Source organism: Cryptomeria japonica, chromosome 6 (assembly GCF_030272615.1).
Source record: "Cryptomeria japonica chromosome 6, Sugi_1.0, whole genome shotgun sequence".
Classification (NCBI taxonomy): Eukaryota; Viridiplantae; Streptophyta; class Pinopsida; order Cupressales; family Cupressaceae; genus Cryptomeria; species Cryptomeria japonica.
In genome coordinates this window covers 263033070-263177248 of record NC_081410.1, presented here as the reverse complement: position 1 = coordinate 263177248, position 144179 = coordinate 263033070, and positions in this window count along the sequence as shown.

Genomic DNA, 144179 nt, shown 5'->3' with positions numbered 1-144179 from the left:
GGATAAATTAACATTAAAGATGTTGTTGATATAAGGATGATAGAGCATGAAGATTTTGTTGCTGACGATGGATTCGCCTCTTCAAGGGAATTCCTTTCATTTTTATACCAGTATAAAGGGGCACATGTGAAACGAAGCATGGCTGGAAGACCAGAAGAGGAACAGATGAAAAGACTAGGGGAAGAAATTGATACCCTCATGAAAGATATGACCCCTGAGAAAGGGAGAAGATTATTAAAAGAGGCTGGTATTATCATCTTTTCTGGTTGGGACATAAATTCAGCACTTTTGTTTGACGGATTCTTGAAAAAGCAAGACTTGAATCAACAGGTGTTGCCTCGGGAGATAGACAAATTATTCTTAGGCTCCAGATATGATCCTGATAAAAAGGCTCTCCTATAGTGGGCTTTATATCCAAAAGGAAAAAGGCCTATTATTGTGGATATTGAAGAAACCTTTGGACATCTCATGGTTCATCAGGTTGGAAAGACTGACCCTAGGGTCACTGCTAAATTAAACTTGGATGTTGCCAGATTAAATTTGGACCAGACAGAATTCTTGGTCAGAGAAAACATCACTTATAAGGGGTTGTATGAAAAATCTAAAGAGGAGAATCAAAAGTTACAAGCAAAAATATCGCAACTTGAGACAGGGACTCCCATAAATGAATATACCTCATATCCCACAGGACGTAGCTTAAATGATGTTTATGATGCTCTGTACTGGAAGTATCAAGCAGATAAGGCTACCAAACAGGCAAATAGTATCCAGCAAAAGATGGATAAAATGGTTAACGATATCATTGGACACCAATTTAACACCATGCTTTCACATATTGAACAATATTGGAAGGTGTACACTGGAACTATAAAGGCATTAAGAGAGAATGAGAGATTAAAAGCGCGATTGCACAAAGTACTAAACAGTGTTGATACGATGACGCCAGAGGAGAAGGCTGAAGGGACTGCGCACATGGAAACTCATGTTAAACTCGAAGATGCGCTAAGGAGAGATCTTAAGGAATTGGATGATGGGAGACCTATTGGAATGCCCTCGGTCTATAAAGAAGGAGATGTAATATCTCTGGAGGATTTGTGGAATGAGCTTGTCAGTGTCAAGGATTGGGCTTTATCAAAAATGGATCGAAGCAAGGACATGGCCCCTACCATCAACCAGATGATATTCGAGTACCTGTCACAAGGAGAAGAATTGAAGAAACAAAGTGCTAAGATCAAAACCTTCAAAGATGATGATTATATTCATCATTTAGGAATTCTTAATCTCTTTTTGCTTAAATTTGTTAAGAACATTCAAACTAACGATTAGCATTTTGAAAAGACATGTCTTTTTATGAATAGCTTTCGTTCTCATATATATATGAGAATGGTTTTTGTAATAAAGGGAGGAGACATAACAAGAAGATAGCAATGTATGATAACTTGTAAGTCTTTTTGCACAAACTTCGATGAAATACATGCTATGAACTATTGTTTTTCTTTGCGTATGTGTTGTAGATTGTTTCACTTTGTTCTGGCAATCGTCTGTGATATTATCTAAAGTGACAAGGTTATTCATATTCTTGAAGTCAAATTTATGCTTCATATTATAAGGTTGAAACAAGAGTTTTGCTTGCGAATTGTAATTGTTCCTCGCAGTACTTCATTGATTGGTCCCTTAAAGGTAGGGTTAAATTCATTCAATCAACGTATGATATAAGCATTCAATTGATTCCAAAAGAAATAATAACCGATAGGTCCATAAAAGGGTGGATTAAAAAACTATCTCACAGGCTCACATGATAAGTCCTAAAGAAAGCATAATGACTCTGTAGCCCAAACAACAAAGAAGGCACTGGTTAAATTTAGATCACACTTATCACTATATTCATCATATGTTATTTTAAAGCAATAGAAGTAATTAGGAAACATAGATCGAATAGCTTCTACAACAACAATCTTGAACTCATCTGCTATATCTCCATTCTAGGAACCTATGCCATTCTGAAACTAGGAGATATCAAATTAAGACAACAAATCTGTTATAAAAAGCATTGGTTATTAGAAACAGCCGGTGAATAGGTATACCCGCCTAGGTCCTGCAGAGCTTAAAGTGAGAGAGTTAACATCTAAACAGGTTTGCTCTATAAGTTGGCCAAATCAATTGGAGGGTTTGACCATAGGAGTTGGCATTTCCTTAAAACCTATCCAATCTGTTGATTTGAGACCCAACATCTCTAACAACTTGAGTAGAACTTATCTTGAGCATGCAGTCAAAATTAACATGACACATCCTTCTATGCTACAACTAGCTTTCATCTATCTGAGAAATCAAACTAATTTTCTCACCAACATTCAAATTAAAGACATTAGCTTTAGCCTTAGTTCCTGAAGCAATCTCCATATTGGAGGCATTCAAAGTATTGTATTTACCATTCTTGAATTGAAAATCATATCCCCTATCAACCATCTGTCCAACACTCAAAAGATTGTGCTTCAAACCTTCAACATATAAGACATCATCAGTATTATTCTTACCATCAAGAGAAATACCACCTCTTCCATGAATTACACAAGCTCTATCATCTCCAAATCTTACTATACCACCATCATACTTCTCCATATTCAGAAACGTACTTTTATCACCCGTCATATGATGTGAATGACCACTGTCAATTACCCATTCATCTTTCTCATCAATCTTAGCAACCAAAGCTTTCTCCTCAACAATGCAGCTTGTAGAATCCACTGGTATTAGATTATCTTCCTTGATAGCAATAAATACAAATTCATCTTCTAAATTCCTATTCTCATATTCTTCATCTATCACACCTTCATCAATAGAATAATAACACTTCTTCTGATATTTGTACTTCAAGTTAGGCTTATAGGGCTTATCATATTTGTCATGCTTCTCATATCTATCATGCTTATCAAATTTGTCATGATTATCATACTTTGACATTCTTTCAGGACACCTAGAAGCACAATGTCCTATCTTATTACAAGAGAAACATTTCAAGGGTAAATTTCCATCATACTTACTAGCTCCCTTAGGAAATCTCCAAGAAATAAGTGCTTCAAGATCATTCAACTCTCTTTATTGTTCTTCCATCTCTCTCATTTCTCTTTTATATCTAGAAACCCTAGATAAACATTTTCCCAGATCATACTTCTGCTTCCTGGATACAAAGGATTTAAATGCAGTCTTAGATTTACTAAGTGATTCTAAAAATTCACTCAACGCAAAAGAAACAAGTTTACCAACAAACACGTCTCTTGTCAGAGTGGTCATAGTCCAGATCTCATCAATAGTATTAACTTTAGATTTGTAAGGAGGTAAGAATCTCATCACTTTAGCAACAATCCCATCTTCTTGAAGAGTTCCATTGGTACATCTAATATTCATGACAAGTTCATTTACTTTAACCATAAAGGATGATATACTTTCATCTTCTCCCATCTTCAACATCTCATACTTTCCTTTCAAACTTTGTAATTTTTGACATGTTTATCTCCATACAAATATCTAACTTTTCCCAGATCTCATGCAATCTGCAATCCCATCACATTAGTCATCTTTGAATCGCTCTGGGCACTCAATAATGATTCTTTAGCTCTTATATTGTGTTCAACATCATTGATCTTATTTGCAGTAACCAGACTATTTTGAGGAATATTGTAGGTATTCTTTGTAATCTTCCAATAGTCATCTCCAAAACACTTCAAATGACACTCCATCCGGTCCATCCATATAGTGTAATTGCCTCCATTAAATCTTAGACTCTCTTGAAAACAATGGGTGATAAGAACAATAACAACAACACACATAACACCAAGATTTTGATGTGGAAAACCCGGTTAAGGGAAAAAAACATGGTGGGAATCTACCCACAATAAGATGATACTCTCTAGTAGTATGTGTAAATATTACAATGGGGAATTCACACGCATTCAGACACACTACCTAGAGCTCACTACTCAAAATACAATAACTTAGAAGGCTACAACCCTAGGGAAGGTTCACTACCTTACAAGAACATTCATACAACAATCTGGTTTACATGAACTGAAAGAATAACATCTCCAAATGCCTGATGACAGTTCTGGTTAAGCACATTTGTCTTCCCTACAATACTTTATGCTCTACCCTTATCATCAAAAAAGGAATTTTCTTATTTGCACATACATCACTTTCTGATAATTTAGACACAACCCCAATCATTGAATTACATGAATATGACACCTATTTATACAAATCATCAACCTTGACTACAAGGTTGACTCTACCCTTAAAACCTAATTACAAAATTACATCACACGATACATAAATCAACCACCGAACCAATACAATGCCATGATGACATATCATGGACCTAAATCAAATCCTCAAATACACAACACCATTAGAAATCTTGCCAAGATCATCCACAACACACTACACCACCGAAAATGTTGCATAACATGAAGAACATCACCATAACCATAAGATCCTCAATAATGCACACAATGATCAATGTAGACTAGAAAAAAAATAGGACATTAGGAAACACCAACAAGAACATTAGAATAATCTGCAATAGTTGCACCAACACCACTTAATAAATTCTTCAATAATCAACACACTAATACTCAAGAACACTTCAACAATAGCAACTGGGACTAGAAAGATACCTTGTGAAGTAGCAAATCATGAACCATTTGAATTGAAGATACACATGAACATCCCAAACACTCCCAAATATACAACTCAGGATACAATCATTCTAGAGCATAACAGATCAATTACAAGAATACTCCAACACTGAACACTGAAAGACCAATCCTCATACCTCAATCCATAACTCAATCAAATCACAACATAGCATCATAAAAATGACACTGAATCAAGTATCTCTAGTTGATTCAACATATCAAATAGATAAACCAACCAGATCAACTCTTTGCAATCACCAAAACAAAAAAACAAAAGAATATGTTGACATCAATGACAACAACATATCCTAGCAACAACAATATCCAACAACCTGATCATACATATCCAACATGATTTGTGGTCCCATCTATATAGGAACCTTTACTATTACTAGTACTTGGGATATTAGTATTGTTGGTACCTATGGTTAAGGCATGAGTTGTGCCTATACCTACGTTGCCTATACTTGTGCCTCTGCCTATGGAGGAGTCTGTCTCCTCCTGCCTTATTCTCTCTTCCTCGGTACTTGTCATGCCCTTTATCTCCCCCCCTCTCTTCCTACTCTTTCTTCCACTATAAGGATGTCTTCTTCCCCTCCACCCTCTCCCTTTCTTCCAACATCCTGATCCACTAGTGGCGATGCGTTATCTGTCTCTAAGACTCCGGGGATACTCAATTTGGCTGGTCTATGAAACTCCCACCACGTGCTATAGGCCCTTATCATCTTGATATTAATAAAATCTACTCGGGGATCAAATGGGGTGGATATCATAGTTGTATATCTCAGGTGTACATTATTTGACTCAATAGAATATCCCTAGGTGGTTGTCTTGCAGGTTACCCACGAATGTGTCCTCTCCCTTTTTGATGATGTCCTATTGAACACCGAACTGTCACATGAATAAGTGTGGAAGGTACTGATTGATAACATGTACTGTCTACCCCATTAACTAACATTGGGTTTGTACGAGTGATAAATAGTGTGCATCCTCATCCAAGGCCTCACAGGTCCTATACAACCTCTAGGTAAAATCTTGTATCTCATTGATGCAACACCTCCAAAATCCCAAAGCTCCCATTTGAATATAGTGTAGAAGGCTGATATATCTTTCAATGTTGGGTATTGTTGTTGTCAATCTCTAACCCCTAGCAGTTGGTAGACAATGATATGCTCAAAGGGATAGATGTGAAGCAATGCAACTTCAGTCCCTAAACTCTTGTACCCCCAATATACACACATGTGTATATCATGGTACAACTAACTGAGCATCACATATCCCCATGCATACTGGGTGCCCATAGTCATCATTTGACACAAGCACTGTGACCATCTAATGGAAAAACCATATCCACTGAGATCAAGCATCAATCACCCATTGATCAGTTTGCTAGATAAAAAATGAATTATGGTATCCATCTCCTCCACTCCATAGATAGATCTAGCCACATTCGAGTGTGGATCATTAGGAGGTCCTTTGTCTAGTAGGCTAGCTACAAGTAATACTCCCCATCATCTAATCTATATTGAGGAATCACCCTTATGATTGGCAATCACAAATTCCTTTAGACATCCTCAAGGGTGATGGATGTGTTGCTTGTAGGTAGATAAAAATAATGTGTCATTGTGCCAACTCTTGATTAGTGATATCATCATCACATTTTTATCGCACATGCGGCCACTTCAAAACATGGTCCAACCCGAGCATGACCAATGCAATTTGTTTTATAAAGTGCACCCTCTATCATAACCACATAATCAAGAACCACTACTCCCATGATTTGACAGGTGATAGTCCTAAAAATGACTATGCAAAAATATCCATGCCTTAGTCAAAATATTGGTCATTTTGAGTTAATTTTGCCCTCTATTATGTGTCACAAGGTTTAGTATTTAGGGTTTAGGTTTTATGATTTTCTGATTAAGTCTTGTTAAAAAAAAAACCCCAATCTTGTTATATTCCTCCATTACCTTTTTCCACTTAAGACAAGGGTCGGTTACCATTGGCGGGGCCATTGTATTTCCTAGGTGGCTCCCTTTTAATTTTTCTGCCAGTGCCTTAATTTTTCCTAAGTCTAAAGTCTTTAATATTTCTGTCGATGCTTTTATGTTAATGATTAGGCAAATCTGATGGCATGTGCTTCCCCACAGTCAAAGGTGTAAGGAAGATAAGGACCGCAACATCACAAGATGATGTCATATGTCCTCGGCGGGGAGGTTAAGCTGATGGTTTGACCTTTCAAATATTTGATGTTACTAGTTCCCAGTGGGTAAAGTCCTAGTTACCAAGGGCTTTCTTATTTGCACATGCTTCAATGGATGATGATGTTTTTAATATATGTAAAAAGGTACTTGATGTTTAATTGGCTAAAGACTAGTGATTGTCACAGTTGGCAAGTAAACAATGAACTGATCCAATGACCCTCATAACCCCATGATCAAGAAATGCAAGGAGATTATGGACTGTGACATCATGAGATGATGCCATGTGTCCAAGGCAAGCCAAGAAAATCTAGGTGGGGGCCACTGACCAAGGTGAACTGGAAATGAGTTGGAGGTGTCGCATCATACCTTTGACGCATCCACTTGCCATGTTTGATGGTCAATGTTAGATTGACCAGTATGGATCATGTGATGCGCCAACATAGAGGAAGATCGATGACTGAGATCAAAATTCATTTCAAAATGAATTGGCATCATTTCTTCGCACGCACGAGCATGTAATGGCAGGCAAAGTCTGGTCTTCTAACAGAGGGGTGGTAAAAGAGTATTTTCTACTATTTTCTAATTACCAGAGGCATTTTGAGCATGAACAGAGACTGTTTTGAGAACCAAAAAAGATTGAAAAAAGCTCTCGCAGTGAAAAGTTACGGTTTTTTGGTGTGTGTGAAACATTTTGGCATCTTGTAGCGGTTATTTCTTTGGGAAATGAACCTAGTCTATTATGAGCCCATATCAGATTTTCATCGACACAACACTAATTATGGTAAAGAGTATAAAGAATATTTGCAAGCAGTTGGGATATTTTGAGAAACTGAGGAATATTTTGTAACAGAATCAGGTTTGACTGGTCATTTTTGAATGATAGGTATCTCCTTTGGCCCATAGCTTGTTTTCTCCCTTGTTTCTATAAAAGGGATTTCAAGGCCATGAAACAGGGTTCCTTTCTGGTCCCTTTATGATTTTGATTTTTGGTTCCTTTAGGGTTCCTTTTCTGGTTCCAATAGTGAGTCTAGGTGAAATGAGCAACCTGTAAAGTCATTTACAGAGCAATGAAAAGAATTTAGTGTCAAGATTTATGTAGGTTCTTGAAGAAGTTATATGTAAATTGTTTTGTGACAAAAGATAGTTGATTAAGTCAATAAAATAAAATTTAAATCCATTTCTCCAATGTATAACTCTATCATATTTTGAATGAGCATAATCAAGGGTTTTTTAATTTGTTGCACTATTGTGGTGTATATTTTATGTTCGTGTTTCAATCTAAGGGGTCGATTAAATGCTTGAGTGGAATTGCAGAGTGGTAGGGCTTATGCAAGGATTTTGATAAGTAGTTTGGGTTGGGATTGGAGATGAGATATATTGTAAGGTGATGTTATCTTAGATCCTATGCTATTAGATAAAATTCTATCATATTTTCATTTTACATCTTGTAAATTCAGGTACCCAATGGAGTAAGGAACTGATCACAGCTTGTAATTGTCTTAAATGTTAGTTTTGTGTTCAAACTCATTGACAACTTGATATAATTTATTGATTATTAGAATACCTTTCAATTCATGTCTATTATTATGTGTTCTACCCATCTCATGCTCCCATTACATTGAGGATCACTGAAGGATTTGCCATCCTTGATCATTCTCCCTGTTGTTGAGCCTGCATATGAGATCATCTGCTTTGTTTTAGTGAATCTTTGAATATGGTGCAGAGATCATAAAATTCACTAAGCGATGACCCTCTTGGATTTTGTAGAGCCCATAGTGTAGAAGGATTCACAGAATCCTTGTCAGTTGGTCCAAGTTCTTGAGGATTTTAATAGTTGGAGTTGGCTTCTCCATAGATATTTGAAGAATCAACTTGGTTTCTACCTCTTGCATTGTAATCCCATTTGGGAACCAAAAAAATGTTTTCTCTACTAGGGATAAATGTCTAAAATCTCTGGTTAGAAAATATTGGCTCAATATATAGATGAGATTATCCCATCTGAGTCACCAACAAAATGGCGACTTTGCTAGGGATATTGCATAAATTTTTCCATGTATTTCTATGAATTGATGGTTGAGCTTTGCTCCAGTGTCATAGGACCCAAATGTTTTTCTTTATAGAGTCATGAGCTTGTTAAGTCCATCCCTTGCTAGTTGAGTCAATTCTCATAAATGTTTCCTGAAAATATATCATAATTCATCTTTCAATGTAACTTCTATCTAGATTTATCCATATTTTATGATTATTTCATAATACCTCACAAGTTGTGAGTGGCAACTTTGATATCTCTGCACCAGTGTGCATTATTTGAAGAAGAACTAAGAAGAACCAAATAATTTTTAGTAGAGATGAAGTAGATTTGAGCTCTTATGATGAAGTACCTTGACAAGTTGAGAATGAAATCTATATGATGCCATATGATGATAAGGAGGTGTTGCAGTGCTGGTTTTTGAACAAATTTGACATGTGAAGAAATTTTGACTGTTCAAATATTTTCATGAAAATCATGTGTAGAAAATGTTTCCCTATTAAGTGAGTAAAGCACTAAGAAAGGGAATAGTAGTGATTATTTTACATACTTATGTGATACAATTTTCAGATTAAGTTGGATGAAGCATATTTTGAGCTATGAATTGTAATATTTTAAGATTGTGATAAAGGAAAGAAGTAGGGAAATGAGTGAGAAGATGTATTGTTTGTCTATACATCCCTATGAAATATCAAATATAAATGTGCAAATTATGCAACCTGTATCAAATCACAATAGAATGTTCTCTATGAAAAGATATAAGCCATTTAGTTTTAATGGTATTCAAGGTTTCCCAAACCCTGTTCCTACCAAGGTTAGGGAATATCTACTAGAGTTCGGTGGGAAAAGATCAAAATTAGCACATCAACATTTGCATGAGTTTTATGATTTAATGGGAGATTTTGAGACAAGTCAGGAAGATGTCTTCATGAAGCTTTTTATTCAATCTCTAAAAAAAGATGTGAGAGATTGGTTTTCTTATTTGCTAGCATGCTCTGTCTCTTCATGGGATGAACTAAAGGAAACCTTCATGGAACAATTTGGTGAAAGAGTTGATCCAGGTTCAGTTATAAAAAGATTCATGGATATTCAAAAGAAAGAAGATGAGTTAGTCCTTGTTTTCAATCTCATATTTGCAAGAACATTAAATGACATTCCGAGTAGCTATAGGCCAAGTGATTTAGTGTGTTTAGTTGTTTACCTAGTTGAATTTGATGAGGAAATGAGCTATTTGCTGAGAGACAAGGATCCTAAAACCATGCATCAGGCTTATAGGATAGCAATGGATATTGAGAATAACTTGAAATATGGAATCCCTAAGGGTTATCTATCTGCAAGAATATGCTTTCCTAAGACATTAGAGGTTGAAGAAAGGTGTGAGTCATGAAGAGAAGACCAATGTCAAAGCATTTATGTCCCTACTGATCACACTAATCATGTTATGAATTATGATTCAAACAAAAATATGAGTGAAGAGAACTTATCTCAGATAGTGGGTATTCCTCATGTTAATGAAGAAAAGGTTAGTGAGAAATTATGTGACACAACTGATATAGAGATGGAGATAATTTCAGTTGCTACACCATATGACAGTAACAATAGTTTTTCCAGAAAGGAGATCCCACAAGAGGTTCATCTGTAGTCTTATGTTTCAAATTAATCTAACAGTGTGTATGAAGAATTGGAAAGTTGTACATCTGATGAAGACAATGCTAGTGTGCAATATTTCGATGACATAGATTCATTCTCTTAGGAATCAGTTATGTGTGATGATGAGAATTTGAATGATGAGGTGCCACCATTTTTGGTTGATAATAATTTTGAGCTAGAAAGTTGCATGGTGTGTGTAGACACCTAAAAATGTCTCATTGATCATGTACTAATTATTCCTCTAATTGATTAAGTAATCTTTATTATTTAATTAATTTAATTAATCTATTTCTTCTAATTTCATATTTCCTCATCATCTTATTAATTATTCTATTTTCCTATTCTATCATCATTTAATTATTTTAATCATTTCCTAAATATTAATTAAATATTTATTATTTAATTAATTGTGATTAATTCCCCAATTTAAATAATCTTTATTATTTAAATAAATTACTAATTATTCAATTTCTATCTCTAATCATCTAATCATTCAACCCTCTTCTAAATATTAATTAAATATTTATTATTCAATTAATTGTGATTTAATCCTTTAATTTAAATAATCTTTATTATTTAATTAAATTCCATTTCTAAATAATTAAATAGTTTCTTTAAATTATTTAATTAACTAATTAATTCTTCCATTTCCAAATCCCCAAATTCTAATTTCATTTAATTTCACATTCTTCTAATTTCTTCCAAATTCAAATACATGTGCATGATTTCAAAAACCAAATTGAAAATCAAAGTCAAGTTCTAAATATATTCAAATACTAAATTGAATTAATAAATTCAATTATTTGAATTAAAATCTCATGCAAAGATTAAATTAAAAATCTAAATCTAAATGCAAGCACATGCTAAATTAATTAATTCAATCAATTAATTAGTTAAATCATTTATCTCTCCAATCTCTATTTCTATCTTTCAGTTAGCTTTTTCTAAATTAAGCTTTCTTTGTCATCCTCTTTATTTCCTCCAATCATTCTTTTTCTTCTTTCAGTTAGCTTTTTCTCAATCAGTTGACTCAATCAATCTATTCAATCTATTGAGTTTCACTCATACAATCAACAGTTCAACTATCAATTTTCATTTGAGCTCACTTGAGTTCACACCTCTTGATCAATCTGTTCCACCTTTCAATCAATCTTCTCCAATTTTTAATAAATTGAGCATCCAATCTCCATTTTCAACAATCACAAACTTTGAATCTTTGTGTCACTTGCAGGTTACCAGCGTAATATCTAAGAGCCATCATACCACGAAGAGGAGAAGACCAATGGAAGTTCTACGCAGTCACAAAATAGGGAGTTTTTATTGATTTCATTTATAATTCCTATTTTGCTTGGTTGTATCATTTCATTGTTAGTTTGTTAAATTCTTTGGTTAGGAAGGATTCATGATTTCCCTTTTTCTTCTAATTGATTACTTGTTTTTATAAGATGAATTTTACATGCGAACATTTTGGTGAACCCGACGTGAACTAACAACAATTTAACCTTCTTTATTTTTTTCTGTGTGATTTTTGCAGATTGTGCAGATTTTTCTTTTTTTTTGGCAGGTTGCACGAATTTTGAGAAAAGATTTTTCTATCACGCAATCGCATAGACATGATCATGCATTTGACCCTTCGGGGTCACGCATTCGTTCTGATAGGGTCATGCAATTGCCCTGTCATGATCGCTCAATCGCCCTTTCTGGATCACGCATTCACAGGAAGCTTTGCTGTTTAATTTTTTCTTCCATTTGTTATCTGTTCTATTTAATTCTATCTTAAATTTAGTTAATTCGGGATCAAATTGCTTTTTATTTCATGATTTGATTAACAAAATTTATGGCAAGAAAAGTTCAGTTCAAGATTTCAGGTGCAAGAAGGATGAAACAACAAAGGAGAGAAGCCAAACGCTATCAAAAGGTTCTCCAGGCAAAAAAATTGATACAGGATTTAGAAGAACAACTAGCCTTAGATAGATATAATAGCCTAGTTCTTTCTTATATAGTTAAATATGATCTAATCAATATTGAATGGATGATGAGGGATTTGACTAGGGCTTCACAATTGGTTTTGCAGGTTCCTGATCGGGTTTAGTTTTCTTTTTTTTTTTAGTTTTTAACCTTTTTTTGTTGTCTGCATTCTGTCACACAATCGACCTGTTAGTGCTATGCAATCAACCAGATATAGTCACGCATTCAGTCTGTCAGATTTAAGCATTCGGTCTGTAAGTATCACACATTCACTCAGGTAGTATTACACAACCGCCTCTATCAAGTTTTGAGTTTCTGTTTTCTGTTGGTTTAATTTTACTACTAATCTTCTATTTACAGACTATGGCGGATTCACAGGGAGGATTAGATTAGTAATTTTGCATGCACATCTCACACTTCAATTTTTAGTGCTTAAAATCAACAATAGTTAAAAAGGACATGCATGGATAATCTCACACTTCATTGTTGGTGTTTAAAATAAACACAGGCTAAAATGGACATGCATGGATAATCTCACACTTCGTTGTTGGTGTTTAAAATAAACATGGCTAAAATGGATATGCATGTATCTCACACTTGGTTTTTGGTGCTTAAAAATCAACAAATGGTTAAAATGGACATGTATGCCTTCATACTTGGATTTGGTGTTTAAAATTGACATGCACATGTGTATCTAACACCTAAATTTGGGCTATAAAATGAACATGAATCAGGCTACATGATATTAAATCATTTTTTCATTTTCTTAAGGAAAAGAACTTTTTATTGTGTCTAGGGTGGACCTATTGTTGCACTAACTGACTTTCTACCCGCCATCGGGCTCTTGGGAGAAAGAAGGAAGGTGACAATGGCATCCAAATTTTCTTTTACTCTACATAGTGAGGGGTATCTTTGACTGGGGATTTCATCACCCCACATAGGTACTTCAAATTGGGATGCATTGGGGATATCATCTCTCCCAGCATACTCTCGATCGGGTTTTTCGAGCTGCTATATAAATATACTGGTTAGGTGGCTAGAGTGTTAAGTGAATTAGATGTATGTGGGGGCCTTCCCTACACCGATAAGCTCAACTAAATTCTTAAGTGGCTTTCTTTGAGAATTCATCATTGGATCAGAACCCCTCAAAACCTAATACTACGAACCAATTTAGTTGCCAATAATCCTACATTCAGTGGTTCTGGGAGTGCAGATCATACCCCATAGATACCCCTTATGTACCTTACATTATGAGGCAGAAATACCTTAATGATAAGATCCTTAGATCTTGGGGGTAAGAAAGATTGGCATGCCCGAGAAGTGTGTGCCGTGGAGTGGAGCTAGTGCTACCAGACTCTCTATCTGTCCATCTTGTTTCGGTATTTTGCTATGGGGGGCTCACTAAATTGTGTCCACTATCCAGCCTAAGATTTTATTCCATGTTTTTTTATGTATCATTATGATAGATGAATATTGAGTCAGTCCTTTGGGTTATTTTAGGTGCTATCCCACATATCTCTAAATTTTCTAAGATTGTATAAAAATTGAGTCAGTTAGCTATACATACCTACTAGCAATTGTTCTCATATTTGGAAAACTACAAAACATTATCCTACACATGAAGTTACCAAAAACAAAGTCTATTTTGAAATTGATTCTCAAAAGACCTTACATACTTGTGACCATAGGAAGTCCCTTACATAGTCTTTTGCATAGTCCCAATCACATCCTCATTATCATCCTATGTCTTTTACATAGTCCCACTTATGTCCTCATTATCGTCCCATGTCTTTTGCATAGTCCCAATCACATCCTCATTATCATCATATGTCTTTTGCATAGTCCCACTTACATCCTCATTATCATCCTACGTCTTTTGCATAGTCCCACTTACATCCTCATTATCATCCTACGTCTTTTGCATGGTCCCACGTACATCCTCATTATCGTCCTAAGTCTTTTTACATTATCATCCATATTAGTTGCACAATCCTACATTATCATATACATCTTCATCTAGACCTCATATATGTCTAAGTTCATTGTCAGTTATAGGTTCATAGCATGTGCCTTCATGGGTCTCCCAGGTGATAGTTTTCTCCCCTTCGAGCAACCTAATCTAGTTCCAAATGACAATCAATGAGAAATCATTGATGGTCTAGCTAACTTAGCTTGGGATTTAAGAAGAAGCGCACCTCAATATATAGGAGTCATACATGAGATTAACATTGAGTCTAGGATCTCCCGTATAATTGATAGAGAGATTGAGGCTGAACAACTTTGTCAACAAATGGAAAGACTTGCATTAGAGAAATATAGAAATGCTAAAAAGGTCTCACATCAGAATCCTCAATAGAGTCTAGTATAGTCTTACATACCTCATATTTACTTCTATAGTCTAGTGTTAGGCTATTGTCTTGCATAGAACCACCCTCATATAAGCAATTTTAGATGCCCGTCACAAGGTCGTAGAAAGTGAAAGGAATAATGGACCCGAACAACACATGGTCTATAAACCCTACTTGGAACATGGACATGTCAATAGGTCAACACTTAGGCACATAGACAATGTCCACCATAAATGAATTACAATAGCATTTGACAAAGGAAGAAATTGAGTCTGCACAACAAGACCCACATGTCCTCATGATCCTAGATGCACTTATACATAGTGATAGGGACAAGTATCTTTCGCTGTTAATACAAAATGGGGCAAAACTACCTGAGGATTTTGATGTCACAAAGATTTTACCACTAGGAAAAACTTTAGTTCAAGATAACAATCAAACACCACCCTTGACACAAATATAAGCAATGACCTCTAGTTTTCCTCAAAACATACCTATCCAAACAAATGTCAACACAAATTCAAACTTTCAAACAAGTGTGTCATCCCTAGCGATCAATGCTAGTATACCATCACAAAGCATACTGATAATATCAAGTATCTCACCACCTATTCAAACACAGGCAACAAGTGCAACCCAACCTCCAGTTTCCTATTCCATGGGATCCACATATAGTTATCAAAATGCAAATCTAGGTCTTTCCAATACAACAAGTACAACTCAACCAAACATGGGTACTTATATCACCTATTTCATAGTACCTACTAGAACGCACAACACACAAGGTTATAATCTTGGTATCTTCCAACAACCTCCTAGTTATGCAGCCACGAATCCTTTTGTGGGACATACACAAACACAAGGTATGCCTTTGATGCAAACAGATATTCTGACACAACAAATATAGAATTTGCAACAACAAATGACGACCATGCAAACTGGTAATGATAAAAATAGCTACACAATGAAGGACTTACGTCCTTATCCATTCAATCACACATTATACATGCCACCTTTCCCACAACATTTTGAAACACCCAAATTTGATAAATATCGAGGGAAAGGTGATCCTAGAGATCATATCAAAGAATTTTTTATGGCATGTATAGAGGTTGCCTCAAAAGATACTTATCTAATGAGACTATTTCCTAAAAGTCTGGGAGGTCCGACTTTAAAATGGTTTTCACATTTACCACCAACTATCACATCATGGAAAGAATTAGCTGGACAATTTATTGCAAACTTCTCGCACAACATTGACACCCCAGTTACTTTGATGGACTTATGTGCCACTAAACAATATGAGAATGAAACATTTGCATCCTTCATACAATGATGGAGGGCTCCCTATAGGAGGTGAAAGACAGTTATCCCAGAAATAGAGCAAGTTGATATGTTTATAGAAAATTTGATTCCTAAGATTAAATATCCGATACAAATGCAATGTTTAACCACATTCAAACAAATCACAGAAAAGGCTCTCAAATGTGAGAAGGGATTAGTAGAACAAGGTCTTATTAAGTATGGCAACACCAACAACAATGAAAAATCTAAGTTTTGGTCAAAAAACAAAAATGTGACCAATGATGGTATTGTAGATGCTAGAACGATAAACATAATTCAACCTGTTTTATCTTTGGGAATGACTCAGTCAACAAATCCACATATAGGGAATAACACAACATCAGCAAATGTAAATGCTATGCAAAACACAAACACAAGATAACCCAAGGTAAACATTCCAAGAAGAAATTAAACACCTTTAGGAGAACCTATTGAGTCAGTGCTCAAAAAGTTAATACAGACAAACATGATCACTTTACCTAAAGTATGAGTATATGAACCAGATCCTGTCAAAGCCACATGGTAGAACGACAATGATTTCTGTGATTATCATAGGACTAAAGGTCACAAAATGCCAAGTTTCTACAAATTGAAAAACTTGGTCCAAGATATGATAGACCAAGGGGACATCACAATTGATACCGATAAGACCTCAACAAACACAAATCATACGATTTTTAAGGATCCTTTTGTTAAGCATGACAAGGGAAAAGCTACCACATCAGGTACCCAAGACAATATAGCTAACTACACAAAGGTCTCATATGACTACACTATTCATTCCATCAACTCAGAGATACAACAAACAATGATTCACAAGAAACACTTGATCAAGAGGACCAATATCAAAACACTCATAGAGATGATAACCAAATTTGTATGATATTTGAAGCACCAAAGTACGATGATGATACAAATCTTTGTCTAAGAGACTAGGGACATGATCAACCATCTCACTCAGGTTGGTTTGAAGATGAACTCATAGAACATATTATGGATGTCAAACATGCACATAAAGACTTGAAGAGGGATTTAACATAAGTCTTGATAAAACAACCTATGATACAAATGATACAATTGCTGCAATCACAATTACTTCCAGAGATAGAGACTATGCAGTGGTTACTCGTAGATCAAAGGTAACTTTACAAGAGATACCATAAAATCAACCACTAGCAGTAGGGACTTACAATGTAGTTGAGCAACTTAAGAAAACTCTGGCACATATATCATTATTCAAACTATTGCGTATTTCACCCAATCATAGAGCTATACTAGACAAAGCACTTCAAGATTTAGTAGTGGACAGAGATATAGCTGAACATGCCTTCCAGTCTATGGTAGGAAATCTGACACAAGGCACATGTATTGCATTCATAGAACAAGATATTCCTAGTGATAAATTGCTTCATAATGACCCACTACATCTGGAAGCTTACATTCATAAGAAAAGAATCAGAAGAGTACTCATAGATGGGGGAGCTGGTCTCAACATTTGTACTTTAAAGCTGGTCAAAGCACTGGGATATTCAACACTTCACATTCATTCTTCCAAAAGGATAAATATCAAGGCTTACAATGACGAAGAACATCCATCTAAAGGCATTGTAACATTACCTGTACAAATAGGACGAATAATGACAGAGGTCACTTTTCAAGTCTTGGATAGAGAGCTGGGATATAACATGTTATTGGGTTGCCCATGGATCCACACCATGCAAGCAGTACCATCCATATTTCATCAGTGTGTCAAATTCCCATATAATGGAATTGAAATCACCATAAAGGGTGATCTAAATTCATTTCAACATTGCAATTATCTAAAAGATAGTGTTGATAATCAGGTACCTATCAATCAGGCCACACCTCTCACTACGCAGCTGGAAACATTAAAGATCATAGAAACAAAAAAAGATATGCCCCCAATATTCTCCTTACAAATAAAGGATATGGGTTGTGGAGAGTACTCTATTGCAAATACTTTAAGTGGGAAACAGCAGTCTCTTTCTCCTAAGTCCTTTGGGAAACCTAACACTACAGTGCAAAAGTGAGACAAAGGAAAAGAATTGTCAAATACACAGATTCATGCTCTTTCATTAGATGGGGTGACTTACAAGAAGAATCCTTGAACGAAGATGTTAACCACTGGATATATAGAGAAGAAGATCATATGACAATACCCAGAATACACATAGATCAGTATGGAAATAGATTAAAAATACTCCAAAGACATGGATATGATGGTACCACAGGCCTTGGGTTATAGAAACAAGGGAGACTAGAACCTGTTGTTCCTAATGATAATCCAAGAAATCAAGGATTGGGATACAAGCATGTACAACATATCACCAAGGCAAGACAATGTACTCTTGATATACTAAGAAAACCATCAGATTACATACCACTAAGTAATTTGTCCACATGGGTGCTTCCATCTTTATCTCAAACAAGTAATCAGGTACCTACATCACCACACATAGAATCAGATGGGGAAGACATGAGACAACTCTTGCAAGAACCTATCACTGAGTTACAAAATGATGCAATTATTGACACAACAGTACAGGCTAATGTGCTAATAGATGCAAGATTACCCCCACCACTTGAATCCCACCCATGGTTATTGTCACTACTTCTACCACGAGAAGCAACTCAGGCCCAACCTAATGAAACAGATGAAGAAAGATTCCAAAGGCTTATACTAGGCTTAAGAAGGGTAACTAATGTCCAACGAAGACCAGACAATCTACAATAGAATCAAGCACAGGAACAAGAAGAAATAAGTGATGATATCTCATATGATGAAACACATATTGAAAGTGAGACAAACTCTCATGACTATGAATTCTTATCACTCCATGATTCTAGCCCATCAAAAAGTGTAAATTTAAGGAATCAAATAAGGGTTATATAGGATGAAGATACTCAAAGTTAGTCAAAAAATCAAGTCCTCATGTTATCAGAGTCTACTAAAGAAAGGATTAATGATTTACCCATAGTACATTCACACTTGATTGATTGGGGGCAAGAAGGAAGACCAATTTTGGATTGGTTTGAAAATGACAAAGCAATTGCAGAATTTCTAGGAGTCGGAGAGGGATTTTCGCAAGGTGATCATAAAGCAGGGTTTTCTATAGACCTAAATAGAATGACATACTTTGGAGAAGAAAGTACTTCTCCAATAGAAGATAAGGATCAAACTACCCATAACGACAAAAGTGACTTGGGTAATCTTCCTATGGAAAGAGAAAGTTCAACATTACTTACAGAGGAAACAAAAGAAGTAAACATAGCAGAAGGGGAGGTTGTACATAACATCCATTTGGCAAAATCACTGAGCAAAGAAGAAAAAGATAGATTCATTCATTTTTTTCAAGCAATGACGTATCAAATTTGCTTGGTCCTATTCAGACATGCTGGGCTTAGACTCTGAATCAGTGTTGCATCACTTACCATTGATACCAAGAGTTAAACCTTACAAGCAAAAATTGAGAAAAATGCATCCAAGTATCACATTACTGGTTAAAATAGAACTACAAAAGTTGTTGGATGTAGGTTTTATATGACCTATTGACTATGCAGAATGGATATCCAACCTGGTACCTGTGACTAAGCCCACGAGAGGCATAAGAATCTATACTGATTTTCGAGATCTAAATAAAGCTTGTCCTAAGGATGACTTCCCGCTACCCATTATCGACATGATAGTTGACCTAACAACTGGAAATGAGATGTTATCCTTACTGGATGGTTTCTCAAGATACAACCAGATTAAAATTGCACCAGAAGATCAACATAAAATGGCCTTTACATGCCTGTGGGGAACGTACTGCTAGAATGTGATGCCATTTGGTCTCCAAAATGCCGGAGCAACATAACAAAGAGCCATGACAACTTTGTTTCATGACATGATCCATAACATAATGGAAGATTATGTGGATGACATATTGTCTAAATCACAAACTAGGAAAAGTCACCTTGTAGTTCTTACATAGATATTTGATCGGTTGGAACAGTATAATGTCAGATTAAACCCAAAGAAATGTATGTTTGGCGTAACAACATTGCAATTATCTAAAAGATAGTGTTGATAATCAGGTACCTATCAATCAGGCCACACCTCTCACTACGCAGCTGGAAACATTAAAGATCATAGAAACAAAAAAATATATGCCCCCAACATTCTCCTTACAAATAAAGGATATGGGTTGTGGAGAGTACTCTATTGCAAATACTTTAAGTGGGAAACAGTTGTCTCTTTCTCCTAAGTCCTTTGGGAAACCTCACACTACAGTGCAAAAGTGAGACAAAGGAAAAGAAATTGTCAGATACACAGATTCATGCTCTTTCATTAGATGGGGTGACTTACAAGAAGAATCCTTGAACGAAGATGTTAACCATTGGATATATAGAGAAGAAGATCATATGACAATACCCAGAATACACATAGATCAGTATGGAAATAGATTAAAAATACTCCAAAGACATGGATATGATGGTACCACAGGCCTTGGGTTATAGAAACAAGGGAGACTAGAACCTGTTGTTCCTAATGATAATCCAAGAAATCAAGGATTGGGATACAAGCATGTACAACATATCACCAAGGCAAGACAATGTACTCTTGATATACTAAGAAAACCATCAGATTACATACCACTAAGTAATTTGTCCACATGGGTGCTTCCATCTTTATCTCAAACAAGTAATCAGGTACCTACATCACCACACATAGAATTAGATGGGGAAGACATGAGACAACTCTTGCAAGAACCTATCACTGAGTTACAAAATGATGCAATTATTGACACAACAGTACAGGCTAATGTGCTAATAGATGCAAGATTACCCCCACCACTTGAATCCCACCCATGGTTATTGTCACTACTTCTACCACGAGAAGCAACTCAGGCCCAACCTAATGAAACAGATGAAGAAAGATTGCAAAGGCTTATACTAGGCCTAAGAAGGGTAACTAATGTCCAACGAAGACCAGACAATCTACAACAGAATCAAGCATAGGAACAAGAAGAAATAAGTGATGATATCTCATATGATGAAACACATATTGAAAGTGAGACAAACTCTCATGACTATGAATTCTTATCACTCCATGATTCTAGCCCATCAAAAAGTGTAAATTTAAGGAATCAAATAAGGGTTATATAGGATGAAGATACTCAAAGTTAGTCAAAAAATCAAGTCCTCATGTTATCAGAGTCTACTAAAGAAAGGATTAATGATTTACCCATAGTACATTCACACTTGATTGATTGGGGGCAAGAAGGAAGACCTATTTTGGATTGGTTTGAAAATGACAAAGCAATTGTAGAATTTCTAGGAGTCGGGGAGGGATTTTCGCAAGGTGATCATAAAGCAGGGTTTGCTATAGACCTAAATAGAATGACATACTTTGGAGAAGAAAGTACTTCTCCAATAGAAGATAAGGATCAAACTACCCATAATGACAAAAGTGACTTGGGTAATCTTCCTATGGAAAGAGAAAGTTCAACATTACTTACAGAGGAAACAAAATAAGTAAACATAGCAGAAGGGGAGGTTGTACATAACATCCATTTGGCAAAATCACTGAGCAAAGAAGAAAAAGATAGATTCATTCATTTTTTTCAAGCAATGACCTATCAAATTTGCTTGGTCCTATTCAGACATGCTGGGCTTAGACTCTGAATCAGTGTTGCATCACTTACCATTGATACCAGGAGTTAAACCTTACAAGCAATAATTGAGAAAAATGCATCCAAGTATCACATTACTGGTTAAAATAGAACTACAAAAGTTGTTGGATGTAGGTTTTATATGCCTATTGACTATGCAGAATGGATATCCAACCTGGTACCTGTGACTAAGCCCAGGAGAGGCATAAGAATCTATACTGATTTTCGAGATCTAAATAAAGCTTGTCCTAAGGATGACTTCCCGCTACCCATTATCGACATGATAGTTGACCTAACAACTGGAAATGAGATGTTATCCTTACTGGATGGTTTCTCAAGATACAACCAGATTAAAATTGCACCAGAAGATCAACATAAAATGGCCTTTACATGCCTGTGGGGAACGTACTGCTAGAATGTGATGCCATTTGGTCTCCAAAATGCCGGAGCAACATAACAAAGAGCCATGACAACTTTGTTTCATGACATGATCCATAACATAATGGAAGATTATGTGGATGACATATTGTCTAAATCACAAACTAGGAAAGGTCACCTTGTAGTTCTTACATAGATATTTGATCGGTTGGAACAGTATAATGTCAAATTAAACCCAAAGAAATGTATGTTTGGCGTAACAACATTGCAATTATCTAAAAGATAGTGTTGATAATCAGGTACCTATCAATCAGGCCACACCTCTCACTACGCAGCTGGAAACATTAAAGATCATAGAAACAAAAAAATATATGCCCCCAACATTCTCCTTACAAATAAAGGATATGGGTTGTGGAGAGTACTCTATTGCAAATACTTTAAGTGGGAAACAGTTGTCTCTTTCTCCTAAGTCCTTTGGGAAACCTCACACTATAGTGCAAAAGTGAGACAAAGGAAAAGAAATTGTCAGATACACAGATTCATGCTCTTTCATTAGATGGGGTGACTTACAAGAAGAATCCTTGAACGAAGATGTTAACCATTGGATATATAGAGAAGAAGATCATATGACAATACCCAGAATACACATAGATCAGTATGGAAATAGATTAAAAATACTCCAAAGACATGGATATGATGGTACCACAGGCCTTGGGTTATAGAAACAAGGGAGACTAGAACCTGTTGTTCCTAATGATAATCCAAGAAATCAAGGATTGGGATACAAGCATGTACAACATATCACCAAGGCAAGACAATGTACTCTTGATATACTAAGAAAACCATCAGATTACATACCACTAAGTAATTTGTCCACATGGGTGCTTCCATCTTTATCTCAAACAAGTAATCAGGTACCTACATCACCACACATAGAATCAGATGGGGAAGACATGAGACAACTCTTGCAAGAACCTATCACTGAGTTACAAAATGATGCAATTATTGACACAACAATACAGGCTAATGTGCTAATAGATGCAAGATTACCCCCACAACTTGAATCCCACCCATGGTTATTTTCACTACTTCTACCATGAGAAGCAACTCAGGCCCAACCTAATGAAACAGATGAAGAAAGATTGCAAAGGCTTATACCAGGCTTAAGAAGGGTAACTAATGTCCAACGAAGACCAGACAATCTACAACAAAATCAAGCACAGGAACACGAAGAAATAAGTGATGATATCTCATATGATGAAACACATATTGAAAGTGAGACAAACTCTCATGACTATGAATTCTTATCACTCCATGATTCTAGCCCATCAAAAAGTGTAAATTTAAGGAATCAAATAAGGGTTATATAGGATGAAGATACTCAAAGTTAGTCAAAAAATCAAGTCCTCATGTTATCAGAGTCTACTAAAGAAAGGAGTAATGATTTACCCATAGTACATTCACACTTGATTGATTGGGGGCAAGAAGGAAGACCAATTTTGGATTGGTTTGAAAATGACAAAGCAATTGCAGAATTTCTAGGAGTCAGAGAGGGATTTTCGCAAGGTGATCATAAAGCAGGGTTTGCTATAGACCTAAATAGAATGACATACTTTGGAGAAGAAAGTACTTCTCCAATAGAAGATAAGGATCAAACTACCCATAATGACAAAAGTGACTTGGGTAATCTTCCTATGGAAAGAGAAAGTTCAACATTACTTACAGAGGAAACAAAAGAAGTAAACATAGCAGAAGGGGAGGTTGTACATAACATCCATTTGGCAAAATCACTGAGCAAAGAAGAAAAAGATAGATTCATTCATTTTTTTCAAGCAATGACCTATCATCTTTGCTTGGTCCTATTCAGGCATGCTGGGCTTAGACTCTGAATCAGTGTTGCATCACTTACCATTGATACCAGGAGTTAAACCTTACAAGCAAAAATTGAGAAAAATGCATCCAAGTATCACATTACTGGTTAAAATAGAACTACAAAAGTTGTTGGATGTAGGTTTTATATGACCTATTGACTATGCAGAATGGATATCCAACCTGGTACCTGTGACTAAGCCCACGAGAGGCATAAGAATCTATACTGATTTTCGAGATCTAAATAAAGCTTGTCCTAAGGATGACTTCCCGCTACCCATTATCGACATGATAGTTGACCTAACAACTGGAAATGAGATGTTATCCTTACTGGATGGTTTCTCAGGATACAACCAGATTAAAATTGCACCAGAAGATCAACATAAAATGGCCTTTACATGCCTGTGGGGAACGTACTGCTAGAATGTGATGCCATTTGGTCTCCAGAATGCCGGAGCAACATAACAAAGAGCCATGACAACTTTGTTTCATGACATGATCCATAACATAATGGAAGATTATGTGGATGACATATTGTCTAAATCACAAACTAGGAAAAGTCACCTTGTAGTTCTTACATAGATATTTGATCGGTTGGAACAGTATAATGTCAGATTAAACCCAAAGAAATGTATGTGTGGCGTAACAACATTGCAATTATCTAAAAGATAGTGTTGATAATCAGGTACCTATCAATCAGGCCACACCTCTCACTACGCAGCTGGAAACATTAAAGATCATAGAAACAAAAAAAGATATGCCCCCAACATTCTCCTTACAAATAATGGATATGGGTTGTGGAGAGTACTCTATTGCAAATACTTTAAGTGGGAAACAGTTGTCTCTTTCTCCTAAGTCCTTTGGGAAACCTCACACTACAGTGCAAAAGTGAGACAAAGGAAAAGAAATAGTCAGATACACAGATTCATGCTCTTTCATTAGATGGGGTGACTTACAAGAAGAATCCTTGAACGAAGATGTTAACCATTGGATATATAGAGAAGAAGATCATATGACAATACCCAGAATACACATAGATCAGTATGGAAATAGATTAAAAAATACTCCAAAGACATGGATATGATGGTACCACAGGCCTTGGGTTATAGAAACAAGGGAGACTAGAACCTGTTGTTCCTAATGATAATCCAAGAAATCAAGGATTGGGATACAAGCATGTACAACATATCACCAAGGCAAGACAATGTACTCTTGATATACTAAGAAAACCATCAGATTACATACCACTAAGTAATTTGTCCACATGGGTGCTTCCATCTTTATCTCAAACAAGTAATCAGGTACCTACATCACCACACATAGAATCAGATGGGGAAGACATGAGACAACTCTTGCAAGAACCTATCACTGAGTTACAAAATGATGCAATTATTGACACAATAGTACAGGCTAATGTGCTAATAGATGCAAGATTACCCCCACCACTTGAATCCCACCCATGGTTATTGTCACTACTTCTACCACGAGAAGCAACTCAGGCCCAACCTAATGAAACAGATGAAGAAAGATTGCAAAGGCTTATACCAGGCTTAAGAAGGGTAACTAATGTCCAACGAAGACCAGACAATCTACAACAGAATCAAGCACAGGAACACGAAGAAATAAGTGATGATATCTCATATGATGAAACACATATTGAAAGTGAGACAAACTCTCATGACTATGAATTCTTATCACTCCATGATTCTAGCCCATCAAAAAGTGTAAATTTAAGGAATCAAATAAGGGTTATATAGGATGAAGATACTCAAAGTTAGTCAAAAAATCAAGTCCTCATGTTATCAGAGTCTACTAAAGAAAGGAGTAATGATTTACCCATAGTACATTCACACTTGATTGATTGGGGGCAAGAAGGAAGACCAATTTTGGATTGGTTTGAAAATGACAAAGCAATTTTAGAATTTCTAGGAGTCAGAGAGGGATTTTCGCTAGGTGATCATAAAGCAGGGTTTGCTATAGACCTAAATAGAATGACATACTTTGGAGAAGAAAGTACTTCTCCAATAGAAGATAAGGATCAAACTACCCATAATGACAAAAGTGACTTGGGTAATCTTCCTATGGAAAGAGAAAGTTCAACATTACTTACAGAGGAAACAAAAGAACTAAGCATAGCAGAAGGGGAGGTTGTACATAACATCCATTTGGCAAAATCACTGAGCAAAGAAGAAAAAGATAGATTCATTCATTTTTTTCAAGCAATGACCTATCAACTTTGCTTGGTCCTATTCAGACATGTTGGGCTTAGACTCTGAATCAGTGTTGCATCACTTACCATTGATACCAGGAGTTAAACCTTACAAGCAAAAATTGAGAAAAATGCATCCAAGTATCACATTACTGGTTAAAATAGAACTACAAAAGTTGTTGGATTTAGGTTTTATATGACCTGTTGACTATGCAGAATGGATATCCAACCTGGTACCTATGACTAAGCCCATGAGAGGCATAAGAATCTATACTGATTTTCGAGATCTAAATAAAGCTTGTCCTAAGGATGACTTCCCGCTACCCATTATCGACATGATAGTTGACCTAACAACTGGAAATGAGATGTTATCCTTAATGGATGGTTTCTCAGGATACAACTAGATTAAAATTGCACCAGAAGATCAACATAAAATGGCCTTTACATGCCTGTGGGGAATGTACTGCTAGAATGTGATGCCATTTGTTCTCCAAAATGCCGGAGCAACATAACAAAGAGCCATGACAACTTTGTTTCATGACATGATCCATAACATAATGGAAGATTATGTGGATGACATATTGTCTAAATCACAAACTAGGAAAAGTCACCTTATAGTTCTTACATAGATATTTGATCGGTTGGAACAGTATAATGTCAGATTAAACCCAAAGAAATGTATGTTTGGCGTAACAATAGGTAAACTATTAGGGTTTATAGTATCAAATAGAGGAATTGAAATAGACCCTTCCAAGGTCAAGGCAATCATTGATATGCAACCTCCATCAACACTTAAACAACTCAGAGGATTACAAGGAAGATTGCAATCCATAAGGAGATTCATAGCATAGTTGGCAGATAAGTGTCACCCATTCCAACATTTACTCGGAAAAGGAGTTACTTTTAAATGGACAGAACAATGCCAGGAAGCTTTCCAAGCTCTAAAAGATTATCTTTTGAACACACTAGTGTTAATATCTCCTATTCCAGGACAACTTCTATTATTATACATATTAGCAACAAACTCAGCTCTAGGAGATTTATTGGCATAGAATGACAAAAATGGAAAAGAAAGAGCCATTTTTTATATAAGTAGGACTCTGATCGGCTATGAACTTAATTATACCCCCATAGAGCGAGCATGCTTAGCAGTAATCTTTACATCCCAAAAGCTCAGACATTACATGTTGAGTCATAAGGTGCAACTCATTGCATGCTTTGACCCACTCAAGTACCTATTGAGCAGAGCAACATTGACCAGGCGATTGGCTAAGTGGGTTATGATCTTGATCAAATTTGATATAGAATGCATAGACAGAAAAGCCATCAAAGGAAAAACCATAGCTGATCAATTAGCAGAGGCTCCTATAAAGGACAGTCATCCATTGCTGATAGACTTTCTAGACGAATTCATGTTTACATTAACTGCCTCAGTAATGTGGAAGTTATACTTTGATGGGTCATATACAAGTCACAGATCTGGAGCCAACATTCTCTTCATTACTCCTCAAGGGGATGTTATACCTAAGTTATTTAGGATCAATTTCCCATGTACCAACAATATGGCTGAATATGAAGCTCTCCTCATAGGGCTTCATACAACTGTACAATGGAAAATACAAGAGTTACAAGTCTATGGTGATTCACAGTTGATTGTAAAATAGGTCAATGCTGATTGCAACACGAAGGATGACAAACTCATGCCTTATAAGAAGTTGGTAGAAGATTACAAGGAACACTTTACCAAAATTACCTTCGAACAAATACCAAGAATACAAAACAAGGCAGCAGATACAATGGCAACCATAGGATCTCTTCTGAATATGCCTGCTAACAAAACTCAGTTTGAGTTCATCATAGAACAGTTGATGCTACCTGCATATGAGAATCCCCTATCAAAATATGTATGTGCAATCGTGGGTCCAGAATCACCTTGGTACAATGAAATATACACATATTTACATACTCAATACATGCCACCGGATCTGTCCAGAAATCACAAGAAGACCTTTATTCGTCAGGCATCTAGATACACCATTATACCTGATACTTTGTATGGAAAGGGTTTCAATGGAACTCTTCTCTGATGTTTGGATGAGAATGAAGTACACCTTGCTTTAAAAGAGGTCCATGATGGAATCTGTGGGGCTCACCAAAGCGGTCTGCCATTGTCAAAGAAATTGCTGAGAACAGGGTATTACTGCCCAACCATGGAAAAGGATGCTTACAAGTATGTACAGAAGTGTAAACAATTCCAAATGCATGGAGACCTTATTCATGCACTAGCACAAGATCTTCAACCCATCACATCACCATGGCCATTTTCACAATGGGGATTAGATCTAGTGGGTAAAATCAACCCTTCTTCTTCCAATGGGCAGAAGCTTATCTTGACAACCACTAAATACTTTACCAAATGGGTTGAGGCAATTCCTTTAACATATAAAACTGGAAAGAAAATAGAAAAATTCATGCTCAACTACATTATATGTAGATACGGAGTTCCAATGTGCTTTGTTATAGATAACGGGCATCCATTTAAAAACCAAGAAGTGAAAGAATTGTGTGACAAATTTCACATACAACAGAGATTTTCCACGCCATATTATCAACAATGTAATGGACAAGTAGAGGCTACAAATAAAATGATATTTAAAATTCTTAAGAAATTAGTCACTGACACAGGATGGGATTGGCATCTCCAGTTAAATCCCACTCTCTGGGCTTACAAGATAGGAGTATGCACACCTATAGGAGCAACACCATTTTCCTTGGTCTATGGTATAGAAGCGATACTCCCCATTGAAATAGAAATGCCATCTCTAAGAGTCTCCTTATAGAACATCATATCAGAGGAAGACTACAAGGTAGCAAGGTTACAAGAACTTGAAACCCTTGATAAAAAAAGACAAACATTGTTTAACCATCTACAAGGATATCAAAATAGACTAAGATGAAGTTATAATAAAAGAGTCCACCCATGAACTTTTCAAGTGGGAGATCTAGTACTTAAAGAGAATCAAAGGAACCTAGCAGAACGAGAAAGGCCAGGGAAATTTGAACCTAACTGGCTAGGTCCTTTCATTATAACAAGGGTCATAGGCAATGGAGCATATAATTTGGCTACCATGGAGGGAGATCCACTCTCTGACCCTATGAACAACATGCACCTTAAGTGATATTATACCTAAGGGCTGTGTAGTTTAGGTTTTATTTTCTGCATTGCATATCATATCATTTAAAACACTGCATCACCTATAGTTTCTTTTTTAAATGCATCGCATTCTTAAACTTTCCACATTTTCATATAGAAGCATCAATAAAATAAGGCAACTGTTCGAGTTTATCATTCATTTGCATCTAAGGAAAACAAGGGTCATTTCCTTTCTTAGATATTTGGACATGAAGTCTTTGAGGTTCTAAAGTCATTCATTCTCAACATTACCCTATGACGATGCTTTACTAATGGTTGGGTAGTGATTTCACTATTTGAGACTTGTTAACCCACAATCTATCAATTGCTATATCTCACACATTAAGAAGACCTCTAATTCATTTTAGACACCTAGTTGATCATATGACTAAGTGAAAAATCTAAAATTCTACTTCAGCACCGCTGTAATTGTCACACCCAAGTAGGTTTCATTACTTACAAATCAAGGCAAGAAAAGAAAAAAAGAGAAAAAGAGCTACACCAAATATCCATCTAAAGGAAAACAGAGCAATGATATATAACCAAAATATCATATATACAAATATGATTAAAATCTTGACTATGGGAGCATGCAAGTAACTCCATCAAGGCTATGGACGCCTCCTGGCAATGGAGCAATATTTGAGAAATTACAGTCTATAACCTCGTTGAAGCTCTCAAGATTTTCTGGCAACGAGGCTCTATTCGGGATGCTTTTGAAGTTAGAAAAATCATGTATCTAGTCATATAGGATGCTAAGGATCTTTAGTGAATACAAGAGCGGGAATTAACGCATTTGCACACACATGGGCAAAAGAAGATCAAAGTTTCAAGAACCAATGGGGAATTTTTTGGCATCTCCATTTGTAAATCCTAGTCACTAAGTGTGTTGAGATGAATGTTTCGAAGGGCCTTAGAGATCAATTGACTACTTATCTATGAGTTGTTTTGCACCTACATTTCTATTGGTGTATTACCAATGCAAAAACAAAGACAGTCAACCTTGTTCGAATAGGAAATGCATCTTCATCCTGCATATTGCATTCACATAGGTCATGTTCAAAATTAATTTGTCTCCATATACATTCTGTAGATCATCATCTCATATAGGTTTGCACACTAGGGGCATAACTAAAAAAATCCAAAAAATCAGATAAAGTCCTGAAAGAATCCAAAAAATCATATAAAGTCCTGAAAAAATCCAAAAAATAATATAAAGTCCTGAAAAAATCCAAAAAATCATATAAAGTCCTGAAAAAAATCCTAAAAATCATATAATGTCCTTAAAAAATATCCAAAAAACAGTGAAAAACTCAAAATCAAAAAAAATCAAAAACCACAAAATCCAAAAACATTGAAAAATCTAAAAATACCAAAAACATTCAAATACAATCCTAGAAAGATCAACAAAAAACATTCAAATATCAATCTACATAATCCAAAAACATCGCAAAAGCTCTTGGAAAAAAACTAAAAATAAAAAATCAATCAATCGGAAAAACTTGCAATAAAATGTCTTGTGAGAAACAAATACCCTAGCAGATATCCAGCAAACACTACGCACAAAGTTAACAAAGGATACGACCATCTAGTCAAACATCTGCAATCAATTGATCAAACTGTCTTATCAATCATATCATATCCATATCAATGTGATCATTATCTTGTCCTAAACAGAAGAGGATACACTTGAAATCAGACAGGCCAGTCTTAAACAGGGTCCGCAACTTTTTGAGATTAGACATTATCAACCATCACATCACACAATTGAGAATGAAGGCACAAGGTTAGTATAGCTGCTGAATTTTGTCCGGGTCAGTCTTTATCTTTTTATCATTTGGCGACAGATATTGTTCCTATGCTACTCAAGGATGTCTACAAGTGACTAGAGGAGTTGTGATAAGAGCCTTCACATCAAGGTGAAATCACAACACATACCTTGACCCCTAACGCAATTCCCAGAATGGAGGGTTCACTCCTTGTCTGCTACGTGTTTGTTTCTTCAATGAGATATCTTTGCATCTTGGTTCCTTATACCCTGATGTGCTAAAGCTTCATTGTTCAATAATAAGGCTCAGTGATGAATATATTGATGCAATAAAATATGTGACACAGGTTCATGATTCATTCAATTTCATTCTCATTTTCATCTCAGTTTGCTTATTGATAGTTTGTTGATTTCTCATCTTCTGTCTAAATCACATTCTTTCTAACATTCTTTCTACCATCCATTTTTCTTTCTATCATTTAACTAATATTTCTTCAAGATGTATCTGAGTTAAAATTGGTTCAACCATTATCATACAAAAAGAATTGATTAATAGAGTTCATTTGCATTTCATTATACATTTCATTTGCATTTCATTATACATTTCATTTGCATTTAATTATACATTTCATTTGCATTTCGTTATACACACTAATACATTTGGGGTCAAATTCCGATGGAGGTTTCCGACGGACAAGGAGCATTGTGTGAAAATTTGATTTTTTTTTAAAAAAATGTCCGTGTTCGTCAGAATTTCGATGACCACGGGCATTTTATTAAAAAAAAAAACACAACGCATTTTCATTTTGAAAGCAAATCGAAGCAAGTGGCGACCGTCTTGCCTTCCTGCCCCCCCCCCCCCCGCCAGAGTGATCTCTACACAAGCAAGGTAAGGTTTTTGGCTCGCTTTTGTCCAAGTGAATTTTTTATCAAGGGTTTAGAACGTTTTTGGCCACAGTAGAGCGATCAATTCTCAATTTTGTTTGGTAAATCGTCTTCAATTTGCATGCAAAGGGCGTGTTGAATACTTGTATAAGCTATAATGGAGGTTATAGAAACTTGTATGAAGCATCTGTTTCTTCCTGTGTTTCTTCCTTTTTGTCTGTAGATGATTTTTGTGCTTGTATTGAAGTTTCTGCAGTGAAGCTATCTATATTAAGAACTCCTCTACATATTTGAATCCGTCACAAGTTTCCTTGTGTCCTATCATTCGGACTTGAGTAACATTTAAAATGGACGTCTTTCAGCTTTGATACTTAGTGGTCCAATTTCCTAGAAAATAAAGAACACAAAGGAGTAGAGGTAGTTAAACTGACAGCAATCTATCATTAAATGTTGATTTCATCAAGCAGGGTGTTCGAAGGATAAAGGCCATTAAAGGCATTTTGTCCTTTTATCTTTGATCATATCATGAACTTCTACAATCTCCTCATTCTCCTGCATTGGGGTTTAATACTTTGGTTTCAGCTTAATTTTGATTAAAGTTGTGTCTTGAAGTGCTTATATGAACATCTTTCATAGAGTAAACATGCAACATACACTACATGTAAAGGTCACTCAAAAAGGATGGAGTACCATATCTCATCAAATGCAACTCAATGGGAAAGAGGACTAGATTCCAAAGAGGTGGTAAAGAATTTTATTGCAATGGCCTAAAGTATTGTCCAAGATGAATCAATTACACCCCTCATAGAAGATGAGGTTACTCAACCATACAAGTCTTAGCGCTCCAAGAGAGAGCATGTCTTCCACACTCATACCAAGTCCATATGAGCACTCCAAATATAATAGTGCACCGTTATCTTGGTTCATTTTAATTTCTCATGTCTTTCTTTAGTTATCACTTAGTTAAGAGATTTCTGCACAAGATATCCTTAGGCCCCTTTGTGCCCTAGCAAATGTAGGAAGCTATTACATACTTCTCTCTAACACCTATGTCCTTTACTTCATACTCACAACATCAAGTGTGGCACAAAAAACAAGGCAAGAATTAAAATACATCAAGTGTGGCACAAATTTGGATCAATAATTTTTTCAATAGTCTTAAAAGGCATATTATGAAAAATCATGGAGTCTTCAAATCTTCCATTCTAAAACATTCAAATTCAATTGCAAAATTCAAATTTTCTTAGATTTTTTCCAAACGTAAAAACCAAAAATTTTATGCAAACTTTATTAATGAAGGTCAAATTTTCTCAAATTTTGAAATTCGAAATACAAAGTGTCCCTTTGGTTAAAATGTGAACATCTAATTCAAGCAATAAACTTTGAATTTCAATCATTTTTAAAAAAATTGTCATGGTGAGGGCACAAAATGTCATTTTTTTAAATTTTAAATAAATTAGATCCTACTCTATTTTCTTCAAATTTCATTCTAAGAAATAATTCCAGTGTTTCCTTAAGGGTGAGCATGGCATCCATTATGCAAAAGGACTCAAATACAAAGATAAAGAATACAATTACCTTCATTTTCAAATTTGAAAAAATGGCTTTCTTGTAATTTCCTCAAAATGGATGAAGTTGAATCCACGCACATATCAAGCAATCCTTTGTCATCCTCAATCCAATTCACTCCCAAGCTTTTACAATTGAATTGAGTCAAATCTCTCAAAATTTTAAATTTTCAAAAGAACGCTTTTGAAGAGCATTTTTCTTTAAAACCTCTATAGCCAAGTAGAGAAATAACCATGTACCTATAACTACTCAATGCACATGTCAAGAATACCTATTCAATACATATATAGTTGAAGCACATCATAAACACCCAACAAGACCAACATCATAAAAATATAATTCAATGCATCAAGATATCATATAATCAACGAACACATTTAATAAAACATAAATAATTTTATGCACATTTATGAACTAAAGCATTCAAATAAACGAGGCATATAAACATAACATAGCCACCTCAAATCATATTGAACACCAACAATCGACATGTTAAGGAACCTCATCTTGAAACATGGGGATGGTCCAAACACACCATTCAAAACAAGGACAACAACCACAACTAAAACTCACAAAAAACAATGAAGCTAAAACATCATTCAACACCCAAGACAGAAAACACAAGAACAAAATATGCATCCCCTAATACATAGTTGAAGTCTAGTGATGTTGAGATCTACATCTCAACAATAGAAATGGGGTGTTACAATTATAATGTATAATGGTTGATATATATGCTAACATGTGGTACACATCCCCCAAGGTAGTTATATTCTTATGCTTTGTAAGTCATCCCACTAGCAAATTAGATTAAAACTGTGTATCCCATGTGTGGGGGAAGTGGTAATGGTAGTGTTAGTTATTTGAGTGTTATATATTGTGGGGCTCAGGAAAGAGAAGGGAAGTGAAAAGTGTTTGTGTTTAGGATCTCATGATTTTTATTAAAGGTAAATAGGTTTTAGGTTATGGACTCCTAAACCCAATTTAATCAAAATATCAATAAAATAGCCACTAACCAATAGCAAAAGATCAAACTAGATGATTTGAAAGGGCCTAGAGTCTTGTCAATATCATTTCCAACCTAAATAATGTCATTTCCTTTTTTTCAATACGCACACCCTTAGCTTGACAATGGGATTTTGAAACAAATCTTTGAACAACCATCCAAGACACCATTTTCAAGTTCCTTTGATCAAGGAGACTGGAGGGAATCCTCAACCAAAGTCACTTCATGCAATGAGGAAGAATTCCTACCCAAAGATGTTGTATGTTGTATCATTTCCATAGACTAGGTGAGTGCATGACTCCTTGCACACTCTTCTACCATGGTAATAGCTCTTCGATTAAGTCCACTACCCATCCTCAACCATCAAGACAACATCCTCATTAGTGGTGTAGGGGTACCTCATGAACAAGTCAATCATGACAAATAATATGAAGTTTTAAAGGAATAATGATGTGATTCATCCATATTTGCAATAAGATAGGTTATTTTGTTGATTTTTGTAATAAACCCCACCTTGTTACCCAATGTCATGGATTTGGCAGGATGATAAGCCACCATAGGAATATGGGCCTAGGGGTATTGAATTGAGTATTTTAGGTGTCTTAGGATGTTTTGGACATGTTTAAATGACACTAATACCATTGGATTCAATAGGTGTCAAATTTGGTTAAAATATGTCAAAATTGTAAAAATTGTCAAAGTTGCTAATAACCATTTTTGGTTAAAAAGTGCAACTTCCTTCCAAATGGTTCCCATAGTTCAAAAAGTGGTTTATAACTGATGGGAAGGATATAAATAATGATTCCAACCACCTTTTGGGGGTTTTTGAGTCGTTTGTAATGATTTGGCATCAAAAAAGCAATAAAATTCTATGATTTTCCTCTAATTTTGCTGCTATAATCACTGTACCGTACTGTAAGGACTTGATAGAATCATAAAAATGGTGGCATGTTTTAGAGGAGTGAATTACATTTCAAATTAGACTATTCTAAGGTCTTTATTCATTCTGGAAGTGGAGATATCTGCAATTTACTGGAAGTTGTTGAGTTAGGACAACGTTCCCTAGGGTTTGGCATTAAAATGGTGAAAACTTGCTAATCATTCTTAGTCACTCAATGGCCCTGGAGGAGAAGCAAGGTTTAAAAATTTAATTTTAATATTTTTAAATAATTTTTCAGTTTTGGAGTGGAAATGAGCAAGGGTTTGATGCACTAAGGTGGGCAACTCCATGTGGCCACCTAGTGAAGGCACACAAGAAGGTTCCATATCTGGAGTTTGGGGTGTCACCAAGGTCTGAAACCTTGTAGTTTGTAGTTTTTCAATGTAATTGAGAGTTACATACCATTAATTTTCTTGGAAAACACTTTTTAAGGGTACTTGCTTTGTAAAATAGACCTAATTGGGGCTATTAGGCCTACTAGCCAAGGGTAGGGTTAGGTCCTTTGCATAATTGATCAGCCTGAACCCTTGGGATATGTGTTAGTACTCCATTGTAGGGGTATAAATCCATTTTAATCCTCAAGTTTCCTTTGGCATGATTGGGAGAAAAACAAGAATTCTGGTCTGGTAGGGCTACAAGGGCTTGTAAGCCTCTAAAACAGCAACTTTGCAAAATTACCTTAACGGAATCAATCCAAGCCTGGGATAAGGTCTCTCTGACCTTGAAACCTTAAAATCATACCATTTTTAGTCACATTTGCATTGGGAAGAGTTCCAACCATAGTTGGACCAATTTGGCCTAGTGAGTTTCTTGCAGCCATTGGGAGCGTTGGGGGGATAGAACCTTGCATAGAAGCAAACAAGTTGGAAGTGATATGGAACCTATATATCCAAGTATTGAACACCCCATGAAGTCATTTTGAAGTGCTAGGGTCCTTGGTTGGAGGTTTGAGTAGAAGAACCTATTCCACACCTTGCCTGGGGCTTTGCATCAATTAGAGTCTTGGAAATGTCAATGTCCACCAAGATATAGGCAAAAGTAGAGTGGTTGGTATCAAAGGTTGTGGAATATACCTTCAGAAAATAACCAATAACATTGTTGATATCTTTATAATAGAAAGAATCTCATAAATGAAAGAGAAGGTTAGGCACCCTCGCCAAAGTGACATTATATTGAGAGATTTTCATCAAAAGATTGAAAAAAAGAAACTAGAATTTAAAAGAAAAAAAACAGTTCATCCAATATCGTGAGCCTACCATTTAGCATCAACTCCAAATCCTGCCCCAAGAAACCCAAATTTATTATATCTTAAACCTAAAAAAAATCATTTTCAATCACCTCTATGATTATATATGTGATGAAGGCTTGAGTGTGTCTTCTTGAACTCACTTATTATCAGCTCCTCTATGATTACCTTAGATATTTGTGGCTAAGAATTGTTCTTGATGAACTTATGCTCTTTATTGATTTCTTTTACTACCATTATATTATCCTGAAAAAGGCTTGTTCAATGCTCCCTTAGCATGCATGTGCTCTCTTTGTATTGATCTAGGGCTACTCATTAATGTATCTATGGATTTCCCTTATTCACTATTTCATGACAGTTATTTGCAGATTTGGGACTATCATCTTTCATAATTTCATGTCTTTAAGATGTGGGTACATTGCTTGACAAGAAAAGATCAAGCATTTGTGAAGTTCAAAGATTTTAAACCCCTTGTTGAATGGTCATCCAGTTGTTCTCTAAATACAAAATGATCAAGTAAATGAGAAATTCACTCAAAATGGTTTATCCACAACTAAAAGAAAACAACTAACCACTACATATATGCATCAACAAAATAGTGTTGTATAGAAACCTAATCATGCCTTCATGGATATGTAGATCAAGTTCCTACATTTTGGACAAAAGCAATTCACACAATAATATATTTGTTGAACACACCCACCACAAAGATTTGGTTATGCAATAATATATTTGTTGTTAACTTTATCATGGAGGATTTGGTTATGCTTGTTACAATCAAGGTTTGACCAAACTAATTCTTAAATATACAAATGAAGAGTGTGGTCGGTTGGTGACTAATTACTCTTTTTAACACCATTTACAAGATCATATCTAAATCAAGTGTCTCAAGAATTAAGCTACTACTAAGAAGATAGTTTGCCTAAAGCAAATGGGTTTCTTGGGTGGCTATTTATTGTAGATAACTTAGTTCCTTCATGAGAATCAATCAATTTGGAACATGTATAACTCACATTTGTGACATGTCACTAATGCAATTCCTTAGTACTTGTCTGAGTACTATCTCCTCTATTGTTTTCTATCCACTTTTGTGTCCTTCTTAGAACAAATAATAGATTAATGAGAAGGTGGAAAAGGTGGATTCACCTAAGAGGGAGTGGATTTTCCCAATAATATGTTAGATTCTCCCAATGATGGATGGACTATACACTTGAAAGGTAGATGATTAAGGATGATGAAAAGGTGAATTTTCCTTAGAATGATAGGGTTGATTTTCCTAAGAACAAGTAGATTCATGTAAACTAGAGGATACAAATTTGGACAAAATAATGGAAGGAGACTAAAAGTAGATAGATTCACCTAAATGGGAGTGTAGTCATCTAAGGATAGGAAAAATTCACCATTTGCGTAAGAAAGATGGATAAGATAAATGATTTATGTGAAATAGATTCACCTAAGAGAAAGTAGATTCACATAAGGATAGGTGGATTTTCCTAAAGATGAAGGGATAAGACTTAAAAAAAAGAGGACTTAGGATGATGACAAGGAGGATTCATTTAAGGATATGGCATATTCACCTAAGGGATAGTGTATTCTCCCAAGAATATGGAAAAATTATTGATTGGTGGAATGACATACTAGATCAAGGAATGATACAAGGGTAGATTCACCTAAATATAGGGTAAATTCAGCTAAAAGGGTACCCATGAGATTGTGGTACTGAGTACCTATCTATGGATGGTATATTTGGATACAAGTATGATGAAACCATGCTTGTGTATGATGAAACAAAGTCCAGATCTCTATTATAGGTCCAACATAATCTCTATTATTTGAGACACCATTTTATTAGCATATCCAATTAGGGTAATTTATGGGTTTAATTATGGATCATGTTGTCTATTTCCATGCACTATTGAACTTATTTGGATGTATTATGATTATTTTAATTTTGAAGTTATAAATAAATTATGTTTGTACCTTAGAAAGGGTAACTCCAATTGATGTTTGGGCAATTTATTTGAAAACTTATGGTGATTATTGCCCTATGTTATGTAATGGAGTTATTTTTACACTAAGTAATTAACTAGAAAAATGAATTTGTATTGTTGTACAAGTATGATGAAACCATGCTTGTGTGTTTACATGTTTGTGCATCCTATTGAGAACCAACCTCGCTGTTGAGGAACTCAATAAATGTGGTGTTAAGTAGAAGAATGGAAAACTCAAGAAGCTATGGTGACATATTGTGGCATTAGTAGGGATTATCTCTATTGACCACACCTTTCAAAGATAGTATCCCCTAGTTCTCCTCATAGAATGGACCATTGGATGGCTCATAGTGGTATCCTATCCTACATTTATCTTGATGGCATTACCGATAGTTGGTATCTGGTTCTTGGTACGGGTTTCCTCTTACCCTATTATCTTATTTATATCTTTGTTCCAACATGTGGAGATTGATTTTTGTCATGCTATGATGATTTTCATGTTTGCATGTGTTTTGACATTATGCAAATAGATATGATGTCACACCATACTTATGTTTTGATATAGTGTAGGTGATGGTAGTGATTTGGGTTCAAAGACACAATTCCACACACACACACAAATATTTGAAGATGCATTTTATATTATTCCTTCTTAGTGGCGATTAGTGTTGGAAGATTTGCACACATGTAGAGAGGAACTCATGTTAGATACAATAGGTTGTGTTTGATAACATATGAATGTGCCTCATGATGTATACATATATCTTTGGTGTGTGACATGCATGCACATTTTTCCATAAGATACCTTGCTATGTGGCATGTGCCCTATGCATGTCTTCTTTGTGAGGCACGTTGCTATGTGCAATTTGGCCCTAGGTGTGTCTTCTCTATGAGGTGTATTGCCATGATATGTTAGGATTTGTAGTGTGCAGGCCACAAATGCATGCATGAGGGACTATTATTATAGTCATATTTTTTGGGCATGTAGCCTAGGCATGTCTTCTCCATTAGGTACATGGCCATGCCATCTGGGAGTTTTTGTGTTCATGCCACAAATGCACACATGAGGGACTATTATTGGAGTCATGATGAATCTTCACTCTAATTAGCCACAATTTCTAGTTGTATAGTTATGTAATGTGCACTTTTAAGGATTGTGAAGTTTCCTTCAATTATTGATGATCTCTCATCTTTGTTGCATGGGCCAACAATTTTATTTTATCTTGTTTGAATTAGTTTAATCACTATTGTGAGTTTTCTCTATTGTATAGTTATTGTGGCTATGTTTGATTTTCTATTGGAATTGAACACATTTATTTGACTTATTATTGGTACTATTTTTTCTTTCTTTCAATATTTATGATCTTTGGTAGTTTAGTGAAACTCTTGCTATTTTTAAATGTTTCCTTCTTTGTTGTGATGTGATTCCTCACCAATATCGACGTAGATAACCTTGGATGAGTGTATATAAGGAATCAAACATTGGGAAAATTTGAGGATAGGGGTAAGTGTTTGTTGTATGGGTAGCTACGATCCACTTGTACATTCTTAGTGATTATTGATAGTTATGTCTTGGAGGCTAATCCCATTAAACAAACAAGGGGGAAGTCATATATAATTGTATGGATCCTCCCTAGTTGTGTGTGGATTCAAGACCATTATTTCATATGGTTCCTAGTTACTTTGTGAGACCATGGCATCCTCTTAGACCAATATGTGAGCCTTGTATTGTTATCCTTGCAATATGGATGAATAAGTGTATGTTAAAATAAATGCTTTGCTTAGAATACTCAAAAATGTCTCTCAGAAAGTCTGCAATAGGTTAACTTTTAGTAAGAATTTGCAGACACAATGCTCAGAAATTCACACAATCAGCTACATTAAATACGTTCTCTATTAAGCTCAACGTTTTAAGATGAAAAAGAAGAGTTAAATGGTTTTGGTTCAATTTGCAATTTTTGTGAAGCTTTTGCACTAAAGTTTCCATAGCCTAATTTTTTTGCTTGTGAAGAAAGACCATGTCAGATAATATCAGCGAAGAACAAAATAAGGAGACAATTGCTAGATTATGGTCTAACTTGAAAAGAAAAGGTGATGGGAAATGTTATTGTCCTTGCAAAATTTGTAAGGGCTTAAAGACTAGAAGACTTCTAATCAAAATAGCTAAGAAACATTGTAGGTAGCATGGTCACATTGAAGGGGGACATGATTATCATCCACTAGTAAGTTGTTCATTATATCGTTTTAACAATTTATATACATAAGAAATCACTTGATAATGAGATCATGATCACAATTTATTTATGTATATCAATTTTATATAGGTGGAGCACCCTGGAGCACATGGCATGGATCAACAAAACCCTGAGAATATGGTTTTTGAAGTGGAGGAACATGGAGGTGTGAATATCGAAGCTGAAGATAATGATCCCATGGAAGATGACGATCATGCACCAGAAAACACAATTGAGGATGATGGTACAAATACATTGATCCATGACACATTTAGTACTAGCATAGCTGATCATGATGATCAGGATGACCTTGATGTTCATGATTTACCTCTTCTTGAGAAGGCATATGAGCCCCTTTACAAAGGCTCCCAAACAACTCTTCTCTCTACTGTATTGTTGTTGGTGAACTTGAAGGTTATGAATGGTTTATCCAACATAACAATCTCACATATGCTAAGGTGTGTCATACATGTCATTACAGTTAATAAATGGTGAATCATGTACCATTAATATTCTTTATATTAACACCTCAAACTTTTTTTTTTGTTGTAGATTGATAGGTGAGTTTTTCTTACCACCATCAAATATTCTACCTTGCTCATACCGAGAATTATCTGCCATTATGAAAGATATTGGAATGGAGTATCAAACAATAGATGCTTGTCCCAATGATCATATTATATATCATAAACAACATGAATTTGGAACAGAATGCCCTAAATGTCATATCAGTAGATATTGAATAGATCAAATAACAAAAAAGGTGCCTCGCAAGGTTCTTCGTTATATTCCCATTATTCCACGTATGCAACGATTATTCAGGTGCACTAGCTTGGCACAATTTAGGGATTACCATGCACACAATAGAAGTCAAGATGACATTATTTGAATGCCTGTGGATGGTTCAACATTTATGGACATAGAGGAAAAGAGGCCACACTTTAAAGAAGAACCTTGTAATCTTAGGCTTTCATTGGCAGCGGACGGTGTCAATCCATTTGGAGAGTTGAGATATGTTTACTCAGTGTGGCCTATTTTTGTTATCAACAATAATATTCCTCCATGGATGTCAATAAAGAGGGAGCACATAATGTTGGCAATGATTGTTCCAGGTATTTTATCATTTAATAGTCATCTACATTTAATTATAAATATTGCAGTAAAATGGTCATAATAATTATGTAATGTTTTTGTTCATTCCACTAGGCAAGTACCAAGGTAAAGATATGAATGTATATATTGAGCCTCTTATCAACAAGTTGCTGGAGTTATGGAATGGTGTGACCATGTATGACATCTCTAGACCAATAGGACAAAGACAATTTCAATTCCATGCAATGCTTGTATGGACAATACATGATGCCCCAGGGCTAACACATTTTTGTGGTACATTATAGTGTTCAAGTTGCGCATGATAATTATAATTATAAAAATTAACAGATTTAAGAGAATTATACATTATCTTGTAGGTCTTCAAACAAAGGGAAAATTTGCATGTCCAGTTTGTGGTCCAAAGATGAAATCCTGTCATTCAAAAAGTTTAGGAAAGCAGGTGTTTGATGAGTATAGGCACTTCCTTCACAAAAATCATAAGTACCAGAATACTGAAAAACATCTTTTCAATGGGAAAGAAGAGACTACATCAAAGCCATGAAGAATGACTCCTCACTTATGGAAGTTGGAATATAATAGAATTAATCGTCAAGGTAATGTCATTCCATCTAATGGTTTATGTTTGGAATTTGAATTTTTCTATCGTATTTTGTTTACTGATGATGTAATTGATGATACTGAAGGTCATCAAGGCATGGATGGCCACCTTCCAAAGGGACTAAAAAGTTATCCTAGATAATTCAGTAGGTTGCCTTACTATGAGCAGCTACAAATTGTGCATTTGTTTGATACAATGCATATTGGAAAGAATATAATAGAGACATTATGGAAAATATTGGATGGAAGGCGTGACAAAGAAAAAATTGTCAAAATTTGTAGTGACATTGTGGAATCCAATCATGCAATGAAAAATGTCATTCAATCAAATAGTAATGGAGATTAGATTAATATAAGTGCCCTTCCTTGGTTATTAACGGAGTAGCAAAGCAATTCTATAAAAGAAGTCATACGAAAAAATTTGATTTCCCACAGGATTTGCTGCGAACATAAACAATCTCATATCAAAGAAGAGTGAATTTGGGCCAAGGATGAAAATGCATGATTGGCATACCTTCATTAAGGTAATTCACATTCTTATGTATTTACTATATATTTGTATACTGCCCATGTACTTTTCATTGTATTATGTTAGAAAACAATGAAAAGATCATTTTATAATTGTTGCAGTATGTTCTACCTCTATCTCTCCTAGACCACTTCGACAATAATATCAAGCAAGTCATATATGATCTTGGAAAATACATGAGGTAAGTAGTGATGTTTGTTCAATTTGTTGTATAGATATTATATTTGCCATTTGTTTTAATTGTTATGCAATATATTGTATATTATTTTGTAAAGTCTCGTTTATATATTTTTGCATCTTCAATCTCTTTTAGGTGGTTGTCATCTAAAGAAATCCACAAGGAAGATATAAAATATTGGAAGAGAAAAATCCCTCATCTAATGTGTGAAATCCAAAAGTGTCTACCTTCAACTTTTTTCAATGCACAAGAACACTACCTCATACACCAAGTTGAGGAGATCAAATTGTGTGGACCTGTACACACTAGGTCAATGTGGATGGTTGAGAGGCACTTGAAAATTTTGAAGGCTTTGGTTCAACAAAGAGCACATCCTGAGGGTTCTATGGTGGAGGGATATATGGTATACCAAACTATGGTGTACATTACTGAATATCTTCCTAAGTTTGCAGCAAAAATCCATGTAGATCGCATTTGGGATCCCAACCCCATTAATAAATTTGAAGGGGAGATCTTGATGGGGAAAGGTAGATTGAAGAAAGTGAGAGGTAATTATAAGATGTTATTGTAGTAAATTAATTCTTCATCTTCTAAATAAATCAGTTGTAAGTGGTCTATTAATTATTTGTACAGTTGGTCGGGAGTGGGATGTACTACATTTGTATATTGCAAACAATCTTGATTGGATGACAGTGTGGATTGAACGATGTCAACATTCTGGTCACACATTAACATGGGATGGTGTCGCTTCATTGGTTAAAGAAGCTCATCGTAATGGAGATTCCAATGTTACACAAAGGAAATTGATTTAGCATATGGTTTAAGAGATCAATAGGTACGTATAATTTTATTAATCACCCGTATGTTTATCAACTCATGATGCAATAATTTTAATATGTTATACATATTGCAGGTCAAACACCACAAGGCTATGTGCTGCAATGGTCATAAATTTTGCATCAAACAGTTGGATGACATGAAGAAAACTTGTGATTTTGGGATAACTGCAGTGTTTGAGGTGACCAATATTTCATCTAGAAATGACATACATCCTCAAGAGTCTCAAAATCGATACTATGGAATTTTGGACGATATACTTGAGTGTGACTTTAATTCCTTCAAATTAGTTCTATTCGTCGTCAAATGGTATAGGCTACGACTGAATAAAAATGATCCTGATAGAATTGTTATTGAACATGATAATGGATTTACAATGGTATTTTACTCGGAGGTTCCACATAAACCGGGTTGGTCATTTGTTGTTAGACATGATCCAAGAGGAAGGTCGATAATGTATAATGTGATGGAAGAAGAAGATACCGAAGAAGTAGAAGATGATATAGATGATGATCACAATCGATAGTTACTGATGATGTTCCTGACGGAAATGTACACGAAGAAGAAGCTAGTGATGATGATGTTGCTGCTGTTGATGATGATAGTGATGGTGATGGTGATGGTGATGGTGATGGTGTCGGTGATGGTGTTGGTGATGGTGATCATGATGGTGTCGGTGATGGTGATGATGATGACGATGAAGAACACAATGACGATGACAACAACGACGACGACGACGACGATGATGATGATGATGATGATGATGATGATGATGATGATGATGATGATGATGATGATGACGACGATGATGATGATGATGATGATGATGATGATGATGATGATCATCATCATCATCATCATCATCATCATCATCATCATCATCATCATCATCATCATCATCATCATCATGGTCATGATGATGAGTTGGATGAAGAAGAAGATCAATGACATGAATGAAATGTATGAGATGCGATTATTATATTATCTATTTAATATTGATATCTTGATAGAAATTGATTTGACTTATATGGTTACATAAATAATTCATATGTTTTGAATTCTAATGCCATTACTTAATTAATTCATGATGCACCTCTAGCTATGTGATAGATGGTGATTTAAAATACACATGTGATGGATTACATGCTTATGATGATACATGTGACATTTTTTGAACTTTGTGTTTATTTATGGAATGCGGACTACTTATTAGCTATGTGATGGATGGTGATTTATGATACATATGTGATGGATTACATGTTTATGATGATACATATGTGATTCTTATGATGCTCAATTACATATATGATGATACATATGTGATGCTTATGATGCTTATGATACTGCAGTATTTATTGTTTATCAAATTACAAATGTAATGCTTATGATGCTCAATTGTTGGTGCAGGAACCTGAACCCCTTTGACGAGGATCTTGCACAGTCTCATGGATCGACAGGTATAAGTCAATACACCTTATAGAAATAATATATTTTTAAAAAATTACAAGAAAAACAAACTTCCTCAGTTTTTCAAACCTCAACATTAGTAGCAAATTTAATACAGTTATCAACACTTGAGGCCCCAGTTGGACTTACTCAAATTTTAATCTCAACATCAACTTTATGGCCGACTTCTTCATCAATATTACCCTCATTTGCAAAACATCTCTCTCATTACCAACTAACTCTCTCATTTGATGGTGCACATGTATCACCAAATAGGTATTTGTCATATGTGTATTTCTTGAGTGAGGGAAATGCAGGAATAGAAGAGGAAAGTGAGACATGTAGTAGATCTCAAATAGGGAGATCAACTAGAGGTCAAAAGATTATAAGAAAATTCAATAAACACATGGAATTTTTTCTTGCTCAAGGGGGGTCATGTTCTTATGATGATGAGACCAAAGGCGGCATTGAGGTGCCCTTGAGGTACAAACATCTACTGAAACAATGTGTACCCAAGGAACTTCCTCCAATAGACACTGATTTTTGTGTTAATGAGAGGATATATCGCATAGAACCTTCATCGTTACATGGTTTGGGCCTATTTTCCATGGACAACATAAAGGTCTGTTACAACAAAGTTGCTGAATTGATGGAGTTTGTTGGACCTTGTTACAATTATAATGATTGGATACAGATTGTTCGATATAAAAAAAGTATGTGTAGGTATGCACTGTCAGCCAATTGTATACAACAAAAAGATAATGATCAAAGTAAACGAGTGGCTGTATACATTGATGGAAGGCTAAAAGCAATAGGGAATATTATAGGTTTTATAAATAGTACATGACCTGGGTCAACTAATAAGCAACCCAATTTCATATTTGAGGCATGTGAGTGAAATTGTGTGTTTGTATGTGCGATAAAATCAATAAGTGCAAGGGAAGAGCTGCTAATCGATTACAATTTGAATCATATAGAGACAAACAAAGTTACTATCATGAGGGTGGTACGCACTATATACACCATTTAAGCCAACTTCCAATTAATGAATCCAATAAACCATTGTATTATTAAGTTTTTTTGCTAAGTCTATTGGTTTCATTTCGCTAACGTTTTTATATTTTTTCTTTGTCACAAGGCCACATGGATCCACCACATAGCACAGATAGGGGTGTAGGTCCCGACACTTCTACAAAGAAGGTAAACCTCATTTTAATTGTACAAATTAGATAGAAGCATCTGTTACATTATGATCTTTTCTTGAGTGTTTTGAAGTAATTTTGATAGTGTTAATTATATTCTTGTCACAAACGGATGTTCGGGATAAGGGAAAGGAATGTGCAGTACCTCAACACCTCCATAGGGATGTGGGGCGCTCAACAGTGTTATGAACTGATGACATCACACTTAGCGCAAACCCTATACAATTTGTACAAAAGAATATTAGAAAAATTAGACAAGAGATTGTTGATTTGGCAACCATAAGCCCTTAGACTGATGAGATAACAGAGAGGGTGCAACTATTGTTGTGGACCATGGAAAACTTGAAAGTAAGTAGTAATGAAAGCTTTAATCATAACAAAAGTTCAATAATGGTTTATATTTTTTTCTCTTTTATATCATTAACTAAAATATGTATGTGTTGTTTTTACAGAAATTTATAGGGCCTCATCATCCTGGTGGCGATGATCAAGGTATTGCGGCTAGTTCAGGTGATGACCATGTTCTATATATTAAAACTACTCCTTTGGACTTGTGAACTTTCTTTTTTAATGTTTTACATATTTAATGTATTACTCTTCAAGTGCTGACATGGGTCCGAGGTCGACCCCAACTATATTGCCGACTGGAATGTTGGCAACATGTAGCATGCAGACATCGTTTGTTGCACCGGCTTGTGTTGACCCACCCATTGGTGGTAGATCCCTCTTTTTCTCTCTCTTTCATTATGTGTTTATTACCCTTGAAGTGTTCTTTCTTGGATGCATTTCATAGTGGATTCATTTACTATGGCAGGAGATGCACATGAGGATGCGCCAGAGGCGAGTACTGGTGATAACATACCATCATTTCCTGGATCTTCCTGTATTGCTAGTATGGGAATGTTGCAGGCCACATTGGTGGTGAGCGACGAAGAATTGATTCCCTTGAAGATACAGAAGGTTCCAGGTACTTTAAAATTATTATTATATATAGTCTAATTGTAATTTACTTACCGATCACTCATTTTGGACTAATGATCCCATGTTTTTTTTGCAGGAAATGATATTTTTTATAAAAATCTTAATGACATTACATTGTAGATATTTGGGCCCACCATACGTAAAAGGTGGAACATCATATGTGAACTAACCCTTATCCCCTATTTTGATTTCATATCATTGCTAGAATAGTTTTCCTTTTATCCATTTCTTGAACTATATCAAAGGTAGCTTCAGTTTCTTTCTAAATCTAACAGGTTTGTTTTTGCTTTAAAGGTGGAATGATCAAGAAAAAAAGTTAAAAGATGAACTCACAAACCGTATGGTAGGGTTGTTTGGAAATGACACATTCGACAAGACTAAGCTCTTGGAAAAAGCTGGCACATATCTAAAGTATGTGAGGGACCAATACAAGACACATTTAGAGAAGAATGTAAAGTATGAGTGTCCCCCCATGATTCCACAGAGGGAGTGGAAGGACCTGATTTTGGATGCAAAGGAGAGAATTGAAAGGAAAAAAGGAAATACACCACCAGACGCCAGAAGAAGGTATGTGATACTATTAAGAATGTGAATATGTACTAATTATTCATTATATTTATATAATCTAACATATTTCAAACTTTTCATAGATTGAGTGACACGTCAAAGGAAACCAAGGAAAGACAAGAAAAGCATGGGCAACACAAACTTGGCTCTGGTGGTTATATGAAACTTGCCGCATGAATTGTAAGAATCAGTAAATTAAGTATCACATCAAAATATTTATAAATTGTAAACAATTTTTTTTTTATCAAACAATACAAGCAAAATTCACAATACTAAGCAAAAATGCAGGGCTCTGAATTCAATAGAGGGCACACAGAAGATGACAAGAGAATTGGATACCAGCAAGGGTATATAGCCATGGTTGAACGGCTACAAGAATTGAGTGGGCAAACATGGGATTCTGATGCATCTGTCATAATGGTAAATAAGCTAAATGAAAATTATTTCAAATTGAATACTTAACCAATAATCTATTTGATGTTAAGTTTCAACATAAAGTGACTATATTTTTTAAAAAAAAGCAAGCAATGATAACACTGTGCGTGACATTGGAATGCAGCATGATAATCATGGAACAGAACCTATACATGAAGGTCCGGATGTGCATCCTAGTAGTGGAGGTATTCATTTGCTATTCAAATTTTTTTATGTAATTATTAATACAATTAAACATCTTAAATTGAAAATTAGTGTAGTAATTAATGTAACCTTTATTGTTAATATTTTAGAGCATGTAGTCGGTGGTGACCAAGTGGAGCATGATCAGGGTAGACAACATCAGGAACGTGATGTTCCCCAATCAGGTAAAGAGGACCACTATTATTCCTTTAAACAAATTTAATTGCAATTGGTGTATTGATTAATGTAACATTTCATATTTCAACTCCAGAGGATCTAGAGGGTGTTCAGCATGTCGAGGTTGAGGCTAGACAAAATGATGTGGCCCCATCAGGTAAAGAGTGTAACGGTTGTGTTCTTTAAATTAATGAAATACTTGTAACAATAATAATTTATTTTTTTGAATTTAACCCAATTCTTTGTTATTGCAGAGGACCCCCCTTTGGTTCAACATCCTCGTCCTTTGTATAGGACTAGGCATACATCAAGAGCACGAGAAGAGGGTAGAACATTTTAAGATGGGGGAAATGATGAAGAAACTGATGTTCCACTTAGTCTTTTCATAGCTTCAAAGAAAAAACAAAGAAATAAATGATTGTAATCTACCTTATTTGATAATGACTGATTTTTATGTGTTAATGAATGTAATTATGTGCTAATGAATGTTCATGAATGATATGTGTTGATGATTATTGATGAATGTTGCATTTTAATGAAAGTTAATGAATTTTATGTGTTAATGAACATTATGTGATAATGAATGAATGTTATATTTTAATAATGGATGAAAGAATGAATGAATGTTAGATGTTAACGGGGAATTTAGAGTGATGTTAGGGGGGGGAGGGGCCAAATGAGCTTCCACCTTCACGTGGTTGGCCCTATTAAGTAGAGAATATTAAACTATTCTTGAAACAAAGTGAAGCTTAATAAGATAACACACTTTTCAATATTTCATTATGTTGCACAGTTAATCTTATTGAATAATGTACGTATATTGAATCTTAATTGCAGGGTCCAACAGAGCCAACACAAACAACACCATGGTGCGACTACAAAAGTTGTGAATATGCCTCATCATGAATAAAGCTGAATTAACGCATTCTCTATAAAATCTCAAATGCTCTATACTTTAGAAGTTTTGAAATTTTTATGATCATATCTGTCCCCTGCCTAAAAGCTTTTTTCCTTGATTTGTTTGTGATACACATTGAGAGATTTTCAGTTTCCTTTTATTTATGCATGTCTTAACCATTCTCCACATGCTTCCCATTCTTATTTAGATTGTTGTATTTTTACATATGTTGGAATCTGTAGTTCCACGTACATGTTTTCTATGTTCTTTGTAACTGTATGAAAAGGTGTAAAATGTGGGTATAGTCCAAAATCTTGATTACCAACAAGCTATTGCTGTTTAATAGTTCCAGTGTTTGTATTAATTGAAATAGTTTAATCCTTTTAACATGTTTCATAGCAAACCTACACTTTGTATGCAATCTTATTGTTACAGTTCAATTATTGAGGTGATGTGATTTATCTTGACAATAGAATGTCAGAATTTATCTGAATTTATCTTGACAATAGAATGTCAGAATTTAATACCATAATCCATGATGAAAACTGCCAAAAATGGAAATTTATCTTAGTTCGCAATTACAAAATGCTTTTGTATAGGCCTCTCAAAGATTAAGTACATCAAATTGAGACTTTATAAATTGAGTGTATGTATTAGCAATCTCCCAAATTGTTCAATGGTCTCCAAACCTTGTCAATTTTTTATTTTTATTTTAACTCAAATATGTATGGTATAGGCATATCATTGGTTGTGTGATTTTTTTTTCCTTAAATGCTACTATGACCAAAAGAGACAAGTTTTAGATGAAAATGGGGTCTTATGGGCCTTTTTGACACAATGGTAGGTTCTTTAGACCTGAAAAATGCCCCAAAAACTAGTTGATTGCCTTAAGTTACAAACAAATCCTTGTTTGTGAGCATGCTTCTTGACCTCCAATTTTGGTGGAATGAAAGATAATATTGAATTTTGCAAGCCTTTTGGATGCTTCCAAACCACCAAAAAAAAGCTACTTTGATCATTGAAATGTTGTAGTGACTTGGATAAAAAAACAAAACTAAGTCTAAACTTTAGAAGTTAGTTTTTTCTTGTCAAATTGTTTTCAATTTTCAAATCATCCAAGGATGCAAGAGGAGTATATTTTGTTATGACAAGATAAAAAAAAAAACTTAGAATCTTTTGAAACCATTGAAACACGGGGACCCCTTCCCCCCCTCCAAAATCCCTATTTTTTCAGGATGCAATACTTAGGGGAAACATCCCCTTGCCGCACCACTTAGGGACATCCTAGGGACTCCAAGGAGTCTCTTGACCATCTTGAGGATGCCTATGAGTCTCCCATGGCCCCCAATTAGAAACTCCAATTCTAAACAAAAATGGTGAAATTATTGTGAAAATGTCATCCATATTAAAGGTTTGGCAATGCCCCCTAACCCCCCACAAGCGGCATTACCCATTGACCCCAAACTTCTACCCACCATTCTTATTGTTAATGCAATCATTTCCATTTTTTTTATGTTGACTAGTTTAAACACTTAGTATGCCAAAGTTTCATCTGCAATTCTTATACTTATTCTTAGTTTGTTCCCAAAGTTCCAAAACTCTACCACCATTGTTAATGTTCAAATTTCAATACAATCATTGACATATTTTTAAATTTTATTGTAAAATTTACATAGTGTGGCAAAGTTTTATTTATAGTTGTCATACTTATTCTATACACATCCTTTTATAATTAATTTTTTAAGTTGTATATATATTTGCATCCCACCCCGCCCCCTTCATCATCCCCCTGTCGTCCCCAAACTTAAGCCCTTGGTATGTTAAGATATGAAAGCTCACAATAGTTTCATTTGATATGTTAATCGAGGAAAAACCTACAATATATAGCTTCCAAGATTCCAAACCCATGAGGATCATGAAGAGGTAGAAAACCAAAAAAAGAAATTGCTTATCCAAGTTTCCAAATTTGTGACAAGGAAAAAGTAGAATCTCAATCAAAGAAGGAGAATGTGTAACTCATTATCTTATTCTACCTAAGTAAAAATATTACCTAATTAAGCTTTTTAATAGTGGAATATCACAATTAGGATAAAACATATCCAAGGTATAAAAAATATTACATTGATAGGCTTCTTTGGTTGCTCTAAAAGTGGTGCCTTATGAATTATGTTCTTGGATACTAAAGTTTCCAAACTCTAGGCACTCTTGATAGCTTCTAGTAGAGATTGTGATTCGAAGGCTTTAACCAAACCTTTCAATGGTTTCTGTTGATGTGTTTTTTATGCACTATGCAACACAAAATAAAATACTAAGTATTCTATCCTCTCTTGAACAAAATCCTCCCAAGTGCTAAACTACGTGATCAAATGGGATGACTCCAAGACTCCAATAGTCAAGTCTTGACTTTATATTGTAGATAGACTCAATGATTGTGATGTGATATCTTCTGGAATCACAAGGGGGACTTACGTTGCTTGGGTCAAGACCTATCCATTCTCATGTTTCATGATTGATTTACACTCCATGATTTAGGTCATCCTTGAGCAACATCTCGACTTAGCCAAATTTTGTTTTTTGTACCCTAATTCTTTAATTTTGACCCCATACTAGCATTGCCTTAGGTTTTATTGGAATTCTTGCTTCTCTAGCATGGGCACATTTCTAGGGTTCATTCGCACAAATTGCTCTTGATGAGCAAGCTAGTATCATGACCATGACTTACACAAAATTTTAACTTAGTCAAATTATCTCCTCCAAACTTCTATGAGTTCATCAGCTTCATTCTTCATCATTTGGATGTCTTTTGTCATTGGAAGATAATTCTTGACCACCATACCTCAATCTTGACCTATGCTACCCTAAAACCCTAGAACCTAGTCATGTTTACAATTGAGATCTTGGTGACTTGATCACTTAATACTGCTTAATCATGTAGGTCTCATCTAACTCCGACTCCAACACTTAAGCAAATCAACCCTAGAAACCAAGTAGTTTGGGAAATATCTTGCAACTTGACAACATGGGTAATGGTGGAGGAATGGAAGGTGAGACCTATAGAGGTGAGAGAGAGAGAGAGAAGGTGAGAGGAAGAGATAATGACCTGGAGAGGGTAGAGAAAGAAAAGTAGAGAGGGAGAGAAGAAGAGAGGGATGGAGAAAGAGACCTAGAGAGGGGAGAGAGAAGAGAGATAGTAGAGAGGGATAGAGAAGAGAGATAGAAGAGAGATACCAATGTCAATCTTTTTCTATAAAAAAAAAATTCTGAGAACTCGGCCTATCGTCGGGTACGACGGCCTCCAGGAGAGTTCCGACGAGGATGTTGTGCATTCGACGACACTCCTCTGTCGGAATTTTACCCTTTGGAGTCAAAATTCCAATGATAGGCCGAGATCGCAACAGTATTCTTTCTAGGTATGAGCATCCATGGCAGCCATCGGAAAGGTTGGAGGTGATGTCAGAATTGCGACGACCACAAGGATAGTCGGAAATTCCGACAAAAAGTTTTCGACGACTTTTTTTGTCGGTAGTGCGATGAAATTTTGTCGGAATTCTGACGATTTGCCATCAAAATTTTGACCCAAATGTACTAGTGACATTTCATTTGCATTTCATTATAGAGTTCATTAGCATGACATTCATTATAGATTCCATTAGCATTCATTATAGAGTCATTTGCATTCATTTTAAAATCCATTTACATCATTAATACATACATGTACTACCATTGCATTCATAATCATATAGAATCAAGTAGATATACATCATAACACTCATAGCATCATATAAGCATACAGGAGAAGCAAAACATACATAGATCATTATCAAAACCCGCATGTCATATATATAACTCAAAAATGATAATGTGTGTGAATACAATAAATAAACCCAAAGGCTCAGATAACATGATCAACCAACACTACCTCTATTAGTAGGTGGATCCAGTCCACTAGATCCTGCCCCAGGATGTCGAGGTGGTCCCATAACACCACCACCGCTAGTCCATCATGAAGTAGATCTACTCAATCTCCTCCCCATAAATTCACTAAAGCTAGGCTCTCTTTGACCTTCAGGGATGGCTCTCTCATATGCCTGCTGATAATAAATAGACTCTTGCGCAGTAGTGAAATACCTATCTGCCTAGTCGCGTGCATCTGTACCTTCTCTAAAAAGCTGATCAAAGGCATCCATGGTAATCTAACATCTCTGATCTACCTCATCTCTCTCCCTCTAGAGATGATCTCTCTCAGCCTCAAGAGCACCATAATCTACACGGTAGGTCTCTCGCTCGATATCTCGTCTGGCGACCTCATCCTCCAAACTCTGGACCTACGCTCTAAGAGTCTCCAGCTCATCATCAACCTATTCTCTCCTATCCTCAGCACTAGGAACATCCTCCAGCTCCAATATATCCTCATCCTCACCTCCATCCTCACTACTCGATGACTCAGAAGAATCATCACTGTCCTCACTGCTAATAGACTCGGTGTCCCCACAAATGTATACATCCTCATCTCCCTCATCTCCCCCATCTCCTCCCTCATCTCCACCATCTCCTCCCCTAGCTCCACCCTCTCCTCCTCCATCATCTCTCTCCCCTACATCTATTCTCAACTGCTGTCTAGGATAGTGAATCTATTGTGATGTAATTAGAACAACAGGATCGGTCAAAGGCACTGGCCCGTGCCTAGCAAACCACGCATCATACTCCACCATCATCCCTAGATCCACTCCACCTCTACCCCAACCCCAGAGTAATGGTTGTAGAGAATCAAACTTAGTAGAAGCAACATGTGGCTATATGCAAGCACCCCAATCAGATACCTCTCACAATACATGAGCAAAATAGGCAGTAACCATAGGTGTCACCTATACCTCACCGAACTGTCTGTGACCCACCCTAGAAGATACATCTTGATAATCTGCTGGGTCTCAAAGGTCCTCCCAATAAGATATCTATGCTATTGGAAGAAAGACAAGTGCACTACATCATTAGGCCAACCGGAGCAATCTAAGTAAGGTCTCCAAATAAAATGCTGCAATATGTCAAATTGATGTCTCCAGTACAAGGTGTTCCCCGAACCCCTGTGTCTGATACCTACTGTATACCGAAAGGCATAAGGCTCACCAGGCTGCAAGTCTACATTAATAACAAGCCTCGAAATAGAAATGTGCTCCAATGCCCATGTCCGAAGCAAAGTAACACCACAACTAATAGAACAGTATCCAAGATACACAATACCATGCATCTGATAATATAACATGGCAAGTAGACAAGGACCCCAAGCATATAGTCAATGATGCACAATCATATCATGGAGCACTCTGCCCCATCCAACTAGAAACCCATGACCTCATCTATCAGGTATCAATAAAGCACTGACAATACCGCATAATACAATGGTCAGGTCATCATAGTCTAATCGGGCCCAAGGGATCTCATAACAACCACTGATCTGCAAGTCTTGAATCTCATACTTGAAAAGTGCACATAGTCCAACAATGCCATCATCATGGTCATATACAACTCTCTCACCATGAATGGGAATACACAATAGATGCCATACATCCTCTAACGTAATGGATGCCTCACCAGTTGGAAGATGAAAAGAATAGGTCTCAGAATGCCACCGCTCTATCAAAGCTGTAATCATGGCCCTATTGGCCGTAACCTCTGGCAAATGTAAAACATGGTATAGACCAAGCTATCAGATATGCTCGATCTCCTCATCCAGTAAGTCAGCTCGAAGATCAAGTCCACTAGGTTTGCTCTGTCGGTAGTATAACACTCCAATGTTCTCCTGCAATGAGAAAATGATCAAAATATTAGATATTGGATCCCGAAAAACTTAAATATTTTCAAACGCATGACAAAAATTACATATACAACGAATGTGTGACAGCTATGACTTATGCAGTACAAATATGACTCTTGCGTAATGATTAAAGCTAATGCATAATGAAATGGGCGCATGCGTAATGATAAACACTTATGCATAATGATATGCACGAATGCAACATGTTAACACTAATGCGTAACACTTAGGACGCATGCATGGCATTTGAAGCGTTTGTGGTACACTTAACACTAATGTGTGAAAATCGACAAGCTATTGCGTAACACAAAGCAAAAATTGATCTTGGAATTTTTTTGAAAAATCAAGCATAATCAGGAAAAAAATTGGAAAAATACCATGCCACCAGTCCCAGGAGGTCTCTGATATGAACTTACTCGGTCCGACAGGTGCAATCAAGCTCTATAACCAGCCATGATGATCAAATACTCAGAAAAAAGCACATAAATTGCAGAGAAAACCAAGAATTACCAAAGTGGAAATGAGCAAATGAAAACCTAAAAATCTCTATTTATAGCTCAAAATTAGGGTTTTTTTGACACCTTGACACCCGTGGTCCCCTCCAGGTTCAAACACCTCATAGCCTACTCAAACGATCTCAAAATCACATGAAATTTCACATGCTTTCTCATTACACTGATATCGAAAACATGGTCTCAATTTTGGAATTTTCCGACCACCTTTTCCAAGGGGGCATATTTACACTATACAATAGTACCAAGGCATAGTGGGGCAGAATTTTTTGTTTTCTTTGAAACAATGTCGTTTCTACTTTGTCTCAAAGAGGGGCAAATGTAGACACCTAAAAATTTCTCATTGATCATGTACTAATTATTCATCTAATTGATTAAATAATCTTTATTATATAATTAATTTAATTAATATATTTCTTCTAATTTCATATTTCCTCATCATCTTATTAATTATTCTATTTTCCTATTATATCATCATTTAATCATTTTAATCATTTCCTAAATATTAGTTATATATTTATTATTTAATTAATTATGAATTCCCCAATTTAAATAATCTTTATTATTTAAATAAATTACTAATTATTCAATTTCTATCTCTAATCATCTAATCATTCAACCCTCTTCTAAATATTAATTAAATATTTATTATTTAATTAATTGTGATTTAATCCTTTAATTTAAATAATCTTTATTATTTAATTAAATTCCATTTCTAAATAATTAAATAGTTTCGTTAAATTATTTAATTAACTAATTAATTCTTTCATTTCCAAATCCCCAAATTCTAATTTCATTTAATTTCATATTCTTCTAATTTCTTCCAAATTCAAATACACGTGCATGATTTCAAAAACCAAATTGAGAATCAAAGTCAAGTTCAAAATATATTCAAATACTAATTTGAATTAATAAATTCAATTATTTGAATTAAAATCTCATGCAAAGATTAAATTAAAAATCTAAATCTAAATGCAAGCACATACTAAATTAATTAATTCAATCAATTAATTAATTAAATCATTTCTCTCCAACCTCTATTTCTATCTTTTAGTTAGTTTTTTCTAAATTAAGCTTTTTTTGTCATCCTCTTTATTTCCTCCAATCATTCTTTTTCTTCTTTCAGTCAACTTTTTCTCAATTAGTTGACTCAATTAATCTATTCAATCTATTGAGTTTCACTCCTACAATCAGCAGTTCAACTATCAATTTTCATTTGAGCTCACCTGAGTTCACACCTCTTGATCAATCTGTTCCACCTTTCAATCAATCTTCTCTAATTTTCTATAAATTGAGCATCCAATCTCCATGTTCAACAATCACGAACTTTGAATCTTTGTGTCACTTGCAAGTTACCAACACAATATCTGAGAGCCATCATACCATGAAGAGGAGAAGAGCAATGGAAGTTCTACACAGTCACAGAATAGGGAGTTTTTATTGATTTCATTTATAATTCCTATTTTTCTTGGTTGTATCATTTCATTGTTAGTTTGTTAAATTCTTTGGTTAGGAGGGATTCATGATTTCCCTTTTGCTTCTAATTGATTACTTGTTTTTATAAGATGAATTTTACATGTGCACAGTGTGTTCCAATGAATAAAGTACTTTTTAGCTTGTATCTATGCCACATGAATTTACCCAAAATAATGTACATGAAGAGTTAGTTGAGGTATGTGTGCCTGAAAATAATATTACAAGTAGTTGTGCACCAACTATCCCATTACAAACAACTTTTCGTGCAGTGGATCAGATTGAGTTTGAGATTTTGAATCAGTAGTTAGCAGCCCTTGTTGATTCCATAATGCGTACACAAGCATTAATTGGAGAAAAGACAAAGAGGGTTGTAAATAATGAAGAAGGTAAGTCTCAACTTGTGCATATGTCACATGATTCTATTCAAAATGAATATACAAAATTAATCAGGGTATGTGTCCCTAAAAATAATATTTTAAATAGTTGCATACCAGTTGTTCCATTAAAAACAACTATGCATGAAGAGACTCATAAGTTTATGAATAATAAAGAGATTACATCAGACAAATATATGGATCAGCTATATAGTGAGTCTTCTTTATATGAAGATTTTGCTTCATGTGAAGAATTTGAAAGTGGAGAGGATGAAATGAGGTGTGATGAAACCTGTTATCCTAACTATTTTGAGGATTTCTTTAAATCTGATTTAGAAACATTTGTAACTAGTGAATATGAGGGTGATTTTTATTTTAATGTTATAAGTGCTGACATTGAATATGAGAGTGTGGAGTTCATTGATATTATCCAAGGCTGTGAAGTGGATGAAGAAGATTGTTGCCTTGTTTCTCCACATGACACATTGAAATTAGATTAAGAATCTTTTGTTGTGCATGAGGATAGTTTTTTTGAGAAGGTGAATGACGATTCTTCTTCATCATATAGTGATATGAGTGTACAAAATGTTAATCAATAATCAATGACTATGTCAATGGGAAACATAAGTGAATTAGAATGGTTTTAAAATGTTGATTGTTCAGATATGGATATTTGTAAACCAATTGCTATGTTGGATGAGCCAGCATATGAGATCAATTCCTTTGACATCTGTAATGAATTTGTATTATGTTTGCAAGAGTGATTCAATGATGAATATGTTATGGAGGTGCAAACAAATGAAGAGACCGATTTTCATGATGCTAGTTGTAGAATAGAGTATGAAGTGTTTCACTTCCCTTTTTATCTTGATGGGGCTATCATGAAACTTGATGAATGTTGTTTTCAACATGTTTTTATTTCAGACATTGAGTATGGGTATTGTTTATTTCAAGTAATGTCTGGTGATAAAGTTTAGATTAGTGAAGAGTGTGCTGAGATAAAGGGTTTTTATGACATGCTGAAGTATGAAGAGCTTGTTGATCATGAACATGTATATGACTACGATACTCCTAGATTGTTCATGATGCAATGTGATCACAACTACATATTTGACCAAGGAAATCATTTGCTGATCTTTTTAGATGGCCTTGGGCCATCACATGTGGTTTGATCTTCAGGCCACAAGCAACTTGGGGTAGAGTAAGCCTTTTTGACTCTATGCCCAATGGAGTAGTTATCATTTTCTTCTTGAATTGCTTGTTCATGGATGATTCTTGAAGCTCTAGCTTTCTTAAAGTAGCTTTTTTTCCTTGAGCATTATTTTAGGTCTTGTACATAAGTAGTATAGTTTCCTTTCTGTTTGAGTTGCCCTGTCTAGGTTACTTCCTTTTGGTCTACTCTTTAAAATGGTCTCCTTCACCAAATATTCTAGATTCTTGCTTCATTCCAGTGAAATGAACATCCCCAACAAGAGCCACTGATAGTCCTAAAAGTTACTGTGCAAAAATATTCATGCCTTAGTTAAAATATTGGTCATTTTGAGTTAATTTTCCCTCTGTTCTGTGTCACAAGGTTTAGTGTTTAGGGTTTATGATTTTCCAATTAAGTCTTGTTAAAAAAAAACCCTAAGCTCGTTATATTCCTCCATTACCTTTTTCCACTTAAGCTAAGGGTCGGTTACCATTGGCGGGGCCATTGTATTTCCTAGGCAAGTCCCTTTTAATTTTTTTGCCAGTGCCTTAATTTTTCCTAAGTCTAAAGTCTTTAATATTTCGGTCGATGCTTTTATGTTAACGATTGGGTAGATCTGATGGCCCATGCTTCCCTACGATCAAAGGTGCAAGGGAGATATAGACTACAAAATCACGAGATGATGCCATGTGTCCTTGGCGGGGAGGTTAAGCCGACGGTTTGACCTTTCAAACATTTGATGTTACCGGTTCCTAGCGGGTAAAGTCTGAGTTAGTAAGGGATTTCTTATATGCACATGCTTCAACGGATGATTATGTTTTAAATCTATGGAAAAAGGTACTTGATGTTTAACTGGCTAAAGACTAGTGACCACCACAGCTGGCAAGTAAACAGTGAACCGATCCAATGACCCTTGTAACCCCGTGATCAAGAAATGCAAGGTGATTATGGAACACAACATCATGAGATGATGCCATGTGTCCAAGGTGGGCCAGGAAAAGTCAGAAGGTGGGGGTCATTGACCGAGGTGATCTGGTGATGAGTTGGAGATGCTGCATCATAACTTTGATGGGTCCGCTTACCACATTTGATGGTCAATGTCAGATTGACCAGTATGGATCATGTGATGTGCCAACATAGAGGAAAATCAATGATTGAGATTCAAAATTCATTTTAAAATGAATTGGCATTGTTTCTTTACATGCACAAGCAGGTAATGGCAGACAAAGTCTGGTCTGCTAATAGAGGGGTAGTAAAAGAGTATTTTCTGCTCTTTTATAATTACTAGAGGCATTTTGAGCATGAGCATGGACTATTTTGAGAACCAAAAAAGATTGAAATGAGCTCTCACAGTACAAAGTTAGGGTTTTCTAGTGTGTGTGAAACATTTTGGCATCTTGCAGCGGTTATTTCTTTGGGAAATGAACCCAATCTATCATGAGCTCATATCAGATTTTCATCGACACAACACTAAGGATGGTAAAGAGCATAAAGAATATTTGCAAGCAGTTGGGATATTTTGAGAAATTGAGGAATATTTTGTAACAAAATCAGATCTGAATGGTCTTTTTTGAATGACAGGTGTCTCCTCTGGCCCGTAGCTTGTTTGCTCCCTTGTTTCTATAAAAGGGATTTGAAGGCCATGAGATAGGGCTCCTTTTTGGTCCCTTTATGGTTTTGATTTTAGGTTCCTTTGGGGTTCCTTTTCTGGTTCCAGTAGTGAGTCTAGGTAAAATGAGCAAGTTGTAAAGTCATTTACAGAGCAATGAAAAGCATTTAGTGTCAAGATTTGTACAGGTTATTGAAGGAGTTATATCTAAATTGTTTTATGACAAAAGATAGCTGATTAAATCAATAAAATAAAATCCAAACTCATTTCTCCAGTGTATAACTCTATCATATTTTGAATGAGTAGAATCAAGGGTTTTTTCATTCATTGCACTATTGTGGTGTATGTATTTTCTATTCATGCTTTGATCTAAGGAGTTGATTAAATGCTTGAGTGGAATTGCAGAGTGGTAGGGCTTATGCAGGGATTTTGATAAGTAGTTTGGGATAGGATTGCAAATGAGATATATTGTAAGGCAATATTATCTTAGATCCTATGCTATTAGATAAAATTATGTCATATTTTCATTTTACATCTTGTAAATTCAGGTACCCAATGGAGTAAGGCACTGATCATAGCTTGTAATTGTCTTTAATGTTAGTTTTGTTTTCAAACTCACCGACAACTTGCTATAATTTATTGATTATTATAATACCTTTCAATTCATGTATGTTATTGTGTGTTGTACCCATCTCATTCTCCAATTAGGTTGAGGATCATTGAAGGATTTACCATCCTTGAGCATTCTCCCTATTGTTGAGCCTGCATATTAGATCATATGCTTTGTTTTAGTGAATCTTGAGTATGGTGCATAGATCATAAAATTCCTTAAGGGATGACCCTCTCAGGTTTTGCAGAGCCTAAAGTGTAGAAGGATTTGTAGAATCCTTGTCAGTTGGTCCAAGTTCTTGAGAATTTTAATAGTTGGAGTTGGCTTCTCCATAGATATTTGAAGAATCAACTTGGTTTCTGCCTCTTGCACTGTAATCTCATTTGGGAACCAACAACAACTACTAGAGTCTCCTACATCCATTAAACCACATCAGTTAGCCCTTTACTATCCATTTTCCCTCTAGGGGTAGTTGGGGCATCCCCTTGCCTACCATGTTCCCCTTTCCACCTAACCTAGTCACCTATTGAAGTCTCCTAGATGCAGACACCGTTTTCTCTAGTGGAGATGCCAAAATCAAGGTGCATGTTCTATTTCATCTTTTCACTCATTTTTCTGCCCTAGCACAGATGTCAATCCTTGGAATGAGATAAGCGCATGCTGTTTCCCACCCATGTAGATGGTGCCCATCTATGCAAGCATGACTATCTAGGCGGAGATGCAATTGGAGGGGCGTAGACACTAAACCAATGATCAACATATGTGCCTTGAATTCTTTTATATCCTAGTACCTAGAATTAAATTCACCTAACCTTCCAAATGGAAAAGTCAAGATGGGGTACTCACCAATGCTCCATGCTTGGGAGGCCGTTGGAACTCTCAGACCTTCTCTCCTCACTATAGGTGATGTGGGATAATCAACATTATGCTCCCACTTTTTCTTGAAGGTCTCTTTAGCTTGTGAATTGGGTGTGCACAAATGACCCTTCCATGGGCCCCTTATGGCATATATATGCTCTTTCTCTACCCTTCCAATCCCCTCATTTTTGCTCCATTTTCCCTGCTCCTTGGTTTTTTCCTTTGTCATTTTCTTCATTCCCCCTCCTCTTTCTTTTTCCTCCATCTTTCAAGGATTTCCCCACAAAATTCAATTTTTTTGACCAAATCCTTAATGGGGCATCCCTTGTCCATATCTTGCCTATGACACTTCATTTTATTCACTAGGGCATCTTATTCTTTTACCCGTCACCAACTTATTGCCACCACATAAAAGAGGGGCAAAATGTAGACAACCAATATTAATTAAATTAATATTTAATTAATTATTCTTACTCACATAATTAATTTTATTAATTATGTTAGTTCATCATTCTTCTTAAAATTAATTAAATTATATTTAATTAATTAAATTATATTTAATTAATTTTACCTCCTCAACTATCAATTAATCATATCTTCTAAAATTTTATTTAATTCCCAGCCTTAGCCAAACTCTTCAAATTTCCTCCTAAGCCCAATTAGTCAATTAATTTACAATTAATTGGTTAATATTTTGATTCCTATAAATTTACTTGCTAACCCCTTCATAAAAATAATTAATCAAGGCCTAATCCTCATTAACCATTTTCCACAATTTTAAATTCTTCACACCTACCCAAGTCCACATGTGACAACCCACTTAAATGAACTTGCATGCTCAATTCATTTTCCACCTCCAGCTCATCTTTGACCTTGGGTTCTCACACATGTGTGAGAATACTCTTCCCCATAAGAGCCACCCTACACTTTCCCTTTCCATCCACATATCATCCTTCTCAATCCTAGGACTCTTACACTTTTCCAGAAGTGTTTCCACTTGTCATCCTCATGTTCTTCCTAAGATGTTCTCACACATGTATGAGCACACCTTGCCCTCTTCCCCATGCCAAGTGTTCTTGCCAAGACACTTCACCTTGTGATACATGTCACAAGTCTATAAGGTCATCTTCTCTCAGTCAATCTCAACTATCCATTTTAAATTCAAAAGTCTATAAATTGGAGTCTCATCCCTTCACAAATCATCCACTTCATTTGAACTCTTATGCTATTCAATTGTATCCATAACCACTCCATTTTTGCATCCTCATAATGCTCATTTAATCACTCAATCCACTCACCTTATCATCTAAATTCCAAATTTCCTTTGCAATCCAATATCCTAATCCAATCATCCATTTAATAAATCTATCCATCTTCATTTTTGTCTAACTTGGAAAGCATCCCATACTCAATCCAACAAGAGAAAATCAAATTGAGCATGGGTGCATCCATTTATAGCTCCATCCATGGAGCATGGAGGTAATGTAGTTTGTTATATTTGATATGTACATTGGTTGATATGTTTTACATGTTTAACAAACTTGTTATTTTTCATAGATTTTAGGCATAATCTTTTAAGTGTGAGTTTGATGTGTAGCAATGGTTATAAGGTTACATTTAAGGATTTGGATGTGAAATAATAAAAGGAAACTCCAAAAGATTAGTTGCAGAAGGTACAAGGACTAATGACAATGTTTACTATGTGAAGGACAATAATAAAAGAAATTATTTAATAGAACAAGTTTGTAATCAGATTGAGGATGTATCTATGACTAAGGCTATCCCTGCTACTATATTAGAGATGAATACCTTGAAAGAAAATTTTTGGGCAAAGATGGTAGAAGAAGAATTGAATTTGATAGAGGAAAGATAGATAGTTGAACCAATAGCTAACCCTTTAGACAAGATTTGGGTAGAAGAAATTTGGGAGATCATAAACAAACTGAATAGAGAAAAGGTCATGAATGAAGTAAGGAACTTTAACCAAAATGGTTTCCCTCGACCTGGAACAAGAAAGTGTCTAGGAGGTCATATGATCATCCTACTCAAATCAAGTACTCTTCAAATTTTGATGGTAACTATTTTTCATGCAATAATCTTGGATATAAAGCTAGTGAATGTAGAAATTAGATCAGATCTCAACCATTCAATGGTCAATGTTACATTTGTAACAAGGTTGGTCATAAAGCTAATAAGTGTAGAAGTAGGATGAATGTTCTGACTTTCAATGGAAATTGTTACACTTGAAATAGTTTTGGTCATAAGGTAGTTGAGCGGAGAAGTGTTATCAAAAGAAACATAAGTATTATAAGAGATAGAAATATTAAATAAATGGAAGTGGTTCTCAATAAGGTCTGGTATGCTATGACTACAACAATTTTGGACACATTGCCAAAACCTTCAAAGGAAGAAATGGGAAGAATAATACGGTAAAGAAGATGGATATCAATGCAAAAAAGGAGAAGATGCAAAATATTTGGGTGAAGGAATCAAAAGAAAAGGTGGAAGAGAAATGTGAGGATGGGTTTGCACAATGTAGTGGTGTTGATTCTTCTTCTAGTAACTAGATAGTATGCATAATTTATTTCTAATTTTTTAATATATTTAGAATCCACATGAAAAATATCACAAATTAGTAGCTTGTTTCGTCTTCAAATTCTAAATGGTTTAGCTGCCATGAGTGTTAAAAAGTGAAGGTTTGGTGCAAATGCTATTTTTCAATGTCAAGTTTGGCCAAAAAGTGTAACATGTTATTGTGGGATCACCCTTGTGTTAGAAGTATATGTTGTTATGGTTTTGATTGATTTTGAACTTGTTAATCTAGATAGTTGTTGGTTTGGAAAGTTTGTGGTGTAGAGATATCTTGCTATATTGGTGTTGCAATTGTTCTACTAGTTGTTTCAAAAGTGTTTTAGTCTGGAATGTGTTGCTGATGTTGTTTGATATTGTTATCTTCTTTGGTTATGTTTTTGGTATCATCTATGTGATATTTTTGTGGTTAGAAAATATCTTTGTGTTCTCCGGAAGTTGTGGTATATTTCATAGCCAGTGGTGATATTCTATGTTAAACCTATCTTTGTGTTTGGATGTGATTTGTGGATGATTATTTGATGTATTATAGGTCTCACTAAAGCACACGGAGATCTAGATTAGAGTTATTCTCATTAGAGAGTGTTTTGACTGTTAATTGCTTATATGGGTACATTGCATGTTGATATGCTATTAGCTATGTTCCGATGATTGTGGATCAGTGGATTGATCTTTGGAAGATGTGTTTTGGTCCCCTCTTTCTTCTGGAGTGGATCACCATGTGTTTTTTTGTTCTAGAAGGTATATTTTTATTTCAGACCAACTTGATTCAAGCTTTGATGATTTGTCTTGTATATAAGGAATGTTGTGTGTGTAGAGAGAATGTGTGGAAGAGAGAGGGAGCATGTGATGTGAAGATAGAGACATTCGGTGGAGAGCAGAGAAGAAGTGTTGTAATTACATAATATGTGAGATGTTTGAGACTGTGGCAAAGGTATGAGACAGAGTGTTGATAGTTGAGGTCTGAGTTGTGTGAGTTGATGTTGGTTTCTTGATGCAGAGTTCAAGGACAACTTCATGATCAGGAGACCATTCTTTTCAAATCCTCTTTTTGTATCTTTCCCCAAGAGCAGTGAGCCTAAGTGTTTTTCAAGTCCAAAGTAGTGAGCTCATTCATTGTAGTTTGATATTCATAGTGGATGTATTTTGTGGGCAAGTTCTAACTATGGTTTTTCCATGTTTGGGTTTTCCACGTAGAAAATCTTGGTGTTCATGTGTTGTGTTTGTGTTGCTAATTAATTTTTTATGTACTACATTAATTTTTGTTCAAGACTAATTCAACCTCCTCTCAATCCTGCCTTGGGTTCAATAATTGGTATTAGAGCTAAGTTCCTCATGAGTAAGCTTAACTGCTTGAGGTAGATCTGATATGACGTAGGACGTGCATTACAAGGTTCTAGTCTTTGATGGTATAAAATTTATGTATTGGAAGGAGATAATGGAGTCACATTTGGAGACATTGTAGAATAGAATATGGGAAATCATTCAGAATAGATATACACTTCCATAGGGTGGTCCTCAGACTCTTGATGAGATAAAGTTAAAGGAGACTAATGCAAAGGCTAGAGCTATACTTTTTTAGTTGTATAAGTGATTCAGTGTTTGGAAGAGTAAAAGGATAGAAGGAAGCTAAAAATGTGTGGATTAAGCTATGTTTGGCATTTGAAGGAGATTCAAAGACAAAATAAATTAGGCTGATGAATCTAAAGCAGAAGTATGAATATCTGAGAATGCTTGAAGATGAAGGTGTTGAGAACTATATTCATAGAGTGACTAATCTTGTTGATGGCATTAGAGATGTTGGTGGAAATTTGGATGAATGTGCTATTGTTCAGAATATCTTGTTGACCCTGCCAAAATCCTACAAAGAAACAAGGTGTGCCATACAAGAAAGCAATGACTTGAGTAAGTATACCATTGATCAGCTTACTGTCACCTTAGAAAACTTGGAAATTTCAGAAATGGAGGAAGAGAAAAGAAAAAGAAAGAAGTAGCATTTAATGTTTCAAGGCATGATGATCCAAAATGCAATGGAGATTTGGATGAAGTTGAAGCAAACTTTGTGAGAAGATTGTAGCGAAGCACTATAAAGTACAAACATAAACTTTACCTCTAAAATATTTTTCTTGTGGTAGAATTAGACATTATGCTTCTCACTACACTTACAGGGAAGATTATAAGAGACCAAATGATGATGAGAAGAAAAAAAGAACTAGGAAACATAACTTTAATAGAAGAGAAAAAGGGCTTATGTTCTATAGAGGAGAATATATTTGAAGATGAAATTGATGATGACTCAAATGAAGAATCTTCATTTTTAGCAATTGAAGAAAAGGAGAATGTTTTAGAGAAACCACAAGAGAAGACATTCAAGATCACATTGCATGTTGTTACTCCCGCATTCCGCATTTGTTTCCCCTATGTAATTTTTATTCCCTTGCAGACTTTTTATTGTTTTGAAAGTTTCCTGCGGTTGTAGTCAAAATCATCTTTGTCTTTCAGCCCCATTTTGTAAGTCATGTAATTGAAAGTTGAACCTTTTCTTCATTGAACCAGTCTGTTAAGTTCATAGGTTCATAGGTACATTAGCTCAATGACGTCATTAGTTGGTCAAGTTTGTTTGGGGTTTGAATGTCTTAGTCCTTTGTGCTGTCCAATTGAACCTTGAACTAGTGAACCTTTATGGTTCAATGTTTTCAGCTGCTAGGCTCAAAGATCAAGCAAGAAGTGATGTAAGAAGATGAACATCATTGTTCCGCAAAGGAATATTTTGAGCACTTGAAGTGGTTTTTTGAGCAGGCCATAACTTTTCAAAATGGAAAGTAATCATTACTTTGATAGGTAATTTCATGAAGTGATGTGTAATTAATGCATGCATCAAGAATCATATTTTCAAAGTTATCTCACACACATAAGTAGTATGGGGATTGTGTCACCGAATTTCATGCTAATCATATCAAAGTACTTTAAAACTTGTTTGAAAAGCCAAATTAGAAAACAAACAATTCAGTGAAGGAAAGGCAATTCTCTGCTTCTCAAGCTTGGAAGCAACATAGTTTATGGTAGGTGAGTTTAGCCTTGGCCATTTGTTTCATTTCACATATAGAAAAGAAGATTTCTTCAGTTTCTTATTGTGGTGGTTCTGCGTTTATTTGTTTGCCATAGTTTAGTCTTGAAGTGGCTGAATTATCAAAATGAGGCTGGTACCTCCCAAAATGGTTGCCGAAGTTAGTCTCATTAGTTCTCTCCTAGAGTTTGGTGATACATCTCTGGCTCATGCTAACCTTGAGCAGTTTATGGAAAGAGCTAGAAACCATGCCAATTCTCCCATGATGTAGAGAATTGTGGACAATGGTCTTATAGAAGCTTCAGTCTTCCCACCTACTCTACAATGTCCAGAACTAGTTTTGGAGTGTATGAATTGGTATGATGCAGTGGACAGGTGCATTAGGGATGCCAATGGTGGAATATTATTAAATGCGAATAGAGAAACCATTATGGCTATGTTTAAAATTCTTTCCTGAGAAGCCCATAAAAACTGTACCATCACCTCTTCCTATAGCTATTTAGTGAGAAGAAACCCCAATACATAAGTGTTATAGCTAGGAATTGATTGTTGAAATTTGAAAAGGGAGGTTCCAGGCTTCCAAAACCTTTAACCCAGAAACATATGATAAAGGAGGTTAGGGACATTGTGATTTTGTTGCATAGGGTTAAAGGTAGCCAACATACATTCTTTTGGGAGGATTGGATGTGTTTCTTTATCCAAGTAATTTTAGACCAAAACACGTACATTGATTGGGAAAACATGATTGCAGATGGACTTCATGAAGGTTTGAGTAATATTCTGGGAAGCAAGAATTTTTACATGACTTCATACCTGTTTTACTGCTTAGCCTGCATTAGGCCATGGTATGGGCTATTTCATGAACCTTTTGTTATTGATATGATAATTTATGATTATTACCCACATTTATTGGCAAAGAGGTGTCATGAAAATTACAAGCGAGTTCATGATGTGTTTGTTGGCATGTTGATTGTTGAGTTGCAGGGGAATGTGAACCAACATATGTCTGAGGAAGCAAAACAATTGGTTAGCTCCTATGGGAGTTATTTCATTCAATTTCCTTGGTTTACATATGTTAGGGTTGGTGGCTTTGAGGGTTAACCCATGAGACTTTCCAGGTATGCATTGGATCGATTTATGTTAATAGAAATATGTCAACAATTAGCTCATATTGACAAAAAGACAATAGAAAAGAAGGATTCTAGAGTTGTATTTCCAGTGGAGCTAGGCCATTATATTTGCAAAATAATGTCAGACGCACTAAATCTGGAGGTTGATCTTAAGAAGTTAAATATCAAATACTATGTTCCTCGACAAAACTTTGATAGTAAGGGATATGCACAAGAGCATTTGGTTCTTAGAGATGGGTTTAGTCATGTACCTGAACTAGAGGATTTTTGGGCAGATTGTGCCAATGAAATTGAAGTACACAAGAGAATGTTCTCTCGATTCACTATGCATCAGATAAGTTCTTTTGGATTACAGATGAATATCTCAGAAGTTGAAGATACATGAGAAGACTTGATGGACCCCCACTATACACAAGCTATACAAGGGAACATATTATTTCATTAACTTGAGCAAGGTATATGAAAACGCTCAGTTGGTTATGAAGGAATTGGAGACATAAATCATAGGTTGGAAAAAGGAGGAATCTAAATGGGCAGTGGTAGTAGTGCAGATGCAGGAGGTAAAGACATATGGAGTGATGAAATTATTGAATGAAAAACCTGTGCCAAGTCTTGATGATAATATCCTTTATTTATGAAAAAAGAATATAGAATGGAGAAATTCCGTAATACAACAGGCATATTGTGAATTGGCTAAATTGATGAATCACCTTGCTAAACTGATCAGATCAATGCAAAATAACCTCAAATGCATAGGGATTAAGTGCTTAAAAGAAGATGGAAAGACCATCGAAAGTCTTGAAGTAATAACATAGTCATTTGAGGGTAAGATCAATTACATGAAGGAGGCGAAAGCATTGGTTTCAAGTGATCTATCAACCATAGCCAAAATTGAATCCCTGTTATTCCTCTACATCGAACACTTGGGAAACCATGCTAATTAGGGGGAGCAGGTCCAGAGAGAAAAATAAGTGTGGAAACAAAGGATCGCCCATATCGGCCTCCCATACTCTACGCTTATCCAGAAGTTCTCCGCAACTCATGTAGATTGGAAGAAAGTCACTATTGCCATGTCTCCTGAAGCCGATAAAAGTGCCTCTCAGCTTGGCTAGATGTCTTCTTAATATTTATTCTTGTCTTTTTCCTATTGGGAACACTGGTTTTAGTTTTTCTATTTTTAAAACTAGTTTGAAACTACGGGGCAAAAAAGTAAAAAAGTTTCATGTTTCCCTTATTAGTTTTTGGCTAGGTTGTGACTATTTATGCATTTTCATAAGACTTTGGAAGGGTCCAAAAAAGTTGTAGATGAATTAGAAGACTTTGTTTTCTTTTGGCATGTTATGGATTCTCAATGAAGACATTTTTATCTGTGAATGAAATGATACAGTTTTTGCCATTTTCAAATCTGTGTTTGAATTTGGAAAGTGAATCTCTGTTGGGATTCATGTTTATGTGAAAAAATTGTTACCTTCTTGATTATCCATTTATCTGTATGAATGAATAGGTCTATGAATGAATCTAATGAATAGAATCCACTATTTGATCTTTCCTTGGATATTCTGACCCCCCTTGTTGTTTGAGGCATGATAGAGAATCAATCAGATTCCATGACATTTTGATTTCATTAATAAGGGTAGTTCCGTGAAATGAAATTGATTTGATTGTAAGTCTGTGGGCTTTTCATATATATTATTTATGTTTGCACTATTCATATGGTGTTGACAAATGAATGTGGAATGTCTTTCTCACTTTTTGGTTAAAAGTGAAGTTAATGTTAGTTTATGTTTAAAAGTTCATCGAATATCATATAGGAAGTTGCACCCTTATGTAGAGGGTAAACCAATAATCGGTTCACCCAACTACTAGTTTCATTTGCCTTTCAATAAGGGCACATAAGATTCATTCACTGCAAATTTAAGGAAGGGCACAATCTGTTAACCAATAGATTTTTGGCAACTCTGCTGGGGATTTGAACATCAAGAATAGTCACCTGATCATAGGATATATAGGTTTGTCTTGTGAGTTATCTTTGTTTTGATTTTCTTTACAAATATTAAAAATTGTGAACAAACTGGAGCCAATAAGATAGACTAGGTCTTAGAGGTGTGAGGGGATAGTTGACCTAGACTTCCAGAAGTTGCAAAATCTGAACTTCCAATTTTCCTTTACACCCAGGAGATGAGCCAGAATTAGACCCCCTTCTCCCGCTCCTTCATCTCATGTATCTTCTATTTGTCAAGCCCTAATATTAGATGGTGTTTCTTTATCCATTGTAATTAACCCCACACCTCTTAATATCATTCTTCCAATGATCGTTAACAATCCTTGGGGACCTACAGTAGGATCGCTCAATTCTGGTCTTAATTTGAATGCTTTACCTAAAGGAGCAAGGGATCATTTGCCCAAGTTTAGTGGTGATGGGAAGGTATCAACTGATGAGTATTTAATGTTGCATTAGGTATGATAGCCATCCAGCATGAGGATGTGGTAGTGAGGCTATTTGTGCAGACATTAACTGAGGCAGTGATGGATTGGCTCTACCACTTGCCAAATGGTGCAATCACAAATTGCAAAGATTTGAAAACTAGGTTTGATGCTAGGTTTAAGGTAGCTGAAGATGAACATTCCCTTTTAGCTCAGTTGGCCCAATTAAAGAAATAGAATCCCGAGTCTATGAGTGATTTTGTGGCTAAGTTTGAAAAATTATCCATAAAATTCCTGCAAATTAGAAGCCTTTAGATGACAATCTAAAATGTTTCTTCATAAATTCCATGCCTTCAGAAATAAGCTTCTTAATTCAGAGACAAAGAGTACAAAATATAGCCAATATCAAAATGCTGGCTGTTGAGTTAGAAGATGACCTAATTACTGTTGGAAAATGGAAGAGAGAAGTTCAAGTAGCTAGTACACAACCCTCTAATTCTCCAGACCCTATAGTACAAAGATTAATGAATGATCTCGTATCTCTCAGAAGAGAATTTCCAAAGGCTAGTATACTAAATCAAGGATAAGAGAGAAAGTAAATGTTTTTTAGCCCAAATTGAAACCAGTGTTGAGATTGTTCCAGCAATTATAGAGAAGACAAGTGATCCAAAATAAAACAAGGAGAAGGAAATAAATGAAGAAGAAGAAGAAGAATTATCAAAAGTTCCTACTAAGTATGTTTATAAGCATCATTCCAAAAACTAGATAATTGGAGACAAGACAAAAGGTGTTCAGACAAGAAGGAAAATTGCAGAAGCTCAAGAAAAAGCCGATTATTTTTTCTATCAATGACTAAGTCAAAGACTTATGAGGAAGCAAGTAAAGATGAGAGTTGGGTAAAAGTAATGGAAGAAGAACTAAATAAGATACAAAAGAACAAGACTTGGGAGTTGGTACCTAGACTGGTGGAAAAAATGTGATAGGAACTAAATTGGTATTCAAGAACAAGCTAAATGATTAGGGACAAGTTACAAGGAATAAAGAAAGACTGGTATGTAAAGGTTAATCTTGGGTGGAAGGCATAGATTTTGCAGAAAATTTTGCTTTGGTAGCAAGGATGGAAGCTATACACATGTTACTTGCATTTTATGCTTACAATAGCTTTAGATTTCATCAGATGGATGTCAAATCAACATTTTTGAATGGAGATCTATAAGAAGTATACATTGAGCAATGAAATGGATTTAGATTGATAGAAGATCCAAATATGGTGTAAAAACTGAAGAAAGCATTGTATGGACTCAAATAGGCACCTAGATTTTGGTATGCGAGATTAGACAGGTATTTATTTTGATAAAATTTCTGAAGAGGTACAACAAACAATAATCTTTATTTCAAGATTGATGGAGATAAGTTGTTAATTTTTATAGTTTAAGTTGATGACATTATATTTAGAGAAAATGATAACCTATAAAGAGATGTAGAAATAATTTGATTTGTCAATGATTGGTGAGTTATCTTTCTTTCTTGGGTTGCAAGTTATTCAATCTGAAAATAAAATTTTAATCTCTCAAAGAAAGTATGTGAAAGAGATGTCGAAGAAGGTTGGTTTTGATGACTATAAATTGTTTACAACTCCTTTAACCATTGGATGCAAGCTGAGAAAAGATGATGAATCTCTGGAGGTTGAACATGTGTACCAGAATTTGTGTCAAACAAATTAAAGAGTAAATACATCAATGAGACTAAATTGAAAGGAAATTAAGAGAAATAAATTCAAACTCAGCCTTCTTGTGAATGTCCCATTGTCCTCTATCTCCAAGGATTTATCAAGTCATATTATCTCTTAGATTTTATCTACATTATGACAACCTAGATAATGAGATTGAATGGAAATGCAAGAAATTCTTCCTACAATGTATGATATTAAGCTAGATGAGATGAAAATTTGATCTACATTATGCTATAATTCTCTATTGATCTATGCTAAAAGATGAAAACTATGCTATGCTATGCTAAATAATAAAAGATCATTGGCTAATTATTGAAAATGTTGGAATACTAAATGCTTTCTATTCTGAATAGCTACTTCTAGACCTTGATTTGTGCAAATGAGTTTATTTATAGATTTTCCAATGCTCATGTCCTAGGTGGCAAAGATGGATGCAATCAAGATTTGATTTGAGAAGATGAATGGTTGGAGATGGAGAAGTTAGAGAAAAAAATGGATCATGTTTCCTTAAGAGGAAGTAAGTGCTATGTGGAGGATGGAGAGAAAAAAGGGAATGCCAAGTATCTTCCCAATTAAATATTTGAGAATATTTAATTATATAAGACACATGTTGATGTGGCATGATAAGATGGGTTGGTAAATGATGTGGAAATTATTTTAGGATAAGAAGAATGAATGCCATGAATCATATAAATAAATTAAAGAATTTACTTATAGATAGAGGAATTAGGCATTAATTAAATAGCATGTATTTAATTAATTTTTCTCAAGCCAATTTTAGGTGTATACATTTTGCCCCTCTTTAAGATGATGTGTTTTTGACACTTCATTTCAAAGAAAAATTCAATTTGATTTCCCTGGATGAAATTTAAAATTTCTTTTTTGATTACGGATGGATGCGCCCTCGAGAGATCAATTGAGAAATTTTTTATTTTTATGATTTTTGAATTTTTTTGAATTTTTTGAATTTTTTGAAATTGATCTCCCAATAAAATTATTTGATCATTTGAAAATTAGTGGGAATTACAGAACCATCATAGCATGCCCCACACATCCACCATGGTGGTACACTCCTCTCACTTCCACAAGCTATATATGACACTAGGGTTAGGTTTCTCCACTCATTTGTACATTTGGAGTTTAGTGATTGTAGCATTTGAGAGAAAAAGGGCTTGAAACAAGATGGTGCCACCTTACCACAATCATCGATTCCAGCAGGTTCATCGATTCAATTGGCCAAGAACATATAGACCTCCGATGAGTGGATCTTTCTACCTCTCATGATTGTTAAATTCTGATTTTGTGATTTGTTTTTTGATTTTTGCTATTTTTGGGTTTTTTTTGCATTTTTTGCTGATTTTTGTCATCTTTTGGCGCATTTGAAATCTTTTTGCACTTTTTATTATTGTTATGGGACATTTTTTTTTTCATGGCGCTTTTGATCAGCATTTTGGCATATTTGATTTTTTTTGTTGCGCTTTTGATAGGGTTTCAAAATTTAGGATTTTAATAAATATGAAGGATAATGTAGTGCTTTTGATGCTTAAAGTTATGCATTTGATAAATTGTTTAGCACTTTTGATGTTTAAAATTGCATATTTGATAAATTGTTTAGCACTTTTGATGTTTAAAATTGCACATTTGAAAAAAAATTTAGTGCTTTTGATTTCTGTTTTGGCCCATATGGTGATTGTTGTACCATATTTAAGAGAGAGTGTTGTTTTCTTGCTTTGTAGATTAAACTATCAATTTCTTGATTGCGTTGATGCTTTCACCTGATTACATGATTGATTGATTTTGATTGACCTCATAATTGATGAGCATCAATGATATAAACTCAAAGATTGGTGATCAATAGGATTGATTGTTTGTGTGACCTCACGATGGATGAGCATCACTAATAGGTGCTTAAAGCTATTGATCAAAATCTTGAATGAGCTGATAGGATAGTTGATTGATTGATTGATTGATTCATTTGATAGATAAGACATTTTGTTGATATCATGTTGCAGGTGGATTTAGATGTGTTGATGTCTTAGGAGCGATACCCAAAGACCTTTATGATGAGATCTGATTTGACTAATGTTGATAGAGATATGATTGTTTCTCATGGGCTATCACACATTTTGTTTATGACCGAGTATAGGATGAATGGAGGAGTATTGACTGATTTAGCTAAGAGGTGGCATAGTAACCAAAACACATTCTAGTTACCTACCAGAGAGATGATCATCACACCTGAGGATGTGTATAGGATTCTTCGCATCCCCTTGACTAGAGAGTTAGTTTAGTATGAGCATCATGAGATGGGGGGTGAGGATGCATTGAGGAGGGTCTTTGGAGATGATGCGATTGAGGGGCTTGATGTTCTTTGTGAGTACATGGTGGAGTTTTGTGAGCCTTTTCCATTTGTACTAGATGGTTTGGTAGGAGGATTCTTATGTATTGATAGGAGATCTCATAGATTGGTGTTGGGGTGGGGCTATATTTTGGAGAGCATGGTGACACAGGGTACTTGTTATGCATGGGGAATCTTCAATTTGGCCCACCTTTATCATGATTTGCATTAGGTAGTGTATGATGAGGCGACTAGTCTATTGGAAAGAGTTACACTATTACAAATATGGGCATGGGAACATATAGCAGTGACATGGCCAACTGTAGTTTGATCTCGAGCACTAAGATAGGCTTATATTTATGCCTATGGTCATATGGTTTCCCATCCAATGTTAGGGAAACTAGACTATTGGAGATGTGCTTTGGATGATTTAGACTATGTGACATGGAGACCTTATCTTGATTGTGAGGTATGGCAGGAGGATGCTACCAAGGTACCACATCTTTCCCAGTCTCGGTATCTGATTGGCCGAACACACTACATTGTTGAGAGATTCATTTTGAATTGTGTGTAGAGGTAGTATGGTAGGATTCAAGGTATGCCTCAAGGTTCTATCATGTATGCCTAAAGACAAAAGGATGAAGCAAATTGAGGGTCCTTCCTTATGTTTTAAGGCAGCTAGAGAAGAGTTTTATGCACTCCCTTATTTAGCTTGGAATATGAGACTAGATATCTTAGATGGGGGCCTGACACCACAATATTATCAATATCTAGTAAAGCATCTATTTCTTAGGTTAGGTTAAGATCCTAGAGAGCTGATACCTGCACTAGAGCAGGTTGATGATGAGGACAGACCTCGATGAAGAGGGTGGAGATAGAGATCGAGAGATAGAGGTGGTTGAGGTAGGAGGAGAGTGGAGGAAGGGATGAGGAGAGGAGATGCTGGGAGAGGTGAGGGTAGAGTGGAAAGAGGCATAGGTGATGATGAGGAGGCTGAGCAACAACCATTAGTTTAGAGGAGGAGTTCAAATAGCCCTCAGATATTGGTTCCTCTACAGGATGCACTAGTACAGGTAGCGCAAGATCCTTAGTCATCCTAGTAGTAGTTAGGACCACAACAACCTATAGTTCAGATTATAGTGCTGCCATAGCAACAACTGACATAGATAGCTACATTATAGAGGATCATTCAATAGTTGGAGAGACAGGTGGGACAACTATAGGGACAAGTTGCTCAGTTACAGATTGAGAGAGATACAACCATTGAGCGCTATGAGCGTGTTGAGGCCCTAGACCATTCAAAAGATCGAGTACTCAATTAAGGAGGTTGAGTATTATCAAAACTTATATGAGGATATCGTTCCTATTGATCAACATGCCCCTAATTACAAAACAGTTTCTAGGACTAGATCTAGATTGAGTTGATCTCGTATAAAGAGCAAAGGTGTTACCAATCCACCTCATAGGGTTTTCACAGGTAGAGATCCAGATGTGGGCACATCTGAGGGAGCAATAGGAGGTTCAATTAGGCCAATATTATTTGTAGAGAGCATAGCTTAGATCCAAGTGTTATATTTTTTATGTATACATGTTCTTGTAGATGCTTGATGATTCATTTTGGCTTGAAATGTATCTCTCTTATATATTTGACATCACTATACACTTGGACATTGATTTTTGTTTTACCAAATGATATGTAGCAAATGGTTGGATGCATTCTATATGTTACATGATTTATGTTGTATGTATATAATTGATGAATGCATGTGATTTCTATTCTATATGCTTAGATGGTTAGTTGATGATGTGATATGCCTATATGATTGAGATGTATGCATGATGTTGTCTTCTAATATGCTTATATGATGATTATATGGAACATGCAATGATGATAATAGTTATTTACATATGACTATGAAATGTGATAATGATGTATTTTTACATATGATACTTAAGCTCATGCAATGATGTGATATGTATATATGATGATGCATGAAAGCTACTTGTATGTGATTTATGAAATGATGTAATGACTATATGTACATGTGGTTATGATGATGCAATGATGTTAACGTATTGAATGAAACTAAAATAAAATGTATTGTGCATTAATTAAATGAATGATTATGAATGCAATGAATTGAAATGCAACTAAATGTAATGATATGATGAAAATATTTTTGTTAATAACAAGTGTACTCAATCATCAATAAGAAAGATAAGGACTTGAAGGATAAATATCTTAGAATATTGAGCCATGGAAAATATATTTAATGTTATGTGATGCAAATACGATTTAATCTAATGAATGCAAAACCAACAATGCATGCAACAAAACCATCCTTTTGATTATCCTACTGTTCTTTTTATCATGATTGAGCTTTAGAATGTTGGAAGATAATACAAACATCAAGGTATAATTGAACCATGATGACCTAAGTACTTCTTACATAGGTTTTGATTTTGCAAGATTTACAAGCATCTAGGTATATGCAATCGAGATGACCTGAGTATTCCTTGTGTTAAACAAACAATAGTCAATCCTTTTCATAAGTGAAGTGGAAAGGTCCTCGATGATCTCTTTGTCGATTCTATCCTTGGACCCATTCACATACGTCTAAAGATCAACTCACAAACAACAGACAAAGAAAATATCATGCCCCATCCTGGCTCCTCTAGTCAATGACATCCTTGAGTTTCTTAGGAAACATGATAATAAAAATCAAGATACCACATATGAACATTCATGCTTATTCATATCATTTGTCAAATAAAATTATCCCATTAGTTGATTTGAATTTTGATTTTGTCTTGGTTTTATACGTGCGTTCAAGGTTTGTTTTAATGTTCATCATTGGCTTTCATGATCTTTGTTTTGCAATGTCAGTCTTGTTGTTTTGGTTGTCTATTGGTTTAAGCTCAAAGTGGATTTCCCCAACTAGGTTCAGGATTTTACCCCCAGTCTAGAAACAAACCTTTTTTATGGATATATACAATGGTCAAAAAGTCATGGTGAGGTGTTGCTGCAATGCCTGAATATTTATATAAGCCTTTATTATGGATATGTATAATTATGGTGAGAATGCGGATGCATGACATATGTACCAATATATGGAAGAGTCAATTTATCAAAAATAGCACTTGTTTCCAGGTTTTCACCACTTGATTTCATTGCACCTTTTGATGTTTTTTGATTTTTTTTTTAATTTTTAATTTTTTGATACTTTTGATGTTTTGATATGATGATATGATGAATCAATAAGGATCTTGACAATGACTGAGAGGGGGGGGGGGTGAATCAGTAGATAGAAAACAAACTAAACTTTCAGCAAACTGAAAACCCAACTCATAAATCAATCATTGAACTAACTGGTTCAAACACTCGACTACAAACTGCAACTGCACTGTCAAGTTTACCAGTTGACTAGCATACCAAAATAACAGTGTAATAGATCTCAAAAACCATTTAACCAAAACATCAAACCTCTTCACTAACATTAGTAAAAGCACATTTCAAATCACTTTCGTTTATCTTAACATATCTAAGTGGCTTTACCAGTTAAACAAATTAACCATATCAAAACATAACCACAAAAACCATTTACCACTTGACACAATGATTTTTGACATGGAAACCCAAATGGGAAAAACCACGGTGGGGATGAATACCCAAAAGTATTCTGAACTCTTATGAAGTTCACCCTATTAGGAGCCAAGCCTTGTTAGAAGCTTTACAAAAATGTCCTGTTAGGAACAAATCCGGTTAAGGACCACCCGGTTAAGGGATTGACTACAATACCCTATTAGGAGTAACCTTGATAGAGGTTTCAAAATCCAAGCTAATGGATCACTTGGTTAGAGGATTTAGAAAACACCAAGCCTGTTAAAGCTTACCCAGTAAGGGGATTTAATTGTTGTAATTGTTAGAGAACAACATGGTTTTTGTTGATCTGGTAATAGCACTACTCTGATTGATCAGATACTTTTCATGCTCCTATCTACCTTCAAACATACTGCAGATACTCTTTCTGGTTTGGAAATCAATCACACTGACACTTAACAAAAATTGCCAACACTACAATAAAATAATAGGCCGGTAACACATCACAAAACCTAAGATCTAATAGAGATTACAAACAAATCAGTTCAAACATGACCGTTAGATTAAATAGCAATCATCTGCACATTGTACAAGATAACCTTGACCACTCCTTGATCACCGCTCATCGAATCCTATAGCTCATCACGTGGTTTCCAATTCATGCAATGTACTCGCTCATTCCCAAGATAAAATAATTATCTCTACATGCCAAAAACCACTTTGAAACTCATCATGTGCATCATGCATACATGGCATAATCATCTTCGGTCCCCATTTGATTATAAATCAACAAAATTGATTCACCAAGCTCCATTGGTTAGGGTTTGGCATATCAATAGGTAGGGTTACCGGTTGATCTCACTTCTTCAATAGTAATACCAGTTTCCTTCACTTGTCAGCTACTGGTTGCAATAAAACTTCATTACTGGTTTCAATCCACATAAATGACACTACAATATTTTATCAATACAATCTTCATGCAAATGCCAACAATCTCCCCCTTTGCAATTGATGGCAATACAAATATTAATACCCTTTGATTGTGATGATTGAGAGTAATGAACATTTGCAGGTATAGGAATCCTGATTTACATTTTTCCATGTAATCTCCTTCAACCGAGTCTTCATGTCTTCAGCTGGTAAGTGGCTACAGGTCTTCTACCCCTTTGACAACAATGCAAAGTGAAAGTAAAACATTTAGTATCATACTTCACTATTTTGCAACTTGTTGCTTCCCCTATGGAGTAGCTCCACTTTACACCAATCCATATACAAGATTTACAATAAGCTTCAGGACTAATGTCTTCCACATTTTCTTAATTGATCTCATGTAGGGGCACAACCCCTAGTTGACCTCTAAGATACTCAAAAGTAGCCATAGGCAGAGGTCTAGTAAAGATATATGCTAGCTATTCATTAGTAGATACATGTTCCAGTAACACATCTTTACTCTGCACTTTCTCCCTCAATAAATGATATTTCAGCTCAACATGCTTTGTTTTAGCATGCAACATTGGGTTTTTGAAATATTTTTTTCACTAGTGTTATCACATAAAATCCTCACCGGTTCTGTGATCTTCAACTTGAATCCTTCTAGAATGTGTTTCATCAAGATTGCCTAGGTACAATTCATATATGCTGCAACATAATTAGCTTCATCAGCTGACTGTGATATACAAATTTTCTTCTTGCTTCTCCAAGATACAAGCCTTCCTCCAAGAAAGAATGCACCTCCCATTGTACTCTTCTTGTCATCAACATTTCTTGCCCAGTCTGCATCTGTATAAACCTTTAAATCAAAGTTACCTGCATATGGATACCATAATCCATAATAAATAATACCTTTCAAATATCTGAATATCCTTTTAGTGGCTACCATGTGTGTTTCCTTCAGGTTCTTCTAAATTCTAGCAACTAATCCAACTGTATGAGCAATATTTGGTCTGCTATGAACAACATAATGCAGTTTCCCTATCACAGACATGTACACCTAATCAATGGATACAACATCCTCCTCCTTAGATAGTTTATTGCCTGTAACCATTGGTGTCCCAACTGGTTTACATTCTCCCATTCCAAATGTCTTTAATACCTCTTTCACATATTTGGCCTTGTTAGGATTCCTATAGATACTGAGAGGGGGGGGGGAGGGGGGGTGAATCAGTATCTAACTGGTGAATTGAATTTCTTAACTTTAAACATGTAGAACATATTATAACAGTGTACCGGTATGCAAGAAATAATGCAATAAACAAAATTAAAACCATCCACATGAAAAATACACCATAACACAATGTTTTAACAAGGAAACTCAGTGTGGGAAAAACCTCGGTGGGATTTGTGACCCACAATATTCACTTACTGACCAATAAGAGAATATTACTACTACAAGAGGGGCCTGCACATGCAGGAAGGCCAACTGCCTAGAGCTCACTGCTCAAATACAAAATAGGAAGTCTCATTGACTTACAAAAATGGATTATACAAATCCAATGTTTTGTACTGCTTCAAAATAACATCTATAATGCCAGATCTAGTACCAATTTCTGCTCTACTTCTTACATAAACCCTTAACCTATAATTCGCTTAATAGGTCTACCTTATTTCACCTAAATATATTCCTCTCACTTACTTACAAATGTTCTATAATGATATCTTATATATATGAGTCATTATACAATGATGCCAAGTCAGCTTACAAAGATTTTACAATAATAAACAAAATATAATATAACAAAAATCATGTCGGCCTCTGTGCCGGTATGCTTCCTTTCTCTGCCAGTGCTGGTGGTCTGAGTGCTGGTGTAGAGTCTGATCTTGCTAGTGCTGATGTAATGCCTTGCCGGTGCCATAGGATTGTAAGGTTGCCATCAATGACAAAACCTTCAATCACCTACAATGTCTCATTGGAGTGTGCATATGCCAACAATCTCCCCCTTTGGCATTGATGGCACACTCATGAGAAAAATCAAAAGTGTACCCAAAACTTGTAATCCAAAAATGTTTCCAAAAATATGTTACCAAAAATATAAGAGCTCCCCCTGAGTAGATAAGTCTTCTGTCGGTTATTTTCTCATACTACTACTCCCCCTTTGCCATCAATGACAAAGGTTGTCAAGATGTCAGTAGAGTTGTAGTCTCAACTTGTAACTGGGTGGTTACAATTTGAAAAAGATCTCCCAAAATCAAGTTTATACTTTCCATAAAATTCTTGCTATCCTTTATTGTTGTCCCTATTCTTTGAACTATACCGGTGAGGTGCTGCATATGCTCGACCGGTGTTCTCTATCCCTGTACTAGAGCCTCAGATATTTCCTTCCGTAATGATGCTAGATAGTCCAATCTTGGACTCAGTCTTAGTCTCAAATTATTTGCCTTATTTACTATTCTCTCCTTTTCTCTTTCTAACTTAAGTAATTCTTCCTCAAAACTTGTTATCCTTTGTTCAAAAACTGATAATGTATCAGGTGAGTTAACAAAATTGTCAGCAAGTTTATTGATTTCATCCTGTACCTTGCTCATTTTCTTATCTATGTCTACTGTCAAAAAGTTTGTCTTGCAAGTATCTTTGTACAGAGTTTTAAATTCCTTCAAAAAGTTACATAGTTTCGGTAGAAGTGTGTCAAATTCCCTAGTACACTTCTTTATCTGATCTTCAAAGAATTTTTGCTTTTCAATTTCTAACTTATCCTTCAATGCCTTTTTCATTATTTTCTCAACAGTCACTGTGTTCTCAGTGATGCATTTACACAAAGTGTCAAGTTGGCTTAAAGAATCCTTATTGTCTATGTTACAATTAGGAGCTATTGTCTTCAAAATTGGGATTGTGTCATCTATAGCTTTATAAGCCTGTGAACTACAATCTGTTATCCTTTTGATGGATTCCAAAAGTACTTTAGTTACATTTGTTGATTTGTAACCTGTTGAGAAGGAACCAACATTCGAAATTCTACCGGTGGAGGAAGTAACCATGCTTGTAGTGACCTCTAGTAGGTCAGTCTATGTTTCCATTTCCTTAAGCAAGGGTTTTTTATCTTCTCCTATTGTCGGTGGCACTGTTTCCATGAGAATCTATTCCTGTTCCAGAGCCTATTGCTCTGCTTGTCTCTCTGTTTGTTGCTCTATTTCAGTCTTAGTCTGAGTCTCTACTTGTTGCTTTGTGTTATCAACTTCAACTTTTCTTTCAGTATTGTCAATGCTGTCAGTTGTCGGTGGCTCACTAGTCATATCTATCTTGTCGGTTGTATCTTTATCTATCATAATGTTGACCTTTTGTGTATCAACATCAACTGTGTATAGTACCTTAGGATTAGGATTTGTATCCTCTATGTCCATACTCTCATCTGTCAGTTGATCTTTAGTAGTTGTTACCGGTGATGTAATTGGAGGCGGTGGGAGTAAGTTGTCTTTTACTTTGATGCTCGGATGTCCACCAACCTTTACTTTTCCTTTGTCCTTCTCCTTCTAGTATACCTTTATTGGTTTGGGGTTCATGTACTCTTCCTATTTTTCTTTCTCAACAAGGAATATGTCCCATGCATTTTATGTTTCCTCTATTACTTCATTCACTCTTCCAACCATTAATGCAATATGCCAGTGTGCAGTAGAGAATACTAATCAGTTGGCTTTTGCAATTAAGTCATCTATCTCCTTAGGTGAGTTTACTGGGTAAACAACAAGTAACTTTTCAATTTTGATTTTGTTATCAAGCTCTACAATAGCTTGTCTTCTTGCTTCCAGTCTTTTGAACAATTCATCTGGTAGTTCATCTACAACTTCCATCAGAAACTTCTTATAGATGTCCATGTGTAAAATGACACTGTTTTCAACTTGTTCTTTTTCATCTACTGATAGTGTATCATAGACCTTTCCTATGTTCTTGAGTTTCCCTTCCTTTGTGATTTCATTTAGCAATTTTTCAAGAGAGGCCATGTTTTTTTTAGTCTTATTTTTCTTTGGTGTTGTCTTTCTAACCAGAGACCTCACTGCCTATTGTTTTTGTCTAGTCCTTCTAGGTGAGGGTGTGGATGTCGGTGAAGGATCCTTTTTCCTTACAACTCTTTTGAAATTTGCAGGCATGTCACTCTCCAAAGAAGTAGCTACTGGTGATAGGTGAGTCTCAGGCTATAGAGTTCCTAACTCATCCTCAGTGATACTGGTTTGTTTCAATACATCTTCTTTAATAGCCTTAGCCTATCTAGAACCTCTTCTCACAATTGCTTCAACCTTTTTCACTCTCTTCTTAGATTGAATTTGACTTTCTATGGTCTGAGCACTACAAAATACTTCTTCCTTTGGTTCATTTGGTGCTTCCAGAAGTGCTTTAGCATAAGTCTCAAAGATATGATCATCGGTGTCATAACCCATCTCTGTTACCCAAATTGTTCTTGGGATGACTACTTCCATCTTGATCTCATCCTTTTTTATCACAAAACATATTTCATCCTTGTATTTGTTGACAATCTTCTATGATAGTCTGATTCTTTTCTTCATCCTAACCTTTAGTGCTTGAAAATAGTCATGAATATTCTTTTCTTTGTTTTCACCCATGTTGTTGAATAGGTCTGTTAACTATTTTCCTACCGGTATATCAAATCCAAGGTTCTTATTGCCTATACTGGGAACCTGTTTGGTTATGTGTAGTATCAAGCATACAAGTAGATTTCCAAATCTAAAAGTTCCTTTCTTATCCTTCTTGATTTTGCCTAAGTTATCAATCAACTCATCTTTTAACCATTCACATACATTAATTTTTACGTTGTCTTTAACCATATCATAAGTACTCTTAATGCATAAACTGGAAAGTGAGTTAAGTCTATTTGCATGAGTTGCTTTGTATCCTAAGATCATGCTAACAAATCTCACATTTATATCAGTCACATCATTAACCCTCAGAGACCTTCTGTCGGATGTTGCACTAGTTAAGTTCATTACTAGGTCATTCGAGACCTTCTTAGTCTTGTTTGGTCTGTTACCAGTGGAAGGTAACCCTATTACTACTTTCACAGCTTCCTTTGTAATTTTGTGAACTGAATCAAACCAAAAGAATGAACCATGTACCCTGCTTAAAACTATCCTAATCACTTCCTTAGGAAATTCAGGAATGCAGAGGATTTCAGTGAATCCTAGGGTTTCAACAACTTTATGTTCAGGTTTTATATTTCCAAAATTGTCACATATAACAGTCTTATAAATGTTTTTAATTTTTTCATCTCCTAATTCCTCTATGTTGCAATGAATGTATATTCTGGGATCTTTTGCAAAAACAACTCCTTTTGGAATTTGGGAAAAAGCACCTACATTGTCATCTTTCTTAGCTACCTCGGGTACTAGCTAAAATATGGGTCTAGGGTGTTTTATAACCTTGACTACTATAGGGTTTGCTATGAATTCAGCTACAGAGGAGGATACCATGATGATAAATACCTTTTTCTACCTTTGGATGGATTGATTGCTGAAGTGCTTTGCCTCTTTGCTCAAAATGCCTTAGCTTTGCAAATTTCGCACTCTTCAAATGTTTGAAATCTCGGTGAAATGAAATGGAGCCAAAACCACAAATTTATAATGTTTATTTGCCATCTACCACATTTAATGCTTGCCGGTTAAGTATCCACTTAACATATCTGCCAATATAGAAGTAATTTCCAACTTCTCACCATCAACCGAGGGAATTATAGCATATGTCTCATTTGATTGCCAAACCCTCAAGAAAATTTTCTTTAATTTGATGAAGAGCTTCCTGCCAGTGGAGGATTACTCTGTCCTACCGATGAAGCACTACTCTATCCTATCAGTGAAGTGTTGATTGGTTCTACCGGTGGAGAAGTATTCCCAACAATATTTAGGTCTGACTTTCTAATCCATTGTTTTGAGAATTCTTGCTTAACCTCTTCAACTTTTTCTTTTCCTTTCAAACTAGAACTTTTGTTGTTTGTTGGTGATCCTTTACTTCTACAGAATTTTGCAATATGCCCAATCTTGTTACATGCATAGCAAGTCACATTATTCTTCTGAATAGCCATAACCTATGCCAGTATGTGTTCTACATTGATTAGATAGATGTCCAAATATTCCACAAACATAACATCTCACATTCATTCTACAATTTTCAGAGTTGTGACCAACTTTGTTGCATTTTGAACATTGACCGGTGGGTGTCTTGATATTCTGATAATTTCTAGATCTACATTCATTTTCTCTATGACCATACTTGTTACAGTTAAAGCATTTTCCATTAAATTTATAAGCAGTAGGTTGTCTTACCAGTTTTCTATGATCCTATGTGTTTGCAGTACCGGAGCTTTCACCAACTTCAAAGCCAATTCCAGAAGTGTCACCTTTAGGTTTTTGATTCTTCAGCAAGTTACCAAGTTCTTCTGAGCTTTTCTTGAATTTCTCTTTATGTTGATTTGCAGTATCTAGTTCTCTTTTTTAAGACTTCTTTCCACCTCATCAGTTCATTTGAGTCATTCTGAGTGTGCATTAGATCTGTCTTCAACATATCATTTTCATAACTGAGTCTTGTGTTTTCATTTGCAACATCACTTAGTCTTCTGGTCAAATCTTCTTCATTCTTCTTTCTATCTTCAATTTCTTTACAAAATCTCAGTCATATCCTGCATCTCATTCTTTGTTGTCATGTTGTCTTGTTTTTGCTTGTTTATCATATCATTAAGAGTTTCTTTTTCATCATTCTCATTTTGCATCTTTTCACAAAGTTCTCTTCTCTTGTCTCTTGAAATAGTAAGATTTTCTTGAAGTGCTTGAATAATATCTTGAGCTGCCTTTAGATCATCTTCAAGTTTGATGTTTTTCAATTTCTCTACATCATAGTCTGTGAGAGTTGCTTCTAATTGATTCATTAGATTTTCCATCTCTACTGGTGTCAAGATCTTCCTCAAGTTGTTAGGCTTCTGAAAATAGAGGACCAAGCTCTGATACCAATTGTTAGGATTCCCACAGACACTGAGAGGGGGGGGGGATGAATCAGTATCTAACTGGTGAATTGAATTTCTTAACTTAAAACATGTAGAACATATTATAATAGTGTACCGATATGCAAGAAATAATGCAATAAATAGAATTAAAAGCATCCACATGAAAAACACACCATAACACAATGTTTTAACAAGGAAACCCAGTGTGGGAAAAACCTCGATGGGATTTGTGACCCACACTATTCACTTACTGGCCAATAAAAGAATATTACTACTACAAGAGGGGCCTGCACATGCAGGAAGGCCAATTGCCTAGAGCTCACTACTCAAATACAAAATAGGAAGTCTCAATGACTTACAAAAATGGATTATACAAATCCAGTGTCTTGTACTACTTCAAAATAGCATCTATAATGCCAGATCCAGTACCGGTTTCTACTCTGCTTCTTACACAAACCCTTAACCTATAATTCGCTTAATAGGTCTGCCTTATTTCACCTAAATATATTCCTCTCACTTACTTACAAATGTTATTTAATGATCTCTTATATATATGAGTCATTATACAATGATGCCAAGCTGGCTTACAAAGATTTTACAATAATAAACAAAATATAATATAACAAAAATCTTGTCGGCCTCTGTGCCAGTATGCTTCCTTTCTCTGTCGGTGCTGGTGGTCTAAGTGTCGGTGTAGAGTCTGATCTTGCTAGTGCTGGTGTAATGCCTTGCCAGTTCCATAGGATTGTAAGGTTTCCATCAATGACAAAACCTTCAATCACCTACAATGTCTCATTGGAGTGTGCATATGCCAATAGGCCTGTGTGATAAAGATACCATTCTTCATCTATTGAATTTGCAAACCTATGAAGAATTTTATCTCTCCTACCAGAGACATCTCAAATTCACTTTTCATCTCATTTGCAAAGTCATCACTCATGTCATCATTTACTCCAAAATAATTGTTGGCCATTTGGTGGAATTGACTATGTGTTGCATTGATGTTTTGTCATTGATACCAACACTAGTTGATTGAATGCTTTATTGGTACCCTGCTAGTCCTGGTAGGTTGAGTGGATTCTGGTTATTTTGGATCTGACATGATCTTATAGGCTCTAGTATAATTTGGTGATGGAATTGGCTTATTCATTATACTCATGCTCATATTCGGTCAGTTGGTTTTGGTCTGGTGATTGGATGCTATCCTGCTTGCTTAGAAGCTTAGTTTCTGGTTCCGACGAGGGTTTCACTGATAGAGCTTATGATGAAGATCTTTGATGAATTGCATAAGTGGTGTTGGTGCAGCTTCTAGTGGACTTTTAGGATGTTGTTGGTGATCATGTTCAAGACTTGGCAGATGGAGATCATTGTTGTAGTGTGTGGACCTATACTGGGTCCTATTTGATCTAGGTTATGGACCAGCTTTAACATAATGTGTGGATTGGAGCTCTCGATGTATTTTCAAGATTTCTTATGTGTTGGATATTATTTGTTTGGTCTAAGGCTAACATGGTTTGTAATTATATAATTGGTTTATTATCTGGTGGCTGACCTAATTGTTTATGGTTGAGGGTTTGTATATATAGATGTAAGATCTCATTGTAGATCATCATGGTTATGTTAGAGGTCATGGTGAAGGAATGTAATGCGCAAATAATGTAATATCATTTAGGCAGAGGATTTCGTCGATCTTTGGAGATTGAATTGGGTGTATGTAAGAGGATTTAGTCTTCTCATATTGAAATTAACTAGAACTGTACTTAGGCATAGGAGATGCTATCTATTGCAGTTTAACACTTCTTCGGATTGTAGTTTGGATTTCTATGTAGTCAGTGAGGCTCCTTTTGTAATGAGCAGTATGCTCTAGGTTGTTGGCCTTCCTGCAAGTGCAGTCCCCTCAATTGTAATTCACATACTTACTACAAAAGTATTATCTAACTGTGGGCAGGCTTCCCACTATGGTTTTTCCCTTTACTAGGTTTTTCACTTATAAATCTTGGTGTCATTTGGATGGCTTTTATTTTGTGATTATTGTTTATGCTTAATTGGTTTTATTTCTATTCTGGTATTTATGTTTTGGGTTCCGGTATTAAATTTTTAAATTTCTAATAGTTCTGGTAATCTGTGACAATTGATTCATCCCCCTCTCAGTTGTCTTTTAGTTATTTGAACTATCTAACAATTGGTATCAGAGCTTTGGTCCTCTCTGTAGAAATATTAACCACTTGAGGAAGATCCTATGACAACTAATAGTTCAAGTTCATCTAGTTCTTCTGGAGCTATCTTTTGGAGGGATATTCTAAGGCTTGATGGAACAAATTACATAGTATGGAAGATTCAGAAGGAGACTCATATGAGATGTCTTGGCAAGGAGATTTGGGAGATCACATAGAATGGTCTCACACCTTATAATCCAAGATCTAGGAATCCTCCTCTGGAAAACCTAGACAAGGAGCTTGAGAATGATTGTAGAGCAAGAGAAGCCCTTTTGTGTGCATATTCTGATCAACAAATAATGGGATTAACCGACAAATCATTTGGAAAGGCTATATGGGATAAGTTGGAGACTCTTAATGAAGGTGACCCTATAGTGAATATTCCTAAACTTGATGGTTACCGGATGAGATATGAAAACCTGAAGATGGAAGAAGATGAGAGGATTACTGTATTCATGGAAAGGGTAAATGAGATTGTTATGGGAGTTCAATGTTGTGGTGGAATTCTGAGCGAAGATGAAATTGTTTCTAAATTCCTGAGAGCCCTACCACCAGATTACAAAATGAAGGCTACTACTATTAATGAGTTGAGAACAATGGCTAATACATCTATCAATAGAGATAATTTGGTTGGGAAACTATCTTCTTTTGAGCTTGAAGAATTGGGACCTTCTAGAGCTATGAAGTTTGAGCCTTGTTTTCATGCATCTACATCTACAACCGATAAGAAAGATTGGAAAGATTTATATGCAAAGGAATTAGAAGATATGAAGAGAGAAGATGATGATTTTGAGAAACTTGAAGCACTATTTTCTATAAGAGTACCTAAAGGACAGGTAGGAAGTAAGTATGAAGGAAAATCACCTTTTAAATGTTTTGCATGTAATAAGATTGGTCATTTTGCATCTAGATGTCCTGAAAGGAATTCAAGATTTGAATAAAGAGTTATAAGATCATTTAAGCCTAACCTTGGATATCAGAACAAGTACAAGTACAAGAAAAAAAAAGACAAATCATGCTACATAGTGGATGAGGAAGGTTGTTAGGACCCGGGAGGCAATTGAGAGGGGAGGGGGTGAATCAGTTGTCTATTAATTTCAACCCAAATATAACTTAATCAAACTTGATGCATAATACCGGTAAACCAAACTTAATGCCAGTTAACAGATTAACAGTTAATATCAATAACCAAGGAAACTTAATGCATGAAATAGAAAGAGAAACAACATCCACAACACATAACAAAAAGATTTGTACGTGGAAACCTTGTAAGGGGAAAAACCATGGTCAGAAACCTTACCCACAATCAAATGATAATACTGCAAATAGTTTGTGTATACAAATGGGGTCTGCACATGCAGAAAGGCCAACCGCCTAGAGCTCACTGCTCAATCACAAAATAGGATTCACACTGTCTACAATTGGATGGTTAAATCCAATGATAATATACTGCTCAAAGTAGCATCTCCAATGCTGAATTCAATACCAGTTAAGCTCTGATAATCACCTTCAAAACCTTCCTTGAACCTTCTCTATGATCTGCTCATATGATATTCAATATTCACACATAACATGTTACATAACCTTACATACCATATTTTATTCACATATCCATTGTTCTATATCTATCTCATCAACTGAGATCTTACATATATACCAAAACCTAAGACCAAATGTGTAGGTCGGCTCACTAAGAATATTACAATAAAATCAATTACAAATAAGTCAAGATGTGATGCATCATGTCGGCTCAATGTATTTATAACAATATCTAGTTAGTAAATCATCTCCATAACGTATCATGCTGATCTAGAATAGATAATGCATACCGGTCCATAACCTAGACCAATTCATCGGTAACAACAAATATGAAAACCCATTTAGACCATTAACCATAATTCCAAAACCAAGTATCCAAACCATGTCTTAGACATAATCAAGTGATCTCCAGATGATAACAAGTCATCCTCAGTGTCGGTGAACAACATAACCTGTCAGTGAACAATATACCGGTGACTGTGCATAAGTCATTGAACTTGCTGGTGAACACAATGTGCCGGTTCAACATAACCAAAGATCTCCAGAAGGATAAGTGTTGACATCAATGACAAAACTAATGCAACACATCCATAATACCAACAATCTCCCCCTTACAAAGAAATTTGTCAACTTGCAGGTAGGAATGGGTGCAGAGCGAAAAGGAGGGAGAATCCCAAATTTCAAAACTGGGAATGGCGGACTTCCTGGGGAAGGCAGTTTTTCTGGGATTGGATCTGGCAATCAGGCAAGAGGACAAGCATCTCAAGGGTCAGAAGAGGACAAGGAAACAGTCAAACCGGGGGAGGACAAAGATTCTACAACTAGGGACCCACATGACAGAGGTAAAGTTAAAAAATGGTCTTCGCTCTTTGGAGTGAAGCCGTTGGCTAAATCAGGGCTCCCGAAAGTTACAAATATCTCAGATCCAGTTTCTAGGCTAGTTGCTATTTCTGTTTTGAATAAACTAGTAGATTTGACTATCGCGGGTTTAACCATGACCTTAGTGGGATGATTTTCTAGCTTTAGGCCTAACATTGATGTTGTTAGGAATTTCATAAGGAGGAAATGGATTTTAAAAGGTCAAGTGGATGTGGTAGCACTGCCTAGGGGGTTTTTTTCCTTTGCTTTTAACTTTGAAGAATATATGAATAAGGCTCTATGTGAAGGCCCATGGATGTTTGGCAAGTCAACTTTGGCTCTTTAGAAATGGGTCCCGAACCTCACCCTTGATGATTCCTTCTTTGTTTCTGCGCTAGTCTGGACACGCCTCCCGGGTCTCCCGCTGGAATTCTAGAATGAGGAAGTGTTTAAGGGTATTGCAAACTCTTTTGGAGAACTTCTTTTGATTGATCCAATGACGGTGGCTAAATTAAGGTTGGTCTTTTCTCGCATCTGTATAAATGTTAATCAAATGACTGATATGTCCCAATCTATAGATATCATTTCTAAACTAGGAAAATGGACCCAAGCTATTGAATATGAATCACTTCCATTTGCCTGTTTCCATTGCAAGAAATCGGGGCATTGGGAAAAATCATGTTCGCTTAAGAAGAGTAAGGAAAGCAAGACTGACAACAATGTCAAGTATAAAAAGATACGGAAAATGATTGATAAAAAAAGAGACTCATCAGCTGAGTGTGATCAAAATAAGGATGTAATGAAACTAGTAAATGAAGTCAAGAAGGCTGAGAATAGTAATAATGAAAAACAAGATTGTGTCTACTCTAATAACCAAACAAAGAGTTCTAAAGAAGGGAAGCAAGGTACAGAGTTGAACAACAAAAATAACCCAGAGGACCAGGAGGTTGGATCCGTCAGTCAGGAGAAGGAAGAGGCAAGTCCCAATGAAGTTGTACCTGTTTCTTCTTTCTCAAAATCAGTCGAGGAAAACTTTAATGAAGCTCAAGAGTTAAACCCTTCTGATATTGAGCCCTTATAGCTTTTAACTAATGGAAGCCCAAAGCCTCCTCTATGTAAAACCCCATCACATAGTATGGTTGTGGATATCCTGGAAGGGAATCTCTAGATTCTTAGTTCGAAAGAAGGAAAAATGAATAAGGAGGAACTCAATGGAGAGATCTCAACTAGAAGCAAGAATAAGAAAAAGGTAGATGTTAGAAGCCAGAACAAAAAGTAGGGAAGGCCATCTCTAAAACATAAAAGGGAACAGGAAAGCTAGAAGAACCATGCTGATGGAACACAGTGTTCCATCGAGTCAGCCATATCTCTAGTTAAAGTATGAAGATAATATCCTAGAATATCAGAGGGCTAAATGCCCCTCATAAGCAAGATGTGTTACAAAACATCATAAGAGATCATAAACCGGATGTGGTCCTCATTCAAGAAACCAAGATGTCTAAGGAAAAAGTAGAAAAGATTAGAATTTTTAAGAATAATGGTGTCATAGGATCTAGCTTGGAGGGAGCTTCTGAAGGAACTACGATTTTTTGGAACCAAAAAAACATCAAAGGTAAGGAAATTATCTCTACTTTTAATAAGAACTCAGTGCAGCTTGAGCATATTAAGGATAACTTTGTTTGGGTGTTAACTAATGTCTATGTGCCTAACACCAAAATCGGGAGAGTTAAATACTGGAGAAGCCTTGCCGATGACAGACTTAAGTTTGTTGATCAAAGCTGGATCATAATGGGAGATTTCAATACTCTGCTAAAAGAGGAAGATAAGATGAGAGGTCTCCCCTTGCAGCTTGATGGGAAACAAGACTTTATGGAGTTCATCAATGATCAAACTCTTATGGATGTGGATCTTCAGGGCATTAACTACACCTGGACTAATAGAAGAACCGAAGCTAACCTAATCCAAGTAAAGTTAGATAGAACTTTAATTTCCCTTGAATGGTTAACCAAGTATAGTTGCTCCCTTGCTTCTATTATCAAAATTGGGTCAGACCATTATCCTATCTCTTTTACTGCAAACTCTTTTTCAGCTAAGAGAAACTTCCCTTTCAGATTTGAAAAAGTGTGGTTATCCCACCCCTCCTTGGAAGCTTGTGTTACTGATTGGTAGAATTTTGAGGTTGAGGGTATGACTCCCTTTAGAATAGCTAAAAAGCTCAATATTTTAAAGGCTAAAATCAAAATCTGGAACAAAGAGATTTTTGGGGATATTTTCAAGAATAAAATTCAAATTAAAACTAAAATTAAAGATGTTCAGGATAGAATCCAAGAGTTTGGGATGTCTAAAGAACTTAGGGTGGCAAAAAATGTTCTTTTGTCTAAATACCACACCATTATTTCTAATGATGAGACATTCTGGAGACAAAGATCAAGAGCCTTATTCTTGAAGGAAGGTGATAAAAATACTTGGTTTTTTCACTTAACTACTCTTAAGCATAGGGTAGCTAACAGGATATCCAGGCTATCCTGTAATAAAGGGATCTTAACAGAGGATAATGATATTAGAAAGGAAGCTATGGAGTATTTTGACACCCTATTGGGAGAAGTGGATAACCTGGATATCAGTAATAAAAAATCCTCTTGCAAGCTATTCCTTCTACCCTGACTGTTGATGATAATAACTTTTTATCCCGTATTCCCTCTAATCAAGAAATCAAAAAGGCGATGTTTTCTTTTCAGGGAGATAAATCCCCTAGACCGGACAGTTTTCCAATGTTTTTCTTCCAAAGTTTTTGGCACATCATGGAGGCTGACATCTGCAATGGTGTTAAAGAATTCTTTGGCTCTAGAAGGCTCCTAAAGGAACTGAATGCTACCTTCATTGTCCTTATTCCGAAGATCCTAGGTGCTGACTCTCTCAATAAGTTTAGACCCATTATTCTGTGCAACTCTATGTACAAGATTTTATCCAAGGTTCTGACTTCCAGGGTGCTGGAAATTCTTCCAAGAATTATCTCCATCCAGCAGAATGGATTTGTCCTTGGTAGACAAATTCAGGATTCCATCATATCTGTTCATGAAAATATTCACTCCCTGAAAGTGATGAATAATCATGGTTTCTTCCTGAAGTTAGACATGGATAAAGCTTTTGATAGAGTGAACTTGTAGTTTCTCCTAAGGATCATGAAAGCATTTAGTTTTGGTGAAAAATTAATTCAACTTTGCTCTCAACACATGGAAACTTTCTCTTCTGCTATTATTGTCAATGGTTCCCCGTCTAGTTTCTTCAAAAGCTCTAGAGGCCTTAGACAGGGGGACCCCATATCCCCTATCTTGTTTACTATTTTAGCTGAATGTTTGGGTAGATTTATTCTTAAAAATGTGGAAGATGGCAATCTTAAGGGTCTGAAACCATCTTCATCCAATGTCACTTGTTCTCATGAATAGTTTGTTGATGATTCTATTACTATGGGGAAAGCTTCCATCTTGGAAGCTAAAAACATGAAGAAGGTGTTGAATACTTATGAATCTGCCTTTGGTCAAAAAATTAATTGGGATAAAATTTCTTTGTTCTTCATCAACACCCCTATTCAAAGGCAACTAAGGATTGAAAGAATTCTTGGTTGCAAAATTTCTGAGCTTCCCCCTTCTTATTTGGGGCTTCCTCTGTGTATTAAGTCTGAGGATTCTTTCTGGAATAAGCAGGTGGATAGATTTAACTCAAAACTTACTGGTTGGAAAGGGGTTGTCCTTAGTCAAGTAGGCAAAGCTACTCTGCTTAAAGCCACTCTTGAAAACCTACCTGTTTATGCTCTCAGTTTGTTCAAAATCCCCAGAAAATTTGCAGAAGCTATTGAAAGAATCCAAAAAAAGTTTCTTTGGTCGGGGGTGGAAGTCAAAAATAGAATTCCCCTTATTGCCTGGAATAAAATCTGTTCTCCTAAGGCCTCAAGTGGGTTGGGTTTAAGGAATATTAGTTCCATGAATAAGGCTTTATTAGCCAAACAAATTTGGAGAATGAAAGGGGAGGAAAGAGAAAGGAACTCTATCTGGAAAAACAAATATCTTTATATTCGACCTTCTGAGGAAGAATTCTTAGATGATTCTTTTATTGTTGAAGGTTCAGCTATATGGAATGTTGTTCAATCAGCTAAAAGCTAGGTTGTTGCTAGATGAATTTGGAACCTTGGGGATGGTAGGAGAATAAGATTTGGGAAGATAGGTGGATATTGGACAAACCTCTGGAGGGAGTTCCAATCCTTAATGAATGGAAAGACTAGTTAAAAAGTAGGTTTGGGGAGCTCATCAAAGACTACTGGAGAAATGGAAATTGGATTGATTTTAGCTAGCAATGTCTGGGGCTTAAGTTCCTTCAGATTGCTCTCTCTACTAGAGTTCCTAGAGACAATAAATATGACAGATTGATATGGAGGGAAACCCCGAATGGGAAATACTTTGTTTCCTCAGCTGTGGGTATCCATAATGAATCTATGGAAGAAATTCCTATTTGGGCTAAAGTTTGGAACAAGAAGTTAGTTCCTAAGGTTAATATCTTTTTTTGGATTTTCATCAAAAACAAGGTTTTAACCCTGGACAACCTTCAAAAGAGAGGTTTTGTTTTTCTTAATAGGTGTTCTCTTTGTTGCAGGGAAGAAGAGACTGCCTACCATATTCTTAATTAGTGTACTTTTGGTCAGGAAATCTGGAAAATCATCTTAAGCAGGTGGAACTTGAGCTGGGTTTTTCCGAACTCCCTTGGGGAATCTTGGCAGCAATAGCACTACCCCAATTCTAATCCTAAGACTATGGAGACTTACTCTTCCGAATGTTATTTGGAATATTTGGAAAGAGTGCAACAATAGGATTTTTAGGGATAAAAGTGCTACTCCTGAAGTGGTGGCAGATAAAATTTACAGAAGTATATTTGAATGTATCTATGGCACTGATTATGGACCAGCTGCTAAAGAAGACTTCAAAGATAGGTGGAACTTCTCTACTACTACTAATAGCAAGGAGAAGGGAAGAGAAGGTCTCATTTGGTGTTTTCTGATAACTCAATGATGAACCACTAGTACTAAACCGATATTGAGAGGGGGGGGGTGAATCAGTACAAACACAAATACAGTCAAAAACTAGTTTGACAACAAATACTCCAAAAGACTGACAAACAGGAATATCGGTAAAATAGAGTGCAATCGGTAACATCCAGTATAGCTCAATCAATCATGAACCGGTCACTCAATAATCTTTCCTCTTAGCTCAATACTACAGTATCATTATATTCTCATGCATAAACAAGTAAACTTAACCATCAAATCTTCACAATAGTGAGTTCAATATGTTTTATAGACAGGCATAAAACATAGAACCTTCATGTGCTTAACAGATAAAAAAAAGCATCACAAGACAAAAGCATTTCACATGACACACATATTTTTCACGTGGAAACCCAACTGGGAAAAACCACGGTGGGGATGAATACCCACAAGCTATTTTTTGAACTTTTTGGAAGTCCACTCTGTTAGGAGCCTTATCCGGTTAAGGACATTACAATTGGTTCTGGTAGGAACCGATCCTATTAGGGATCACCCGGTTAAGGGATACTTGGTTAAGGGTTAAACACAATAGGGTCACCTTGTTAGAGGATTTCAAGAACTCAATAGCTGAAAGGGTCTCCTAAGCTTCTCAAGCTTCTCAAAACTCATTAGCCTCAAGTTACCTAGTTAAGGGATTTAAAGCAAGCTGGTTAAGACCACCCGATTTAAGGGATTTTGAATCAAGCCAGTTAAGGCTACCCTGTTAGGGGATTTTACAACTATTGAAATGGTTAGAGATCAACAGGTATTAAAATGATCTATTAACAGCACCCAATGCTAATGCAGATCTATTTTTGGGTCCTCTTCACCTTCTGAACATTCACTTTGTAGATATCTCTTCTCTCCTTTGGTTTGGCAAGAAACACGTATCACTTCCCTTGGAAACACACTCACAACTTTTGCCAACAACTTTAGAAAGAAACACAACATCGATCTTATAGGAAACATACAGGTGGGTAGAAAAAACCCTAAACCCTAAACCTATTAGGTTAAGCAATTCAAACGGTTTGATTCTGATCATTGAATCATACTGCATTAAATGCAACAATCTTGAATCGATCTCAAGACATTCTCCATCGTCCATTATCCACCATTTTCATGGCGGCGGATAACCCATCATGTGTTATCACCATTTGACAGACTTTGCACATTCTCGAGGTAGATAGGAATAGTCTTCTTCATGCAAGATCCTTCACACGCACAGATCTTACGTGGCAACATGATCTGTCCTCCATCATACTACTAACTCATCACACAAAGATCACCAATTGAGTCACACAAACTTGAGGTACTCCAACCGGAAACCCCAAAGTGGAAGCTGCCTACCAACCAGTTGTCATACAATGCTTCCATGTGCCGGTTCTCATAACTACATGCCAGTTCACCTTGAACAAATATGTCGCTTCACTTTGGCATATAAACCAGTTCATATATATGCCGGTTCCTCTCTCTTCACCTATCACATGTGTTGGTTCTCACCATGTCTCATATTGACATCAATGACAACATACAATATCATTTTGTCATCATGCCGGTTCACATAATGCCAACAATCTCCCCCTTTGGCATTGATGGCAATATACAAAAGATATCTTCTCTGCTTCACATCTTCTACCCATTTGTTGTAGTTATCTTTTCACTTCACTCCTTCTCCCCCTTTGACAACAATGCCAAAGTGAAGGTAAAAACATTTTTGTTTCATCATGTTACTCCCCTTGAGGAGTAGCATCCTTCAACACACCAATCAACCAAAACTTTGTCTTTCAAGTACCTAACTGATGTGGAACAATCACTTTTAGTTCACCTCCTAAAGGGGCAATACCCCTAATTCACCTCTCAAATGCATAAATGTTGTTTTTGGGAGAGGCTTGGTGAATATGTCTGCTAACTGCTCCTTACTGGACACATGCTCCAGTGAAATCTCTTTATTCTGAACCTTTTCCCTCAATAAATGATACTTAAGCTCAAAATGCTTGGTTCTAGAATGTAAAACCAGATTCTTTGATATATTGATAGCACTTGTGTTATCACAGAATATACTTACCAGTTCAAATATAGGGATCTTGAAGCCTTCTAGTACGTGCTTCATCCAAATTGTCTGAGTGTAGTTCATGAAAGCTGCAACATACTCCGCTTCTACTGTAGACTGAGAGATGCAACTCTATTTTTTACTCATCCATTGGACCAGTCTACCACCGAGAAAGAATGGACCACCGATTGTGCTCTTCCGGTCATCCACATTACTGGCCCAATCAGCATCTGTGAATACTTTCAGATTGAAATTATTGTTGTATGGGTACCACAATCCATAGTCAACTGTTGCCTTCAGATACCTAAGAATCCACTTGACTGCACTTAAGTGAGATTCTCTTGGACTCTTCTGGAACCTTGCAGTGATGCCAACTGCATGTGCAATATCCGGTCTACTATGCACTACATAATGCAACTTACCAATCATTGATCAGTATTCCTTCTCATCAACCAGTGCAGAATCATCTTCTTTTGTCAATTTGCAACCGGTCACCATCGGTGTACCAACCAGTTTGCTATCTTCCATGCCAAAAGTCTTCAACAACTCTTTGACATATTTGGACTGAGTGATGAAGATTCCATCTTCCATCTGCTAGATCTGTAGTCCAATGAAGAACTTAATCTCCCCTATGAGTGACATCACAAACTCTTTCTTCATCTCATCAACAAACTCATGACTCATCTTATCATCTCCACCAAAGATGATGTCATCAACAAAAACTTCAGAGTTCAGGATCTAATCTCCTTCAGATTTTAAGTAGATATTGTTGTCTTCACATGTTCTCTCAAATCCAATCTTCACAAGATGGGAATGTAGGTGCTCATACCATGCCCTAGGTGCTTGCTTTAGACCATATAATACTTTATGTAGCCTACATAACATGTCACTGTCTTCAGATAGGGCAAACCCATCTGGTTGCTCAATATACACCTCCTCTTCAAGTACACCATTTAGAAATGCAGATTTTACATCCATTTGATATACCTTGAATCTCTTAAAAGCTGCATATGCAAGAAGCATACAAACTCCTTCTAGTCTGACTACAGGAGCAAAGGTTTCCCCATAGTCTTCACCTTCTTCTTGAGCATATCCCTTGCATACCAGTCTGGCTTTATTCCTAATCACTGTGCCATCCTCATTCAACTTATTTCTGAACACCCATTTGGTGCCAATGACATTTTTATGCTCTGGTCTAGGTATCAAGGACCATGTACCATTTTTCTCTATCTGGTCAAGTTCTTCTTCCATTGCCTTGATCTAGTCTTCATCTTTATGAGCCTCTTTGAATGACTTAGGCTCAAATTCAGAGATCATACATGAGTTTTTTCTGATCTTTCTTCTTGTAAGGATTCCTGCATCCTTATCACCTATGATTTGCTTGGGATATGATTCAACTTAACATACCAAGGAATGGTCTTAACTAGTTCTTCTTGCTTTTCTTCTTCATCGTCATCTTCATCAGTATCAACATTCACTGGTTTAGGAACACTATTACTGGTACTTGGTTGACTGACAACCAGTTCCCAGAAGGTTGCAACCAGTTCATTTACTACTTGCTCACTGCTAGTTTCCTCAGTCTTCTAAGAGGATTCATCAACTCTTACATTGATGCTTTCCATAATTCTCTGAGTCCTATTGTTGTAGCACTTGTAAGCTTTACTCTTGGTGGAATATCCTAGAAATATTCCCTCATCACATTTAGCTTCAAATTTACCCTGATGTTCATTCCTCTTGATGTAACATTTGCTACCAAATACCTTAAAGTAGTTAACCACAAGTGTCTTACTGGTCCAATACTCATAAGGAGTTTTATCCTTACCCTTTTTGATGAGTACCCGGTTCATAGTGTAGACTGCAGTGCTCACTGCTTCTCTCCAGAAGGTGTGAGCAACTTTTCCTTGGATCAACATGGTTCTAGCTACTTCAACCACAGTCTGGTTATTCCTCTCTACTAGGCCATTCTGCTATGGAGTCTAGGGGACAGACAGTTGTCTCTTGATGCCAAATTCTTCACAATACTTGTTGAATTCACTGGAGGTGAATTCCCCTCCTTGATCAGTTCTGAGACATTTGATCCTTTTACCGCTTTCCTTCTCCACTAATGCTCTGAATGCTTTGAATTTCTGAAAAGCTTCAGACTCATCTTTCAAGAAAGTGGCCCACATCATTCTTGAGCAGTCATCAGTGAGAATCATGAAGTACCTATCACCCTGCACACTTCTCATTTTCATAGGACCACATAAATCAGTATGCACAAGATCAAGCAAGTTGTCAGCAGTGAAAGATTTACCTTTAAAGGTTGAGGAAGACATTTTCCCCAATTGACATTCTCTACACAAGGTATTATCCGGTTTGCTCAGCACCGACAACCCTCTAACTACCTTGATCTTACTAGCCTTCACAATGTTATCAAAGTTCATATGACAGAATCTCCTATGCCATATCCAGCTATCATCAAGCTTAGCCATAAGACATGTACTTATATTTGCATTTAGATGAAATAGGTTACCTTTAGTCTGCATGCCGGTGGCTACCAATTTGCCATCTTTACCTTTGATTTTGCAAACTCCATTCTTGAATTGCAGAGTGAGACCACTGTCATTTAGCTGGGCAACACTTAGAAGGTTGTGTCTGAGACCTTCAACCCAGTATACATTGTCAGCACTACTCTTTCCATTCAAAGAGATGGACCCTCTACCTTTGACCATGCATGGTGCATCATTGCCAAAGCAAACCACACCACCATCATACTCCTCTAAGGATAAAAACTTCCTCCGGTCACCAGTCATATGGTGAGAACAACCACTGTCAATGATCCATTCATTTGAATTTCAAACTGGGAGACAAGAGCCTTCTTGTCTGCCACATCTTCCTTTATAGCAACAACACAATGTCTTCATTCTCTTCATCTTCTGATTCCTCATCTGTGACACCTTCATCAACTGCTACAAAACAGTTTCTCCGGTTCCCTCCTTTGAATTTCTTGAACCTATCTGGTTTATCCTTGTTGTCACTATTAGGATAGTTCATAGCAATATGTCCTATCCAGTTACAAGAAAAACATTTCAAAGGAAGCTCACCTTTGTATTTACCAGTCCCTTTTGGAAATCTCCTACCTAGAAGAGCTTCAAATTCCATCAGAAACTTTTCATCCTTCATTTCTCTATTCTGACTAGGTCCTCCACTAATGCTAGCCTCTTTTCCTTTTTTGGATGGTATAGCAGAAGCTTTAAAAGTTGATTCTATCTTTTGAACACTGCCATCAAAACTATTCAGTTCATAGGTTGTCAACTTGGCTATGATGGAATCCAAGGATGCCTTAGACTTGTCTATTGATCTCAGCTCCTAAATAGCAGCAACCCTTGTTGCATAGACTAGCAACAGGGATCTCAGGACTTTACTTGCCACAGTGGAATCTTCTATTTTGCCACCTACACTCTTTATTTCTCCAACAACTATTTTGATTCTTATTCCATATTGCTGAATGGTCTCTCCTTCAACCATCCGCATGTCTTCAAATTTCCCTCTTAGGATTTCTTCCTTAGCCTGTTTTACATGCTCATCACCACCATAGATATTTTCAAGAGCATCCCATACCTCTTTGGGGTTTGCCTTGTCCTGAACATCAATGAACTCAATGTCAGATAAACTACTGATGAGGGCTTCCATGACTTGCCCATTTTCTTGTATCTCTCTCTTTTGGCCATTGGTGAGAGTACTGGTAGGAACAACATATACATTTTCAACATAACTCCAGTGTTGAACACCCATGCTTTTGATGAATATCTTCATCCTGTCTTTCCATATACCAAAATTTTCCCTATTAAACTTTGGACTTTCCCTCTTCATCATTTGTCTAGGATCTTTTCCTCAAGCGGTTAGGCTTACAACACAAAGGACCTGGAGGTGCTCTGATACCAATTGATAACTCAATGATGAACCACTAGTACTAAACTGGTATTGAGAGGGGGGGGTGAATCAGTACAAACACAAATACAGTCAAAAACCAGTTTGACAGCAAATACTCCAAAAGACTGACAAACAGGAATATCGGTAAAACAGAGTGCAAACGATAACATCCAGTATAGCTCAATCAATCATGAACCGGTCACTCAATAAGCTTTCCTCTTAGCTCAATACTACAGTATCATTATATTCTCATGCATAAACAAGTAAACTTAACCATCAGATCTTCATAATAGTGAGTTCAATATGTTTTATAGACAGACATAAAACATAGAACCTTCATGTGCTTAACAGATGAAACAAAGCATCATAAGACAAAAGCATTTCACATGACACACATATTATTCACATGGAAACCCAACTAGGAAAAACCACAGTGGGGATGAATACCCACAAGCTACTTTTTGAACTTTTTGGAAGTCTGCTCTGTTAGGAGCCTTATCCGGTTAAGGACATTACAATTGGTTCTGGTAGGAACCGATCCTGTTAGGGATCACCCGATTAAGGGATACCCGGTTAAGGGTTAAACCCGGTAGGGTCACCTTGTTAGAGGATTTCAAGAACTCACTAGCTAAAAGGATCTCCTAAGCTTCTCAAGCTTCTCAGAACTCATTAGCCTCGAGTTATCCGGTTAAGGGATTTAAAACAAGCCAATTAAGACCACCCAATTTAAGGGATTTTGAATCAAGCCAGTTAAGGCTACCCTGTTAGGGGATTTTACAACTGTTGAAATGGTTAGAGATCAATAGGTATTAAAATGATCTGTTAACAACACCCAATGCTAATGCAGATCCATTTTTGGATCCTCTTCACCTTCTGCACATTCACTTTGTAGATATCTCTTCTCTCCTTTGGTCTAGCAAGAAACACGTATCACTTCCCTTGGATACACACTCACAACTTTTGCCAACAACTTCAGAAAGAAACACAACATCGACCTTATAGGAAACATATAGGTCGGTAGCAAAAACCCTAAACCCTAAACCTATTAGGTTAAGCAATTCAAACGGTTTGATTCTGACTATTGAATCATACTGCATTAAATGCAACAATCTTGAATTGATCTCAAGACATTCTCCATCATCCATTATCCACCATTTTCATGGCGGAGGATAACCCATCATGTGTTATCACCATTTGATAGACTTCGCACATTCCCGAGGTAGATAGGAATAGTCTTCTTCATGCAAGATCCTTCATGCGCATAGAGCTTACGTGGCAACACGATCTGTCCTCCATCATACTGCTAACTCATCACACAAAGATCATTGATTGAGTCACACAGACTTGAGGTACTCCAACCAGAAACCCCGAAGTGGAAGCTGCCTACCAACCGGTAGTCATACAATGCTTCCATGTGCCGGTTCTCATAACTACATGCCGGTTCACCTTGAACAAATATGCCGCTTCACTTTGGCATATAAACCGGTTCATATATATGCCGGTTCCTCTCTCTTCACCTATCACATGTGCCGGTTCTCACCATGTCTCATATTGACATCAATGGCAACATACAATATCATTTTGTCATCATGCCGGTTCACATAATGGCAACATTTTCCTCCTCAGGGGTGGATTAAGGCTAACTTTGAGGGGGCCTCTATGGGGAATCTAGGTAAAGCTGGTTATGGGGGCATTGTCAGGAATTTTGCTGGAAGTTGCTTAGTGGAAGTGGTTTGTCCTTTGGGGAGTCAAACAAGTCATTTTGCTGAAGCCTTAGCTGCCCTGAACACCTTAATTATACCCAAGAATCTTAATCATGATAAATTATGGCTCAAGGGAGACTCACTTAATATTATTAAGTGTTTGAAGGGGGAGTCAGAGCCATCATGGTCAATTGAAAATATTATCATGAAATCTAGGGAAATTATTGCTAGTTTTAAAGATATTATAATTCAACATGGCTTTAGAGAAAAAAATATAGTGACAAACTGTCTGGCAAACCTAGGTGTTAATTTCGATTCCCAAATGATTTGGCATGGGGAAGACGTCAACATAAACATTAAAGAGCTCCTTAGAAAGGATAGATATATGGGGAGGGAAGGACAACATAATCATGATAGAGAATATGAATAATTTATGCCTTGATGGAAAGGTAATTATTACCTGGCAAAGCTGCCATCCTATGGAGGATGTGGATTACAAGGATAATGAGGAAATAGATGCGAATTCTGAGAGGGAAAGGAAAAAGGAACCTGAGAAGGATATGACTAAGGACAGTTTAAGCGAGGACAAGGAAAGTGCGGATAAAGGGTTATTCCTGGATAACCTTAAAAAACTCACTAAGGCGAGACTTGATTATGACAGATGGACCTATGAACTCTTGAAGAACCTAAAAAAAAGGGGGAAAAATATGGATGAGAAGAGGGAGAATGATGACAGGGAGTAGATAAAATGGAAGAAAGATATGGAGGAGAAGGTTAAATTGTTGGAAGAAGGGAGAGAGGCCATGAAAAATTTGTTGGGCATTATCCCAAATATCTTGTCAGCTGTCACTAAAAACTTGGAGGATATTGCTAAGGTCTTTGATCATACCAACTCTCCTAAACTGGTGGTGGAACTTGACATGGATGATGAGACTATCCAGATTGGCAGTGGTGAAGCTACTCCAGTTGGTGGTGCTACTAAGAGGACCAGAACAAGTGTCAAGAAAGATGTGACTACTTCTGTTAAGGATCTCCCAAATCTTAGGGATAAGATCAAAGATCTGCATGGGATTAGCAACACCCTGGCTAATGCCCTGAAAAAAATCAATTAGTTTCTCTTCTTGGGTCTGGCTGGTTTTGTTGGCTTTGTGGGGCTTTAGTCGGTTTTCTATGTTTTTTTGCTGGTTTTTCATTGGCTTGTTCCTTTTTGTCTCTTGTTGCTTTTTCTGTTAAGCTCTATTTGTAAAGGGTTTCGGGGCCCCTTCAAAACCTATTTTTACCTTAATAAAAAACAATCTCCCCCTTTGGCATTGATGACAACACAAGATGGAAAAACATCTAAGTGCCAAAACAGAATGCCAAAAACCAAAAAACAACAATCTCCATAATAGATCAATACCAGAAATCAAAATCAAAATCACTCCCCCTAGGATAATGTTTCTTACATACAAAGTTTTTCCATAGATATCTCTCCCCCTTTGACATCAAATGCCAAAGCAATATAAATACCAGAAAATACAACCAATTGCAATAACCAACTACTCCCCCTGAGAAATAGCTCTCCTCCATCAAAGCCGGAAAAGGTTTCTCTGTTATTTCTGTCAGTTTGATGCCAATCTTCAACTGTCTAAGTCTCTACCGGTGAGGGTATTACCCCAAGCTGCTCTCTAAGATATTCAAAAGTTTCCTTAGGCAAAGGTTTAGTAAATATATCTACAATCTGCTCTTTAGTATTTACATAAACCAATCTTACTTCTTTTACTTCAACATTCTCTTTCAGAAAATTATATTTGATAGAAACATGTTTAGTCTTAGAGTGGAATACCGGATTGTTTGGTATATCAATTGTTGTTGAATTGTCACAATAAATGATTATAGGTTCTTTACATTTTACCTTGATGTCCTTCAACATTTTCTTAATCCATAAAACTTGAGTACAATTAGTTGCTGCTATAACATATTCACATTTTGTTATTGATAATGATGTATAACTCTGTTTCTTGCTCAACCATGAAATCAATCTTCTACCAAGAAAGAATGCTCCGCTAGTGGTGCTCTTTCTGTCATCTACATCTCCTACCCAATTTGTATTGGTGTATGCACATAAATCAAAATTTTCATCTTTAGGATACCATAAACCAAGATTTGTTGTGCCTTGTACATACTGGAAAATTCTTTTTACTGCTAATTCATAATTTTCTTTAGGATTACTCTGAAATCTTGAAACAATATATACTGCATTCATTATATCAGGTCTTGTTTGTGTGTGTGTGAAAAAGTGGTCTATATCTATAAGCACAACACTTCAATTAAGTCATTACATGTATGGTTAGTAAATAAATAATCAATAAATAATAAACCATAACAAAGCGACTAATTGCCTTCTAAAAGATGCGAGTATAAGATTGCTCTTAGATTTTTATAAACAATACCAGGGACTAGACTACACCAAGATGAAGGATTTAATCTATATGATATTAACTATATGGATGCAAAATGGATGAATAATTCAAGCAAATAACGAATTCAAGCAATATGAATTCAAGCAATAATGAAATAAACTAAATATGGATGAGTAAAACTAAATATGGATGCAAATAATCTAAAAAGCACAATGATCTTCAATGACTCCAGAGTGAAATTAGCGTGATAATAATCTCCAAGTGTGTTCTCAAAAATCTCTAGGGTGAATTGGAATGAGAGCTGAAGGCTGAATTTAGAGAGAATTACAAGAGAAAAGCTCAATTTAGGATTAATTATAAATAATTGAGAAATCAAGTTCAGTTAACCTTGAGATAGATTTCAATTATAGTTTAATTGAAATGCATTTAAATTAGAAGTTCAAGTTGCATTAGAAATAATATTAAATTAATTCCATGCATTTGTGATAAAAATAGATAATTCCATGCATATATTTGATTTATTCAAGAAAAAGGTCTTTTCAATGCAACTTAACTTCTTTTTCTAAAAAGCTTTGAGTTCCAATTTTAGAGAATAATCAATAATTCAATTTAATTGCTTTTCTGATTTCAAGTTCTAAATTTAGAAAAATAAATAATATCTCAAGTTTGATTTCTCTCTCAATTCAATTCTTTTTGTTTATTTTCAATTCAACTCTTGCTTTGTAATTAATTCCTCTTTTGTAATAAATTAATTCCTTTTGCATGATTAAATGACAAATTTATTAATTAATTAAATATGTAAGGATATTTAATAAATTAAAATAGTATAATTGATCAAAATGATATTCTTGGAAATGATTCAATTAATTAAATAAATATTTAATTAATATTGAGTAATTGATTTGCCATGTGATATTTGATGATTAAAGAATTAATAATGTGCCCAAGGTTGATTTAATTACCTTTGGTTAAGACCTTGGTGATGTTATCGAGAATAGGGGCCCATGGTTTAGATGACCATTTTTAGGGTATTACATTTGCCCCTCTTTGAATTAATGTGCGAGCAATGCGTTGGAAAAAATGTGTGATGTCTAGGAGATGCTAGTTCTGAACTTGATTGATCACGAACTAGATGAAGAGCAAGGTGTTTAGCTTGATTCGAAGCGATGAAGCTGAATGAAGTCTGATTAAAGTGATACCGATCCTGAACTTGATTGAACTGAGGAATGATAGAAAACAAAAGATACTGAACTTGAACTTGATTGATCAAGAAGTGGATCTTATTGATCTAGAACTTGATTGATCTAGACAGAGCGAGCGAAGATAAAAATTGAACTTGAACTTGATTGATCAAGATATGATGAGCAAAAAATAAACTATCTAGCTTGATTTGAAGTGATTAAACTGAACACTTGCTTAGATTTAGCATGTGATCAAAGATACTCTTTAAACTTTTGATTGAGTTTAAATGAATAATTAGCTTGATGAAAAGCGATGAAACTGATTAACATTAAGAGATTGATTCAGATGAAAGACAAATATAAGCTTGATTTGAAGCGATGAAACTGATATGCCCCTAGCGATTGATTTGATTCAGATGATTGAAAGATCTCAACTTGATATGAAGCAATGAAGCTGAGATGTCCCTTAGCAATAAGGATTTGTTTGATTTTCTTTAGTTGAAAAGATTTTTTGTTCAAATTTTGATAAAGATTAAAAAAAAAATTCTCGATATGTGAGATGTGAGATCATAAGGTTGTGAGTATGCCCCCTCGAGAACGAAATTGAAAGATAACGAGGGTTTATTATAGGCAATTGTTGGCGATAATAAGTTATTTGGGCACAAATTGATTCTGAGGAATTTTTGAAAATTTGGTGTTGATTGATTCTGAATTGAGCGCAAAGTTGTTGTGTAGAATAAAATTGAGATTCAGCTTTGATTCATGAGAAATTGAGCGCAATTTGAGGAAAGAATGAGCTTTTGATGAAAAAGTGCTAAGTGGTAAACGTCATGAAATTTTGATGAGAGACTTGACGTCAGATTTTGATTTCGATCCCAAAAATAGACTCAGGACAGCCAATTTATGAGTTCTTGATTTGATTTTATCATACTTGTGTTGATTTGTTTATGAGATGTCTTTTATATGATTTATTCTACGTGTATGCATTTATTTTTCAGTATGGAATGCAAATGATTATGGATGTCTATTTTTTGTTTCTTTTCATATGCAAATAAATGAATGAGTATGAGTAATGAGTAATGTGAATTGCAAATTTTTTATTTTCTATGCAAAAATGAATGCAAATGAGTGAATAATGAAATGTATGAATCTATATAAAATGTTTATGTATGTAGCTAAACATCTCAAAACACAAGTACTTGATCGAAGAAATGATGATAAATAAACCACTTAGCGTAAGAAATGATGATGCTTTTAGCTCTCATTCAGAAGATAAAAAGATTATTACCATACCAAAATCACTCTAGATTCACAAAAATGTAGAATGATATGCAAAATGCAACCTAAACCTAGTCACTGGATTTAAAATGCTTAAGATTCATCACCGAGCATAACGAACACAATAGGCAGGTTAGGGATCCTTTCTTTTTCAATGTGCAATATTTATTATCTTGTCCGGAATGACCCTTTTTTCATTCATATCCTTGGACAAGTTTCATAGGGACCTGAATTGCATCATAAAGAAATTCTCTCAAAACAAGAAAAGAAATGATGTGGACCTCCCTGTAGCATACAAATAAGCGGAGTCAAGGTATGTGAGGTGATTTCACCTTGTTGTGAAGGCTCTTATCATAGACACCCAACTAATTTATATGTTTCTAGATCATTGAGATCATTCCTACAAGCAAAAAACAAAGAAAATATATGCCCCCAATCCTTTCTCCTCTTAGTCACAATAGACTTCCTCAAGTTACTCAGAGGGATAATAATCAAAAATCAATTTAAAAGACAACACATAGAAAATTTTCATTCATAGCTCAAACTGTTTAGTGATTGTTTTCCATTATGTTGTTTTGCTTGTTTACTCAGTGATAAACTCTTTGGTAGTGAGGAGACAGGTGACTGACTCGGAGTGGATGACCAGGTTTTACTGACGGAAAGATGACTTGGTTGACATTACTTAGGATATGTGATGTGCTCAGTCAATTAACCTAAGACTAGGACATTGATCAGTTTCAAGTCATGAAGGTTCCAATGAACCAGGATGCCACAAAAGTGACTGAAATTTATGTACAAGTGAAAGCAAAGATGCATGAAAGCAGGAAATGCCAACATTGCGTTGATAGATGGAGCGCTTGAGTACAAGAGGTGCCTGTTTGCCAGGTTTTCACCTGCTTGGCAGAGATTCATTTATTTTTTTACCAAGGTGTCTGTTTACCAAGTTTTCACCAGGGCATTTTCTCTCTCTCTCTTTTTTTAATTTAAAAATAAAAATAAAAAATTTCAGGACTTTTTTGGATTTTTAGGATTTCTTCAAGACTTTTTCCAACTGTACATGTTGATAGCACAGAGAATTATAAGTGAAGAATTTCTTCAAGTGGATGGTGTTAATTGGTTCATGAAGCTATTCTCCTTCCGATGTTGAGAGTTGATAGGCATCAGAGCCGAATACTGTAGTAACGATGTAGGGACCTAGCCAGTTGGGTTCAAACTTCCCTCTATTGTCTCAAAACTACTGAGTTTTAGGATTTTCTCTCAGATTTAGGTCACCAACCTGAAATTATCTTTTTCTAACCTTCTTGTTATATCCTCTTGACATTCTCTTTTGATACACTCTAAGATTATCAAACACCACTTACTGACGTTCATCCAACAATTCAAGTTCTTGCAATCTAGATATTCTATGATCTTCATCAGTAACAAGACCTTGCAAAGAAACTCTTAGAGATGGTATTTCTACTTCAATAGGTAGTACTGCTTCAGACCCATACACCAAAGAGAAATGTGTAGCCCCAGTAGGTGTTCTGATACTTGTTCTATAAGCCCATAGTGCAGGATTGAGCTGCAGATGCCAATCCTTCCCAGATTTGTTCATTGTTCTATGCAAGATAGTCAGTAGGTTTTTGTTAGACACCTCAACTTGTCCATTAACTTTAGGGTAATATACCGATGACCATTGTTGCTTTATTTTTAATTTCTCACAAAGCTCGTCTAGATCTTTATTCTTAAACTGTCCTCCATTATCAGTCACGATGGACGAAGGTATCCCATACCTGCAGATGATATAGTTCAGGATGAACAAGGTGACTTGTTTACCAGTTGCTTTAATGAGCGGAACTGCTTCTACCCACTTGGTGAAATACTTAGTGGCAGTTATGATGAATTTATGTCCGTTAGATGAAGCAGGATATATCTGACCAATAAGATCAAAGGCCCATTGCTGAAAAGGCCAATGTGTAGTGAAGGGTATAAGATCCCTTGCTGGAGCATGTATGAGATTTCTATGTAGCTGACATTTTTCATAGGTCTTAGAAAATTTAATAGTATCTTTCTCCATGTCTGGCCAGTAGTAGCCAGACTGTAATAGTTTCTGAGCTAAAGTAAGTCCATTTGAATGAGATCCACAAATACCTTCATGAACTTATGATAACGCATGTTTAGATTCTTCAGTTTCTAGACACCTAAGAAATGTACTGTCCAAACCTCATTTAAATAGATCAATATCAATGATAACATACTATGAAGCATTTCGAGTTAGGTTTCTTTTCTCGTTATGAGTAAGGTTTTCAGGTATAATTTGGTCTCGTAGTAAGAGTAGATGTGATTGTATCGGGATGAGTCATGTCCAATAATAGAATAGACTATTTGGGTCTCAAGAGAATCATAGGTTGGGTAATGTAACTCTTCTACTAGGAATTCAAAGCGAAAATTGGATTCTTGTAACTCAATTATAGACGCCAAGGTAGCCATAGCATTTGCTGCTCTATTTGTGGATCTAGGAATCTGTTGGAATGATACAAAAGAAAAATACTTCTGAAGATCATCAACCATTCTCTTATAAGGCATCAATTTGTCAACTTGAGTCTGATATGTATCATTGATCTGATTTATGATCAACTGAGAATCTCCATAGATGTGTAATTCTGCAACCTTCCATTCAATAGCTAGCTTGATCCCATTCACCAGAGCCTCATATTCTACAATATTATTTGTGAAAGGGAATAGAATCTTATAAGACTTTGGGATTGAATACTTTTGAGGAGTAATAAACAATATTCCACCACCAGAACAATTTTGAGTAAAAGACCCATCGAAGAACATCTTCCAGGGTTGTTGAGTAAGATGCATTATAGATTCATCTGGAAACTCTATATGCAGTGGTTGAGTGTCCTCAAGTGGAGCTTCAACAAGTTGATCAGAAATTACCTATCCTTTTATGGCTTTGCATTCCACATATTCAATGTCAAACTCTGTAAGGATCATGACCCATTTCGCCAATCTTCCTGTAAGTGTTTCTTTATTGAGAAGATACTTGAGTGGATCAATTTTAGCCACCAACTTGACTGAATGTGCCAACATGTAGTGTCTCAATTTTTTTGATGCAAAGACTAATGCCAAGCATGCTTTTTCTATTATGGTGTAGCTCATTTCATAAGACACCAATGTCCTACTAATGTAATAAATAGCTTGTTCCTTTTTGTTGTCATCTTGTTGTTCCAGAAGTGCCCCCAGTGATGAATTAGTTGCTGATATGTATAAGATCAATGGTTTACCCTGAATAGGTGGCATCAATATTGGTGGATTGGATAGGTACTCTTTTATCTACTAAATGTGTTATTCACATTCCTGATCCCAATTGTACATTATTCCTTTCCTCAATACTTTTGTGAAAGGTTGAGCTTTGTCTGCTAGCTGAGAAATGAAGTGTCTGATGGATTGGAGACGTCCCTGTAGACTTCTCATTTGACTGATGTTCTTCGGAGGTGGCATTTTCATTATGGGTTAGACCTTCTCAGGATCAACCTCAATTCCCTTCTTTGAAATGATGTAGCCAAGTAGTTTACCAAATGTTACTCCGAATGCACACTTCTTTAGATTTAAGTGGAGTTTAAACTTTTCCATTCTGTCTAGTATAGGACCTAACTCTTGAATATGTGTTGATCTCTTCATAGCCTTCACTAAGGTGTCATCAACATAATCTTCCATATTATTATGCATCATGTCATGAAAGATAGTTGTAACTACTCTTTGATAGGTTGCCCCTGTGTTCTTTAGCCCAAATGGCATGACATTCCAGCAAAAGATTCCCCATGCACAGGTGAAAGTTATCTTTTCTTGATCTTCGAGAGCTATTTTGATTTGATTATATCCGGAGAATTCATCCATTAGTGAGTACATCTCGTACCCAATATTCATGTTGACTATCATATCAATATTTGGTAATGGAAAGTCATCCTTCAGAAGAGCTTTATTAAGATCTTTGAAGTTAGTGCAAAGTCTAATAGATTTGTCTTCGTTTGACACAGGTACTATGTTTGAAATCCATTTCGCATAGTACATAGCTCTGATAAATCCAGCTTTTAGCAGTTTTTCTAACTCAGCTTTGACTAGTAGTGCCACGTGAGGGTGCATCTTATGGGATTTTTTGCTTGACTAGTTTAGCTCCTGGTGTGATAGAAAGATGGTGCATGATGAGATCAGGATCCAGGCCTGGCATATCAAAGTATGTCCATGCAAAGTTTATTTTCTTTTCTGTGAATAGATGAGTGAACTCCTTCAATTCTTCTGCTGATAGTGATTGACCTACATGAATGATGTGTGGTGTCTTTTGACTCCCAATGTTCACTGGCTGAGTTGGCTCAATCAATATGGAAGACCTTTCCTGGAAATGACTTGGTAGTACATCAAGTATCTCACCTTCAGGTGCCTCAGAGAGGTTTTCACCTTTAGGTACGTCCTTTATTTTCTCTTTTTTAGATTTTGACATCGCCACAATGTGGTTTTCACCATCAGATCTTTTATTTTTGTTTTTCTTGTTTTTGTGACTAAGATACTTGACATCTGCTTCAGTCATGTTTTCACTCTGTTCACTAGTGGAAGAGTACATAGGTTCAACTGCATTGAGGTAATAGGCTAACGCATAGTTATTGGCAAAAGTAGGTATATTCATGGGCTAGTTCTATAAATTACAGTCAATTAGTTCTAGATGTAGTAAGGATAAATGTTGGATAAGTTCGAGAGCGTTCATGGTATTGTCATCATAATGGCAGATCAAAAAGTCAAGTTCCAAAAGGATACCTTGTGTAAGTGTCTCAAGACCAGGAAGAGTCAGAACATGATTATTAAAGTTCACGTTAATATTCAATTGACCTAATCTAATAGACATACTTGTAGCATCGTTCCCTACGCCAAACTGGACATCATATCATGGTTTGACAACGATAAGATCAGTAGATAGATTTTCATTGTTTGTATCAGATGATTCAGAATTTGAGGTTGAGTAGATATTGTCTTGAATAAGACTGTCATCAGAGTCATCAGAGTCATCAAATGAAGTTTCTGAGTCTTCTTCAAGTGATTTAGTAAGTGTATGTATGGTATCAACACCAACATCTTTAATGCTACAAGTTCTTTCATATTGTGGTTCATTTGTCATTTATATCTGACACACCTGTTGACATGATCTTACTATTTCTATGATTTGCTATCGTCTACTCCATTTAGCTTCCTCTAGACTGATAACTGGTTCTTGTTCTGTAGCTTCTAACTCTTCTTGTGTAGTGTTATACCTGGTTTGTTCTATTTTAGCATAGGGGTACATAGATGAAAAACTTTCTGGTACTCTTCCTTCCTTCAGTCCTCGTTCATAGTTTGCTTGTCTCCTTTGTCTAATTTCTTGTATTTCCTTCTCTAATTTTATGCGCATCAGCTCTTGAGTATCATCTATGACACCGCTAGACTCTTCTGGAGTTTCTATAGTGGATGTGTCTGAGAGGTGGTCAGGACCCCATTCATACTCGTTTGAGTCAGTCTCTGAATCATCTACTTGCTACCTACCAGTGTATGTGACTAGAACTTTTAGTGGTGTAAACAGTTCTCTGATTCTTACTACTTCATCTCTTATATCTTTTGGGACCTCAACTTTTTGTATTATTGTAGTTGACACCATTGAAGCTTGAGCACTGACTATTTCTTCTTTCTTGACTATTGATTCCTCTTTCTCTTTTCTACACTCTTCTTTTGTTTGTTGAGTGTCTGCTTCCTGTAATGTTGAAGGTGATATCCTTTTCTGCCACTTATACTTAGAAACATGTTTTTTATCTGATATCTTTTTCGGATTATACCGCAGTCTAGCCTTATCATTTGTGGATTTTGTTTGCAGCTGAATTGGTTCAATAATACCTTCCTTTTGTTTGCCCAGAGGACCAGTACCTGGATATCCCATGCGCTGAATCATTTTGTAGCCAGGACCATATTGGTTTGAGGAAATCTCACAATGTCGTACCTCCTCATTTTGGCTATCTTCCTTAAAGAGCTAGTTAAGAACAACATCTTCTTCCATTTCATCTTTTAGGGAGGTAGAGGACTGTACAAAGAGACCATCATACATGGTATTCGGAGCTGAAGTTTGTGTTTTCATAGCCTCTGATGGCTTGCCCAACTATTTTGGTGATGGAGGGAGAGAAAATAATCAAAGTACTGGCTCTATCTTGTAGCCATCCATGCCAATATTTATAATCTTCAATCTCTTTTCTAAGTCTTTCATCAGCACTTCTAGATCTTCATTTGGAGAGGCTGCCCTATTATGAGGCACAAAAGCATCTGTACCTTTTGTCAATGCATTACATACGATATTTGTATCAGCAGGAATACTGACTTCAGCTCTATTATAGGGGAATTTTAAGCATTGATGGTATGTTGATGGTACTGCCTTCATTTCATGAATCCATAGCCTGCCCAGTAAGATATTGTATAACAAAGGAATATCAAGTACCTAGAAAAGGACATCTCTTTCTATAGGTCCCACTCTGATAGGCAATGATACCAGACCTTTAGAGGGCCTTTCTTCTTCATCATAGGCTTTTATTGTTATTTTCTTGCCAGGATCAATGACATTTTAAGAGAATCCTAGTTGTGTAAGAAGACTGTAAGTATAGATATTCAACCCCGCGCCTCCATCTATCAAAACACATTTGACTATGTGTTTATGGATCATGGCTTCAATATGCAATGGTTGGTTATGTGGATGATTTAGCGAGTTGTCATCTTCTTCAGAGAAGGTCAGATAGTGAGGTGAAGTCAAATGACCCACCATAGACTGGAACTGATCAATGTATAAATCTTTTGGAACGTTAGTAGTGAGCAATGCCTTGTATAGAATAACTTTGTGAGAAGATGAGAGTTTTAGCAATTCAAAAATTGAGATTTGAGCATATGTCCTTTTCAACTGTTCAACAACGCTATATCTAGAAGATGATGAAGTCAACCTTTTAAAGCTATCCAAGGTTGATTCTTTTTGTTTGTTTGATTGGGCTAGTGGGATCAATGTTGGTTGAGTTGGGTTGGAAGAACTAGCTCCTTGGAGAGTGACTTTCTTCTAAGAACAAGTCAGGGCTCTTGCATATCGTGATTCATTCGGTTTATCTTGGACTATAATCACATTGCAATATTTTGGTTGGGAAGGCTCAATCATGTTAATGATGTTGTCATTGCTGGTATAAGTATAATTTACTTTGGCATCTCCTTTGGTCTTTGAGGAATCACCTTGTTCATAAACAGGTAAAGAGTCCTTAAATGCTTTATGATCAGCATTGGTCAGATGATTCCCAACAAATTTACCAGCATCTATGAGATCTTGAATCTCATGTTTTAGCTTCATGCAATTGATTGTATTATCACATTTATTCCAATGGAAGTCACAGTATTCATTTTCTCTCCACCATCTTGGTTTGACTTCTCGATCATATGGTTTGGAGTTATCTGGTAGTGTTATCAATTTGTTTGCCAATAGAGTTTTGAAAGAAGATTCATATGATTCTTCGAGGGGAGTAAAATCACGCTTAGGTTTGGAATGCCAAGGCTTTTCTTTGAACCATTCTTTTGTTTTCTTTGGTGGATTTTTTGTTGTAGCCTCAGCAGCTTTAAGTGCTTGTGTACCACTAGCCAAGTTGAATATTGCTGGCTTTGTGTTAGCTTTAACAGTATCTACTACTCCATCGTTAACAACATTCTTGTTGTTGTCTTTGCCAAATTTCCAATACTTGTTCTTCTCTTTAGAGCTAGATCCTGGTTGTGTTTCTTTCCAAGGTGAGATATCTCCCTTCTTTATGAGCACATCTTCCATTCGAATGGCATTATCTACCATTTTGTTAAATGATGGGTGTACTTGCATTTGTATACTATACTTTAGTTCGGGGACCAGGTTATTGAAAAATATATCCATTTTATCAGTTTGGGATAGGTCAAGAATACCTAGAGAACATCTTTCTCCAGCATTGGAGGAAGGTAAGAAGAGGCTCCCCTATTTTCTGTTTAGTATTTCAAAGATCGATCATAGTCACAGGATGTCAAATTTTGTATGAGTATTGTTCTAAAAATAGTTGGATTAGTTCTTCAAACGTTTTTATTCCCTTGGGTAGACTTGAGAACCATTCCATTGCTTGTCCCCCTAAACTCCTTGGAAAAAGGCGCATGACATACGTTTGATCATGCATGAACTCCATATAGGTGGCACAAAACTCTCTGACATGATCTTGAGGATCCAAGGTACCATCATATTTGTCAAATTTTGGGATCTCAACTCATGAAGGAAACAGAGGCATGTATAGATATTTGTCAAATGGAAAGGGACATATTGTTTCTAGCGAATATTGTTTTGGGGACTTATCCTTATTCTTCAATTCTGTGACCTCCATCCGTAAGGCTTGTAATTGTTTGTGTACCATGAGTATAGGCAATTATTCCTTTTTAGTAACGAGTGTCTGAACATCATATCCAGTAGGAAGTTTAACACCTTGTTTTGCTAGTTCTAAGAAATAGTCTTCCTTCTCTCGAGCCAGGATAGCTTTCATCATTTTTCTAAAGTCTTTGTCCTTTTGATAGTCAAGAATATCATTTTCTAGAGGTTTTGTGTCTTCTTCAGCTTCACTTGATGAGGAATCATTGTCGGTTTTGTGAACATTACGGTTGTTTTTGTTCTTGTCATTGTGTTCCATCTCATATATAGTGGAATTTAGGTTCATCAAAAATTGGTCTTCCTGATGACGAAGGTATGTCAGTGAGTGGTTCCTCCACGTAAAATAGGTTGTCTTGATATTAGAAGGGTTGTCCTTTGCCTTTGGCCTCTTTCTTATGAGAACTCCTAGTTTGAGTAGGCATTTTTATGGATTAATGTGACCTAAAGTTTTTTGTGATACAGAGGTCAAGATCAATTTTAGACCTAGTTTTTTGGTTAACGTATTGTTTGAGAGAAACAACTAAGATTTTAGCCTGGTTTTAGGAAAGATCTATCCTATATAAGACGTCTATCTAAGTTGATTCTAAGAGTAGTGTAAGATTCAGTCTGGTTTTAGGACTGATCTATCCTATGTAAGAAGTTATCTAAGTGACTTAGGTTTGATAGGTAGTTGATTGAACTAGCTGAAAAGATGATCGACCAAATCGTGCAACGTAAATGGTAGAGGTACACTGTCTGGATCTGTTTATGCTTAGGATAATGATATCTATTATTATGTTCACTGTAGACTATTTTTAGGCAAGTTTGACTATTCTGTTCTGACAAAACCAAAGACTCATACGATAGGATATTCTGAACCAGACGATAATTTAGCAGCTATAGGATGACAACAGTTCTATTTCCTATTAGTTTCTACCTCATATCGTACGACAGATGGGTAAGTGCAGGATGACAAAAGACTTTGGGCAGTTCTATTTCGTATGACAGAGGATTTAGCTCCAGATGATAGATGAAAAGACTCATACAACATAGGATCTAGTGTAGGATGACAAATTAGAAGACTCATAAGGCACATGATTTGGTGCAAGACAATATTTACCAGACTCGTATGACTATTCACAGAGCAGAGACTAAAAATTCTGAGTTTTTTGATTGCTGAGCATGACAAATTTTGAGATGGACTGATTTTTGACTTAGATAGGCTAGTTTTGGACAAAATTTTGACTTAGGATGGACAAGTTCTGACATGGACAGAGTTTCAACTTAAGATGGACTAGTTTTGACACAGATAGAGTTTCAACTTAAAATGGACAAGTTCTGACATAGACAGAGTTTTGACATAAGATGGACAAGTTCTAACACGGACAGAATTTTGACTTAAGATGGACAAGTTCTGACACAGATAGAGTTTCAACTTAGGATGGACTAGTTCTGACATGGACAGAGTTTCTGATCACTGAGTTGGTTTCTTGTCTTCTCCAATTTTGGTATTTTAGTTTTTGTTTCAGGGATGAAAACATAGAAAACACGTAGTATAAATAGTAACTCCAATCATAGCATACAAACCCTAAGGAATTTGGTGAGAAAAGAAAACTTTTGCTTGTAGACTCAGGTACATACCAAATAACTAATAGAATATGGTCGCTGAGTCTCATGCAATGGATTCTCAATGCTGTATTATCTGACTCCAAATGCTAATGGGGGCACAAAGTGACAAGTATCTTGGGAGAGTTACTATCTCTCTTGCACAAAGATTATCCCCCTTTGAGAGATGAACCAGGTAGCTTCTAATTTTAATTGGAACTAGTAAGGGATCCATTCGGCACGTCGAGGTATAAACTCAATTAAGAGGTCTCCCAGCCTTGAAAACCAAGGTTTAATATACCCAAAGGTACGGAGGAGAGCTATTCTTAAGCACTGGCGTTGACTTAATTTTCATCAAATCACATTTATTTTATAGTGAGTTGGAGAACTTGGTGTTTAGCCATTCCCACTTAGGTCATTCCCCTCACACCAGCCATAATGGCTTTAAGAGTTTTTCAACCCCTCGGGAGGGCAGGCCTGCTAAAGATGTACAAATCTCAAACAAAGAAAAAGCCTCAAGGGTCTGGATTTATGATTGTCTAGAAAAAGACAAGAGCATACTCTCCTACCTCTCAGAATCTTATAAAAAACATGAAAGATAGATTTGTTCTTTAACCAGATAGCAATTTAGGTTTCTAAAAAAATGAATTGAAAGAATACATGATGTTTGGTCGATTTTCCTTAGGCAACTTGCAAAGACAACGAATCAGTAGTCATATTGTCTTTGTGTGACAAGCATATTCTTTGGCAAGCATTCTGCAAAAACTAATTAGGCTGTGAAAAATTCTAAGATAGATAGATAAACAACTAGGGTCAGTCATCAGAATAATAAATTTGAACAGAAAACCAAAATCATAAAATTTGCTTCTTTTGTCTTTTCAACTAAAAAAATATAGAATCGTACGACAGTATGTAAACTCGTACGATACAGGATTCCAGCTCATACGAGATAGGATTCTTGTTCGTACAACACTTGCAGTTTGTCGTTTCAACTTGTAATGATTATCGTACAAGATGTACAGACAAAAATCCGAAAAATCTGAAAACTGGAAAATAACAAAAAAATAAGCAGTCAGTGTTGGAGGCCAAAAAATGTAGTCTTCGGCCCCATGGTGGGCGCCAGAGATGTGTGTGTGAAAAAGTGGTTTGTAGCTGTAAGCACAACACTTCAATTAACTAATTACATGTATGGTTAGTAAATAAATAATCAATAAATAATAAACCATAACAAAGCGACTAATTGCCTTCTAAAAGATGCGAGTATAAGATTGCTCTCAGATTTTTATAAGCGATACTAGTGACTAGACTACACCAAGATGAAGGATTTAATCCATATGATATTAACTATATGGATGCAAAATGGATGAATAAATCAAGCAAATAACGAATTCAAGCAATATGGATTCAAGCAATAATGAAATAAACTAAATATGAATGAGTAAAACTAAATATGGATGCAAATAATCTAAAAAGCACAATGATCTTCAATGATTCCAGAGCAAAATTAGCATGATAATAATCTCCAAGCGTGTTCTCAAAAATCTCTAGGGTGAATTGGAATGAGAGCTGAAGGTTGAATTTATAGAGAATTACAAGAGAAAAGCTCAATTTAGGATTAATTGAGAAATCAAGTTTAGTTAACCTTGAGATAGATTTCAATTATAGTTTAATTGAAATGCATTTAAATTAGAAGTTCAAGTTGCATTAGAAATTATATTAAATTATTTCCATGCATTTGTGATAAAAATAGATAATTCCATGCATATATTTGATTTATTCAAGAAAAGGTCTTTTCAATCCAACTGAACTTCTTTTTCTAAAAAGCTTTGAGTTCCAATTTTAGAAAATAATCAATAATTCAATTTAATTGCTTTTTTGATTTCAAGTTCTAAATTTAGAAAAAGAAATAATATCTCAAGTTTTATTTCTCTCTCAATTCAAATCTTTTTGTTTGTTTTCAATTCAACTCTTGCTTTGTAATTAATTCCTCTTTTGTAATAAATTAATTCCTTTTGCATGATTAAATGGAAAATTTATTAATTAATTAAATATCCAAGGATATTTAATAAATTAAAATAGGATAATTGATCAAAATGATATTCTTGGAAATGATTCAATTAATTAAATAAAAATTTAATTAATATTGAGTAATTGATTTGGTATGTGATATTTGATGATTAAAGAATTAATAATGTGCCCAAGGTTGATTTAATTACCTTTGGTTAGGACCTTGGTGATGTTGTTGAGATTAGGGGCCCATGGTTTAGATGACCATTTTTAGGGTATTACGGTTTGTGTCAAGTACAATAAACCTCTAATCATAGATTTGTATCTTGTCGGATTAACAAGAGTTGAATCATCATTCAATGTCAATTTGTCAGTTGTATTCATAGGAGTACTTACCGGTTTGGAGTTTTCCATACCAAATTTCTTCAACAGTTCCTTCAAGTATTTTGTTTGAAATATGAATATACCTTTATCAGTCTGTGAAATCTACAATCCTAAAAATAATTTTATCTCCCCAATCATAGACATTTCAAATTCTTCTTGCATCTTATTAGCAAAGTCTTTACATAATCCATCTTCTCCTTCAAAAATGATATCATCAACAAAAACTTCAATAACCAAGATGTCATCATTAGTCACTTTGAAATATAAGTTGCTGTCAGCATTACCTTTAGTGTAACCAAGATTCAAAAGATATTTGTCCAATCTTGCATACCAAGCTCTAGGAGCTTGCTTCAATCCATACAAAGCTTTCCTTAATCTACAAACCATATCTTCATTATTTGTCATTGAAAATCCATCAGGATGTTCAATGTAAACTTCCTCTTCAAGATCACCATTTAGAAATGCACATTTTACATCCATCTGATATACTTTATAGTTCTTTTGAGCTGCAAATGCAAGAAATAATCTAACTGCCTCAATTCTAGCTACCGGTGCAAAGGTTTCATTATAATAAATTCCCTCTTTCTATGAATATTCTTTACACACTTATCTTGCTTTGTTCCTAATTACCTTACCATCTTCATTAAGTTTATTTCTGAATACCCATTTAGTTCCAATTACATTTTTGTCTTTAGGTCAGGAACTAATGTCCATGTATTGTTCTTTTCAATTTATTCTAATTCATCTTCCATTTCTTTAATCCAATGTTCATCTTGACAAGCTTCAATAACAGATGCTGGTTCAATTTGAGAAATTAAACATACCTCTTCTTTTGCTAGTCTTTCTCTTGTCATAACTCCTTGATACTTATTCCTAGTTATCTGATTTTCTGAGTGATTCAGTCTTACATACCTAGGTTTATTCACATGCTACTGTTCCTCAGTCACTGTGGAATCCTTTGACGATGCTGGTGTGACTGGATCCACATTCTATACTAGTGCACTATGTATTGGTTCATTTATGATCATCTCAACTATAGGTTCAAAATCTATAGACCTTTAATTTCCTCTAAATTGTTCATCTATCTTCACATTAGCACTCTCAATGATTTTTTGCAATCTTTTATTAAAACATCTATATGCCTTGCTTTTAGATGAATAACCAAGAAATATTCCTTCATCACTTCTAGGATCAAATTTACCAATATACTAATCTCTCCTCATATAACATTTGCTTCCAAATATTCTGAAATGTTTAAGAGTAGGAGTATTACCAAACCATAGTTCATAAGGGGTCTTACTGATTTTACCTTTGACGTGAACTCTATTAAAAGTGTAAACCGGTGTATTCACTACTTCTCTCTAGTACACATGAGGTAGATTTGCTTCCAGTATAATGCTTCTAGCTGCATCCAAAATAATTCCATTCTTCCTTTCCACAATTCCATTTTGCTAAGGTGTCCAGGGTGCTGATAGTTGTATTCTGATTCCATTCACTTCACAAAATGTATTAAACTCCTTAGATGTAAATTCTCCTCCTTGATCTGATCTCAAACATTTGATTTTCTTACCAGTTTCATTCTCTACCATTGCCTTGAACAGTTTGAATTTTCCAAAAGCTTATGATTTCTCCCTGAGAAAAGTAACCCAACACATTCTAGAATAATCATCAATGATTAGCATAAAGTATCTATCTCCCTGTATACTTCTTGTTCTTGCCGGACCACACAAGTCAGTATGGATTAAATCAAGAACATTATTGGATTTCTCAGATATACTCTTAAAAATTGTTCTATCTTGCTTTCCCATTTGACATTCCTTACATACCGGATTATGAGGTTTCACAATCTTAGGTAAATCCCTTACTGCCTTGTTGAACTAATCTTTACAATGCAATCAAAATTTACATGGCAAAGTCTCTTATGACATAACCAACTTTCATCAATATGTGTAATCAAGCATGTCTTTTCACTGTTATTCAAATGAAAGATAATACCTTTAGTCTGATTACTGGTTGAAATCTCCAATCCAGTTTTGTTCATGATTTTGCATTTACCATTCTTGAACTGTAACTGAAAACCCTTTTCAACTAATTGACCAACACTCAAAAGATTATGCTTCAAACCTTCAACATAATAAACATTGTCACTATTGTGCTTACAATCCAAAGATATAGTGCTGGTTGATCTTCTTTTATTACAATAAAATCTCATCCATTGTCTTCCAGTTCTTCATCAGAATCATCAGTAACTCCTTCATCAGCATGGTAACAAGCTTTGTCTCTATTCTTCTTAAACCTATATCTCTGATATTCAGGGTTAGGCTTATATGTTCTTTTAGCTTCCTCTCTCAATCTTGCATGTTTGTCAGAACATCTAGATGCCATATGACCAACTTTATTGCAATTAAAATATTTAAATGGTGCTTTACCTTAATACTTACTTCCAATTGGACCTTTAGGCATTTTCCTTGCAAATAGTGCTTCAAGTTCTTCCAGTTCTTCATTTTCCCTTCTGATATCTTCAAGTTCTCTTGCATAAAGTGCTTTCCAATCAAATTTGTCAGATGATGATGATGATGCTATAGATGATGATGCTTTGAAGTCTAAATCTATTTTAATTGTAGCAACAGGACCAAATTTCTCAATCTCAAATGCTGGAAGTTTTCCAACCAAGGTATCTCTAGATACTTATGTATTAGGCATTGTTCTTAACTCATTAATAGTAGTTACTTTCATTTTGTATGCTGATGGCAATGCTCTTAAGACTTTAGAAACAATTTCATGTTCACTTAAGGATCCTTCACAACATTGTATTCCTAAAACAATTTCATTAACTCTTTCCATAAAGCAGAAATTCTTTCATCTTCTTCCATTTAAAAATTTTCATACTTGACCCGAAAGCATTCCAGTTTTCTAATTTTGACAATGGTATCTCCTTCATTCAGTGTCTCCAATTTATCCCAAATAGCTTTAGCAGTAGATTGGTTTGATAATCCCATGATTTGCTGATCTAATAATGCACTCAATAGTGCTTCTCTTGCTTTGCAATCATTTTCTTGATCTTTACCCAATGTTGGTGGATTAGGTTGATTCGATGTAGGACCAACATGGCCATTCTTTGTAACATCCCATATGTCTCTTCCAATGCAATTTAGATGTGTCTCCATTCTGATCTTCCATATACCATAGTTAGTTCCATCAAGTTTCGGACTATTCTTCCTGAAAATGTTAGTTGCCATAGGATCTCCTCAAGTTGTTAGACTTCTACAAAAAGAGGACTAGCTCTGAAACCAATTGTTAGGACCCAGGAGGCAACTAAGAGGGGGGGGGTGAATCAGTCATCTATTAATTTCAACCCAAATATAACTTAATCAAACTTGATGCATAATATCGGTAAACCAAACTTAATGTCGGTTAACAAATTAATAGTTAATATAAAATACTGGTGAAACTTGATGCATGAAACAGAAATAGAAACAACATCCACAACACATAACACAAATATTTGTATGTGGAAACCCTGTAAGGGGAAAAACCATGGTGGGAAACCTTACCCACAATTAGATGATACTACTATAGATAGTATGTGTATACAAATGGGGTCTCCACATGCAGAAAGGCCAACTGCCTAGAGCTCACTGTTCAATCACAAAATAGGAGTCACACTGACTACAATTGGATGGTTAAATCCAATGATAATGTATTGCTCAAAATAGAATCTCCAATGTTGGATTTAGTACCGGTTAAGCTCTAATAATCACCTTCAAAACCTTCCTTGAACCTTCTCTATTGTTTTCTCATATGATCGTCAATATTCACACATACCATGTTACATAACCTTACATACCATATGCTATTCACATATCCATTGTTCTATATCTATCTCATCAATTGATATCTTACATATATACCAAAACCTAAGACCAAATGTGTAGGTCGGATCACTATGAATATTACAATAAAATCAATTACAAATAAATCAAGATGTGATGCATCATGTCGGCTCAATGTATTTACAACAATATCCAATTAGTAAATCATCTCCATAATGTGTCGTGCTGATCTGGAATAGATAATACATACCGGTCCATAACCTAGACCATTTTTCTGGTAACAAAAAATATGTCAACCCATTTAGACCATTAACCATAATTCCAAAACCAAGTATCCAAATCATGTCTTAGACATAATCAAGTGATCTCCATATGATTAGATGGCATCCTCAGTGCTGGTGAACAATATACCGGTGACTATGCATAAGTCACTGGACTTGCCGGTCAACACAATGTGCCGGTTCAACATAACCAAAGATCTCCAGAAGGATAAGTGTTGACATCAATGACAAAACTAATGCAACACATCCATAATACCAACAAAGGCATTGTTTATTATGATGATGAACCGATAAAAGACTTTGCTAGTGGTTCCGGCAATGGGAAGGAATGGGTGTTCCTGGCTATCAAAGAAGATGATCTAGCACTAGAAGTGAATGTACTTGAAGAGAAGGAACTTTCTACTAAAATTGAAGACAAGGATGAATGGGTAATTGACAGTGGTTGTTCACATCATATGATTGGAGATAAAGGGAAGTTTCTATGTTTACAAGAATTTGAAGGCAGTCTAGTTAGATTTGGAGATGACAAAGCATGTATGATCAAAGGAAAAGGAACTATATTATTGGATGGTAAGAACGATACTGAAAATGTTTATTATGTTGAATGTTTAAAGCATAATATTTTGAGTGTAGGAAAATTAGTTGATAAGGGATTTCAATTACAGTTTAAGGATGGAAAATGCAAAATCATTAATAGATCTAGTTTGGAGATTGCAACCGGTACATAGACAAAAGGTAATATATTTCATTTGAACTCTGGTGAGAAGACATGTTTGATTACATAGATTGATGAGAGTTGGCTATGGCATAAAAGGCCATGTCATGTGAATTTTGATTGCATTGTGAAGATCAGTTCAACTAAGGTAGTTAAGGATATACCTAAGATTATGAAGCCCTGTAATCTGGTATGTAAAGAATGTCAAATGGGTAAATAGGTCAGAAGCTCTTTTAGGAGTATACAAGATAAATCTAATGATGTTCTTGATCTTATTCATACTGATTTGTGTGGCCTTGCTAGAGTTAAAAATTTTCAAGGTGATAGATATTTCATGCTAATCTTTGATGATTATTCTAAAATGATGTGGGTTACTTTTCTAAAGGAAAAATCTAAAGAATTTGAAAAGTTTAAAAATCTTTAAGGCTAGAATGGAAAGTGAGATAGGATTGAAGATTAAATGTTTGAGGTCAGATCTGTGTGTGTGAAAAAGTGGAATAAGTATCTGTAAGCTGTAAGACACAACACTTCAATTAAGTTATTACATGTATGGTTAGACAAATATAAGCATGAATAATAAAACCATAACAAATCAACTATTTTCCTTCTAAAAGATGCGAGTATAAGATTGCTCTCAGATTTGTATAAGCAATACCAATGACTAGAATACACCAAGACAATGGATTTAATCTATATGAGCATGATATTAAGCTAAATGGATGCAAGATGGATGAAAGATGGATGAATAGATGGATGAATATTAAACTATATGAATTCAAGCAATCATGAAATATGCAAAAAGAAATTAAACTAAGATGCAATAATCTCAAAAAGCAAGCACAATATCTTCAATGACTCCAGAGCAAAAACTGTATAATAACAATAAATCTCCAGAGTATTTTGGATGAGAGATGAAGGCTGAATTTATAGAGAATCACAAGAGAGATCAAGAAAAAACACAATTTAGGATAATTGAAATAATTGAGAAATCAGATTTAGTTAACCTTGAGATAGATTCTAGTTATAGTTTAATTGAAATGCATTCAGAAAAGAAGTTTAAGTTTGCATTAGAGGTATAATGTTGGTATTATGGATGTGTTGCATTGGTTTTGTCATTGATGTGAACACTTATCAACACTTGTGAACACTTATCAGTACTAAAGATCTTTGGTTATGTTCACCGACATGTTTAGTGACTTATGCACACTCACCAGTATCTGGTTCACCGATAGGTTATATTGTTCACAGGCACTGAGGATGATCTGTTATCATCTGGAGATTACTTGGTTATGTCAAAGACATTGTTTAGACACTTGGTTCTGGTGATTTTGTTATTGGTCTAATCGAGTTTGCATATTTGCTATTACCAACAAATAGGTCTAGGTTATGGATCGGCAAGCGTTATCTATTCCGGATCAGCATGGCATGTTATGGAGATGTCTTATTGATTGGTTATTATTGTAAATACATTGAGCCGACATGATGCATCACATATTGATTCATTTGTAATTGATTTAATTGTAATATTCTTAGTGAGCTGACCTACACATTTGGTCTTAGGTTTTGGTATATATGTAAGATCTCATTTGTGGGACTAATATAAGGTGTGGTAGAGGATTGTAATAAGGTATATGTGAATATAAGCAGAGATATACATGCAGACATCATTTGAAGATTCAAGGAAGGTATGAAGAAGACAATCAGAGCTTAACTAGTACTAAATCCAGCATATGAAGATGCTATTTTGAGTAGTACATTATCATTGGATCTAATCATCCAATTGTAGTCAGTGTGACTCACATTTTGTGATTGAGTAGTGAGCTCTAGGCAGTGGCCTTTCTGCATGTGCCGACCCCATTTGTACACACATACTATCTGCAGTAGTATCATCTAATTGTGGGTAAGGTTTCCCACCGTGGTTTTTCCCCTTATAGGGTTTCCACGTACAAATAGCTGTGATATGTGTTGTGGATGTTATTTGTCTTTCTGTTTCATGCATTACTGATACTGTTATTAACTGTTAAATTGTCAAATGACATTAAGTTTGGTTAAGTTATATCTAGGTTGAAATTAATAGACAACTGATTCACCCCCCCTCTTAGTTGCCTCTGGGTCCTAACAATTGGTATCAGAGCTAAGTCCTTTTTTTGCAGAAGTTTAACAACTTGAGGATATTCTATGGCAACTAACTATTTCAGGAAGGACAGTCTGAAGCTTGATGGAACTAACTATGGTATATGGAAGATCAAAATGGAGTCACATCTGAATTGCATTGGAAAAGATGTATGGGATGTTACAAAGAATGGCTATGTTGGTCCTACACAGAGTCAACCTAATTCACCTACCTTGGCTAAAGATCAGGAGAATGATTGCAAAGCAAGAGAAGCACTTTTGAGCACATTGTCAGATCAGTAAATCATGGGATTATCAAACTGACCTACTGCTAAAGCTATTTGGGATGAATTGGAGACATTGAATGAAGGTGATACCACTATCAAAATTGCAAAACTGGAATGCTTCTAGGTCAGGTATGAAAATCTAAAAATGGAAGAAGATGAAAGGATTTTTGCTTTTATGGAAAGAGTTAATGAAATTGTTTTGGGTATACAGTGTTGTGGAGGATCCTTAAGTGAAGATGAAATTGTTTCTAAAGTTTTAAGAGCATTGCCACCAGCATAAAAAATGAAAGTAACTGCTATTAATGAATTAAGAACAATACCTAATACATCAGTATTTAGAGATACTTTGGTTGGAAAATTTTCACCTTTTGAACTTGAGGAATTTGGTCTTGTTGCTACAATTAAGATAGATTTGGCTTTCAAAGCTTTATCATCTACAACATCATAATCATCATCTGAAAAATATGATTGGAAAGCACTCTATGCTAGAGAACTTGAAGAAATCAAAAGAGAGAATGAAGAACTTGAAGAGCTTGAAGCACTATTTGCAAGGAAAATGCCTAAAGGTCCAGTTGTAAGTAAGTATGAAGGTAAAGCACCATTTAAATGTTTTAACTGCAATAAAATTGGTCATATGGCATCTAGGTGTCCTGATAGACATGCAATATTGAAAGAAGAAGCTAAAATAACATATAAGCATAACCCTGAATATCAGAGATACATATTTAAGAAAAATAGAGACAAATCATGTTACTATGCTGATGAAGGAGTTATTGATGATTCTGATGAGGAATCAACATACAATGGATGGGATTTTGTTGCAATAAAAAAAGATTAACTGACACCTACTGTTCAACCAGTAGAGCAGACCCTGACAGCTAAAATTTAAGAAAATGATGAATGGATCATTGATTTTGGATGTTCACATCATATAACTGGTGATAAAAGTAAATTCTTAACCTTTCAGGAATACAATGGAGGTCTAGTAAGATTTGGGGATGATAAAGCTTGTTTGATTAGAGGAAAAGACACTATATCTTTTAATGGTAAGCATAATATTGACAACGTTTATTATGTTAAAGGTTTGAAGCATAATCTTTTGAGTGTTGGTCAATTAGTTGAAAAGGGATTTCAGTTACAATTCAAGAATGATAAAAGAAAAATCATGAATAGAATTGGTTTGGAAATTGCAACTGGTAATCAGACTAGAGGTGATATCTTTCACTTAAATAACAATGAGAAAACATGCTTGATTGCACATATTGATGAAAGTTGGTTATTGCATAAAAGACTTTGTCATGTAAATTTTGATTGCATTGTGAAAATCAGTACTACTAAGGAAGTAAGGGATTTACCTAAGATTATAAAACCTCACAATCCGGTATGTAAGGAATGTCAATTTGGAAAGCAAGTTAGAACAACTTTTAAGAGTATTCAAGAAAAATCCAATAATGTTCTTGATTTAAGTCATACGGATTTATGTGGTCCAGTAAGAACTAGAAGTTTACAAGGAGATAGATATTTTATGCTAATCATTGATGATTATTCTAGAATGTGTTGGGTTACTTTTCTCAGGGAGAAATCATAAGCTTTTGGGAAATTCAAACTATTCAAGGTAATGGTAGAGAATGAAACCAGTAAGAAAATTAAATGTTTGAGATTAGATCAAGGAGGTGAATTCACATCTAAGGAATTTAATACATTCTGTGAAGTGAATGGAATCAGAAGACAATTATCAACACCTCGGACACCCTAGTAGAATGGTGTTGTGGAAAGGAAGAACATAACTATTCTGGATGCAACTAGAAGCATGATATCAGAAGAAAACCTACCTCATGTGTATTAGAGAGAAGCAGTGAATACAGCTGTTTACACATTCAATAGAGTTCACATCAAAGGTGAAACCAGTAAGACCCCTCATGAACTATGGTTTGGTAATACTCCTACTCTTAAATATTTCAGAATATTTGGAAGCAAATGTTACATTAGGAGAGATGATTATATTGGCAAATTTGATCCTACAAGTGATGAACGAATATTTCTTGGTTATTCATCTAAGAGAAAGGCATATAGATGTTTTAATAAGAGATTGCAAAAAATCATTGAGAGTGCAAATGTGAAGATTGATGAACAGTTTAGAGGTAATTCAAGGTATATGGACTCTAAACCGATAGTTGAGATAATTACAAATGAACCTACACTAAGTACATCGGTACCAAATGTTGATCCAATCACACCAACATCATCTGAGAATTCCACAGTTACTAAAGAACAACAACAAGTGAATACACCCAGGTATGTAATATTGAATCACTCTGAAAGTTGGATAATTGGGAATAAGTATCAAGGTGTAATGACTAGAGGAAGACTGGCAAATGAAGAGGTATGCCTAATTTCTCAAATTGAACCAACAACTATTAATGAGGCATGTGGAGATAAACATTGGATTAATATAATGAAAGATGAATTGGAACACATTGAAAAGAATAACACAGGGACATTGGTTCCTTGGCCTAAAAACAAAAATATAATTGGCACTAAATGGGTATTCAGAAATAAACTTAATGAAGATGGTAAGGTAATCAGAAACAAAGCAAGATTAGTGTGTAAGGGATATTCATAGAAAGAAGGAATTGATTACAATGAAACCTTTGTATGTATCTTGTCAGATTATTTCTAGCATTTGCAGCACACAAGAACTATAAAGTATATCAAATGGATGTTAAATGTGCATTTCTGAATGGTGATCTTGAAGAGGAAGTTTACATTGAACAACTTGATGGATTTTCTTTGACAGATGACAAAGATATGGTTTGCAGGTTAAGAAAATCTTTATATCGATTGAAGCAAGCTCCTAGAGCTTGGTATGCTAGATTGGACAAATATCTTTTGAAGCTTGGTCACACTGAAGGTAATACTAACAACAACTTATATTACAAAGTGACTAATTATGACATCTTGGTTATTGAAGTTTTTGTTGATGATATCATTTTTGGAGGAGAAGAAGGATTATGTAAAGACTTTTCTAATAAGATGCAGGAAGAATTTGAAATGTCTATGATTGGGGAGATAAAATTCTTTTCAGGATTGCAGATTTCACAAACTGATAAAGGTATATTCATAAATCAATCAAAGTACTTGAAAGAACTACTAAAGAAATTTGGTATGGAAAACTCTAAACCGATAAGTACTCCTATGACTACAACTGATAAACTATCATTGAAGGATGAATCAACACCTGTTAATCCGACAAGATATAAATCTATGATTGGAGGTTTACTGTATTTGACACAAACAAGACCTAATATTATGAATGCAGTATGTATTGTTTCAAGATTTCAGAGTAATCCTAAGGAAAATTATGAATTAGTAGTGAAAAGGATTTTCCGGTATCTACAAGGCACAACAAATCTTGGTTTATGGTATCCTAAAGATGAAAATTTTGATTTATGTGCATACACAGATGCAAATTGGGTAGGAGATGTAGATGGCAGAAAGAGCACCACCAGTGGAGCATTTTTTCTTGGTAGTAGATTAATTTCATGGTTGAGCAAGAAATAGAGTTGTACATCATTATCAACAATAGGATCAGAATATGTTGCAGCAGCAACTAATTGTACATAGGTATTATGGATTAAGAAAATGTTGAAGGACATAAAGGTAAAGTGCAAAGAACCTATAATCATTTACTGTGATAATATGGCAGCAATTGATATATCTAAGAATCTGGTATTTCACTCTAAAACTAAACAAGTTTCTATCAAATTCAATTTTCTGAAAGAGAATGTTGAAGCAAAAGAAGTGAAATTGGTTTATGTGAATACTAAAGAGCAGATTGCAGATATCTTTACTAAGCCTTTGCCTAAGGAAACTTTTGAATATCTCAAAGAGCATCTTGGAGTTATACCCTCACCGGTAGAAACTTAGATAGTTGGAGCATGGCATCAGACCGACAGAATTAACAAAGAAATCTTTTTCCAGCTTTGATGAAGGAGAGCTACTTCTCAGGGGGAGTAGATTGGATAAATTTGGTTATAACAATTGGTATTTATAATAAGTTCTATGAACTGATTGTATTTGGTTTTGTATTGCTTTGGCATTTGATGTCAAAGGGGGAGATATATCTATGGAAAAATGCATTATCTTTTGGGGAGAGATTATTCCTAGGGGGAGAAATATTATGTATTTTGATTTCTGGTAATTGATCCCTTTGGGAGATTGTTGGTTTTTGGTTTTTGGCATTTCTGCTTTGGCACTTAGATGGTTTTTCCATCTTGTGTTGTCGTCAATGCCAAAGGGAGAGATTTTTGGTATTATGGATGTGTTGCATTGGTTTTGTCATTGATGTCAACACTTATCAACACTTGTGAACACTTATCAGCACTAAAGATCTTTGGTTATGTTCATCGACATGTTCAGTGATTTATGCATAGTCACCGGTATCTAGTTCACCGACAGGTTATATTGTTCATGGGCACTAAGGACAATCTGTTATCATCTGGAGATTACCTGGTTATGTTGAAGACATTGTTTTGGACACTTGGTTCTGGTGATTTGGTTATTGGTCTAATCGAGTTTGCATATTTGTTGTTACCGACAAATAGGTCTAGGTTATGGACCGGCAAGCGTTATCTATTCTAGATCAGCATGGCATGTTATGGAGATGTCTTATTGATTGGTTATTATTGTAAATGCATTGAGCCGACATGATGCATCACATATTGATTCATTTGTAATTGATTTAATTGTAATATTCTTAGTGAGTTTACCTACACATTTGGTCTTAGGTTTTGGTATATATGTAAGATCTCATTTGTGAGACTGTGTGGTAGAGGATTGTAATAAGGTATATGCAAATATAAGAAGAGCTATACACACAAACATCATTTGAAGATTCAAGGAAGGTATGAAGAAAACAATCAGAGCTTAACCAGCACTAAATCCAATATATGAAGATGCTTTTTTGAGTAGTACATTATCATTGGATCTAACCATCCAATTGTAGTCAGTGTGACTCCCATTTTGTGATTGAGTAGTGAGCTCTTAGCAGCTGGCCTTTCTACATGTGCAGACCCCATTTGTACACACATACTATCTGCAGTAGTATCATCTGATTGTGGGTAAGGTTTCCCACCGTGGTTTTTTCCCTTACAGGGTTTCCACGTACAAATATCTATGTTATGTGTTGTGGATGTTATTTGTCTTTCTGTTTCATGCATTAAACTTTACTGGTACCGTTATTAACTATTAAACTGTCAACCGGCATTAAGTTTGGTTTACTGGTATTATGCATTAAGTTTGGTTAAGTTATATTTGGGTTGAAATTAATAGACAACTGATTCACCCCCCCTCTTAGTTGCCTTCGGGTCCTAACATATAATTCAATTAATTCCATGTACTTGAGATAAAAATAGGTAATTCTATGCAATTCTTTGATTTATTCAAGAAAAGAGTCTTTTCAATGCAACTAAACTTCTTTTCTCAAAAGCTTTGAGTTCCAATTTTAGAGAATGATTAAATTCTTTTTAATTGTTTTTCTGATTTCAAGTTCTCAATTTAGAAGAAAGAAATAATATCTCAAGTTTGAATTCTCTCTCAATTCAATTATTTTATTCAATTTTCAATTTAATTCCTGCTTTGTGATTAATTCCTCTTTTGTAATAAATTAATTCCTTTTTTATGATTAAATGGAAAATTATTAATTAATTAAATATGAAAGGATATTTAATAAATTAAATAGGATAATTGATCAAAATGATTTTCTGGGAATTATTTAATTAATTAAATAAATATTTCATTAATATAGAATAGTTCACTTGCCATGTGACATTTGATGATTGAAGAATTAATTAATTGTGTGCTCAAAGTTGATTTAATTGCCTTTGATTAGGACCTTGGTGATGTTGTCAAGATTAGGGGCCCATGGTTTAGATGACCATTTTAGGGTATTACAAGATCATGGTGGAGAATTCACATATGGTGAGTTTAATAACTTTTGTGAGAAGCATGGTATAAGAAAACAATTTTCTGCTCCCTGGACACCTTAGCAAAATGGAGTTGTGGAAAGAATGAACAAAACTATCATGGATGCTGCTAGAAAAATGATGATGGAAGCTAGTCTACCTCATATCTACTGGAGAGAAGTAGTGAGAACAATGGTTTATACATTCAACATAGTACATATCAAAGGAGAAACCAGTAAGACACCTTATGAATTATGGTTTGACAATACACCTACAGTTAAGTATTTCATAATTCTTGGTAGCAAATGTTATATCAGGAGAGATGATATCATTGGGAAATTTGATCCTAGATGTGATGAAGGCATATTTCTTGGTTATTCTAATGAAAGCAAAGCATATAGATGTTATAACAAGAGATTATAGAGAATTGTGGAGAGTGCTAATGTCAAAGTATATGAGTTGAACAAAAGTCAAATCAGAGCTTATGAGAAGGAACACATAGTAGAAATGATTATATCTAAATTGGTAGCACCTTTACCGAAACAGAGTGTTGAACAAGTTACTCCAGCAGTATCAGAAAATTCTATAGTAACTGAAGAACCAAGAAGAGGAATAGAAAGTCAAAAGACTCCTAGGTATGTGAGATTGAATCATTTAGAAGATTATATCATTGGTGATAAGAGCAATGAAGTGATGACAAGAACAAGACTGACAACTAATGAGGTATGTTTAATTTCACATGTTGAACTGGTATTAGTAATTGAGGCATGTAAAGATGAATATTGGTTGAAAGATACAGAAGAAGAATTAGATCAGATTGAGAAAAATAACACATGGACCTTGGTTCCCTAGCCTAAAAATAAAAATATTATTATAACTTAATGGGTTTTTAGGAATAAATTGAATGAGGATGGTCAAGTTATAAGGAATAAGGCTAGATTGGTTTTTAAAAGATATTCTTAGAAGGAAGGAATTGATTATGGAGAGACTTTTGCACCTGTAGCTAGGATTGAAGCTGTAAGATTATTTCTTGCCTATGCTTCTTATAAAAACTACAAGGTTTATCAGGTGGATGTTAAATGTACATTTTTTAATGAGGATCTTGACGAGGAAGTTTATATTGAGAAACCTGATGGTTTTTCATTATCAGATGATATAAATATGGTTTGCAGGTTAAGGAAAGCTTTATATGGATTAAAATAAGCACCTAGAGCTTGGTATGCAAGGTTGGATAAATATCTTTTGAAGCTTGGTTTTACTAAGGGCGGTGATAACAGTAATTTATATTATAAAATCACTGATGATGATATACTGATTATTGAAATATTTGTTCATGACATTATTTTTGGAGGTGAAGATTATTTATGCATAAAATTTTCTAAGAATATGGAGAAAGAATTTGAGATGTCTCTGATTGGTGAGATGGAAATTTTCTTAGGTTTGTAGATTACTCTGACTGACAAAGGTATTTTCATTTGTCAAACTAAATATGCTAAGGAATTGGTGAAGAAATTTGTTATGGGAGATTCTAAATTGGTAAGTACTCCTATGGTTACAAGTGAGAAATTGATAAGAAAAGATGTTTCTGCACCGGTAAATCCTACAAGATACAAATCTATGATTGGAGGTCTTCTTTATTTGACTTAGACTAGGCCTGACATTATGAGTTGTTTGTATTGTTTCAAGATTTCACAGTGATCATAGAGAAAATCATGAGATTGTGATGAAAATAATTTTTAGATACTTGCAAGGTACATCAGAATATGGCGTGTGGTAGCCTAAGGATGGTAACTTTACTTTATGTGCATATACAAATGTTGAGTGGGCTAGAGATATTGATGACCGAAAAAGCACTTCCAATGGAGCTTTCTTTCTTGGAAAGAAGTTGGTTTCATGGATAAGCAAGAAACAGTCATGTACTTCTTTATCTACTGCTAAAGCTGAGTATGTTGTTTCTACTACTAACTGTACATAATTTTATGGATGAAGCAAATGTTGAAGGATATAAAGGTGGATTGTGATGCACTGGTAGTTATTCATTGTGATAACTCTACTGCTATTGATATATCCAAAAATTTGGTATTTCATTCTAAAACAAAGCACATATCTATCAAGTATAACTTTTTCAAGGAAAAGGTAGAAGAAAATAAAGTTAGACTAGTTTATGTGAACACTAAAGAGGAGATTGAAGATATTTTCACTAAACCTTTGCCCAAGGAATAATTTGAGTACTTGAGAGACAGATTGGGAGTTTTTGCCCCTCCAATAGAGACTTGATTGATGCGGTTTGGCATTAGTCTAGCATGCATTATCAGAGATACTATTCATTTTGGCACTAATGTGGGATGCCACTACTTAGGGGGAGTAGTTAGCTTTGTGATTCAGTGGGTTATGTTTTTTCTTTGATATTTTTGTCATATTTCTAGAATTGATGTCAAAGGGGAGAGATATTGATGTGAAAAAGACAGAAAGAATAAGAAAAGTCAAAGGGGGAGAGATATGAATAAGAAAAGTAAAGGGGAGAGATATTGACATTCAGAGCTATGTGGGAATTTGTTGGTTGTCTTCCATTAGGGGGAGACTTGTTTGGCATTTCTTGGTACTTAGATGTTTTTCACATCTAGTGTTGCCATCAATGCCAAAGGGGGAGATTGTTGGACATTTGGTGGAATTGATTATGTTTTGCATTATTTTTCATCATTGATGCCAACACTAGCTGTTTGGATTCTTTATGGACACCCTTCTAGTCCTGGTAGGTTGAGTGGATTCTGGTTGTTTTGGATCTGACATGATCCGATAGGATCTGGTATAGTTTGGTGATGGAATTGGTTTGTTTATGATACTCATGCTCATATTTAGTCAGTTGGTTTTGGTCTAGTGGTCGGATGCTATCCTGCTTGCTTACAAGCTTAGTTTCTGGTTTCGACGAGGGTTTCACCGACAGAGCTTTTGACGAAGATCTTTGATGAATTGCATAAGTGGTGTTGGTGCAGCTTCTGGTGGAGTTTCAAATGTTGTTGGTGATCATGTTCAAGAATTGATGGATGGAGATCATTGTTGTAGCATGTGGAACTATACTGGATCCTGGTTGATCTAGGTTATGGAGCAACTTTAATATAACATGTGGATTGGAGCTCTCGATGTATTTTTGAGATGTCTTATGTGTTGGATATTATTTGTTTGGTCTAAGGCCAACATGGTTTGTAATTATATAATTGGTTTATTATCTGGTGGCCGACCTAATTGTTTATGATCGACATTTTGTATATATAGATGTAAGATCTCATTATAGATCATCATGGTTATGTTAGAAGTCATGGTCAATGAATGTAATGTGTGAATAATGTAATATCATCTAGGTAGAGGATTTGGTTGATCATTGGAGATTGAATTGGGTGTATGTAAGAGGATTCAGTCCTCTGGTATTGAGATTAACTAGAACTATACTCAGGCATAGGAGATATTATCTTTTGTAGTTCAACACTTCTTTGGATTGTAGTCTGGATTTATATGTAGTCAGTGAAGCTCCTTTTGTGATGAGGAGTGCACTCTAGGCTATTGGCCTTCCTACAAGTGCAAGCCCCTCAATTGTAATTCACATACTTACTACAGAAGTATTATTTGATTGTGGGTAGGCTTCCCACTGTGTTTTTTCCCTTTACCGAGTTTTCCACATATAAATCTTGGTGTCATGTGGATGGCTTTTATTCTATGATTATTTTTTATGCTTAATTGGTTTTATTACTATTCCTGTACATATGTTTTGGGTTCTAGTATTGAATTTTGAAATTGCTAATTGTTCTGGTAATCTATGACAACTGATTAACCCCCCCCCATCTCAGTTGTCGTCCGGTTATTTGAATTGTCTCACAATAATATCATCCACAAACACTTCACTAACCAGTATCTTATCTCCTTTAGTCTTAAGATATATATTGTTGTCTTCACTGGTTCTCTAAAAACCTATCTTCACCAAGTGTGAATGTAGTCTTTCATACCATGCTCTTGGTGCTTGCTTCAAACCGTATAGTGCCTTGTGTAGTTTACACACCATATCCTTTGCATCAGTCAAAGTATAACCATCTAGTTGTTCAATGTAGAATTCCTCTTCCAGTATTCCATTTAGAAATGTTGACTTCACATCCATCTGATATACTTTGAATCTCCTATATGCTGCAAATGCAAGTAGAGTCCTAACACCTTCTAATCTAGCAACTGGTACAAATGTCTTGCCATAGTCTTCTCCTTCTTCCTGTGCATAACCTTTGCATACCAGTCTAACTTTGTTTCTAACTACTACTCCATCTTCATTCAATTTATTTCTAAATACCCATTTAGTGCCTATTACATTTGTGTTCACCGGTCTAGGTACTAGGGTCCATGTATTATTCTTATCAATCTGGCCAAGATCCTCTTCTGTAGCCTTGATCCAGTGATCATCTCCAAAGTCTTCGTTTGCAGTTCTAGGCTCAATAGTGGAGATCATACAAGAATTCTCTCTAATTCTTCTTCTAGTTAACACACCAGCATCTTTATCTCCAATAATCTAATCAGGATTATGATTGAGTCTTACATACCTTGTAATAACATGATCATTATCTTCAAGTTCTTCTTCCTCACTATCTTCATCTTTTGTAGAATCTACCTATTCCGGTTGAACTGGTGCTACAACATTCATTTCACCAACTTCTGGCTTCATCGGTTCTAGATCCAAAATTAGAATGTAAGATTCATCTTCGTTCTTCTCCTTAGTAGTTTCTCCTATATCTTCAAGACACTCATCCACTCAGACATCAACACTTTCAATGATTTTCTTTGTCCGGTTGTTGTAACATTTATAGGCTTTTCTCTTGGTGGAGTAACCAAGAAATATGCCTTCATCACTCTTAGCATCAAACTTACCAACATAGTCACCTCTCTTGATAAAACATTTATTGCCAAAAACCTTAAAGTAACTGACATTAGGTGATCTACCAGACCCATACTCATAAGGATTTTTATCCTTACCTCTTTTAACCAATATCTAGTTCATAGTGTAGACAGTTGTGCTAAAAAATTCTCTCCAAAATGTCTTAGCAACACCTCCTTGTATTAGCATAATTCTAGCAGCTTCAGCAACTAACCGGTTGTTCCTATTTGCAATACCGTTCTTTTGTGGTGTCTAAGGTGTAGAAAGATGCCTCTTAATTTCATTGTCTTCACAATTTCTAGTCAATTCCTCTGAAGTAAATTCACCACCTTGATTAGTTCTTATGCACCTTATCTCTTTCCACTTTTCTTTTCAGCTAAGGCCCTGAATGCCTTAAAATTGCTAAAGGCTTCTATTTTGTCCTTCAAGAAAGTGACCCGCATCATTCTTGAGAAATCATTAGTGAAGATCATAAAATACCAATCACCTTTAATACTTCTAGTCCTTATTGGTCCACAAAGGTTTGTATGAGCCAAATCTAGAAAATGTTCTACTGAGAAAGATTTGCTCTTAAAAGTTGAGGATGCCATCTTTCTTAACTGACATTCCTTACACAGAGCATTCATCAGTTTGTCCAACTGAGGCAAACCTCTTATAGACTTGGACTTACTGACTTTGACAATGTACCCTATTAGGAGTAACCTTACTAGAGGATTTAAGAATCCAAGCTAATGGACCACCTTGTTAGAGGATTTAATGAGTAACCAAGCTTGTTAGAGCTTACCCGGTTAAGGGATTTAACTTCTGTTGTAATTGTTAGAAAACAATAGTTTAGTTGATCTGTCTGAATAGCACTACTTTTGCTTGATAAGATCCTTCTATAACCTTTAGTCTACCTTCACTCCAAGTGCAGATCCATTCACTGGTTTGGTAACTACACACTCAACAGGTTTTCTACCAACCTTGCCATCAACCTTAACAAACAACTTCATTGACCTTAAATAGAAATCAATTAGGTCAGTAACACAGCAAAAACCTAATTCTCATCATTGAGATTACAAGCAAGTCAGTACAATCTTGACCATTAGAAATTATGACAATCTCTTCACATTCTTCAGGACAATTTCAACTGCTCCATGATCACCGCTTTATTAGACTTTGTAACTCATCAGGCACTGTGAATTAGATACAATCCACTTTTCTCCTCCCTAGACATGAACAAACACACCAAAATTATTTGAATATATCCTTAATCAAATAATCACACATGTCTCCATCATTACCGCTTATCAAATAACAAACCATCAAACTTGGTCAGTTAGGGTTTAACAACTAATAGGGTTTATCGGTTACATTACATAGAAAGGTTTAACCCTTTACACCAGTTCAACTCACAAACTTAACATATAGGTTTACAACATCTTCCACAAATCTTTTCTTATCGCTTACTAGCCAATATTAAAAACAACACTATTAGCAATAACATGAATACCATTTACTAGTTCAATTGACATCAATGACAACATATCATTAATGCAATCTTGATGCAAAATACCAACAAACTCAAAATGCCAACAATCTCCCCCTTTGGCATTGATGGCAATACAAATATCAATGCCTCTAATTGCTGCTAAGATTGGTGAGATTGATGAATAGGAATCCTAGTTTACATTAGCAAATATTCACCTTGCTCTGTGTGTCTTTAGCCTACCACTGGTTCACTTAATGAGACACATAATTCTTCTCCCCTTTGATAGCAATGCCAAAGTGAAAGTAAAACATGTAATTCTTCTCTCATTGTGATGTTGATGCTTCCCCTGTGGAATACATCCACTCCTTTATCAATCCATATAAGATTCTACAAGTGGTTCAGGGACTGATGCAATCAACATCATGCTTAACTAACTTCAGGAAGAGGGACAACCCCCAATTGACTTCTAAGATACTCAAAAGTGATCTTAGGTAGAGGTTTGTTAAAGATATCTGCAAGTTGTTCCTTGGTAGAAACATGCTCCAAGATAACATCTTTACTTTGAAATTTTTCCCTCAAGAAGTGATATTTCAATTCAATGTGCTTAGTCCTTACGTGCAAAACATGATTTTTTGAAATCTTTATTGCACTTTTATTATCACACAAAATATTTATAGGTTTTGAGATTTCTATCTTCAAACCTTCTAAAATGTGCCTCATCCACATAGCTTGTGTGCAATTCATATAAGCTACTACATACTCAGCTTCAACAGTAGATTGTGAAGTGCAACTCTTCTTTTTACTACTCCAAGAGACTATCCTTCCTCCTAAAAAGAATTATCCACCGGTAGTACTTTTTTGGTCATCAATGTTTCTTGCCCAATCAACATCTGTGTATGCTTTCAGATCAAAATTTCCACCATATGGATACCATAACCCATAGTCAACAGTACCTTTCAGATATCTAAAAATTCTCTTAGTTTCCATTAGATGTGCCTCCTTTGGATTCTTCTACAATCTAGCAACAATACCAACTGCATGGGTAATATCCGCTCGACAGTGAACAACATAGTGTAGTTTTCCAATCATTGACCTATATTCCTTTTAATCTACAAACTTAGATGCATCTTCCTTGGAAAATTTACAACCTATAACCATTGGGGTTCCAACTGGTTTATAGTCACTCATACCAAAAGTCTTTAAAACCTCTTTCACATACTTGGATTGAGTAATCAAAATACCATTCTTCATTTGTTGTATCTATAAGCCTATGAAATTTTTTATTTCCCCTACCAATGACATCTCAAATTTAGTTTTCATTACATCTGCAAAACAATTACTCATGTCATCATTACCTCCAAATATAATATCATCTACAAATACTTCACTGACTAGCATTTCATCTCCTTCAGACTTGAGATAAATGTTGCTATCATCAATGGTTCTAGTAAAGCCTATTTTCATCAAATGAGTATGAAGTCATTCATGCCATGCTCTAGGTGCCTACTTTAATCCATATAAGTATTTATGAAATTTGCATACCATGTCTTCCTTATCTGTCAATGCATAACCATCAGGCTGCTCTATATAGACCTCTTCTTCTAGTATCCCATTCAAGAATGCAAACTTAAAATCCATCTAGTATACCTGAACTTTTTATGAGCTACAAATGCAAGCAATGTTCTGACACCTTCCAGTCTTGCTACTGGTGCAAAAGTTTTTCCATTGTCTTCTCCTTCTTCTTGTGCATAACCTTTGCATACTAATCTTGCCTTATTCTGAACTGCAACACCATCTTCATTTAACTTGTTTCTGAACACCCATTTAGTACCTATAACATTCTTGTTTACTAGTTGGGGTACCAGGGTCCAAGTGTTGTTCTTCTCAATTTGATCGAACTCCTCCTCCATAGCTTTCACCTAATGATCATCACCAAATGCCTCTTTAGCACTTCTAGGTTCAAAGGTGGATATCATGCAAGAGTTCTCTCTTATTCTCCTTCTAGTTAGTACTCCAACATCCTTATCCCCAATTATCTGTTTAGGATTGTGATTCAGCCTCACATACCTAGGAATAACATGATCATTCTCTTCAGGTTCAGCTTCATTATTGTCATCTTCCTTTGAATTTATTTGTTCCGGTTGAACAAGTTCATCAGGATTTTCTTTACCGGTTTCTAATTCAACAGTTTCAGGTTCCAAAAGAAAAATGCAAAGATCTTCATCCTTCTTCTTAGAACTGGTTCCTTCTGCAATTTTAGGACATTCATCTACACGAACATCAACACTTTCAACAATTTTTTATGTCTGGTTGTTGAAGCATTTATAGGCCTTACTCTTGGTAGAATAGCCAAGAAATATG